The sequence below is a fragment of the Lygodium microphyllum genome, chromosome 20 (genome assembly GCF_053477565.2).
Source record: "Lygodium microphyllum isolate KBCC chromosome 20, Lygodium_microphyllum_v1.1.10, whole genome shotgun sequence".
Classification (NCBI taxonomy): Eukaryota; Viridiplantae; Streptophyta; class Polypodiopsida; order Schizaeales; family Lygodiaceae; genus Lygodium; species Lygodium microphyllum.
The window spans coordinates 122,554,617-122,698,795 of NC_141154.1; the positions used below are offsets into that span (position 1 = coordinate 122,554,617).

A 144,179-nucleotide genomic window follows, 5' to 3' on the forward strand; every position below is an offset into this window, starting at 1 on the left:
AAGTGTCAATGTCATTGTCCACATACACAAGATTGTGTTTATGAGTCCAAGTCTCAATCTTGGAACCTAATTCACTTGTGTAACAAACAGTGTCCTTGTCTTCTCCATCATGAGTCCACACTTCTCATTTCATCCTCCATAGCTTCCGTGTTTTGCCATGCTCTAGATCCCGCATTTCTCACAGTACTGAGCTTAGGGAAAAGACACTTACCTTTCATTTTCTTCAATTTGGCCTTTTGAAAGTGTAATAAGACCTAATCACCCTCTCCAAATGCCAAAGCTCTTACTTGATGGCCACCTACTTTCTTTTGCTTTGCTGAAGTTTTTTGGAGAGTAATCTCACTTGAACATACACTTCATCCATGTTTTACACACATAATCTCACTTGAACATACACTTCACCCATGTTTTGCACTCATGCACACACATGCACGCACGTGTGTGTCTTAGAGATCTCATTTTTTGTTTGCAAAGTGGGTGAGACATTTTTCCCCTCCATAATCTCAAAGGTGACTTGCAGTAAAATTGCTAAGTCATTAGACCATCAATTAAGCCAGCCAACCCATTCACACAAAGGATTAAACCAAAGCCATAGGCCTCTTGGCCCAAAGCTACGTGCCTCTCGACCGTAGGCCTTTGTCCCAATAGGCCACCCCAAGCACTCGAGCAGCTTAGGTAGGCACTTGGCTAGGCCCTAAGGCCCTCAATTCAACTAGGGCCACTAGGCCCCTTGGCCTAACCTTTTGATCCTTAGCTACTACTTTTCCTTGGCCACACCCATTCAACACTTGATCTAATGAGGAACACAAGGCCATTGTCTCATGGCATTTTGGCCACCTTGCAACAATGGCTTGCTAGTTGAGGCCGGTTACACACTCGGAAAAAGTGCTTGGCCACCCTGAAAAGTGTTCTGCATATTTGTTTACACATTGGGCACCCATTTTTTTGACAAGTTTGAAGTGGTTGGCCCAGTGGATAGATGTTAACTCTATGTGTAGGGATTTGTCACAAGTTCAATACTTGACAGCAAACTTGCACTTTTTTAAATAAACGCTATTTCCCTCTTTCACTTGGGCATGTGCTTCACGCTTGAGCGGGGAAGATTGCCTGCCTAGATCTGTTATTTGTGTGAGTTTTGCATATCCAATCTTTTGCTGACATGTAGCTTGAACACCCCTTCATTTCACGAGCTAAAATGACTATCCAAGTTGGTGTGTAATGGGCCTTTAAGTCCTCGGCTAGCTTGTTAAGGATTTTCAACCATTATAACCATCCCTGCAAATCCACTTGGCCCTTAGCTTACACAGCCTCGACCCATACAGCCTTTGACTTCTCCATCCTTGGAGGGCCAAACTATACCCATGACCTGTATGGGATCTGATAGGGGATCTCCCAAGTATTGGGTCTCTATGGTAACGTTGGGCCAAATACTTCGTGAGATTGGAGGATAAATTGTAAATATGGCAAAAGCCTCACTAACAATCACTTCCTATAAGATACATGTACATACATGAATAGTTAATGCTAATAGTTTATGGAAGAGGTGCTGATGGTGGGTACTCTCCATGAGCAATCATTGGTAGTGTCATTGAAGGAGTTGCATGGAGCATGGGTAATGGATTTAGGGCCATTGATGTTGATAGGTTTTCCAATGGAGATTGAATCTTCAAGATGACTTGCAAGCCAACCTAAGGGATTCTCTCTACCTACTTGTGTAGTGAAGGTGCATATGCAAGTTCAATTGAAATATGGGTGGAAATTTGGGCAAGCTTGAAGTTGTTCCACGCTTGAGGACCTAGTTGATGTAACTTTCATTGTGTGTGGTGCAATTTCTAGGTAGACCTCAAGTGTTATCCCACACTTGAGGAACCAAGTGATGTGAATTTTACTTTGTGGTGCAATTCCTAGGGTGATAGGTCATGTAACCACCAATCCCAAGTTTTCCTACCCTTGATATGCCCTAAGATTATGACATAAGGGAAAATAGGGGCCAGAGGGCTTAGAGATGGAGCCAGCCGACCAAAGCCATCAAAACTATCCAACTTAAGGACCCCTAAGTGGAGTGAATGTGCATAAATCTACCTAAGGGAGAGCCTTTTCTCTATTTTTCCTCTCCCTCTTTTTTTTTTGGAGGTAAATAAGTACAAGGTGAATACTTCTCTTCCATGACTCCTACAATTGAATGGATGACTCCACATAAAGTGGATAACAATAACATGCAAAGAAGTTGTCCACCATATCTACAAACAATGTTGTACAATGATGATGGAAGTAATAAAGCCCATAAGTGAAGTTATACCATAGAAACTCAATCAATAGATATAAAATACAATGGGAGTACACTATCCTCATAGAGTATAGGTGCCTATATGATAGCTTTACAAGTCTAGGTGAAGGTAATTGTAGGTTGTGATGAATGAGAGGTCTAGAAAATTGGTAAATTTCCTAAGAAACTTGTTAAAAGATGGCAACTTGAGATTATTGGGTTGAAATAAGTGGATTTTACCTATTAACAATATATGCAAAATTGGGATCTTCAAGAAGTTGTATTGTCCATGCTATTGCTTACCATAGTTCCTAATATCATACATTTTGGGATAAGGACAATAGAGTACATTGGCCTGATCTTGTGGTTGTGAGTGGTAGAAGGCAAACCATGGAAGCTCATTTATCTCCAAGACAATGTATTGCCACTCTTGCTGGCACTTTAAGGACTTGGTTGTGAAGCTACCATCTATTCTATGGGCATATCAAACATATTATAAAGTTCCATCAAACTATCTTCCTTCAAGTTTGGTTATCATGACACCTTTGGAGTTTCTAGTTCCAAATATGAGGCTAATGGAACACCAACTCCTCCCTAAAATATTCTCTTTCATTCCAAATGGAGTTGGGAAAGTTGGATGAATGGTGTTTTAAGAGATTCTATCTCTTACCCGGATTGCAACTTAAGAAAAAGAAGATAACAAAAATATTGTCCAAAAGGAGGACTTATTGAACATGGCCAAACCACACTAATGTTAAATATTAGAATTGAGAAGCTATTGGGAAAACTTAGATTCCATTGGAGTGCACCATTTTTAGTATTCTAGTATACTAATTCTAGTGCTTTTGATATTATAGATCTAGAAGCATCATGTATTCCTTCATTCACATATTTTATGACTATGTAAGTTTGAGTTTTAAGTTCCAATATATTGTGCATTTAGTATTCTAATCAATACATGAGTTCATGGTCCTTTGTTTATTTTTGTTACTATATTTTGTTCTCTACTATTCAACATTTAGTGAAATAAAGTATAAACTATTCTACACATTGTGTTGTGTGTAAGTGTGTGTGAGTCTGCACATGTGATTACATTGATGTCTCAAAGTAGGAGGATGTTCCAAAGCAATTGACATACCCATTGGATCCACTCCTTTCTATCTAGTTCTATATGTGTAAAATATATAACATATCCATCAACAGCTCACTTTGTAGAGCTTGAGATCTAAAATTATGTTTTATTTTTAAGATTATGATTTTTAAAATATCTTTACTTAATTGTAGGCTTAGAGTCATGAAATGCATGGCACATTGGATAAGAGCTAGGTTGAGATCTACAATTATGTTTTATTTTTTAAGATTTATGATTTTTAAAATATCTTTATTTAATTGTAGGCTTAGAATCATGGAATGCATGCCACACTGGATAAGAGCTAGGTTTGGAATATGAATGTGGATTCAAAATGGATATGCATGTGGCCTAAGTTTGTTCACTTAACAAGAGTGACACTTTGAGTGGCAACTTGAGTGAGGATAACACCAAGGTCCAGAAAACACATTGACATACACCAAATTATATATATATATATATATATATATATATATATATATATAGAGAGAGAGAGAGAGAGAGAATGCATGCACACCATCACACGCATCCACACCAGCATGTACAACCATTTACAATTCACATGTACTAACACACAATTATATATTTATTCACACAAAACATGTACATTCATTCATACATATCCACACACAGTACACACCCTCCCTTGCACACATACAAATGTGAATGCACTCATGCGCACACATGTGCATACATGCTTACATTTATTTGTGCATCCAAGGCACTTTATTTAAGATCAAGAATGGAAATATTGCAACAAAAGGAGTTAGCAAATTTACTTCTTATAGGTCCTAAATCAGAAAGGAAGCATATGTATCTAACATGATACTTTTTGTATAGAAAGGATTGATTTAAGAAATGTGCATGTAGTATATCCTTTTGACCCATGAGTTTTTTCATTTTTTATCCTAATCAATCCTCTAAAGACTTGTTGATAAGCTTACTAGGCTACCTCCTAGATTGTATAAGGTTATGACCAACCTTCAACCTAAGGTCAAGATATAATAATGATTATACTTGGCTTTATCAAGTTTGGGAGATGCAAAGGGAATAAGTTAAAAATTCTAGTTCTTGCATGGTAATCACATATATCTAATTTTGTAATGTTAAGAGAACACTTCTAAATATGTGCTCATATGGACACACTCTTGTACCCATGTTTATATGTTTAGGACCGATTTCTTTGCTATTCATTTTGATTATGTAGAGCGTGCATAGGGGCTTTAATAATCACATGTAGAAAAGACAAATGGAAAGATCGTTGAAGGGAGAAGCAAGTTAGAAAATAGTTAGTAGATTGTAACATGTATATGACCTAAGGTTCAGTACTTTATAATTAATGTTAGGTTTAAAAACCTCGCAAGCAAAAAATATATGAAAAGGAAGAGGTTGGAGTACACCTATATGCTAATATAAGGTTCTAAAACCATAACAAAACATCATATCAATATACGTAGGGCCACTCCTTTTTCTAAGGAGGAGGTTTTGGTAGTTTTCAAAGCTTTGAAGAAAGAGGACTTACTTTTTAAAGAAGTCTATAAGCTTTTGGTCCAAAATAGCTTTGCTATGTAGCATCCCCACTAAAAATATTTATTAAAGTCTTGGAAAGCCAATATCTATCTCATTTCAAAATACTTTAAACTTACAAACTCATAGAGATATATTTTCACATTGAAAAGCTAAAGGGTCATTATCTAAGGAACATGATTATATCTCCCTCTTTGGTACAAGAAGAGACAAGACACCCTCTACATTTATCTATAGCCTCTTCATTTTGGTCGATGGCTAAACCAAAAAGCCAACCACTTAAGGCAAAGGTAGATCGACTCCTCTTTGGGTATGCCTTTCAAGGTTTACACCTCTTCCAATGTGCTTCTCTCATCTCTCCTAATTTCGTTCTTTACCTTCTCCATTTTTTACCATTGTTCTTTCTCATCTTGTTCATGTTTGGGTGCAAACCCATTTGTATAGCAACTTCTAAGATATGCAAAAACTTAAGGATTGTATAGGGCATTCTAAGATTTTATCTCATAAAGGATACAATGGCAAAATTGTGATCACTTTTGCTAATGTAAAATTACATCCTTCCATTGTTTTGTTCCTAAGATCATATACTCACATTTAGATGTAATAACCTAAAAATTGATAGAATAGGGATATTCATATGTAGTACTTTAATGTTTTCTTTCATATCTACCCTAAAAAAATTCTAGCATGCTAGCCATCATTAACTACTTTTTCTTCTCCCTCACTTCATGCTGAACACCCTTTCCCACCTCTCTTACCTCTTCCTTTTTAAGAGAGCAAGAAAATCTTCACCCCTATATATTCACTCCACCTTGTTCGATAGGCACATGTTTGATCTCATTGCTTACTATATCAGGATGCATGATGCTACATCATTCAGAGAGTGCTAATATACTATTTTCCTAAGTCTCATATTGTGCAAACTGGATGAGAATTGCATGTGTGGTGAATTAAAGAAAATTTTGACAAGATGGATGTTGATGCTTTGACTATGTCATGGTGCACAGACTTGTGTAGATGTATTCTATAACAACTCAATTATCATGCCTAAAGTGTGGAAAATTGCTTCATATTTGGATGGTTGAGTTTCCAGTGCAATCTTACCCCATGAGTTGGTATGATTATACGTCGTATTTCTTGACTAGTCTTAGCACCAAATCACATGTCATGGGGATAGAAAAATCAGTGTAGTGTTACAAGGAGTTAAATATTAATAAAATGCTATGGATTAAATTGTAAACAAGAGCCAAAGTTTAGCTATGGTGCATGTTTGGGTGCTTGCTCCACATATGTACAAATAAACATAGACATCCACACAAGCACACCTACGTGCACATCTGCACACACATGCACAAATTAAGACCTAGGATTGTAGCCAATATATACACAAATTTACATTTGAGGAATGCAAATATATGCATGCATGCATGGTATTCTTGGCATTAAAGTTATTCCATGACTTGATATGCTTTCGAGCTTCAAGCTAACTGCTTAGGAGTTTCTCGAAAAAGGGTTTTTAAATCTAGTTTCCTAAGTTCATCCACCATGAAATGGCTCTTGACGTGCACACGGTTATTATCATTGTTGGATGAAGTACACTATATATTCTAATCATTGAAGAATGCATGGGGGATTATGTGATTGGATCTAGCTCTGATCATCTATGCGGATGTAGCTAGGAATGTTTTGTAGAAGTGATTCGGTAAGTAATGTTCCTCAACATGTGAAATTGACACAAAATTGGGCTTCTGAAGCTCATAGTAAGCATGAGCTGTAGGTGATTTTGATCGATAATTCACCCCTTTCGTTCTTGAGCTAGATACATAGGGTACATGGTACTACAATTACAGAGTGTACACATGTACACCGTGAAATAGGCTCACAACAAATAGTTATGTTCACAAGACCATTCACACGCAGACATGCACGCATTGAAACTAAGACTTGTCATGCATCCCGAACAAATATGCCACTATGGGCAATAGAGTGTAGCATATGCTTGATTGCCACGATTGTTTGATTCGACAAGGAAGATGCAATATGGTTTCTATAAGAAGTGGCTCATGAGGAGGTCACAAGAAAACTTAGTGTTGGAACCTTGTTAATGAAAATCTCACAACAATAGTGGTGGTAACCTTTCCATAGGAAAAAAAGGCGCCATGCTATATATAATACACGATTGTCGGTCGGTCGGTCGGTGGGTCCGCCACGTCAATGCATAGATGATGCCCGCCGCCAGCATTCGTACTCATCGAAGCGGCAATCTATAGTGAAACCGTCGCCTACACAAACCCCACGCACTCCCTCTCATTCACTCTTCTTCATCACCGCACTCCTCACTCCTCACTCCCCCCTTACCAAAGCTTGTATGCCTATCCCTCCTCCACCACTTCCATCTCTCATGAAGCCCTTCTAAGTCTAGAATAACCCCATTCAATCACCATTCTTGTCCCTCCCCAATCTTCCTCACCAAAGCTCCTACTCCTATCCCCTTATCACTAGTCTCCTAGTGCTATACCTCTCTCCTAGAGCCCTTATAAGAGAAGCTCCTATAGCTATCTCTCGCTCTCACAAAGACCTCGACTAACTTGCAAGCTAATTCGCAATGACATTCAACAAATTGTAGACTCATAATAACCGATTATCTTTGCATCCACCTCTCTACTTCTCACAAGTGGATATCTTTATAAGGCAATCTCCTTACGAAATGGCAAATTTTCCTCCTCCCTATAAACTGGGTGATTGGAGCACTCGTTACTATCTAAGGCAAAAGACAGCTCCTATTTCTAACAAGTAAAATGTCTTCTTTGTCTTCTAATCAAGTACACTTATCATGGTGTGAAGGGGATGATAGCCGATGGTCCCCCCTGACACCTGCAACACATCAATGCTTTTTGGTCCTTACTAAGTAGGGTTTGTAGGTATTATGATCACTTGTTCACTATGAAATTTGCAATTTGTTGGGAAAATTATAATCTTATTTCATTATCGTAATAAGATTTATCTTGCCACATGTTTCCAATGTACTTTCCTATTGTGAATGGTGGTTCATAACTATCTAACTTGTATTTCTTTTCACTTTTACTCTTTGGACCATTTTCAAAATGATGCTCTAAATAATTTGCAATAATTGTAGTGTAATCTACATTGTTTACTTGCCACTTTGTGGTTAAGAAGAAACATACTTGTTAACTAGTCTCAACGATGGAGCTTATTGATAACACACACACACACACATGTGCATATTTTTCTTATACATTTAATCTTAGCCTAGTGTAAAATATTAGCTACCTAATAGAATAAAGAAGGACTATAGAAATATGTTTTAAAAATGCTTAAATAAACAAATCAATTGAGAGAGCAAGAGAGAGAGAGAGAGAGAGAGTCTTGGATGAACTCTGGGACCTAATGAAAGATGCTAGCTACCTCATAATGGGATATACATAGAATTGTGGCACTTCCAAAAGATAATGTTGAAAGATCTTAACTTAAAGGCTTTTGGAAGAGTTTGATTAGGAGTGGTTTAAACCAATATGTGAAAAGTAGATAAGGTGGTTCATTGAAAAGATCCTTGATATGAATTAAGAACTATATAGTGCTAATTGTTTTGTAGTTCTCCATGAGAAACATTAAATCTAAGGATAATAGTGGCCCTAGTGAGAAATATACGACAAAATAACACCTTGATGATGATGAGATGGTCATTCATAGTTGCCTAGTAGAGTTGGCACAATAACTAACACTAAAAAAGATTCATCACATGTATTGCAATATGAATCATAGTCACAATAGAATGAGTGATAATAAGACAAATCCACTTGAAAAATCGAACACTCCAACATATGAAGGGTATACTAGTAAAATGTCTAACAAAAATACATGCAAAAATATTTTAAAATGTTAGGTTTCACCACCATAATGCATGTCAATAGCATCACATTTGGCATAAATTCACTGATATAGGCACCAAAAAAGGCATCAAAATTTGCGCTAGTATATTGCAAAAAAACATATTGATGCAAATACATAATAAGTGTAGAGAAAAATTTTAAAACAATATGGCCTTTTTGAGGCCAAATCCCTAATGTCCATCTCTACTATCCTAACATACATGGATTCCTATTCAAACCTGTATAAAACCCCAACCAAGCATGCAAACAGAAGTATTACATATTGTAATAAATTCAAATGAGGTACTTGGACTTGGTATATAACAACAAAGACAATACTAAGCATTGAATGAAAGTAGTATGGAATTATAAGTGATATAACAACAAATGAAAATAATACAAATACAACCGACATAACTAGATCTATATAACAAATACAGAATTTGTAAAATATATGTCTATAAAATCAAATTTGTAAGAACCGATAAGATCCCTAATTAGGATCTCATCCTCATACATGCCTTCTTTGCCCAAAATACTACAACAAGAAAGAGACACAAATTTAGGGTTCTTAAATTAAACATAACATGCTAGCAAGTAGAATTCTATATAATAGCCAATTATCTCTCCTCCACACATCCATAACCTCTCCTTGAGCCACATAATCCCATGGCATTGCATACTCCTTCTCTAGTTTCACACTGAATGATTAGTGTACCTGTACCAAAAAAATAGTACACATAAAATAAATATAACCTATAAGATCCAAATTAGTGAATAGAAATAAATTGGAGAATACCATACTTACAAACTTTGTATGGAAGCAGGTCCAACCATCACTCCCAATATGAGATGATAAGCCAATTGCAACTCGTACACATGCCACCTCCTTCTACTACCTCCACTTGTTGAGATTTGCCTTTATTTTGTTCTTTATCTTCTTCTACTCCTTCTAATCAGGCTAGTTAGTCTTTCCTAATGTATAGTTATAGGCATCACATGCCTCTATTGAATGAAGTTGGGCCAGGTGTTTCCAAATATATGTTTGCATTAAATCATTGAAAAATCTATCTATGGTAGATGGCTTTGGAAACTCCTCATGGAGAGTATGAATGATATAACCCTTTAAGATGAGGTCCTAGTCTCTCGATCTCTTTGAGATGCTATACTTGTGTACCTACATAACAAGCTTATGCAACTTAACAGTGACTCTCTTCCCTTCATTGTTCATGACCTATTGACTTCTACGATCAATAATGAAGTATAACATTCTTGGAGGAGTCATGGGTGTCTTGAGCCTTTGGGGTGTAGAAGTCTCAGAATAGGAGGGCCAATTGCTAGTAGTTAGGTTGGCTCTTTAGTGTTATATCTACTTGTAATCAAAGCAGAGCTAGCCTAGTAAGGTATGGTATCAATAGGTGCAAGAGGGTGTAGTCCAGGGGGAGAGAGTAAGAGCTTGATACGTTGTAGTAAAGGGAAAGCCCTCAAGATGAGTCAATAGAATTTGAAAAAGATGGGTCGGCCATCTAGCATATGATAAGGGGAGAGGGGGATTTGCTAAGTTGAGAATTGTGGCCATGATGTCAAGATAACATCATCATCTTCACAAGGGTTACATCCACCATAGGCACAAGAACTTGAGGACCGATGACCATGAATGTGTTGACTCTATATGATATGAGCCGACTATTCTTACTCTACATGTGACATTGATCAACTTGAGAATATATATATACCAAGAGAAGTTCCTCTTGCAAGAGATGAAAACCTGCAACACCTAGTGTCATCCCTACCTCCATATCCTCAAGCCTAAGCTGGACAAGCTCACTCAAGAAGCCAATCATAGTGTCGAGTCATTTCTCAAGTACTTGTCTTCTCAAGGGGGTGAGCATCAAATAAGTACTTGAGAAAGGACTGGACTCTATGACTAGCTTCTTGAGAAAGCATGTTAGCTTAAGCTTGAGGATATTGAAGTAGGGTGGATGCTAAGTGTTGTAGGTTTTCTTCTCTTGCAAGAGGATCTTCTCTTGGTGTATGTGTACCTTCTCAGTTTTTTTTCTCTCAATGTAGGTATACCTCCCTTTGTCATGAACACACCTCACTCGTCTCGAGAATCCTATGGAAACCTTTGTTTTTTCTTGAAGTTTGAAGCTAGACCAAAAGGATCAGAAAAAGCTCACATATTAGTTATGAGATGAGAAACTCTCAATATGCTTTAGCATATTTTAAACACTCTTTTGGAGGGAGGAAGCCACTATTTTAGAAGAGGGGCGAGCCTTCATATGAGTTGTTTGTGATGCTCTCTCCCTATTTATAGTTCTCTCTCTCTCTCTCTCTCTCTCTCTCTCTCTCTCTCTCTCTCTCTCTCTCTCTCTCTCTCTCTCTCTCTCTCTCTCTCTCTCTCTCTCTCTCTCTCTCTCTCTCTCTCTCTCTCTCTCTCTCTCTCTCTCTCTCTCTCTCTCTACCACAAGCTAATATAGAAATAGGTCCTTTAAAAAACAAAATCATTTTTCTTTATAACTTTTTAATTTCATAATTAACTAATAATTGCATATATAACTAATGATATCACAATTAAATAATTCTCTTATAATTAATTTTTGTATAATGAAGTAATAATTTCATAATTAGTTAGTGGACATGCATATGCTTGTTGATAAAGACATCAATCAACTCTCTATACACTCAAAGCTTTCCTTCAATTTATATGTCCTATGAGACAATTTATAACTTAAGTTTGATAAAATAAGCACCTTCCCCTTCTCTCTCTCTCTCTCTCTCTCTCTCTCTCTCTCTCTCTCTCTCTCTCTCTCTCTCTCTCTCTCTCCCCATAACTAATCAAGTTCATATAAAATGAAATTATAAAACAATAAAATCCTTTCCCTAACAACCTACATTCAATAGAGATGCAAGAAATAACCCTAAACAACACATGAAAGTGACATAAACAATTTTAAAAACTAGGGTTTGAGCACTTGCTCCAAGCTTGACGATGTCGAATATGAATAGAGAAGGGAAACTCTAACTATATGTATTTTTGGGGAACGTGTCAAATTTTGCATTAGAATTCCCTTTAGCTCTTGTAATTTAAGAAATGTCCAAAAGGAAATTATCAACTGATAATAAAATGGTTTGCAAACATCTAGTGACTTTTTCCATTACCTTTAAATCACAAGTTGCACGTAATTACAAGGAAACCATGCGAGTACAATAATATATCTACCAAAAATTTTGTGAATGTAATCATTTGAATTGGCTATGGTAAAATGAATGTGGATTCAATTCAAGGATGTCTTTGAAGCAGGGCCAAGCCTCTCAACATTAAACATTGGAAGCTTTAGATGGACATTGCCCCAAAGTGCGTATGGCCCAAGAATAGATCTTCTTGAAGTGTGTAGCAAGCATTTCCACATTGTTGCACTAATTTCTTGCAACTTATGGAGTGTCAATGTGGCTAGTTACAACATGTTTTGTAAGAAATAAGATATCTTCTAAGGATATTTGTGAGTGCAAATTCATATAGTATAATAGTAAGGACTATTTTATTAGTAGAGGTAAACTTCAAACAATGAGCATGGTGTGCTTCTTAGAAAAAGTAATTGAAAATTATGCCAATGTAGAATGTCCTTCAACTTTTTCTTGTGGAGGAGGAAAGTGTATAGTGGGTGCAATTCTAACCATCTTAGAGGAATGGGTGAAGATATCATAGCACTTTTTGTATAGATGTAGCTTTATGCAACAATCATAATGATGACTTATTCATATGACAATGTACCATACATAATTGATACCTACACTTTATACATATTGATAATTTATATGGAAAGCGCTATAAAGGATCAATATTGCCATCACAAGGACTTTGTAGATTTGCAACATGCTACGCTCGCGCAAAATAAAATTACTAGATAACCATTATCATGGCTTCATATGACACATTCCTAGATGGAACTCTTTCTGGCTATTGTTTCTCAATCTCCTGTCAATCATTGTCCTTTCATACCATGTAGAGAGTTTAGGTGATTATTTTAAAAGAATGAGTTGACATGTTCATGAATGGATGCTACACACACGCACACACATACATATCCATACATACATGCATGCAGGGACACATACATGTTTGCGTGCACACACACACACACACACACACACACACACACAAAGCATGGATGTAGTCATCATGCATGTATGCACACACAGTGTGCATATGTTGCATGTACATGCACACATGCGTACATACATACATACATACATACAAGTGCATGCATACTCGCATACATATAGACATTGATAGGGGGGGGCAGATGGAGAGTCACAATTCTTCTATATATCTCTGTCTCTCGGTCTCTCTTGCTTCAGAGAGAAAATTATAAGAGGGCACGTAAAGGTGGAACCTTTGAGAAATTTAAATGAAAAAGAAGAATCATGCAAAATTTGGTGGGAGGAGAGGAAAATGAGAGAGAGAGAGAGAGAGAGAGAGAGAGAGAGAGAGGAAAAAAGAAAAGAATGGAGCGACTGTTCAACTGCGCCCTTTCTGATGGCTCACGCCATCACCCACAAATAAACAATCTTGGCCTTTTTAATGGGAAGCCTTTGGATGATGAGCCCCCTCCCCCCGCCTTCCCAAATTCACCTTTCCATCTTCTTCTTCCTTAATATTTCCTTTTCTGTACTCTTCCCATCGATCCCATATTCCCCTCTGCCTCTCTCAAGAAACCTTAGCGCCCACAACCCACTCCCACTAATTCCACATCAGATTTATAACCTCAGAGACAACCCACTTCCTACCTTTCAACCCAAGATCAGATACAAGCAACATGCCCAATTCCTTTGCTCTGAATATCCCGCCCATCAGAGGAAGAGACACCGCCAGCTCCATCATAATCTCCCTTCTTACTGATCACAATCATCCCCTTCTTAATCCACCACCTCTCGGCTGCACCATTCATCAAGCTCACAACTCATACAACTGCTCTACCAGCCAATTTCTCACCTATCATCTTCTGCTTCTTCTGACCTGCAGTCCTCTCCTGAACCCACCTCCTCCTCTCCTTAGCCATCGTCTCACCCCTCTTCTGATTAATCCGCCACCTCCTCCTCCTCCTCCTCTCAGTAAACACCTTCTTCATCCCACACCGAATTCCTTAATCCTCTTATTAATCCCTCCCCCTCCCTCGTCTTCTGTGTAATCAATCTCAGCAAACCGCCACCCCCCGCCGGCGCCCCAGCTTCTTAATTTGACGATATGTCTCTCTTTGCCTCTGCATGCAGAAGAGTTGCTGGCCCGCCGCCGGCCTCCCACCCTCATCACTGCCATGGACTCCATTCTTACCTCAAATCCCATAATCACATTAGACTGCACATCAGAATATGTGTCGTTGTCGCCTTCGTCGTCCTCCTCGGCTTGCTTTCTACACTTCTAGCTCAGCTCTTTGTTGAAGGTATATACAAAATTCTGCTGATGGGTTTGCTCGTCTTAATTTCACCGTCTCATCATCCAATCCTTCTAAATACCATAGCCCAATTTCAGACAGCTATCGTAGTAGTTTTGTATCGATCGCTTGTTCAGATCATTGGTTGTTGTGACATCAATAGCTTGCTTAGCTTAATTTAAACTTTTCAACGTGCTTTCAAGTAAATTGTATGCAATGCTCCGCTTTTCTAAAATTCTTTTGCGTACCTTTCCCTTTATTCCATGAGCACACATTTAAGCATGCTTTTTTAATACGTGTAAATGTTTAATCACTTAATTTGCATCAATAACTCCATAAGAGAGAAACTCAATTCCACTTTTACCTGCCATTAGACTGGACATGAGGGTCCTCATCACAAAAGATATGTCTTAATTTGTCATTTTGATACACTTTGCAGTGAGATCATTTTCAACCAAATGGAGTGAAGGTCATGATCTGGCGGAGCCTTTCATCCAAGACATTGTTCATCTTCCTGAGGCCGAGGTGCTTCTTCTTGTGCACTTGCCAAGCACAACTTATCGATTCCCAAGCCAGGAGAAGATCGCGTGCACAATTCAACATAGGAACAACCTCTTCCTAAGGGTAGTAGGTGTGGATTACGTGAGCAAAAGAGCTATGGTACGCTGCAAGCTGTCATCATTAGATCTCATAACATCAAGTCTAATGTTGGTGACAAAAGACACTAGAAAAGTATTGGCCCAAGCTTCACTTGTTGCAAGACTGCCAACTATCAGCCAGTGGGACAAATTGGTGTTCGAAGTGTGGGTCACTAACAAGGATGTGGTTCTTTTTGCAAAAGGTATAAATAAAAAGCAAGGCAAAAATGTGCCACCTGAAAAATTGAAGTGCATCTATGGAGGTGGAAAATACGAAACCCAAGTAACTGTGTCATCACAAGAGGTCTTCAGATGTAAACCGCCACCATTACAAGAAAGGGCTAGTATAGTGGGTTATCCTGTGACACTCAAGTGGCACAATGTCCTTTGGCCTAGTGTGGCATACTACGAAGAACAACATTTTCTAGGAAGAAGACACTCTATAAATACTCATCAACAGATGATTTGTGCATGCACAATGGTGTACAACCAAGGAAAGTTTCTAGATGAATGGTTGGCTTACCATACCCACATTGGTGTTCAACACTTCATTCTTTATGATAATGCTAGCGATGATGACCTAGGCTCATGTGTGAATGACCTCAAAAATCTTGCTAATGTGGATATCTACACATGGCCATGGCCCAAAACTCAAGAAGCTGGCTTCTCTCATTGTGCCTTGTCTACAAATGACATGTGTGATTGGGTGCTTTTTACCGATGTTGATGAGTTTCTATTCCCTAGGGCATGGTTGAGCAACAATAACTCTAGGACCCCTCTTCAAGACATGATCTCCACCATCACTTTTGATGTGGATAGTGGCAGGTTCAACCATTCCCATGAAACTAGCCAGTTAGGGCAAATCTCTTTAAAATGCAGAGATTTTGGCCCCTCTGGTCAAAGTGTGCATCCTGTAAGAGGAGTGACCCAAGGTTACACATGCCGCATTAAAAAAGAAGAGCGCCACAAATCCCTTGTCAAAACTAAGGCCATTTCCCATGAGCTTCTCAATGTGATCCACCATTTCAAGCTCAATCCACACTATACCACTTGGCATGTACCATCAATTAACGGGGTAATTAACCACTATAAATATCAAGTGTGGACAGAATTTCGACATAAGTTCCGTCGACGTGTCTCTGCATATGTCGCTGATTGGAAAGAGGCTAGGAACCTAGAGTCTCGTGACCGAACACTAGGGCTTGGGTTTCACGATTCCAAACCATTGATGTGGGAGACTAGCTTTTGTGAGATTAATGACACTGCTCTACGAGACTATGTTGGGCAAATATTTACATCCAATTGGCATATTCAAAGTGACAGTGAAATATAAGGGCATCAAATTCTATTTGAATGAGATTCTACTTCTCTTTAAAGTGTACAATGTTGAAAGTGATTCCCTTTTGACAATGCCATTGAAACCTTTTTCATCCTCATCTTATGCATGACAACCACTTACGCTTTAGAATAGGCTATGCAAAATAAAGTCTTTTGATATGAATGCTCCAAGTTATGATATCATAATCAAAAAGATAATTTCTTGAATAATGTTGTTAAAGTCTTCTTGGACCTTTTACCTCAAATCAATGAGAGAAGAAGACAATTTTGAACACATGTTATTTGTGTGGTAGATGTCCTTGCAAAATACTTTCAAAATTTCTTTATGGTAAAGAAAACTTTAAAAGTCTATATCTTTTGCAAATTTCACATGCTTTCTCTCTCAAGAATCCGTTTCCTTACATTGTCCTCTTTAGCCTAAACATATAGTGGGGCTACTCAAGGATGTCATAGGAACTCTTTATGAAACTCGTGAGCTATATTAAAAACATTTTTTCACGTCCTTGTTTCACAAATGAAAAACCTCTCTATTTGATGATTTGTTAAATGTTAACTTTTTAATAGTTGATTCAAAGTCACATTCAAGCATGCAATACCTTTGGGAAGATGTATGTTGAGAAATGGATGAATGCACTATGTGTGTGTGTGTGCGCACGCAAGCGCATGCACATGTGCGCACACACATGCACACACATATACACACACAATTGCATTGTTTGGTCAGACTATTGTTAATTGGATGATTCACAAGTTTGCATCATGTGCACATGTGCATTGCATGTGTATTGCACACACACACGCACACGCACACGAGCACACACACACACACACTTGAACATTAAAAAAAGCCTAAAAAAGTGAAGGATTTGGTGCTACTTCCTTCTTTTAAGACCCAAAACAATAGATGACTCTTCTTTAGAAGGTGAAGTATTTATCTAGCTTTATTCCATTGTCATCCCAACATTGTTTCCTAATCAAAAAGTGGTAATATTGGACCTTAAGTATAGAATGAGGAGTGTGAAGAGGCCTTGGGGTCTTGCACTATATGATCCAAGAGGGGAGTTGATTAAGAAATAGGTATTTAAGTTGGATGTACACAACTAATAATGAAGTGGAATATGTAATGTTGGAGAAATCCTTACAAGTGGTGCATGAGCTAGCGATTAGGAGGCTAAAGATAAGAGGAGATTGTTGATTGTGATGGAAGCAATTATTAGGGCATGGTAAGTGATGGATGCCAAGCTGTAATAGAGATTCGATAGAACTAGAAGACACTTGCAAAAGTTGGAAGCATGGAGTCTCAAACATATCAATAAGAAAGAGCATATTGTTGCACATGAAGTTATTATGGTGATGTTTGAGCTACAAAAGCTTCCATGTATTATGGGAGAGAAGTGTTGGCCCTTGAAGATAGGTTTTTTTTAATAGTATGGTTCCTAAAGAAGTGGAAAATACTAATAATTATGCTTTTATTAGGAGATTAAAAAAAGTATACAATGGTGAATGATAACCTATTTATGAAAGAAGTGATTCTAAGGAGGGAACCATAGAAAGAGGAGTTCTACAAGATATTGGAACAAAGCCATATAGGGGCTTGTGGAATGCATTCAAAATCACTCTTCAAAAGATACTATAAGAGTGGCATATGTGGCCTAGTCTATGAAGGGGTGTTAATCAGTGGTGTGAATCATGTTTGCAATGTTAGAGGATGAAAAAAATCTTGAAGTACAAGCTTAGCCATTGTATTCTAGCTCATGATGTTTTTGAGAGATGGGAAAATATAAGAAGATGATGGAAAGTTTGATCTTTACTACTAGCATCAAGCCATATTGTAATTACAAAGTTGTTTTGGCTATTGAGGAACACAATGTTTAATGCACTACAAAACACATTGCGGTTTTTTATCACTTCATTAGAGAGCAAGTCCTGGTAGCTAATGTTGAGCTCACATACGTGAACACAAAGAAGTAGGTTGTAGATATTTTCACCAGGCTCCCAAGAGCGAAAAAGCTTCAATGATTTTGGAGCTTACTTGGAGTATAGGTCATGGAGTTGAGCTTGAGGGGGACTATTGAAATGTTAAGCTCAACATGCCTAACACTCATGTACGTAGATGTAATATAACTAGCATGGTTGGTACCTACATTAGTGTATGTTCTAGTAATACTTTACAACTAGACATTAGTAAGTCCTCCTATCTAGTTATGTTATATCTATTTAACCAATTCAATAGTTAGTGTGTTTACATTATGCACCACCTATACATTATTATGTATGTTTTTGTCCCCTTATCTTTTGCGGACTATTATTATAGAAGGAGATGATGAACAAGGAGAAGATAATGATGATGAACAAGACTTTTAGCCTCTTAAGTTGTGTGCATTCTTTGTGTGTCTTGCAAGAGCTCAAGCTCTCTCTCTCTCTCTCTCTCTCTCTCTCTCTCTCTCTCTCTCTCTCTCTCTCTCTCTCTCTCTCTCTCTCTCTCTCTCTCTCTCTCTCTCTCTCTCTCTCTCTCTCTCTCTCTCTCTCTCTCTCTCCCCCCAAATATTTTCATCAAATATCACAAGTTGTAAGGAGGTCTAGCAATAATTTCATCATTTAGAAAAAAATAATTGCAGTATCTAGTATGGCTGAGGAAGATTTGAACTCCCTTTGGATTATTAGAGATGGAAGATTATCAATAACCTTAACCTTTGTAAATTAGTTCCATTCCTTGACACAAAAAACTCTAGAATATGATTTTGTTTTATTCAAACTTTGTCATGCAACATTTTTACCTTAGTTTTAGTCTTAAATCATGTGGACTATGACCTAGGTATAAAGGTGGAGATGTAACATGATGTGTATCTTTTTGCTATAGATCATCTTCTTGAGGGTTTCCAATAAACTCCCACCATACATGGAGGTGAGTATCCATATCCACCAACATGAGATGCATATCACGCAATTCACCATTGTAAGTATCATGTTCATTTGTAGCTATGGCTTCTTTGTGTCATGGTTTGCTAGAATGTAATAATCATGGCATAACTATGGCTAATATCTTCTTATATCTCTTAAAATATGATTAGTTTCTTTGTATTAGAACCACGTATATAGTGGTATTAGAGCATGCCTTTGATTCAACCAAGATGTCCTTTTCAAGCTTCTATTTGGTTCCAAGCATGGAAGATTGAGTGTAGCAGTTAAAGATCTGTTGGTTATTTTACATAACCATGACTGTATAGGCTCTGCTACAGTAAATCATGGCCATCTTGAAGCTTTTCAAGAAGATCACATGTTCACTAAATTAAAATATACTCGATATCTCAATGTGTGTTTCAACACGAGAATTTGGGAAAAATGATAATTAAGAATGAGCATGTCAATCAATATGTTTTTCATCTTCTGTAGAAGAAGAAAATAATATAAAATGATTTACGTTATGAACTTACACATGAATTAGTAGCACAGAGTTAGTCTCCTACACATTAAGTCTGGATTAAAAAAAACAACTTAGCATATTATTATTTTAATTTCTATGTCAGTGAGAATTGAGTGGAGGGGTCATAGTCTAAATTTTTAATCTAGGGAAGAATATATGGGGTTAAACAAATTTTGTTGTATTTGCACGAGGGATTGTCAGACACTTGATTTATTAACTTAATATGCTTTTCATGCATGTAGTTTAAAGGATCAGTAAGCAATGACATAAGTCCTATGAAACGATAAACAGAGTGGGGTTGTGAAGGAAATAATGTAAATTTACTGGGTTTTGATTTGTTGTTGGGATGATGGTTTTGAATGTTTTGTTTTAAAAATATATAAAAATAACTTAAATTGATTAAAGTTAAGAGAAAACCTTAACAACAAGGAACTTAAATGGTGATCATACTTAGATGAGTTGATCTGATCTCCTGAAACCAACTCAAAATTTCAACATAAAGAAAATCCTAGATAAACTATCGCAAGTAATAGGAGTTTAATTGCGAGGAGTGAACCATGAGAGATGGGGAGAATCTATAGTATACCAAGGATAGTTTTCTAGTTCTAGTTAGAGACCTTGTTGTACAAGTTTGTTTTAGGTAAGTATTAGAAGTTTTGGGGTTGGTTAAACCTTAGAGGTTTGATTGGTTGGATTGAGTGAGATTGAAATGTGAACTTTTGTTGGACTATTGAAGAGGTTTTTAGAATATGTGGAAGGGTGATAAAAGAGTGAAGTTATCAATGAGATCCACTCAATTTAGTGCAAAAATCCTTAGGGGTTGGCTTGTTACAATGGCTTAAAGTGACTTAGCTTTGGATGGTCATGTTTGGGAAGGGAACCATTCCATAGTGGCTTGGATGGAGCTTATCTCATAGGAGTTTCAGGATATGAGGTCATGCCATTTAAGGATTGTAAGCACTATCATTGATCCCAATAGGCTTAGCAAAGTTACTTTACTTGTTGGCCTTTTGTGAATGAATGAGTATGTATTAAACTATTTGTATCTATTTTTCACTATGTCACATGACTCCAATCTTTTCATCTTCAAGCTTGAATGAGTATGCATTTATAGTAACAAATCTCATGGACACATTGGTCAATGCCACACATACTTATGACTATGACATAAAGATGTACTTGTAAGAGCAACCATTGCAAGTGGCTAGAAGCTTGCAAAAGCAAAGAAAGAGGAAATGGCACAATTAGTTTATTAGGTATTCTCGTTTTGTAAATTTAACTTTTAAAGCATTCTCCATCTTTGGGTTTATAAGTTGAGTTTCAAAAAGAATTGCATACAGTAATTGGAGATGCAACAAAGAATCTTACTAAGGACTAGAGATCAATTAAGACTCATGTGGATTTGATGGATTTGAAGCATAAATACAATAATCACATGCAAGAGGTAAACTTTTTACTTGTGTGGAAACTTGTACTTATGTGGGTAGTTGCTATATTTTGAGATCCATGTGTTCAATTTCTTGCTTGGAACTTCTGACATTGATAGGTTTTCAATATAAGCACTCCTTCGCTAAGGAAGAAGTAGATGGAGATTTCATTTTCCTTGAGGTTTGACGGCCCTAAGACAATAGTGGGTATTGAGAAATTAAACTCGATAGCAGTTTGTTCTATTTCCATTGAAAAATTGATCACATGGTTGAGGATGCTTGAGAGCTCTAGAGCAGTGTGGAGTGCTTGTAAGATACTAACACAAATTTTAAATTTAGAATGTAAGATCTTGCTTGATCATTAGATTTATCAATTTCACTTGAAGGTTGTGTGTATGTATACTTTGAATTATCTAGTTAAAGTTTGTTTGAGTATAGATGGCTTTCTAGATAAGTGTTGTTGTATATAATTGAGAAAAATTCATTGATTAATTTTGAGGATGAGGTGAAATTAGTAGGAACCATTGGGAGTCCACTAGTTTGCTTGCCAAGTCCTCTCTACATGAATATTTCTCTCAGTTTTGATATAAAGAAAACAAAATATCTTTGGAACTAGAAGCAATATTTTCAAGAAAAGAGATGATGAGGATTATGCATTGGAAGAATTTGCAAGAGAAGAGCAATGAGAAGAAGCTCTAGTGTAGAAGAGACAGATAATATGACAGATAATCTTGCTGATATATTGGAAATACACAATGGAGAGATTGATCTGTTCGTGGATCTTGACGACAATGATCATGGATAGTTGGCCCATCCGGAGGATGCGCAGGATCAGAGGGGGTGGATGTCGTACTACTGCGCATCCGAGGTGTGGAATCCACCTCAAGGATTGGTTGGGAAGAAACGGATGGTCTTCAACAGCAGAGTTCAGATATGACATTCCAATAAGTGAAATAGCAGCCAAAGATCCAGAACACCACAGAAGAAGGTGGTCTTGAAAGCAGCTCCACATTCCCAAAATGGGAGAGGTTAGAAAGAGAAAGGTGTTTCCAAGAACAAGAATTGCTAAGAGAAGAGCGAGAAAGACTTAAGGAGAGTTTAAAACATGTGGATTCTTCTGTGGCCAAGGCTATACAGAAGAATTTGGAACTTTGTGCAAATGCATTGGCTCAGATGCAGCAAGATACATTGGAGCTGAAAAATGTGTTGCATGAAGCTTCTATGGAGTTGAGTGCATTGAGGGAATTGGAAAAACTACGGGAAAATAATGCAATGCCGGAGTATTCTCAGGTCCAAATGTGTTTAGAATTAGAAATACTCAAGTTGGACATGGATAGAATGTCAAAATAGTTAGAAGCTCTATCACAACGTAATAGGTTTGTCACTATAGCAGCATCCACAGAAGCTAAAGTTTGTGAGGAGGAGCTTGATTTCAAAGCTTCCTCACACAAGGTGTATCTTCTTGGTGGCCATAATGGTGAAATGTGGCTGGCTAATGTGGATGTTTACTGTCCAACTACATAGGAGCTAAATAGTGTCTCACCAATGTTGAATCCTTGGTCATATGCTCTAGCAAGTGTTCTAATGGGACATGTGTATATCTTTGGTGGGGAGCTCTAGGGAACCATTGACAGATGCTGCCATTCGTGTAGCGGTTCAACAACGAGATAGTGTCGTTTTTCTTCTTTGGGAAATTCTACTCAAGAGAAATTAAGCAAAAGGTCTACCTTTTCCCAAATTTTGGAGTTTATTAGTGGAGAAATCATGGCCGGCTACTTCGGAAAAAGCAAAAAGAAAAGCCACGGATGGCTATTTCCAGAGAGAGGGCTTTTTAGACCTGTTTTGTATCCGGTTGATGGGATCGATGAATGGAGGGGAATGTTTTGGTGATCGAATGGGAGAGAAAAAAAAGCTGAGAAGGAAGAGCGGCTACCGAGGGAGCTTATGATTTTTGGAGACCAACGTTGAAAATTGGAGACCGAGACCCAGAAAGATACCTTTTGACTCTTTGCCTGTGAGGTTTGGTCTTGGAATATATGGCTTGTTTCCCTCACCTACACCGTTTCGTGTTTTGGAAGGCTACAGATGAAGAGCATTTTACGGGTTCTGTGCAGCTCCGACCTCTCATAATGAAATTAATCATACAGTGATAATGATGCCAGTAAAGGCATTGACACCTCCCGCATTCAATTAGAAGGCATTTCATTTCAATGATATTAAAATGCATATCAAATCCATATCCGCTATCTAGGGAATTCTTGATTACAATAAACATGTACATCTTGCTCTTAGTATCCCCTTGATGCCAGGAGGCATATTCCACGGTGGATTCCACGGTGGATTCCGTGAGGTTTTACGGTGGATTCCGTAAACTTAGATGATCGGGGCTCATACGCAAAGAGGATTCTTTGTGCGATAAGTTGATGGGGACGCCTGTCCTTTTCGGGCGTTTCATTAATTTAGTGTGTACATGGGTGATTCCATAGCGGGTGATTCCGCAAAATGCATATTAAATTAATAAACGTTTATGAGTTTAGAGTGCGCACTCGTAATAAATTAAGGTTAGGATTTATTTCTAACCAGTTGATTTATTTATGTAGCTGAAGACTGCTAGGTATTCACTTTTGTCGGTATAATTGTGTTATTTTACTAACGATTGTGAATGCTTCAGTTGATGTGTAGAGATAGCAGCAGTGGCGGAGGAAAGCATTGGAGTCTAGCGGGTTTTCGACTCTTGGATTATATTTTGATAGGCGTCACGCCTATATTTGGTTATGTCTATTGAGACATCAATTATTTATTATTATTTTGTATGCGCTTATGCGCCTGGATATGTTATTTCTATTTGGACATTGAGATTGGGCGTGCCAGACACTATGGGCACCGTCCATTAGCTTTATTTTCCTATTTTTGGTAGAAAGCAAACTCAAAAGCTAAAAAGCTTGTCATATTTTTGTAATTGGGCTATTATTGAGCATGAAGATTGGAAATATAAATTAAATACATGCTTTGTGAAGCGCTCACACAAGGCATGGGGGAGATTGAACCCAATTTGTCTCTTGCCTCTTGTCGTGCTTGCTTTTACATGGGTTTTTGTGCTAAAAAGTAGAGTACTTTGTTCTTGGGGACCTTCCGGGATTCACCACGTGAGCTATCTGCGACCGATCTGCGCACCAGTGGTATCAGAGCAGAGCAGAGATCAAGAGCTTCCAATCGCTACCAATCTCGGGCGAAGGCGGAGCTCCAGGAACAAACGGGCTCTACAGTCAATCTCATCGCGAACCGTCGATACAGGCAGACTTCTGGCGATCAAGAACCCCTGTTTCCACTGTCAGATCGCGAAGGACCAGGCTCTGTAGGCGGAGGACCACTCCCTCATCTCCATAAACAAGTCGTGGATAAAACAGTAAGAAGCCATATCTTTTTCTTCAAAAAAGCTTAGTCTTCAAGCTTAAAGACTTAGGAATTGAAGAAGTCCCACAAAAATTCTCAACGAGGTATCTGAGGCTGTCCGAAACCGGCGAGTCAGATGTACTGGTTGAAGCAGCTTATGGATCTACGCATGAAGGATAATGCGACTATGTCTGCTCACTTGAGCCAGTTCCATGCTATATTGAAGAACCTGACTTCGCAGGATATCACCTTTGGAGAGGAAGTAACTCCTCTTTTCTTGCTTGGGACTCTGAATGAGTCATGGGATGTATTCCGCACTGCTCTTTGTGCCTCTAGTGCTACTTTAAAATTGGCAGATGTTGAGAGTGCTCTTCTTCAGGAAGACGTGAATCGCAAAAACTTGGATGCCTCTCGTGGTAGTCATGCTTTGACAGTTAGAGACAGGAATGACAGGTATGACCGTGGTAATGGCCGAGGCCGTGACTCGCAGAAGGGTCGGTCTAAATCTCGTGGCAAGTCGCGTAGTAAGTCGCGTGGGTGCAATGCAAATGTCACTTGTCATCATTGTGGGAAAAAGGGCCATATTAGACCACAGTGTCATGAGTTGCGCAATGAGAAGCGCAAGGATAAGGGGAAAGATAAAGTGCAGGAGAAATCCTCTGATCGCAGTATAGTACCTGCGAAGTCCAACGTCAAGATTGAGGAAATTAATGTCACGCAGACTGAGGAGTCCGATGGTGGTGATGAGTTTATACTTGCAGCTAGTTCTTCTGATGCTTCACACTTGACTGAGACATCTAGTATGTATGCACAGTGCTGGTTATTGGATTCAGGTGCGTCCTTCCATGTGACGCCTTACCGTGAGTGGTTTCACTCTTACCGTACTGTATCTGGATCAGTCAGACTTGGAGATGACAGGTCTCTTGATATTGTGGGCTGTGTAGATATTCAGTTGCAGTTTTCCACTGGCAGTTCCTTTTTGCTCAAGGATGTACGTCATGTACCTGCGCTTACGCGCAGTCTTATGTCTGCAGGACAGTTGGATGATGCAGGGTTTCATGTCTGTTTTGGGGATTCTGCCTGGAAAATTACCAAAGGTATACTTGTGCTTGCAAGAGGCGCCAAGGCTGGCAGCCTCTATCCTCTTGTTGTATCTGGGTCTTCTGTAGACCATGTTTTGGCAGTAAGCTCTATCCCACATGTATCACTTTGGCATGCCCGTTTGGGGCATATGTCTTTGAAGGGAATGAAATGTTATCTGGTTTGCAGTATCTTCCGCCTTTGGACTATGCACGTTTTGACTCGTGTGATCATTGTCTTTATGGTAAGAAGAATAGGTCTACGCATAAGAAATCGGGTAGGCCATGCATGAGTGAGCCCTTGGCATTGGTGCATTCCGATGTTTGTGGGCCTATGCCTTGCATGTCTATGGGTGGCGCGAAGTACTTTGTTACCTTCATTGATGATTTTTCTAGGAAAGTGTGGGCTTATCCCATAAAGCAAAAGTCCGATGTCTTGGCAGTCTTTTAGCGTTGGCTTGCTCTTCTTGAGAACCAGACTGGGTATAGGCTGAAATGCATTAGGACTGACAATGGGGAGAATATGTCTCACGTGCTTTTGAGCAGTTTTGAGATGACAGGGGTATTAAGCGTCAGTTGACCGCCCCTTACACCCCACCCCAAAATGGTTTGGCTGAGCGCATGAACAGGACTATTCAGGAGCGTGTGCACTTTATGCTTAGCCATGCAGGCCTACCCCAGAGTTTTTGGGCTGAGGCAGTTAGTATGGCAGTGCATGTCATAAACCGATTGTCTTCCAGTGGATTGGATTTCCAGGTTGCCGAGGAAGTTTGGGCTGGTAAGCCACCCTCTTATGCGCATCTCCGTGTCTTTGGATGTGAGGCATTCTGCCATGTGCCCAAGGACAAGAGGAGTAAATTGGATCCAAAGAGCATTAAATGCATATTCCTTGGCTATGGTGAGTCAAGAGAGATGGGCTATCGCCTATGGGATCTGCAGGCGTGGAAAATAGTACGCAGCCATGATGTCGTCTTCCATGAAGACAAGATGCACAGGCAGCCTGAGAAGGTGGTTGAGATCCGCAGAGTGATCTTTCAGGAGGAGCCTAGAGCTCCAGCACAGCCAGTAGTACAGCCTAGAGCAGTTCCTCCACAGGGCCAGGGTGTTGGACAGGCAGTTAGACAGGCAGCAGAGCCTGCAGTGAGACGGTCTGCTAGAGACAGACGTCCACCTGACAGATTTCAGCCCTCTATGCATTATGTTTTGGTTACAGATGCAGGAGAGCCTTTCACTTATGATGAGGCTATGCGCAGGGGTGACAATCACTCCTGGGAGAGGGCTATGCAGTCTGAGATAGACTCCCTGCATAAGAATGAGACTTGGGATTTGGTTGCCTTGCCTAAGGGCAAGAAGGCTTTGCCATGCAAGTGGGTGTACAAGCTGAAAAGTACCTCTGGACACCCCAAGCCGGCATACAAGGATAGATTGGTAGCAAAGGGTTTTAAGCAGGAACATGGTGTGGACTTTGATGAGGTCTTCTCTCCTGTGGTTAAGATGACCACCCTGCGCTTAGTCTTGGCTTTGGTTGCACACCTTGACTTAGATCTATATCAGATGGATGTCAAGATGGCTTTTCTACATGGGGACTTGCATGATGAGATCTATATGGATCAGCCTAAGGGCTTTGCAGAACCTAGCAGGGAGCACCTAGTGTGCAAGTTAAAGAAGAGCTTGTATGGCTTGAAGCAGGCACCTAGGGAATGGTATCATAAGTTTGATGCCTTTATGCAGTCACAGGGCTACAGCAGGAGTGCTATGGATCCGTGTCTTTACCGAAGAAAGCCCGTGATGGCAGTTTGCTTATCTTGGTACTCTATGTTGATGATATGCTGATAGCAGGGAAAGCTCATGATGAGCTAGATGCTCTTAAATCTCAGCTGAAGAAGAGCTTTGAGATGAAGGATTTGGGACATGCCTCACATATACTTGAATTGCGCATTAAGCGCGATAGGCATCAGGGACTTTTGTATCTCTCACAGCGGGAGTACATTCATAAAGTCCTTGAGCGCTTCCGCATGCAGGACGTAAAGCATATTGGCTGTCCATTACCTTCTTATGTGAAGGTATCACAGGCCGATTGTCCGCAGATAGATGAGCAGAGGGCCAAGATGGCCAAGATCCCTTATGCTTCAGCCGTGGGCAGTTTGATGTATGCCATGATAGCCACTCGTCCAGATATTGCACATGCAGTTGGTGTTGTGGCACGCTATATGGCTACACCTGGCAGCAGACATTGGGATGCCGTGAAGGGTATCATGAGGTACCTAAAGGGCACAGCAGATATGTGTATTTTCTATGGCAACCAGGATACAGGGGTCGTGGGGTACACTGACTCCGATTATGTAGGACATGCAGACAGTAGGAAGTCCACTTCTGGCTATGTATTCACCTATGCTGGAGGGGCTGTCTCTTGGATGTCTAGGGTTCAAAAGTGTACGGCTTTGTCTGCCACTGAGGCCGAGTATGTTGCAGCCACTGAGGCTTGCAAGGAGGCCATATGGTTAGGCCGTCTAGTTGCTGACCTTGGGATTGACGCTACACCTACACTGCATTCGGATTCTATGAGTGCCATTCAGTTGGCTAAGAATCCGGTCTTCCATCCGAAGACGAAACACATTGAGGTGAGGTATCACTTCATACGTGGTGTCGTGGAGGACAGGTCTGTTGACCTTGTCAAGATCTCCACTGACGAGAATCCTGCAGATCTGCTCACGAAGAGCCTCACTACTGAGCGCTTTGCCTTCCTCAGGAGGTTGATGGGCGTTGGATGAGATGTCGCCTTTCCTCATCCCTTGTACCTATGTACATTTGTACTGTCTTTTCTTTTTCTTTTCTCTCTCACTAGGGCAGATTCGCCTTTAAGTGGGAGGTTGTTGGGGGTAAAGGCGCCTCTGCCGTGCCGCCTCGTGTATTACTACACTGACAGTACCCGCCACTGCACACTGCAGGTGGTGGGCACCCGTCACGTCACTTTATTCTTTATTCTTTTGGTGACAGTTTGAATAAAGGAAGGCCCGGTCACACATTGTGACTGTTGGAGTTCCCATTTCTTGTCTCTCTCTTTCTTGCTCTTGCTCTCCCGCCATAGCTCGCGTGCAAGCTTCGATCCTTCTCACCTTTCATTTGGTGATCCTTTCCTAATTAATGGCTATTGTCTAAAGAAATATTACCCTCCCTAGGGTCCTGACAATGAATGATGTCAATTTCTCTCCTTCTGAGATGTTGCCCCTTCCTACTTTTCATGGTGTTTTTAATAACTCTCATGCTCATTCTTATGAGGTGGCCTTCTTATCTAATCCCTTCTTATCTAATCCAAGAGAGGTGGTGGGGATGGTTTTGATACATGGTATTCCTACCATTCTTCTCTTTGAAATTAAAAAGAAAAAAACATAAATATATATTGGTCATGAGAGAAAAGGACTTTGGTCCTTGTCATGCTGATCTATTCTTTGAGAAAAGGTGAAAACACCCTTGAAAGTAGAAAAAAAAGAAATAATAAAAAAAATTATAGGAGAAAAGAAAGTAATTTCCTGTCATACCAAGCCTCATTCCAAGAAAAGGTGGCAAACACCCTTGGATGGGAAGCTGGCAATGGAAAAGGTGGTAACACCCCATAGTACAGATAATCTAATTCTTCAGTCTACCTTCCAAGATGTATTTCTAAAGCTGCCTTCCTTGGTGTGATGTTTCCTACAACTCCACTAGTGAATCTGACTCCTACAATAGATGGAATCTTTTACTTGTAATCGAAGTTTCAGATTTTTTGGCTACCTCTCTGGATATGCCTCTTTATCAGCACAGATACAAGTTGACATCATCAACCAGACGAAGCTGATCTTCATTAACAATCCTTTGAGTGATGTGAGCCTTCATCCTAATCAGATGGGGATGTGAGTATGGATTGCCCTCCATATTTATCAGACAAGCGTGAGACAGAGGGTGGGGTGAGTGACTAGTCTTTGCCCTGTAAATCCAATAGATAGGTGAGATGTGTGAATGGAGTGCTGCACACATGGGCTAGGCCTCTCAATGCACAAAGCACGATTTGTTCATATGAATGGTAATATAAGGATCCTTAGCCTTCCTTTTTGTACTGTATGCTAGCACAGGGAAGAATGCACTATTGTACCATCAATTGTGCACAAGGCACATCAATGGGTATTAGGAATTGGATTGCCCTCCTGTATTCATCAATGACTGTGAGATAGAGGGGGGTTGAGTGTGATTGGTTTTCGTTTCATCAATTGAGAGGTGAGGATTGAGGGATGTTATGACAATTGGCATCAAGTACATTCTTGTTTCTCAATTCACACACTTGATGGGCCTCCATCGCCAATACACACCTCACTTTGTTTGGCACACTACCCTACAAAGCTCCCTAGCCTTCCTTCTTGCAGCTATGCCAAATGGGTTGAGACTCACTGATGCATCATCAACTATGTATGCTCTCATAGTCCTTTTGAACCATTCCTCTTATCGATTTCTAAACTGGGTGTGAGATATGGGTTTCAATCCTTCTGCTTGAGTGATGTGAGTTATGGAGCGAGCAAATTGATCTCTCAATCAAATATGAGTGATGGTTGTGATTGAGTGATGTATGCCTCAGTGTATCAAACGGTTTATCCGATCTTCATCGACAATACTACCTCCCTAGGTGTTGTTGCATGGTCCCTGCTATGTCCAAAAGCGTGTTATGGCAAGCCTTAGTACCTCTTGTGGTGGCTAACGTCGACTCCCTAGTGCATGTCGATGACGATTTACATCAACCAACTGAATGGGCCAAGTGTTTCTAACCCTGCCTCTTGTGTTCATTTATGTGTATATCATGTTTTAAGTGTGGGGACGTATGGATATAGGTCCTCGTAAAGTGTTAGGCCCTTGTTGATTAGTCAACCCGATCTATTCATGTCTTAAGCATGGGGACGAATCCTTGCACATCTCGGTTGCATACATTTGTGAACATCCTGTTAATTGATCCTTATACAATATCCTATTTTCCTTATGTCCTTTTGGGATCCATTTCTCACCCACCCGCCCTATTTACCCCATTTCCATGGTCTTTTCTTGCCTTGTTAGGTTGTTTTATCATTTTGCTGATCTCTCTTGTGAACACACCCTATGTTCACTAAAATTGCAGTCTAATCCTACACCCTAGTTCGTTCCTTTGAACTAGCCAATTTTCCTTTATGACCCTTAGTTCCGAGCCACAATCTTGAGTTATTAATTTTTGAGAAATTTTACGTGATTAGGATGTGTTTCCATGCGAATGTGCCTTTTTTGCGCCAAAATTGCAGTTTGCTATGATAGCCCTAATCTTTCCCTTTTTCCAAATACTTTCCTTTTAATAGTCCCTCTTTCTGATGCACGGACTAGCTGTTATTTATTTCTGTGTATTTAGGGGTTTATTTTACATAAATTTTTTATTTTTTCCCATATGAACATACTCTTTTTTTGTCAATATGGAATTCTATTTGGATAATCTCAAGTTATTTGTCTCCGCATACATCTTTCATTTTTCGTCCCCCTCGTTTTGACCATCTAAATTTTTGTTATTAATTATTAATTTTGTTTTCTTATGCATTTTGCCCCTTTTTCCATATGAATGCACCTTCCCTCCATCGGAATCACATTCTGATTTAACAACCCTTTTGCCCACCATTCCTCGAACATTTTTCCTTTTTGTTGCCCCTTGTTCCAACTTGTGGATTGTTAGGAATTAAATTTTATTTGGATTTTTTGGTGTGTTTTTAACGTTTTTCCATGCGAACCACACTGTTTGCCATTGCAATCATGTTTCAACTTAATAGCCCTCTCCAACTTGTCACTTTGCACATATTTTTTCTTATTGAATGCCATTTTGACATTTTGATTTTTTGTTATTAATTTTTGCTTAGGTTTTCGAGTTTCCTTTTTTTTGTTTTTTCCATGCAAAAGGGTTCTATTCTCATCGAAACTGTATTCTGACATGACTCCTCATTATAGGCAATTTTCCTTGTTTCTACATTTTGTTCCACTTGATGGATTTTGTGAAATTAATTTTCGTGTGATTTTTAGTTGTTAGTTTTCATCTTTTTTCATGTGAACCCCCTATTAGTTGACTGCCCTCTGAACGCGTTGTTCATGCCATTCCTCCCATCACCTTGCCCAATTTTGCTATTTACAATGTTTTTATCCGATGCTTGGATCCCTCCGAATTAGTTTTTTTCATCCAATTTTTGATTTTTTTGCCCCCTAATGTCGCGTAAACTGTCAATTTTTGCCTCGAAATGTATTCTAGGTATCGCCATGTCGTATTTGGTTGCCTTGGATTCTCCCACGCTCTAGTTCGTTCTCGTCCATGCAAATTTTTTTAGCCTCCCTCCCTCCCGTGTTCATGTGTGGAATTGGGGGAACGCTTTTTGTTTAATTACATCTCAAAATATATTTAAAAAAACAAAAAGCCCCTCAATTGTCTCTCTCCCTCCTCCTCTCTCTTTCTCTCTCCCCCTGACCCCTTCATGTACCATCCCTCTCCCCCCTCCTTCCTCCTTCCTTCTCCCTCCCCTCTCCTTCTTTCCTCCTCTGTCCCCTCTCGCCATCTCCCTCTCCTCCCCTTCTTCCTTCTACCTCCTCCCTCCCCTCTCTCCCTTTCCCTCCTCCTCCTCCTTCTCCTCCTCCTCCTCTTTGGGCATGTCACCTCGAATGTTACCATTGCACTGGGCCTCGCTCATTGCCCGTCACCACAACCTCCACCTTGCCCCATCCCGCCAGTGACCACCTCTCCTCTTTCCTACTTACCCTTGGTCCCCCTCCACCTTGGTACCCTGCTCATCCTGCCCACTGTCTCTACCCCCCACCTGTAAGGTGCCCACCCATTGGCCGCCCATTGGCTATCCAGGCACGCTTTTAGATGTCTATCGAGAAACGAATCTAAGCGTCGCTGCCCGGCACTCCCATGGAATGTTTCGAGTTTTGTTGCTTAGGGTTTTCCGAATCTGCCTCGCAACGGAACGTTCATGGCCAAACCCACTAGGATCGACTTGAAATTTGGGCTCCTAGTAGCCAAGGTCTCCTAACAGCATTCTAATGTCGGATCTTAGACATCCTACTTTACATAGAGATACCCAAGCCGAAGCGGACCCATGCTGCACTTAGTTCAAAGAGAATGTGAAACGAGAGGGATGCGCCGCTCAACCTCTCTGCCCGTAGGGCGTAGTCCCATTCCGGTCCCCTAAAACGGAATGAATCGGATTCTAACCTAACAATACCTAAATGTTGAATGACGATAAAACTCTTCTGAGAAGCTTCCCAATTCTCTAGGACCACCCTGCCGTAGGATAGACCCATGGGGGATTCCGCCCACCCGCTTCCCTTAATAGCTTTAGTTTTCTAATTAGGTCCTACCACATTTATGTGTGACACTTAAAGTCAGCTTCATTAATTAAGCCTTTTAGGGAACATGGTTCATTCACATAACTTATAGCACAGACACGAAAACAGAGCAAGCAATCTATTGACAAACAAGTTCAAACAAGTTCCTTAACGTATCTTCAAGTTAATGTTTGTCTCCCGCCCATACAAGAGAAATTATGTATCCCTCCTGTCCAACAGAAGTATCTCTTCTGCCCTGCAGAAATAATTGGTCCAAATCACATGAAACCACAAATTCAATCCTTTATCTAGAATAGGATCTCCCAACATGCCCAAACGTTGGGGGCCACGGAGGTCTTCAACTCCATTCTAAACCTAGCAGGGGGTGTCCAGAGCTCCACCTGACCCGCAAGCTGTCTAGGAGCGAAACATCATTCCCGTGGTTGGCCTTTTCACCACTCGACCTTCGGCCCATGAATCGAGCAGTGCCCTCTTTGGGTTAATCCGCAGTGCGATCATGGAGGTGATCCACCCATGTAATATATCCTTCCTTAATTAAATCCTTTAGGAATCAAGCACAAACAAGGCATTCAGCCCTAATATCATTTTCTAGGAAAACATTCCTTTATCCCCATGGCAACTTGTCATCACAGACCCTTGCCATGCATTTATCATAAATCACAAGCACTTGGAGCAATCATCCAAACAACAACTAACAACCAGTTGAATGTAAAAGCATTTAGGATGTTGTTAGATCATCCAACAAAAAAACCAATTGTATTCTTACCAAATAATGCAAGGATAGTTGCGATAATATTTCCATTGCATATTTGCTCTTCCCCTTGGGATCAAAGAGCGATTCTATGTAAAATATCCTTAACTCTTGTATGCATAATTTTTAATGTCATGATTATGCCATTCATAACCCTTAACCGATTCCTCTTGTAATTGCTCTATCAATGAACAAGCCATATGCAGCTAGGTGCAATTAACTTTCCTTAATACATGCACTTTGCAAGCTCAATCTTTTGAATACATGAGCTAAAATTTATCATTTTCGATGACCTATACTCGTGCATCATAGTATGGGGCCTAACGTATCTCATACGAGAATCAAAACAAGCATCTATCAATTTAAAAATACATTATTTATGATCGGTACCGCAATTGGATTGATGGTGATGCCTTCGTCTGAAGCTTCGTTGTTGGGTATGGGATTGCCATCATCCACACGTAACATTCTTTGCTTGGGGGCCATCGTCCGCAAGTAGACTCAAGAGATTAAGAAGGCGGAATAGATTCGAGATGGGAGAGTGTAGGAGAAGATGGCTAAGTTGAGGATTGAGATAGAGGGAATTGTGCAGCCTCTCAGGGTATCTCTCTCTCTCTCTCTCTCTCTCTCTCTCTCTCTCTCTCTCTCTCTCTCTCTCTCTCTCTCTCTCTCTCTCTCTCTCTCTCTCTCTCTCAAGCTCTCTCTCACAATCTCTTAGAGGGGTATCCTTTTCTCTACCTCTCTCTCGCAGCCTCTTGGGGTCTCCTTATGCTTCTTGTGCCTCCCCCATGCCTCATATTTATAGTGGATTAGATAAGAGAGCTTGTGGCTGCGAAGTGGAGCTCTTTGTGGAGGGGGATCTTGGAAAGATTAGTGATCTGATACTCAGATCATAAATCTGATGGTTCCATTGGCTCCGAAAGGGGGGTAAAATTCCAAGACCCTTGTTTAGAAAGCTCTTAGTTCACTCCTTCTTTTCTCTGTTCAAATTTCTCTGTTCGAAGTGCTGTCCACTGCCTATAGACTATGATCGCGGCCGCGCAATTTTGCAAATCCCTCTCATTATTTTTTCTTTTTATAAAATCTCCAAAACTAACTAAAATATCACTTGTCTTTTCTTTTAAATGACATCCAGTTCTAGAAATCTGCATATCTTTTTTTAAAGGATAATATCTAAAATATCTAAAATATACTAGTTTTGCCCAAAATCTAATATTTTTGGACCATCCAAACTATACACGTTAGTACTAGTGATTAATATAGCTCATAAGTCTCGTTCGTGTTGTAGCTTACGTGAAGGGTGGCTACGATCCTTGTCAATCCGAGAAAAATATCGAATTTTTGACTCTCGATTTTTTACATATATTTTTTATTAAATAAAAATACTTAATTATTAATATTAGTTGATTTTTTACCTTAGTTAGTCTTTAGTTAGTAACCTTACTAACTTATTAATTTGCTAACTGACTTTCGAACTAACCAACTAACTTTTATTTCGTAGAAATATTACACTGCACGTTACTTACACCCCCCCCCCCCCCCACTACTCCTACCCGCCTGCCCATCCCTACCCTCCCATTTACCCTTATCCCCCCCCCCCCCCCCCCCCCCCTTGCCCACTCCCTTGACCTTGCCCATCCCCACTTTAAATCCCTCTTTTAAAGTCCCTACTCCCACCTTGTGCCTCGAGATTGGTCACCACACGAACCAAATTAAAAAATAATGGTGACCTTTTAAAGTCCCTGCTCCCACCTTGTGCCTCGAGATTGGTCGCCACGCGAACCAAATTAAAAAAATATGGTGACCACTCATGTTTTAGATTTTCCACCCGTGTGAACACCCGCCTGCAAGCCCCTTGTCAAGTGTAGGGCAGTGTTGATCATGTGTGCCTTGTTCGTGTGGGCACATGCGTGTTTGATCACGTTCGTGCGTATGTGTGTTATAAGTTCACATTCACGCGCGAGGATGTGCATCCCGATATTTCACTCGTGTCGTAGAGTTGCCATTCATATGCAACCGTTATCGGCTACTCACTGTCCCGATGTTGATTATTTTAATCATCCATACTTAAACAAAAAATAAATAACAAAAAATAAACAATTAAAAAAACTCGATATTCCATAAAAAGTCAATAAATTTTGGAAAATAATTAAAATCCAAAAAATGCAAATTTTTTTCATGATTATGAATAATAAAAAATACATTAAAAATATTAAAACATAATGAGAAATATTTATTTATACTAAAAAATACAACTTAAAAAATGAAAAAATGCTTGAAATTTTTGAAAAAAAAAGGATGTTAGATTCATAAAAATTTCTTTTTCACATTCCCAATGTTAGTGTAGTCGTTTGGTTACTCAAATTTATTTATTAAAAAAAACAAACAACAAAATCATTGGAAAACAAATCATCCAATAGACTAATCAAAATGCTTCAAGTCTCATTCATATCAAATGTGACCTAACATCTAAAAACCATTTTTTGAACACAGCCCAATACACAATTTCCAAAATTCTAAGAATTTAAACACCACACAAAATAATTTTAAAAAATAAAAAAACACAAAGATTGATTAAAAAACCAAATTAAAAATAAATTAAGAAAATCCAACTCATGAGCACCCAAATAACAAACCCTTCCTTGTCTCCTTTCTTTTATTTTACCATAGTATTAGTATTGGTTTCTTCGTAAAACCTTATAGGAGGCCGATTGTCACCTAGTCAACCTGTTGTTTTCCTACATGGACAAAACAAAAAAAAATCACCTCATAATTTTTTAATTAAAAAGAACCAATCCTTAATTTATAAAAGGAATCCCATCATCATTGCACCCGCACATAGTACCATAATCCACTTAATTTCAAAAATTAAAATCTATCCATAGTGTACATACACATGCACATATACACACATTTAATTTGTAAATAATAATGAACCCCCCCGAAGTCACGTATGCATGTGCTATGCACAACATATCATCTAATTTTTTTAAAAATGAATTGCATTTGTAGAGACCCCTTAGTCGAGTCCAGTTAAGTCAGTCTAAGTAGGGGCTGGGATGCGAATACGACTCACCATGCATTAATGGGATAATTTAATAATGAACTATGATTAATTGGTTATCTAGTAAAAATGAGCCGTATAGTTTTCACCAAACCAATTCATGGCACCATAGGTATATGCCATATGCTTAGGGGATTGGGGTTTTTTTGTCAAAGGCATCGGTCTTGTTCGTTTGTATTTATTTTTATGATTTGAGTCTATGGTTTAGTCTTGATTTCTGGATTGTGTCTGGGAGATACCACATGCGTGGCATTTTCTTTTCTTTCGAGTGTCTGATTTCGCGGGGTTGTCGAGTGCCTGTATGTCTGCATAGCATAAATCTTTCGGTCGTATATGTGTGTAGGTCATGCCAAATTTTTTGTAGGATGTGGACTGCTTGGGGAGGTCGTCTAGTCCAATCAAAATGTTATTGTTGTTTTTGTTTCCTTGTTATTTATCTCAGTGGTGATATTTGTGGGTTTTGTAGGAATACTTTCCCCTTATCCTGGTTTTTGTGTGTGTGTGTGTGTGTGTGTGTGTGTGTGTGTGTGTGTGTGTGTGTGTAGGTGATTCAAGGTGGTCTAAATGGCATATTCTTCCACACCCCCGCTTGTGATTTGGCATGTATCATTACCAATCTATGATTACTCTCTCATTTTGAATGTTGATTATATTCGCAAGGTGGATCTTTATCTCTTTATGGCTTTGAAATTCCCTCCAGTGGGGATGTGAAGCTCTATTACTTTTTTTTGGAGAATTACGAGAACCTTTCAAGGTTGTTTTATGGCTGTTGGTTCTATTTATCCCCTGCTATTGCCAACGAGGCCTTATTCTTGCCTTTTGTAGCCTCCCTGTTCCTAGTGGTAATCATTTATTATCCATTGCAAAGATCCTTGCCTTGTTGCAAAAGGAGACCTCTACTCCTTTGGTAGCGCATAAGGTTATCACCAGTTCAGGAGTATCAATGGCACACATTTCTTCTCCCTTGTGGAAGTAGTTATGCCAATTCCTCCAGGACCATGTCATGCAAGCTTGCATCCAAGTGTTTATCCTAAGAATTATTCCCTACATCTGTTAGAATCCTGGAGGGGGTTAAGATTAATTGGACAATCCATTTTAGTGTGTAATGAAGGGTCAACTCAATATTGTGTCCTATGGGGTTTTTCTATAGAAGATCATTCAATTGGCACGTCCCCTAGGTGGCATTTCGGTGCCTAATCCTATTCCACTTTTGCAGAGCAGTCTCTTACTTCTGTCCCTTCTCCTCCTATGGAAGCCAATTTAGATTTAGCAGATGTACCCACTGCGAGAATCATTTGAAAGAAGCACCACACACAGGGTCCTTCTGATCCCCTCCCTGTTCCAACCCTTGTGGTATAGATTTCTATACACCAAAGGTGTTTGGTAGCTCCCTTCCCTCGTTCCTCTCTTGTACCAACCTCTTTGCAGCACAATGGGAAGGAAAATTGGATCTACAGATTCCTCCTTCCTTGCAAACAATGCTTTTTGGATCTATGCTTTTGTAGCTAATTTCTAGTGTTGAGTTTGATTTGGAGACCTCCATGAATTCCTATATTTAGAAAATCTATATAGGTGTGTACACCTCATTGCAAGACAAAGTGGACTCTTTAAGCAGTTAGCTTAGCAAGGCTTTGGAGAATTTAGCTTTTGAGAAGCCTGCTTTGAGTGATATCCATACACAAATTTTTGCAGCTATAACTTTGATGGATTCATAGAAAGACATGATTAAGGACTTAGAAGCTAAAGTTGTCACTTTAAAAGAAGAGAACATGTCCTTAACTAAGGAGAAAAATGCAGATCTTGAGGAAATGATAGAATTAACTCGTAAGCTTGGTATATGTGAGGGCCAGCTACAACATTCCCAAGAAACTGTAGAGTTGCAAAAGAAGTTTATTGAAGAACTTCAGCAGAAAGTTGCTACTCTTTTTGTTCCTCCTTTAGCCCATGTGATGTCTTCTCTATTGTCTTTTAAGGAAGAGCTATATCAGTCATCATACAAGAAAGCTAAATTGTTTGATGGGTTTTCTGCCAAGGTAGAGCGCCTTCAATAGCATACGAATTGTGTTTAGGAAGATTTTATCCACTATGCTAAATTGGTGTCACCTCCATCATCCTTCTAGATTAAGTATCATTGGTAGTGCTTTGCATTATACATTTCCTTGAGTAATGTGGACTTAGAACCTCTAGAGGATGGGTGGCAGAACATGTGGTCTACAAGTTTACTCAAAGCAGTATTTGATAGATTTGTTGATGAGTAAATCTCTCATGAGGCCTGGTTATTATCTTTATGTATATTCAAGGAGATCTGCACATCCATGATGAGGAGGACATGAATCTTTATGTAGGAGATGTGATTTTGCAGGCAATCATGTATGTACATTCTACTGAAATGACTTTGGTTGATGGCCTGAAGAATTATCATCATCAAACATTATGGTGTAGAGACTATGCTTGGCATCCTTCTTTGGAGGAGGATGCTCTCAATCCTCGCCATCAGCAGTGTGTCTTTCATAACTCGGATATTCAACCATTGTGATCCTAAGTGTTGAACCATATTGCTAATAATTCCTTATTCACTAAGGATTTCTTTTCAGCTTTTGATTTTTTATGTTTCATCTACCCATATGATCCTCATGATATCCTATCTAATTCCCTAATTTCTTATCTATTACCCATGTATATTATCATCCTCACTTTTAATCTAGATAATATCCCTCTCTTATCTTTTACCCCTATAGTCTCCCCTCAAATTTGAGTTTTTACTACTTTCCCATTTATTGTTGATCATATATCTTTGCCTACTCCTATTGAACCTACTCTTGTTGTCCCACCTATTCCCTTTGTTTTTCCAACATAATCCCTTCAGAAAATTTTACTTTCTTTCCCTCCTTTCCCATCATCATTATCTCTTCAAATATCTTTATTTTATGATTTATCTTACCCACCTTTTCACTATTTCCCTCTTATTTCCTTAACATCTCCATTTGACTATATTAATCTTCCTCCACAATCAGTGATGGATACTCTTGGGTATGACAATGATATCCTCTGTGGATGGCAATGGACATTGAATGATTCTTTGATAAGGCCTATCATTCTTGGAACTTGGGACACTTTTGCATAATTTTCTACTTTTATCTTCAATTTGCGAGAGCATGTACTCATTTTGAGGATACCTTAATACGCTTGGCATCTCATTTTTGTTGTTATTTGGATTTTATGCATCAGTAGACTCATTTTACTCAAAAAAGTATTCCAAACTTGATGATTAATCCTAATGAGGATGTGAGTGTTGCTCAAATGGATATCATGTATTATTTTACACAAGCTTTTTCTACGAGGTTTATTATCTTGTTGGAAAGGATGTGTTATTTATAATTTCTCTAGTATGTGCCTCTACATTTTCTGGATGAGAATAAGAGTTTGAAATGTCTCAAGCTAAGTACGAAGTTCAAGAAAAAATATATTCATTCTACATAACCTATGGACACTCTCTTGGTTATTGATATTTTTAATGAAAATATTTCTCTTTGCTCTATATTTTTTTGGGAGCATGTGCCATTTAGACTACATTGTCTTGTGTTTATGTGAGTTCTGTGTATGTTTTATGATGTATATGTGGTGTTTTATCCTTTTTGCGTGGAGTTGAAGATGAAGATGGAGATGATAGAGAAGATGTTTGATGGTGGTTCATGATTCTATATCTGATGGATGGATATTTATTGGGAAAGCAACCTCTTATATCCTTTAAAAGTTTGTCATGCTTTAAGTTGTGTTAATGGATAAAGGTGTTTTCCTTTCATTGTAATTCTTTATTAGATGCAAGTTATAAGTTAAGGTCATGCTTGGATGGTGTTTCTTGAAGTTGATGTGGAAGATCAAGCTGAGCTATATTTTGAACTTTTATTTTCTTTTTCTAAGATCATGAGGATGCTCCCAGATTAAGTGTGGGGATATGTTGAGGGTTGATATGATTGTGTTTTTGGTTGTTTTTAATTGGATTTTTGGGTGATTTTTGTATGATTTGAATGATAACTGATTGTTTTAGAAGTGTTTGAGAGTGTTTTAGATAAGGTTGAATAGATTTGATAAGTCATGATGTTTTTCAATGGAGATATAATGTGTTAATAGGTTCTGTTAAGTGTTTGATTAGTTCTGTTGAGCTTCTGTTTTGTTCTGTTTTTCTTCTATATGAGAGGTTGGAGTAATAATTGATGGAGTTTGAGAGTGTTTCAAATCTTATTGAATGATTCTTGATGGATTTGAATGGTTTTAGTTGAGGTAAATGCTTTTTCATGAAGTCCTTCTGTTAAGCTTCTATTGATTGTTCGTAGAGTCTCTATTTTTGTTCTATTTTTGCTCTATATGCCTTTGTAAGTATTCTGTGGGAAGAATGTCTAGCTTGGGGAAGTTTTATAATCTTGGGAAGAGATGAATACAAGTTCAAAATAGCTCAAAGAAGTGGAAGAAGTAGTTGGTTAAAGATTCAAGTAAAGATTAAAGTGACAATGACATTGTTGAGTTGTGAAAGGACACTATAGTGGCTCTGGTGACCCTTCATGTCAGACATACCTCTTGGGAGGGGCATCCATGACCAAAGAGGGGTTGTGGATGATTATTCTTGATTATTACAATGTGCTATTGATAGAAATAATGTGTGTGAGAGATAGAGAGTGAGAGATAGCCAAATTTTCATAAAGAACAATGTATTTGTGAGTAAGAGATTATGAAAAAGACTATGAAGATGATGAAGCTATTGAAGATGAATACTATGTGATGATTTTGATTCAAAGTGGAGCATTCATTTGTGTTCTCTTGTTATTTTGATGAAGAATATGAAGAATGTATTGAAGTTTTGTTGTGATAAATCCATGGGAGAATTGTTATAGAATGTTACATGAAGATTTAAGAAGATTGGTGTTGTTTTTCTTCTTGTGGTTGATTAAAATATGAAAAGCATGCTTGTTGATGATACAAGATAGATTTTATTATAGTAGATTCCTCATTTTCTTAGTGTTCCTCTTGGGGTTCTATGCTTTTCCAAATGAAAAGCATCATGCCATGGCACATCAAGAAGGTCAAGTTGGCCAAGAGAGGCTGCAAATGGCTTGTTGGCCATGAAAACGTGCAAAGAAAACTCTCATTCTCACCAAGAATCCATGTTCTCAAAACACAGAGAGAAGAAGGCAGACAAGAAATTGGACAATTCTTCCATCCTCACCCTCTTCCTCTTGCTCACTCTCCATTAGATTAGGTAGTGAAGCACAAGAGAAAGAAAACAAGAATAAGAAGGCAAGCGTTGTGTGCTAGTATGAGAGAGGAAGAAATGAAGCATGAAAGGAGAAGATAAAAGAAGAGAGAGGTTGTAAGCACCTCAACCTCCCACCTCTCCAAATCACTAGACAAGCCTCTTCCTTTTCCTTTCTTAATATTATAAATTTGAACTTGCATACATGGACTAAGGTCTTAGAGACCCTTCAACTTTGGCAATAGGACAGAAGGTGTTTGACCATCCCTTTTCCTTTCACATTTGAAATTGTGAACCTTTAGACCCACATTGTTACATTGCTTCATAAATTATTTTTGAAAAGATGGCACAAAAGCAAAGTGCCATTTTTACAAAAGATGTTTCCACGGTGCACATTTTGGTGATTGTTTTTGCATAAATTTCATGCTCATCATTCCTCCAACACTTAAGTGTGAATCATTCTCGCAAAAAAACTTGGAGAAGAACCACAATCAACTCCAAAACTTTATCTTCATCTTTGGTCTTTGTCTTCTTAATTGATCTCTACATTGCCATTGGATAGGGAAGGGAAATACCACAGAAAAGAGAACCACAACTAGGACGTTGAACCTAGGTTCAAAAACACCCCAAAGAAAATCATACACCACTCAAAAAATAGAGCTTTCCAAACAATCTGGAGGCAAGGGTGAGCATCACACTCAATACAAGAAGCTGAGAGACAACCACACATGAAGCTCATGAAGAAAACCCAAAAGAGATATATAAATGAAGTATACCCCTACAAAGGATATTACAATGGAGTTCTCCCACCCAATTTATGGATTTTAGAAAAGGAAAGAAAGGCATGTATTGTTAAAAAATAACAAAAAGTAAAAGTTGGAGAAAGAAAAAGTTATGAAAGGTTCTTGTGCATTGGAGATTGGTGATCTTGGTGGGAGCATTTTCAAATAGGTTGAGTTTCATATGAATATACTTTAGAGAAGGATTTTATAATTAAAGATTTAGAATGTTGGCTTTGGTGATGTAAAGGTTTAAAGGTTGAAAGAGAATTACTCTAGAATTTGATGTGTGAATAAGGGATAAGTCAAAGACATTATGACAGAAGGAGATTGAGTACATGCTAATGCCTCTGCAGCAAGCATGGATGATGAAGAGTAAGGGAAAGGAGAGATATTGTCAATGCTACAAGGCGAGGAGGTGGGATAGGTTTGTGGCAAGGTGGAGTGAAAACAACATGACTATTGTAGCCTCATTGGCATCAGATGCTAGACTGCAATGTGGATGGTGGAGGGCCCCACCTTCAGTTGAGAGGCAAGGAGTAGGTCATCTGGTACTGGAGGCATCACTTCTTCTCCTTGCTATAGAGGTTGTTAGAGCATGTCCTGCATAGCTAGCAATAAGTTTCGTATCAGATGAAGGCATTGATAGTGTTTGTCTTGGCACAACACTGAGGGTTTGTTATTCTGGATGAAGATTTGATGGTCAACGAACATGGCCTCCTCTTTGTCTTGTACTAGGTCACGAAAGACCTTATTGGTGAGCACTTCTAGGTTGGACCTGGTGGCATATGGAGGCATGGGAAGAAGGGACAATGCATGTATTTGGAGTAGAGTAGCCAACAATAGACATCATTTTTGCTAACCGTGAGTGAAGGATGGAGGGAAAGAAAGAAAAGAGGGAGGTGTAGACAAGGTATGGTTTTTTTTAAATATAACTATTTTTAAAGGCAAACTCGATCGAGAATGAATACATGAATAGGAACTCTTTGCAACCCATTTTCTTCTCCATCTTCTCATTGATAAAAAGCCATTTCTTCTTTTTGAGAATGCAACCAAAAAGTGAAGCTTTCTATGACCCGAATTTGATTGCAAACCTTTGAATCTCTCGCAAGTTCCATAGGCACCTCATTCCCAGCTAGTGCACCAAATGAAGAGCACCTTGCCATGACACATCAAGAAGCTCGAACTAGCCAAGTGTGTGTGAGAGAGAAGAAAATTTCTTGTGTGTCTTACTCACCTCCCAACCAAATATACACCCTCTTTCCACCTTCTAATCGGGTCTCTAGGGCATGTTTTCATGGTGCACCCAATTGATGTTCCCAAATAGACAAGTCCTACCCAATTTAACAAGAAATATGAGGGTATCCCCCAAGCTTCAGACCTTGGCACTTCTTGCCCTTTTCCGGGACACACTAATTAATGGTTGTCTTGGGCTACTTACCCGGCTGAAGGTTATTATGCCTGACATTATCTCCCCCTTAAAAAAAATCATTATCCTCAATGATTAGTCATGGGAAGTGTTGTCAAATCAAAGGTTCTGATTCCCATGTAGCATCAGTAATTGGTAGACCCTTCCAGGCAACTAGATACTCATGGAGAGTACGATTATGCAACCATTTCTTTCTCCGATCTAGTATCTTATCTGATCCATGGTCAACAACTGAATCCTGTACTTACAAACGTACCATACCATCACTTAGATTATCATCACGTGAGATATAGTTTCTTAATTTGCTAACATGAAACACTGGATGAACACGGCATCTAGGAGGAAGTTCTAATTGATAAGCTACATCACTTAGCTTTTGAATAATTTTCCATGGTCCACAATATCTTGGAGATAACTTTGGACATTTACCAGTTGATAAACTAGACGACTTGGCTAGTACTTGGAGAAAAACTGTTTCTCCTAATTAAAAGATCCTACTTGACCTTTTCTTATCTGCCAAATACTTATCCCTATCAGCAACTTGTTGTAACTTGGCTTAAGCAATTTTAATATTAGCTTGTATGGCAATAATAAATTCTACTGCAGCTAGGCATTTCTCATTTGACCTTAGTGTACTAGGAAAACTTGGATTCATTCCATAATTCATTTCAAAAGGAGACAAACCCGTCGCCTTATGAGGTATGTTATTATACACAAATTCTAACAAAGACAAATGTGTATGCCAATCTGTTTGTTTATTAGATACATATGCTCTCAGCATGTCTTCTAGTATCTGATTGACTCTTTTTGTTTGACCATCTGTTTCTGGGTGATCACCACTTGACATGTTTAAATACACATTTAAACGACCAAAGACATGATGCCAAAAAAAACCAATAAACTTGACATCCCTATCAAGCACAATGGACATAGGTAGACCATGCAATCTAAAAACACGATCTATAAACAAATTTGCGACATGTGGAGCTTACACACTTTCGCGAGTGGCTATAAAATGAGCCATTTTACTGAAGCAATCCACTATCACTAGGATAGTGTCTTTTTGTCTTTGGGTTCTAGGTAAGCCGACAATGAAGTCCATGGAAATACTTTTCTAGTTGGATTCTGGAATTTGTAATGGCATTAGCAAACTTGGTGGCTTCACCCTTTCTGCTTTATTAACTTGACATTGAAAGCATTATTGGACATATTGGCAAACATCCTTGGCCAACTTTGGCCACCAAAATGTCCTTCTAACAAGCTGTATGATCTTATCAATGCTAGGATGTCCTGCACAAGGCACATCATGGTTATCAAACAAAACTTTCTTTCGTAGTTCCCGTGCACTAGGAACACACATCTTGCCTTTTTGTTTAAGAAACCCATTCTCAATTGAAAGGTTCTTAAAAGAGCCTGCCTTATCAGAAATACTAGTAGGTAATGAAACATAAGTATTTGGTCCATCCCTAATCAAAGAGTCTCGTTCTATGGCATGATAACTTTTTGCCATATAAGAGTCCTCTAACTGTACTTCCTTTATTTCTTGAAGCAATGAGCTTTCTAAAATTGTAAAGCTCATTTGATACATTATACGAGATAATGCATCAGCGATAACATTATCCTTACCCTTCTTATATAGAATTTCCATATGAAATTCTTGCATCATTTCAGCTCATCGAGCTTGGCGTCCCTCGAAGATCTGGTTGACTACAAAATAATTAAGGGGATGGTTATCTGTATAAACTTTAAAATCTACACCATATAAATAGTGTTGCCAAACTTTAAGGCAATGAACAATAGCATAAAGCTCTTGTTCATGAACTGGCCAATTCAATTGGCTTGGGGAAAGCTTCTTGCTTTCAAAAGCTACAGGCCTGCCTTCTTGGCTAAGGACTGCACCTATCGTGATGCTACTTGCATCTGTTTCTAAAACAAATGGTTTCTTAGGATCAACTATCTTGAGAATAGGTGCAATAGAAACTGCTTGTTTCATAGCCTCAAAACTTTCATGTTGAACTAATGTCCACACATAGGGCACCATAGCTTGCAACAAATCTGTCATAGGAGCATCTATATATGATATGCGTACATAAATCTCCTATAGAATCCAGACAATCCCAAAAAGGAACGAAGAGCTATTTCATTTTGGGGTGTCGGCCAGCTAAGTATCACAACAACCTTCTCAGGGTCCATCTTGATCCCACGGCAGATACAATATGATCTAAATACTCTATCTTTGCTAAACATATAATCGTATTGTCTGGTTTAGCATAGTGTTTTGCTTCCTGCAAAGTTTCAAAGACTGTCACCAAATGTGACTCATGTTCATGGATACTCTTACTATACACAAGCACATAATCAATAAAATCTACAACGAACTTGCCCATATATGGCCTTAGTAAATCATTCATTAACATAATAAAAGTAGCAGGAGCATTTGTTAAACCAAAAGGCATAATCAAATACTCATATTGACCAAATCTTGTTCTAAAAGCAGTTTTAAAAATATCTTCATCTCTTACTATTTTTGGTACTTTCTTTGTTACTGTGATGCTTAGGATCCATTCATGATAACCAGAGTCATGTGGAGGTTACTCATCTAGGTCATCTCTTGCCTTATCCACATCGTGCATTGGATTAAGCACCATTTGAGCACTGACTCTTGCCTTCTTGGGACAAGCCTTAAATTTATGCTGCCCCAAGCATCCGTAACAGAGTCCTCTCATTGCTTTCTCCCTTTGCTGTGGAATGAGCATGGATGTATTGTAGGCTCTCTCAGCCATAGCAGATACCTTCCGCTTGGTCCCTAACACCATCTTTATCATATGCACCTCTCTAGTGTCCTTCGCACGAGGAGCACTAGATGCAACTACAGGAGTAAAGACAGGGCGTGCACCTCTAGTCCAAGGAAATCTCTGGGCCTTCCCATCTTAAAGGACCAATGCAAGCTCCACTGTGGTGTGTTAAAGTAAATCTTGCATAGAACCGCTCCCAATCCCAAGGGGGAGAGCAAATATGTGATGGAAAGGTTATCGCGACTATTCTTGCAATGTTTGGAAAAAAATAATATTGTTTTTGTTGATTGATAAAATAACATCCTATATGCTTTTGCATTAAATTGATTACTAGAATGTGATCTGGTGATTATTCCAAGTGCTTGTGCTCGATGGTAAATGCATGGTAGGGGTCTGTGATGACAAGTTGCCATGGGAATAAAGGAATGTTCTCCTAGAAGATGATATTAGGCTGATTGCCTTGATTGTGCTTGATTCTTAATTGGATTAATTAAGGAAGGATATTTTGCACGGGTGGATTATCTCCAAGGTCACGCCGCATTTCAATTCGAGAGGACACTGCTCGATTCACGGGCCGAAGGTCAAATGGTGAAAAGGCCAACCACAGAAATTGTGTCTCACTCCTAGATTGCTTGGGGTATGGAGCTTTGGGCACCCCTTGCCGAGTTCGAGACGGAGTTGGAGACTAGCGTGAGCCCAACGTCTAGGGCGTTGGAAGGTCCTATTCCAGATACTGAATGAGAATTATGGTGCCATGTTATTTGGACCGGGTACTTTTGTTGGACAGAAGGGATACATAATTTCTCTTGTATGAGCAAGAGACAAAGATTAATGTAAAGATGAGTTAAGGAATTTGTTTGAACTTGTTGGCAAAGGATTGCTTGCTTTGTATTCGTGTCTGTGCCATAAATTACGCGAATGAACCATGTTTCTTAAAAGGCTTAATTAAGGAAGCTGATTTTAAATGTCACCATAAACGAGGAAGGCAACTAATCAAGGGCTTGGGGCGCCTCTAAAATTTTATAAGCGGTGATATGAAGGCGCCTTGTATAATGTGAATAGTGATAGTGACTATGGCTTCACTTGGTTAGTCACCGAGATGGACATTGCAATGAGAACACATGTTGAGAGGGTAGTCAATGGTTTGGGTGCCCCTCGATTACAAGTCTCAATGTAAGCATCGACATGCAACTGATACGCTATCAACCGGGTCTAAGTTAACTATGGACTCTTCTGTGACACTTCAATCATTTTCAAATCACAATAGCACAAAAAACTGAAGATTAGTGGAAGGGCAGCACTCCCCTGGACTTCGATTTTCTTTTATGTGAGTTCCTCCGGGTGCAAAAAACCCAAAAAAAACTGTGTCGGCGATCAAAGCGAGCTTTACACGGGCGATCTGTCGTTCTGCAGATGAAATCTTTTGCCAGGAATACACAAGAAAAACACGGAACGGATTAAAACATGAAGAATTCAAGTAGCGATTAGGTGGATCGTGCTTCCTTTGGTCCTTTTTTGCTGCGGATGGATGGAATTAAGTAATCGGGTAATCAGTATCGGGTGAATTGAATTTGGGCAATCGATATCAGGTGAATTAAACATGGGTAATCAATATGGGCGCTCCATACTTTCTCTAATTCTCAGTAGCAGGAGCTCTGTCCTGTTCATAGCAGGGGCTTTGCAGGAGCTTTGTATTGAAAATGGCTATCATAAGAGAACAGTCCTCTTATTTCAGCTCCCCCATTGATGGCCAGGGTCAGTTGAAGAGGAAATTACAGTAGCTGGCCCCGAAATTGGGACCTCTGATGTGACAATATCTCAGAAGAAGGAGGCAGTTGAAGAGGAAGATACTGTAGTTTGGGACCCCTGATGTGATAATACCCTGGACAAAAGAGACGCAGCTGGGCCGCATGGAGGCTCAGGGCCTCATCAGGTCTCCTAGCTCCAGTTCGTCCAGTTCATTTGACAGTTGCTCCGACCTTCTAACCTCTTCGGAATTCCCTGTAACGGACACTTGGCAACATGCCATTCCTGAGCAACAGTCTTGCAGTGAAGAAATTCGTGGTGCCAACAAAGGTGCTTCCACTTCTGACAGACTAGAGCAGTTAAGAACACCTTTGACCTATTTTGAGAGTGCAAGGCTATTGGCAGGTTTGGCAGTAAATCAAGTTGCACAGATGATCGATAAGTCAGACATGAAATTAATCAGTTTTGGGGATGGTAAAAGCTTACTGAGCACAGATATACAGAGTGTAGAAAATGCAGAGATCATGGTGTCGAATGAACCCAAGCATGAGAATCGAGCAGATTTTCTTCAGCACCAACTCTGCAGTGAATTAGGAAACACTGAGCCCATTTTGGATGATACCAATTCTTTGCTAAGTGAATGCTCCACCCTGCAGCCATGCATATCAAGCAGAGATTTCAAGGAAACACTTGCAATGGATGGTAACTTGAATCATGGGCAACATTGTGAAAATTCTCAAAGGGATGAAGTGCCAGGAGAGCCAAAAAAGTTGCTTGTGGGTTCAAATGTTTCATTAGGTGACATTTCTGTTCAACAGACACAGGGTGCTAATATGGAGAAACTTGTTCGCATGGCTTTGGTTGCTGAAATGCCAGAGGCTGTAGTGCATGCTGAAGTGTCTCCACTGAATTGTAAACAAGTGGAAGTTCCATGTGGGCATACAGAGGCACAAGCTGCTTTGTCTGAATCAGAGGCTGTAGTGCATGCTGAAATGTCTCCACAGAATTGTAAACAAGTGGAAGTTCCATGTGGGCATATGGAGGCACAAGCTGCTTTGTCTGAATCACACACATTGGAGGGGGTTCTTTTATGTTCAAACAAAATATATGCTCAGGGTGATGATAATGAGCATATGCGTTATGTTTTTGGGGAAGAGTCGCATTTTGATGATTTGTACAGCCAAAGAAGCCTAGGAAGTTTCAGTGGAGAAAGGATAACTGGTGGTCTAGAGGTAGATTGTGATATTCAGAGTTTAGAGAATTCTTTAAAGATATTTGAGCTCCACAAGTCAAGCTCTGCTCTATCTCATCATCTTCCTTCTTTGAGTAGTGGATGTGGAAGACCTGACCTTGAAGAGGTTGACGAGCAGATTGACTCAAGTGAGTCTGTTGACAAGAATAAATCTCGTTCTTGCAGTTCCGTTATGTCTGATAGTGTTGTTCGGCCAAATATGGCTGTTGCAAGGGGGCAGGTTAACGCCACTGGCAGCAATTTTAACTGTGTAGATGATGGAAGTTTGGATGGATTGGGTTTTCCATTGATTACTTCAGAAGTGCTCCAACTTATTGATCCACACCCAAAGGGTGAAAGCATGTGGAAAGAGGTTGTATTGGCTTCAGACTATTTTAACATGCATGGTATTCAGCCAAACAGCAGCTTTCAGGATAGTACAGTGCAATACCCCAAGGTGGACAGCTTTCACTCAAAACCTGTAGTTGTGGACATGGAAAGCTCACACCCTGATGAGGTACAAAGTAGCACAACCCCAACTATTTTCACACTTTACTTTGATCATATTTTCTAACTAGACGCCAAAGAGCTAACATGGGTCATTCAAGGTTTTTTATTTTTGCACCATATTTCTAATTAGAGGCCAAAAAGCTAACATAGGTCATTCAAGGTCTTTTATTTTTGCTTTTTTGTGCCATGTTTTCTGCTTTGTAATAGAGGTCTCAACTTACGTAAGAATAACTAACAAATGTTTTCCTGAAAAATACAAAAAGGTGAGAATTTATGTGGTTGCTCTTCAGAAACCTAAGCATGTAGAAATCTCCGGCAAGTTTGAATGATAGAATCCATTATGCCATTATAATGACTCATCTTGAAGGTCAACATCTGACTTTACATGTAGGCTCATGAAATTCCAAGGATCACCTGTAAGCTGGTAAATTTTGCAAGGGATTCTGTGTTGAGATGGTGTTCCAGCTCACCTTGAGTGCTGTCCCACCATTGTTTGTTTATATCAATTCAGTTGTATCCCACACATCAGTTAGTCCATTGACATCAGCTGATCAGATTTACTTCATTGTACGTAATCCATCTTTGTGAGTTGGAGTGTGAGTGCTTCCATATTCAGTCTTCTTTCATGGTATCAGACTGCAGATCCATTTGGGAATGTTCATGGAGGAAGAAGCTGAGCAAGGTTGAGTCAAGGCAGGCACAGCAGTCACATGTGGCAGCCAACATTGTGGAGAAGAAGTCAAAGACAAGCATGAAAAGAAGAAAGTGCAACAACAGTCAAAATTCCAAAAGACAAAGGGAAAGAGGAAGGTGCACATGTCTTAGCTCTCCAACAAGAAGTGAAACACAAAGCATCTGTTAACAACAAAGTGATGAGAAATGTGACAAAAGAGAAGTTATAGGAGTTGAACAAAGGCGATATCATGATCAATGCAACTCAAGCCCAAAGTCAAGCCAAAACTGACAACGTGATCATTGTGGCAGCATCCATCACGTGGCTAGTTTCATCAGCTTTTTGAAACATTTGTTAAAAGTTAGTCAGTCTGAATAGCCGCTTACTGTAGTCTAAAAAACAGGGGAGTTTCCTGAGAGACTTGGAGCAGTGAGAGAGTGCTGCAAAATCCAGAGAAGCTCCAATGCAACAGTTCATGTTTGTCTACATGTTTCGGAGGGTGACAACAACAGCCTGAGGGGCTGCATCCTGAGTGTGGGACAATTTGAATTTGTTTTAGATTTGTGGTGCTATCAAGCAGCAACAATTACTTTAGCCCGGTGAGCCATTGCACAGGTCCCAAATGTGGAGGGTTTTGAGGATGAGCCCTTGGTGTTAGAAGCAAAGAGGCCTACTTCCTCAGAGATGAAAGATTTGCATGTGGAATTGGTATGTCCATTTGCATTAGCCCCATGTGTGTGAACTCTATGTGGACGAGTCTACACTGAATTGTATGTTGACATGCTACTTCCATGGACTTTGCCACCTAGATGGGGACATTTTATAGGGTTTGTAAGTAGACTACCACAGATGATGACTTTGTCTATGGTCACTCTAGGGATGTTTGTGACAGTCCACTGATCTATGATGTATTTTTGTTTTAGGATGATGTTTTTCATGATAATGTGGAGATCTGTTCACTGCTAAGGTCACTTGTATTGGTCACATGTTAGATGATATTTCTTCTGATTGTGATGATGTTTGCCTAGTTGGTTTCCTGGATGATATGGCCCACAGATATACATGATTTTAGAGAGGACTCTTGACAGACATTTTGACTCTAGAAGGAGTCATTTTAGTTCCAAAGGGGGACATCAATCTTCTTGTGGGAGCGATTCTAGTCCTTGAGGAGGGCATCCGCATTCCTGTAAGAACTTCAGCTCAGTACTGGCATATTGGCCACTTCTTTCTTCAATATTCCCTTTTGCCACTTCTTTCTTTAGCATGGCTTTTAGTTGTCAGATTATGACCCCAACCTCTACTTTAGATTGGAGGATGGTTTGGTGATATATCTTGTCCTTAATGTGGATGACTTGATCATTACAAGGAGCAATGGTGAGCACATAATTCAGATGAAGGAGTTGCTGAGCTGGGAGTTTCAGATGACAGATCTTGGCCTCCTTGGGCTTGAGGTGTTTTAGTACCTAAGAGCATTTTCATCCTGTAGTAGAGAGATGTGACTGAGTTGTTGATAGCATTTGGGATGACTGCTGCAGGCTTATCTCGTCGCCTATGGACCTTGGGTCCAAGCTGTCCTAATATGAGTGTGTGTACTGACAGACATCCTAGTAGGTATATAGATTGGTTGGGTCCTTGATTTGGCTCATTTGTACCTGACCAGATGTTTCTATTTTAGTTGCCATTTTGAGCTCTTTCATGTAGGGCTCTTCAGCCCCATCATCCTCTAATTCATGATGATATGCAAGACATGCCTGAAACCTGTTGTTTCATTGATAATGCACCAGGTAACATTCTTTTTGTGTTCCACGTGCATTATCTGAAAATGAAACTTACAAAATGTGTGCCTATCTCATGTGTGTTTCAGACAACTTAGTCTAAGGAAGGAAGTAACACAAGGTCTGGTGATCTGTTTGTACTGCAAAATCAGCACCTAGCGAGTATGTTTCTAGGTGGAAAGAGTATTCATGACAGCCAAAAGCTTTTTCTCTATACTTGCAAAGGCTTTTCGGCACCTTGCAATATTTTATTTTCATTATCTACTACTCATCCTTCTTGCAAGCGGAGTGCACAATGTTGTTGCCACATTCATCACAATGGATGAAAGAATCTTTGTGGAGATTTGGTAAGAAAACACGGATCCGAACAAAGTTTCTCTTTCTGTGTATTGAATGTTGAAATCTGATTTTCAGCCCATTGAAAACTAATCCCTTCATTGGCAAAGAATGAAGGGGTGAAGCATCTCTGCAAAATGGCAAATGAGCCTGTGCTAGTATGAACATATTTCCAGAAAATTGCATACATCATGCAAAGTTCACACATATCGCCAGCTGCATTTACTCTATCTTAGCAGAATCCATACGAATGGCCTACTTTGAAATGACGTGCCCTAAGACGCGGTTTTCTTTCGGAAAAATTTCCCTCTTCTTTCCATTGATAACCATGTGAGGGTGAGCAATGGAAGCAAAGAACACGTGGGGAATAGAGAATGAGAGAAGAAGTGCCGTAGATGAAGTTGAAGGAGTACACTTTGATCTGAATGCAATACAAGACTATGGGCAATCAGTGCGTGTGCATGTGGATGCCTTGTTATTGAGGGCACTTGCCTAAAGACCAGAAAAGAAACTTGAAAAAGGAAGCTTAGGTGTTAGAGTCCGTGCGTTTTTTATCAGAGATTTTATGGCTGGCTGACTGGTCATTATTGTTGGCATTATTTCTGCTCCCACTCCCTTCTTAGTCACTCACTCATCATTCATCAAATACACATTCAAAAGCACGATTTCTTCCAAGTGGAGAGAGGGAGATTGGTGCACATTGTCGGTGACTCATTCACTGTGCCATTGTACTGTTCTTGAGCCTTGGTATATGGATTCCATTTCCTAAGTCTATTCTCTTTGAGTTCTTGTGTTTTTGCTGGTCTTTTTTCTGTTCATTGTGTTCATTGCAGTCTCTATTAGTAGTGTCTCTTTGCTTCCATTGCTCCACACTTTTTTGACATGGTATTAGGGCTAGTGCCTCTTGGTTTTGATGCTGCCTGCTGTGTTTGATTGCTGTTTTCAGGTCTGATCCAAAAGCTTGCATTTGCTGCATTCTCCCTTGGGCAGGTCTAGGCGGCTGTCCAGAGTGCTTGGCAGCAGTTTTCAGTCATTAGGCTGCTGATCCTTGTGTTTCTCATTGATCTGCTTGCATTTTCATATGATTTGTTGCCGTTTTTGCTGGGATAGCTGATGTTTTGCTCCTATCTATGGTCGATGATTTTACTGCCATGCAATCATTTTCAGCTTTTTTTGTAGATCTGCTCTTTGGCAGGCTGCATTTTCAGCAAATTTGTGTTTTTAGCCATATTTGGATACAATTAGAGGAAGGATCACACGTGTTGGTTATCATTTTTTTGTCACTACACTTTTTTCACTTCTATTTCTCTTTGTGTGCTTTGAATGTTTGAACTCGTGGCGTTGGGCTGTATCTTCCAAGTGCCTATCTCTCTCAAGTCCCTTACCTTCTTTCATCTCCTCTGCACCTCATCTAAATGGCCCCTCCATGTTGCTGTGCAACTGATGATAAGCTCAAGGTGCCTAACTATCTTACGTGGATTATTGTCATGAAAACTTGATTTGTGTAGTATCACCTGTGTTACATCGTTTTAGGAGCTACCTTATGTCCCTAGATGCCCTCTCCTATTCTAGATGATTTGGACAAAGACAAACTGAGGAAGCAACTCTTGCTTGAGAGAGAGATGATTCTTGTGCCTACCTTGCTCTTCTTCGATGCATCTGTAAAGAAGTTCTTCAACGGCGATTACCTCTTGCAAGATGTCTTCAAAATTATGGGAGAACTTATAGTTGATATATGAGGCTTTGTCAACCATGCAAGCTGTGCCCCTCTATGGTCAACTTCAAACTATCAGGTTTGAGGCGACTGATACGATTTAGTTGTTCCTTCTTTAGGTGATATAGTTACAAGATCAACTTCAACATATATAGTTGGCTCTTCCAGAAGCACATCTTTGTTGGACTGTTCTCTATATGCTTCCTCTCGAGTTTGATGGTGTGGCCAATGCCTTATGAGCTCATACATTGGCAATACCTTTTAGTTTTGAGCATATGACCTCTGTGCTACTTGAGCATGAGGCTTACTTGTGTTCATAGGGGGGCTACCATCTCAATATGGTGGCAAGTAGGATACTTTTACAACTTCAAAGAGAGGTGACAAGAAGAAGAAGAAGAAGAAGAAGAAGAAGAAGAAGAATAAGAAGAAGAAGAAAGCATAGTGTTATCATTGTGGCAAGAAGGGGCATATTTGAAAGGATTGCAAGGAGCTAGTGGTACAATAGAAGGAGAAAGAGAAGAATAAGAAGAAGGGTAAGGACTCCTATGACATCATCATCGTTGTCTTTAGATTCAAATTGCAACTTAGGCCCTTTGGCAGAGGCCAAGGCCAAGGGTACCTCTTGTGCAGTGAAAGCGAAGGCCATTAAGGTCACCTCTTCTATTATCTAGCCCTAGTATACTAGCATCCCTCTTGACTCTTCAGTGCTAGAGAGGGAGTGTGAGAGAGTAGTGGTGGTGGGGCATGCGAGCCTCATCAATATGCAAGTGCAGTGGACCTAGATTGCGCCATTGGGCTTTGCACACGGATTGATGAAGTTTGGTAGGTTTTGAAATCTTGGAGTTGGTTTGGCTTCCAAGTTCATGAAGTGTTGTTTTGTGACAGAGAGTGGCCTTTGCTCATACAAGGGCACACTTTGGCGTTTTGGTTGAAGGCGGAGAATCCATGCTCATGAATGCTTTTGTGTAGTGCATGAGTGACAAGCATTGTGATCTATTTTTGTGGTCATGGATTGGTATAATTAACATCGATCTCAGTGTCTTTCCAAGGCACTTTGGTGGTGGCTTGATCATCCATTGCATAAGTTGCTATGATGAGTCATTATCATTGTATATTTTATTGTACTGATCACCCGTGATTTGAGAGAGGATGTTAGCAAAGTACATCTTTTGGGCGTCAAAGTTTGTGGATTAGCGTGCATTTTGTTTTTTATGCTTGAGATTTTATGGCTGGTTGACCTATATTTTGGGCATAAAATTTTGCTGGCTGATTGGTCATTATTGTGAACATTATTTTATTGGTAGTTTCCCTCCTTAGTCACTCACTCATCATTCATTAGATACACATGCAATGACACGATTGCTTCTGGGTGGAGAGAGGGAGATTGGTGCACATTACTTGTGACTCATTGCGTGTGCCATTGTATTGTTCTTGAGCCATCTAATTCCCAGCCATTAGGTAAAGTCTAGAGGCTGGAAATTAGAGTGTAGAGGAAGGTGTACCACTTGTTAGTCAGATTCAGAGAGAGAACCTACCATGCAAGCTTGTGGGAGGTTGTTTGGGGCTGGCTGAGAGAGAGAGAGAGAGAGAGAGAGAGAGAGAGAGAGAGAGAGCATGGTAATACACAAATTCGGAGCTCCTGGTGGCATGTTCTTAATGCAGACTCTCGGTTTTCTAGTCCTTTCTCATCCTTGCTTGTTCATTTGGTTTGCTCCTGGAAATTGGTTCTCCAGAAGGCGCGTTGGCATCCAGCGGAGGACCGCTTACATACTAACTCTTTTCAACTGGAATTGTTGGCAGCCTTGCAATTACTTTCTTGGGAAGGCAAACATGAGCTCAGACCAAAATTTAACCGCATGGCACGTTTGGGCTTGTCTTCAGTTTGCAGATGCCACCCTTGCCAGTCGTAATGTCTTGATATCGTTTCGTACAGCCAGGAGGCTTTTTAGAATCCCTCGTGGATACCGTGATTTATGGGAACAGCTTTTGTTAGTGCTCTAGAGCAGGCAACCCTTTCCTGCCCTTGCTTTGGATCGTCCTTGGCAAGACTGGGACCTTGTAGGTCGGTTGAATTTGGAAAAGGCCTCAGCTAATGAGGTGTATCATCTTCTGATTAAAGATCATCAATGGCTGGTTACTAAAGCTAATACTGTATGGGGATTGCGGAAATCTCAGTCATGTTGGACGGCAACTGTGATGGAGGGCTGGTTGAACAAGACACCTTTCAAATGCAAGGTCTTTCTTTGGAGGGTAATGATTGGTGGTCTTCCTCTTGCTTCAGCCCTTTCCAAGTGTCGAATCTCTAACGGCAATTGTTTCTTTTGGACCACTACTATGGAATTGGCCCGTCATCGATTTATTTCTTGCCCTCTCGCTAAGAATATCTGGTCGCTCTTGTCAGCGGTTTGGCGAGCTGTGGTTGGTTTCTTGCTAAGCCCTTTTGATTGGGTTTTTGTACGGCCAAAATACCCCACACAGGCACAGTTGCATATGAAGATCTTGTTTCACTTTCTTAGATATTGGGGATGCTGGCACAATTGGACCACTCGGAATGCCTTTCTTTTTGATTCGGCCTCTAATGTTCCGGGACATATTGCGAGGCTTAAAGGTCTCTTGCATTGGCAGATAGATCTCATTCGGCACTCTGACTTACTCCCTCGGGAGGACTTAATTCCCTGGCATATGGCAATTTCCTCTGCGTCTTTGCCATGACTTTTGTAACTCTTTTGTTGTTTCATACTGAGATTTTACACATGATGGCTTAGAGCCATCATGTATCTTGTAATCATGTAAACTTGTACCTTTTTTTCGTAATTAATACAATTACCTTTTACGAAAAGAGGGAGGGAGGGAGGGAGGGAGAGAGAGAGTGAGCTCATTCCAGCCAAGGATTACCGCTGTTGTGTGCATTTTGTGGGCTGTTGGATCAGCTTGGAGATAGGCAACAATAGATTGTGCGCGTGTGGCAAGATAGGGCTGACAAATTCCTTCTTTGCCTTAGTGAGAGGTGGCAATAGAAGAGGATGTCTCGTTAGCCACATGGGGGTTTTACCCCCCCTTTTGAAGCCGTTGGCGCCATTAGTGTTACCATTTGAAAGATTCTCTCTCTAGTTGATTTCTATCTTTCCTTTGTTAAATTCTTAGTATTCAATAGATTGGAGGTGGACAACAATGCATTTCCTATCATACTCTAATTTTCAGCAAAATTTAGGGTCTTATAGCCAAGTGAAATGTCCACCAAGGATCCAACTTGCACATGAAACATGACACAAGCCATGTCCACAAATAAAAAGGATTGGACATCAGACTTATCTCCTAGGCATAGAGGAAAATGGGCTCACCCCGAGCCTAGGAGCTATTGACACTCCAAGTTATGATTGCATTCCAAGGGTTGGCGTCCCATACCACCAGCCCATACCATCCCAATGTACGAATGTGTCGGTTAATGGGCCAAGATTCCTAGTGTGGTGATCACACAATGAATCTGCACAATAGGGCCTTGAATCCTATAAATAGGACTTGCTTGCACTGACCCTGAAGTATCCTTAGTGCATTTGCATGAAGTCACTTCATGACCATTGTGATCAATACTACTAGCGGCCATCCAGATGTCCAAGGACGTAATGTTGTAACACTTTCCCCTTATGAATGATTGCTGTCCTCAGCAATATCCTCAGTGAGTGACGAAGCAAGGAAAACGACTCTTCAATGAATGTACTGGCTTCCAAGTAGCCTTAGTCTCCGGGTGGTTTTCCACCTGACCAAATACTTAGGATAAATGGTTCGACAGGATTGCCTAGTCTTAAGGTTAAGAACCAATTTGGGTTCTAGTGGTGTCCTCAATGTGCGGGGTTTCCTCAATGAGAACAGTAAGTTCCCCTTGTCCCAATTGTTCTTTCAAATGACTAATATGGAACACAGGATGAACTTGGATTTCTGAAGGTAAATCTAGCTCGTAAGATATGTTACTTATCTTCTTGGTAATTTAGAAAGGACCACAATACCTTGAAGACAATTTATAGCACTTATCAGTAATCATTAAATTTGGGAATGTAAGGTAAACCCACATGTCTTCTTGGAGCTTGTGAGGAGTACGATGTTGATTAGTATAAAACATGGTATGAGCTTGGGCTGTTTTAATGCTTTCCCTAGCAATCATTAACATCTTTCGCATAGCATGTAAAAAGTTGTATTGCATTTTTGCCCCTTGAGCTCTGTAGCGATTTGTAGTTTTGGTTCATAACCATATATAAGCATAAACGGGCTATAGTTAGTAGTCGAATGCTTAGCATTTTTATAAGCAAAGAGAGGAAAATAACACTCCAACTTAGATTGTCTATGGGAGATATATGCATGTAGCATACTCTTCATGGTTTGATTTGTCCTTTCGGTCTATCCATTCGTTTCAGGATGCTCCAAGGATGACGTGGACAAGCGAGTTTTTAGTTTTTTGGAAAACTGTTTGTAAAAAATGGCCAATGAACTTAGGATATGGTCATTGACTATTTCGTTGGGCAAACCATAAAGTTTGTAGAGATGTTTCACAAAGAGACCAACCAATTATGGCTTTTTATAGTCATCTTTGTAGGAATACCACTTGATTCCAACAATCCATAGTAGGGTCCTCCACATAATGGACACGATAAACTCGATCAACGGGGGTACCGTGTGGAGCTATGGTTTTTGCAGCAACTGAGAAGAAAGGAAATTGTGAGTAGATCCATTATCGAATAAAACTATAAGTTCTTCACCATTTATTCTCTTAGTGACCTTTAAAAGATCATGTGGGCCAAATACAATCGTATTAATGGAATAACCATTGCAACTACTTGCATTAATAAAAAAATCTTTTAATAAAACTTTAGAAGATATACTTGGAGCTTTAATAATGTTTATTGAAGTCTTATTTTGCCCTCTTATTTGGGGGGGACACTCTTTATTGCCGCGAAAGTGACCTGTCTGATGGCAAGTAAAACAATGACCCTTTGAGCGGTCCTCAATGTGAGTGACCTTATGCTTACCATCTTTCTTCTTGTGCAACTTCGAAGATGACTGATGAGTTGCTGTTGGGGTAGAAGATGTCTTTCACGTAAAGATAGAGGCAGCTAGATGGAAACCCCCCATCAATTGGCTATCCCTACTCGTAGCCAAAGTGATATAATTTTTTTTTGCATATTTGTAGACATCCTCAAGCGAGTATAAGAGTTTGGAGAGCACCTCGTTTTGGTAGTCTAGCGGCAATCCGAAAATGTATTGCATATAGACTACTGCTTGAGGATTGTCCAAGGCCTTTGTTTTATGTAACAAATCCTTAAATTCTTGTGAATATACATCCAAGCTTTTCTTTCCTATATCTAGTTCAAATAATTCATGAAAAATTTCAATGAGATCATCGGTTACAAAATGCTTCCAAAATATAGATTGAAAATTTGTCCATGTCTCTGGCTTGGGTTGTAGCCATGTCCACCAAGCATATACCTTCCCTTGTAACATGATTTTTATTTGCGTGATACGTTGAGCATCATCAATCTAATATAAATCAAAATACGTTGTCCATTTGGCTAGCCATGAATGGATGTTTGTCATGAGGACATGTATTTTTGAGACCTCACTTAACATGTGGATTAATTTTTAATCACATGATTAAGTAAATATTGCACGTGAGGTGCAATTGGGATTAGAGTAAATTTATGAGCTCGGGACCCAAAGAAAATCACGGATGTCAAAGGCAAAAGTTGCTATAAGTTATGTTGCAAAGGTACTTGGTGGTATCTGGTGCCAATTGTTGGCCTAGGTCATTCATTTGGCTATAAGTGTCAGTTGATGACACTAGAGATGTGGCGTTTAATGGTATCTAACACCGATCTAATGGTCAAAGATGGCACAGAGAGACTTGGGAGTGGAAGATGCCTAGCCAGTTTAATTATCGGCCAATCAGATTATTTTTTTGGGCACTGAAATAATTATTAGATTAATATTATTGGGTTAAATTTTTTGGGCACTGAAATAATTATTAGATTAATTTTCAGTAATTAAAGGCTGAAAATTGATATTGAATGATGGATAATGTTGGAAAAACCATTTGGGAAGGCTGCCACTTGGCAAACTTGCCCATACAGGCTGGTAAAAGGTTGAAGAAGAGGAAAAACGAGATTATTCTTGCTGTAGCAAATGTGGGAGATTGTGAGCAGCCATGACCAGTCTATTTTCAGCCATTGCAGCCAGCCATGAGTGAGTTTTGAGGAGGCGATTGTAATTTCGGACCCTCCACAGCTGGGCGATTGCATCCAAGCATAAGATGACAGCTGATTTGGATGTCTCAGCTGTAGGCGACAACATTTAATGCTGTTGTGGCAGGGCAATAGATGCATTTGACAGATTTTCAGTCATTCTTCGCGACAAAACTCTGGATTTTCTTTCTCTAAAGCTTTCTCTCTCATCTGCTAGCCATTTCACAGCCTTGCTTTGAAGATCTCAGCATTTTGGACCCTTGGAGGCTGAGAAATTGCAAATTTCTCTACTATAAACCCTAATTTACAGCCAAAATTAGGGTTTAGTAGTAGCCTTGGGAAGCATGCCGAAAATTGGAAGCTCCAAGTCTTGGATTTTTCAGGGCTGAAGATGAATTTCAGCTAAATTCAGGTGGAGGACTAGCCATCCATTGAATTTGGGGCATTTCCATTGTCTATGAAGTGGGTGAAGGCCAATTAAGTGCCCGAATCAAGGGGCAAATCAGATTGAAGACTTGCTAGTCACTTTGGATAGCAAGGGGAGTTTGGATTATGAAGGGGATCGGGAGAATCCCATAGTAAATCAACTTCTTCGTCAATAAAGCTAAAGAAATACTGAAAGGGGTGCTAATTTTGGGGCCAATTGGGTGTGCATTGCCCGAGATCAATATGTAAATTTGTATTTTCAGATTTGCATTTATTTTTTGTTGCTGTAATTAAGTTGTAATTAGGGATTTACCACCCGTCCACGGAAGGAAGGTTGGTTTCATGGTTCCATTGCCGGGATACCATCAAATCCTTTGAATTGGTGGGCTCGTGGTACTTGATTGTAACTTAGGACTATTGCATTATTACTGAAATTGTTCTCAACAGTGAATTACAGCAAGCATGTCTTCACATGATGATACGGGATCAAGTGGAGAGGATGCATCACTCCTTGGTCAATCACGTGGTGAAGGGGGAAATGCAATGATTGATGTTGGGCATGGTTCTCAATATGGACAAGATAGTGAAAATGTGGGAAATGGCCCAAATGTTGGCACTTCAATGCATAAAGAGGTTGATGACCAGCAAGCGCTAAAGAATTTGATGATAGCTTCAAGGATCGAATGCGTACAACAGCAAAATCTTTTTGCTGAATTGGCAGAGGATCCCCAGTTTACTCGATTCTTGAATGCCCCAAAGAAGGACAGCAAAGGCAAAGAGAAGAAGACACCTTCTATAGCTTTGGGATAGCCACAAGAACCGAAGGAAATGCCTAAGCCTTCTTTAGAAGAGCCCAAAATGCCTGATGAGCACAAACAGTTGGTATCCGTGGGGTAGCAAGTGCAAATGCATGGAGAACTTGGTAGTGCCAATCCATGGGAACATGGGCAGCAAGGCAATTATGCACATGCAAGCATGGGACAGCAAGGATACTTTGGTGGTGGTACCATTTTTCATGCTATGGTTGGACAGGCACCGTATATGGGGATGTATGGCACAAATCCCTATGGTATGCAGCAGCCAATGTATGGCTCACAACACCCAATGTATCTGGGTAATGCAAGTGGAATTCCTAACCCCATGTATTGTAGTATAGGCATGATGCCTGGGGCACAAAGCGGGCCATATGGATATGTATCGGCACCCCCAAGGACTGCTGGAGCACAAGGATTTGGTGCTGGTCATGTAGGTGCTTCAGATAGTGCTGGTTTTTATACAAATACAGCCAATGCACCCTTTTTGCAGCAGCCCATTTATGATAACTTGACTCCTATAGGTCCATCGAAGGACTATGACGAAGATGGCGAAAGCGTGAAGTTTGAGCCTCTCAGTGGTGCACAAGATAGGCTGAAAGCACTTGTTTTTATTCAGCAGTTTGATGCAGCCTATTCTCGAGGCAACTTCATAGAGGGATCTAAGATACACAAGGCAACCACATTTTTGAAGGGAAATACATTGTAGTGGTGTTCTACACTTCTTATTCAAGGGAAGTCACCTACCACTTGGATCCAGTTCAAGCAAATGTTTGCTTCAAATTGGTTGACAAGTCCATGTGAAGTAGATATTGTGACAGCTTGGAATCAGTTGAATTTCAAAGACTACAAGAACTTGGATCAATATAATAAGAAGTTTTGGGATGCGTTGCTGCCATTTACTTCTTATCGCATAGTACCCCTCCATGAGCAGGTGGAGAAGTATATTTGTGGTTTGCCAAAGGGTATTTCGGATTTTTGCATTAAGTCCACTATTTCCAGCATGTCTCAGCTTATAGAAACTGCTACTACAGCCGACACATTGCTGCGTGGAAAGGATGCAGGATTCCATGATGATGATGCCAAGTCACATGTCAAAGAGGCAAAGGCTGAGAAAAAGGGTAAATCTGAAAATAAAGCTGAAAATCAGGGCAGATTTGAAAATAGGGATGGAAAGAGGAATGGATCACAGAGAAAGAGTGGGAAAAGTGATGCACGACGTAGGGAGCTAATGGCTGCAAATAAATGCTATATTTGTGAATAGGAAGGGCATATGGCATGCAGCTGTCCTAATAAACAACAAGTTGAAAAGGAGGATAAATAAGGGAAAGAAAGGCAAAACCACTGCTGGTTTAGTGCTTGATGTAGTGGCAGATTAGCAAGACATGGGGCAAAATCAGAGATTAGCATGCATTGATTTTTCTTGATCTAGGGGTACGGTCAAATTTCATCTCTCTTAATATGGCAGCCCGTTTAGACATTAGAGAGGATGAGATGGGGCCCATGGGTGAGATTGGTATGGCATGTAAGGGACATGTAGAGCTGGTCACTCCTATCATTGGAAAGCTTCGTTTGCACATTCAAAGTTATGTGGACAGCGAAGAGTTCTTTATTGCTCCATTGGAAGGATGTGATGTCTTGCTTGGTATGCCTTGGTGTCATTATGTGCATGCAGTGATTGATGCTCATGATAAGATTGTGACCCTCTTCCATAGAGGCAAAGTTTATACTTTGGATGTAAAATTGAAAGGGGAATCTGTCCCTGTTGTATCCACTTCTGCTATTTCCAAAGTAATGAAAAATCATATTTCAGCTTACTTAGTTTTCACTAAGGATAAAAGTAATAATGGAAATATTGGGAATGTGACTACTTTGGATAAAGATCGCATGTCATTTTTGCAAATGTATGCTGATTGCTTTTCTTAGTCACTTTCGGGACACTTGCCACTTGAAAGGCCTGTGGATCATAACATAGATTTGATCCTTGGCAATAGCTCACCTAATAAGCCACCTTACAAGGTTAGTGTAGCCCAACAGGAGATTATGAGCCAAGTAAATGAGCCGTTAGAGAAAGGGCCGATTCAGCCCAATTTATCTTTGTTTTGCTCTCCAATGCTTCTAGTGTAGAAGAAGGATGGGTCATGGCGTATGTGCATTGACTATCGTGCTTTGAATAAAATCACGATAAAGAATAGATTTCCGATCCCTAGGATTGATGATATTTTGGATAGATTGCCAGGGGCAGCCATTTTCAGCCGTATAGATTTCAAAAGTGGTTACCATCAAATTCGGATTAGGCGTAAGGATGTATCCAAGACAACCTTCCGAACATCTTTTGGTTTGTATGAGTTTCTTGTCATGCCATTTGGACTCATGAATGCTCCTGCCACGTTTAATAGAATGATGGATTGCATTTTTCGGCAGCATAGGGAATTTGTGGGCACTTTCTTTGATGAGATGATTGTCTTTTCGAAGAATGAGGCCGAGCATTGCAAGCGTTTGGCCATAGTATTTAATGAGATGCGTAGGCATCAGTTGTTGATTAATGGCAAGAAAAGTGAATTCTTTTTGCATGAAATTTACTTTTTGGGCCACATTGTATCGATTGATAGCATTCGTATGGATCCTGCTAAAGTTGAGGCAATTTGCTCATGGCTACATCTTCGAAATGTTCATAAGATCCGTAGCTTTATGGGTTTATGTTCGTACTACAGGAAGTATGTACGGAACTTTGCTGAAATTGCTTCTCCATTGCATGCATTGCAGAAGAAGAATGTGCCATTCAGATGGACAGCAGTGGAGATTTCAGCATTTGATGCATTAAAAGAAAAGATGACTTTGGATCCTGCGCTTGTATTGCCTTGTTATATTAATAAATGTAACTTATGGGGAGACAAGCGAAAGGGATGACCGTCCGGGGGCTTTGGGCGTCCGTACAGAGTTAAGGGGAGCTTAGGAAGTAAGTGAGTAATACTAAAATAGTAGAACTCACCAGGTAATGACAGCTGGTAGATGGGTCACGACGGGGTGGCACTGTGAGAACTTTCTAAGCGTGGTCGGGAGGAGAGACAGATCTCTCTCGAGCTTGTTTTCCCGTAACGGAGTTGTTCATGAACGGAAGATAGATCTGATACAAAACGTAATACTTACCTTGAACCATCTAATACTATTTTTGAAGACAAATCTGATACAAAACGTAATACTTACCTTGAACCATCTAACACTGGTATCAGAGCCGTCGGCCCACGTCCTGTCGAAAGGGTTTCGTCCTCGTCTTCAGCCGCTTCGATCGAAAGCGTGATTGGGTTCCGTCTTCAGACGCTTCCGTGTTGGCGACCACGATGGGATGGTTCAAGTCCCCGTTTTTTGACGCTTTGATTACTTCCGTGTTGAAGACCACGGTGGGATGGCGCAAGTCAGGCGAGGTCCTACTTCTAGCTATAACACGGTGGGATGGTGCAAGTTGGGCGAAGTCCGGTGGGACGGTGCAAGTCGGGCGAAGTCCTGCTTCCAGTTACAACTTTGGTCACAGATTGTTCCCACGTGACTTGGCGGGGGGGTGTTTAATCACATCCTTACCCAACGTTCCTGCCTGACAGGCTTTATTCTCGTGTAATTTGCACACAATTAGCGCGGATTTGAGGAAAGCTGCACCATTCTTTGTGCCCTCTGTAATCGGGGAAGTATCTCTTCTTTGTAGGCAAATTTCTTATATTTGCTTTCTACTTCCAGTGTATTAATGGAGGGGAAATAGAAAGAGGGGGCAACCGAAGGCTCTAGTTCTGGGGACCACCTTATGGTGGATCCCCATGAAACAGAAATACAAGAAGAACAATGGGAAGAATTTTTTGCTACACGAGAACAATTTGATAATCTAACTGCTCGTGTGCAAGCACAGGGGGTTCAAATGGAGTTGCTAACTCAAGCACTCACTGAAATAAAATCCCAATTAGCCTTATTATTAGAAAGGGATAAAGGTAAGGTAGAGACCTTAGATATTCCGTCTTCATTGAAAGATCTAGATGTGACTATGCGAGACCCTAGGGAACCCCACCAAAAGCTGAGGGATAACCCATTGTTAAAAGATATGAAACCCCCTCAGTTTCATGGGGAGGAAAAAGACAGAAATAAAGATACTATCTTTAATTTCCTCCAAAAATGGGAAGATTTGCACAAATTAAAGAATACTCCACCACATCTCCAAGCGCTGGAGGCCAGTCTAACCTTGGGGCCGAAAGCATATAAATGGTGGAGAACTTTAAAGGAGGCAAATAAAATACCTGAAACTTGGGCTCAATTTGAATCGGTCTTTTTGAAAGAATTCCTTCTTGAAAATGAAATGGAAAGAAATTGGGAAGATTGGGATTTTGTCAGACAAAAGGGAAGACCTTTGTTGACATATCTCGATGCAATAGTACATGCAATGAAGAAATGGAGGCACTATTTGTACGGTGCCAAACTTTTGATCTTGTCGGATCATGAAAGCATTAAGTGGCTTAATGACCAACCGGATCTACAAGGGCATAAAGCCAGATGGGCCGAACTCCTCCAAGAGTTCGACTATGAGATAAGGTATAGAAAAGGAAAGTATAATATAGTGGCTGATGGACTCAGTAGAATGCCCATCATAAATGAATTGAGTTTTACTCAGTTCACTTCCGATTTACTTGAATCCTTAAAAGGGAAATGCCAGGTTGATCCGGCATATTCCAACATATGGGAAGCAATAGAAAATGGGGATCCAAATGGAAGAGCCTCTACTGAGGAAGGAACATCTGAGGATGTTCAACAAGGAAATGGAGCATCAAGGGTTGCTCAAATGGGATTCAAGTGAAAGAATTTTACCATTGATAATGGTTATTTACTCTACAAGGGTAGGGTATGTGTCCCGAAAGATGAAGAAATAAGGCGCCAGATACTCTTTGAGTATCATGATACCCCTAATGCGGGACATCCAGGAGTTAATAAGACTCATAGTCTTATTAAAAGGCAGTTCTATTGGCTTGGAATGAATAAGGACGTCCTTGACTATGTGGTCAAATGTAATAAATGCTAGGTTAATAAAGCTGAAAGATTGAAAATGGGAGGACTTCTCCACCCATTGGAGATTCCTTCGAGAAAATGGGAGAGCATCTCCATGGACTTTATTGTCACATTACCCAGGACACAGAGGGGGCACGACTCTGTGTGGGTGATAGTGGATAGGTTAACCAAAATGGCTAGGTTTATTCCAACTTCAACTGATGTTAAAATACGAGAATTGGCTAGATTGTTCATAGAGAACATATAGCGATTGTATGGCCTTCCGGCAAATATAGTTTCTGATCAGGATAGAAAATTTGATAGTCAATTTTGGCGTGCTGTATTTAGGAAATTGGATACTAAACTTAGCATGAGCATGGTGGAGCACCTGCAAAGAGATGGGCAAACTGAAAGGGTTAACCAAATCCTTGAGGATATGTTGAGAGCATATGTAAGTAAAAGGCAAACTAATTGGGAAGAGTATTTACTGATAGCAAAGTTTGCATATAATAGTGCCAAGCACTCTTCCACTGGATATAGTCCATTTATGCTAATGTATGGGTTTCAGCCCATAGCTCCTCATGCAGTAGGACTGTACAAAGAAAAAGGGTCAGGAAGCAAATGATTTTTTGGAGGATATGAATAGTATGTTAAAATTTGCTCAAGAAAATATTAAGAAAGCTCAAAATCGAGCTAGAGCTTATGCAAATCCTCACCGAAGAGACATCTCCTTTGAAGAAGGGGAATTGGTTTATCTTAAGGTGCTTGAAAAAACTAAAACCATGAAAACGGGACGATGTTCAAAGCTATCACCCAGGTATTGTGGTCCTTTCACAATACTTAAAAGGGTGGGAGAACAGGCTTACAAGCTCCAACTACCTACTGGTAGTAAAACACATCCAGTTTTCCAAGCTAAGAAAAAAGCTGGGTGATATGGACAATCTAATCTTAAATGATAACATTGAGGAGCTAATAGGTGACCAATCTATTCCACACGAATCAGAAAGAATTTTAAGTGTTCGTAATAGACGAACGAGGAATACTATTTATCAAGAATATCTGGTAAAATGGAAAGATTGTTTAGAAGAAAGCTCAACATGTGTAAACGCCCCAAACAATGTAGTATGCTTAACAATTATGATATTCGCTTGTTTTCGAGATTTAATATAAAAGAGAATGAACACTTAAAGCTGAAAATGAAAATTACTCACAAAATTACAGCCATGAAAATGTAAAAGTAATGGAGACAAGATTGAGGGTTGAAGATGGCCAAAACCCCCCCCCCCCCACCCAGCTCAGTTACAATCAACCTGAGAGTGAGGAGAAGTAATTCTCACTCTCACAAGATCATGCAAAGATGTACAAACACACATGCATTATCTATTATGCAATGATAAGAACTGATTTCTTTACAGTATGAGAGAAGAAAGAGGGGAAATCAGCCTTTCTCCATCGTTGATTAGCAGTACATGGATAGGGTTTGCTTCTTGTTGCAAAAGCATTTCAAGCTTTCAGCCCACACATGCACATTGTACAAGCATTTCATGATCATGCCATCTTGTTGATTGTAACTGTCTGTTCTGGCGGATCTAGCCCACACTTCAAGGCATCAATCCTTTCTGTGTGTGAGTCTAACCCTGATATGCATGATTTTTGGTCACAGGCGCCTAATCGGGCCATATAGGTGGAAGTGTGAACTATCTTTTCTCTAACCCACCGCGTGGGTCCACCATAACCTGTGACCACTCATCAGTGGCCAGCTCTAATGCACTTTTCTTTATATCTAATTAGTGCAAAGGAAACAAATTTAATAAATCATTATATAGACAAATTAATGAAAAAGGATACAAATTCTGTTTCTATAGAGTTGTGACAACATGGGAGCGAGTAAGTACCTTAGGGAAAAGGTTTCCCAATTTATAGTTGGACCTCCCAAGCATCGTTTTCGAGGACGAAACCGATTCTTAAGGGGGAGGAAATGTTATATTAATAAATGTAACTTATGGGGAGACAAGTGCGAGGGATGACCGTCCGGGGGCTTTGGGCACCCGTACGGGTTTAAGGGGAGCTTAGGAAGTAAGTGAGTAATACTAAAATAGTAGAACTCACCAGGTAATGATAGCTGGTAGATGGGTCACGACGGGGTGGCACTGTGAGAACTTTCTAAGCGTGGTCGGGAGGAGAGACAGATCTCTCTCGAGCTTGTTTTCCCATAACGGAGTTGTTCATGAACGAAAGACAGATCTGATACAAAACGTAATACTTACCTTGAACCATCTAATACTATTTTTGAAGACAGATCTGATACAAAACATAATACTTACCTTGAACCATCTAATATGCCCGATCTCAGGAAGTCATTTGTTGTGTAGTGTGATGCATGTGGAAACAACATTGGGGCTGTTTTAATGCAAGATGGTCATGTGGTTGCTTATGAGAGTCGTGTTCTCCATAGTGCAAAGTGGAAACACTATCTCTTAGGGGCTGATTTCACAGTACAGACAGACCACCAGACTTTGGGCTACTTTTTGACTTAGACAGAGTTATCTGAGAAGCACATGTGGTGGGCAAACTTTTTGTCTATGTTTCACTTTCGGATTGTGTACATTGATGGCAAAAAGAATGTAGTTGTTGATGCACTGTCACGTAAACCTCAGTTGGCGGTTGTCAGTATGGTTTATTACATCGAGTTGGATGCCATGAAGGACCAGTATGTTGTTGATTCTGACTTTGGAAATGTCTATGATCAGCTTTGCAATGGCCGGAGCCATGATCATTTCGTACTTTGAGAGGGCTTTCTGATGGTGCATGGACGACTGTGTGTCACAAAGCAGTTGAGGGCCAAGGTGATGACTGAGAATCATGCTCCTCCTTATGCAGGTTATAGGGGTATTGATGCCATAGTTAAGGCAGTTGAACACTTCTTTTATTGGCCAGCTTTGAGGCATGATGTTAAGCAATTTGTTAGGACATGCATAGTATGTCGGAAAGTTAAGTATGATAGGCAAAAGATGCCGGGTTTATTACAGCCCTTGCCTATTCCCGATAGGCCTTGGTAGAGCATTGCTATGGATTTTATCTTTGAGCTTCCACGCACACCTATAGGGAATGATGGGATATGGACTATTATATGCAGGTTCAGTAAGCAGGCCCACTTCATTCCAGTGAGAAAAAAGATAAAGGCTGATCATATGGCACAACTTTTTATGCAGCATGTGTTTAAGTATCATGGTATGTCAGAGTCGATCATTAGTGATTGTGACCCACGGATGACAAGTTTGTTCTGGAAAGGATTGTTTGAGAACATGGGCACAACGCTGAAATTCTCTTCATCCTTCCATCCACAAATTGATGGTCAATCTTTGAGGAGGCAAATTCCACAGCGTTAGATCTTTTGAAGTGCTATGTATTAGACCACAAAGCATAGTAGGAACACTATTTGCCGTTGGTTGAGTTTGCATACAACAATACAATGCATAGTTCCACTGGTAAGGCTCCTTTTGAGGTGGTAGAGGGTGGTAAGAAAGTACCCCCTATGTATTCAAAGTTGTCTATGAGATACTATGGGCCATTTCAAGTGTTGGAGAGGATTAGTGATGCATACTATAGGCTGAAATTACCTCCACATTGGCAGATACACAATGCCTTTCATGTGAGCTTGCTTAGACCTTTTCATGGAGATGTGCCAGAGGATGTATTTGCTGAAATTCAGCTGGAGATTGAAGAGCTCGATGAAATACTAGTACCAGAGCAAATTTTGGCACACAAAGAGAGGAAGATCAGGGGTAAGGGTTCTAGAAGGTACTTGGTGAAGTTTCAGAATTATTCATCAATGGATGCCAAATGGATGGAGGAGGATGAGTTGGCAGACTATCCTCAGTTGTTGTAGCTTTACCTTGATGCTTTCTAGTTAGAGCCGACTTTAATTCGGGCTCAATCAGGTTCAGCAGAGTAGAGGTCTAGAGTATTACCTGATGCTTGTGAGGAGCTAGCACCTCCGCTTCTCAGTAATGGACAGCTCTAGAAGTAGTGGATCTCGAATGTATTCAGCATACATTCAGGGTACTGTAGCTGAACAATATGTTTGCCAGGAGATCACTACTCAGTGTACTAGTTACTATGTTTGGTATGCAGATCGGTATGGTTTTCACTGTAGCTATGGAACTGTACATTTGCATCTGTTATTCTCGGTGTGTAATTAGTTATGCTTGGTAAGCAAGGCACATTAAGCCGATTTGTAACCGATGCACCTTCGGCAAATATTATAGGAATTTTTACGTTGGGTTTCCACCATCATCAGGGGCTGATTATCGAATGTTAGTTTTTAGCGTATGATCATTAATATTTAGTGGTATTCAGCTGGTTTTGTGGACAACAATATGTCTTATGATGCCATTGATGTTTCAACCATGGTTTATACTTGGTTTTCGTTATACTATGGCTTGGTTTTGCCAGATGAGTTGAGCTCATGAGAAATGGACATGTCACATGATAATTTGGCAATGTTTTTGAGATTCTTTGTGACTCTTATGTTATGTTATGTTGGCTAGTAATTTTCAGCATATGTTGGGCACATGGAATGGTTGAACAGTAGTGCAAAATGTTGTATTGACTATGATGCCCTATGGAAATTCCAGTGTAGTACTTCACTTTTGATGCATTTGGTAGTGCAATCAAGGACGATTGCAAGGATTTCAAGGGAGACGATTGTCACGAGGACATATTTTTTTTAAACCTCACTTAACATGTGGATTAGTTTTTAATCACATGATTAAGTAAATGTTGTACATGTGAGGTGCCACTGGGGTTAGAGTAAGGAAAAAGTTGCTATAAGTTATGTTGCATAGGTACTTGGTGGTATCTGGTGTCAATTGTTGGCCTAGGTCATTCATTTGGCTATAAGTGTCAGTTGTGACACTAGAGATGTGGTGTGTAATGGTGGTATCTAACGCTGATCTAATGGTCAAAGATGGCACATAGAGACTCTGGAGTGGAAGATGCCTAGCGAGTTTAATTATTGGCCAATCAGATTATTTTTCTAGGCACTGAAATAATTATTAGATTAATTTTCAGTAATTAAAGGCTGAAAATTAATATTTAATGATGAATAATGTTGGAAAAACCATTTGGGAAGGCTGCCACTTGGCAAACTTGCCCATACAAGCTGGTAAAAGGTTGAAGTGTTAGAGTGAAGCAATGCGGAAGCGAATGACCGTGACAAAGAGTGAATGGAGAGAGAAGAGAGAGAGAGAAAGAGATAGTGAAACACATAACATCTGTAGTAAAGAATGCTGTATAAGGATGCAAAATTATACACGGATGCAGAGAGAATATCTACGTATGTCCCCACCTTGAGGACCTCGATCTCCGTCATCCTCGAGTGCTCTCTTTGTCATCAACAGGTTGAAATCTATCAAATACAAGTGTCTAAGTGTGCTGGAAACTTAGCCTTAAAAGGATTGAAAAGAATGCCTGAAAAATGCCCAAAATAGGCAGGTAGGCTGCATTTAATGCAGTCGAGTCCGACTGCTGCCACGTGGCACTGTTGACATGGCAGGAGGTGACACTCAACACCCCCTCTTGGATCCTGGACAAGGTAGCAGACTGAGGGATTTGGAATGCTGATGAAGTAAAGCCTGGGAAAGTGCCTTCGTAAACAAATTTGCAAGATTGTCTTCAGTCTTATAGTACTCCACATCAATGGTCGCATCTAGAACCTTCTTCCTGATGAAGTTGTATTGGATCTCAATGTGCTTCGTCCGGGCATGGAATACGGGATTCCGTGCCAAGGCAATGCAACTCTCATTGTCGCACCGCAAGATAGTAGGATGAGTCTGGGGGCAGCCAAGCTCCTTCAAAAACCGCCGAAGCCACACAATCTTCTCCTGTTCCATTTGATTTTGATGAAGACAACCTTGAGGAGGCAGTGCTTACATGGGATTTGGATGATGCCCGTGCTTATTCGGCCTAACTTTGGTGTATTTCCAAAGAAGTCCTATTGGCGGTCACCTCTTGCAAGATAGCTTCAGATGTATGGTCGAAGTTGCAGTTGATGTACGAGGCTCCTTCCACCATGAGGGCCGTTACTCTCTATGGCCAGCTCCAGCAACTGAAGTTTGAACCCAAAGATACAATCCAATCCTTCCTACTTCGAGTTACCCAAATCCAGGACCAACTTTGCACTATGCACTCTGCTCTATCAAAGGCACATCTTGTTGGTACGGTACTCTATAAGCTTCCTCAGGAGTTTGATGGAGTGGCAAATGCTTTACGAGCGTAGACATCTACGACTCCTGTCAGTTTTCTTTATATGTCCTCGATGCTACTTGAGCATGAGGCGACTTTGTGACTACAGGGGCGGCTTCCGTCATGTTATGGAGGTTCAGGTGAGGCTCTTGTAGCTTCACAGAGGGGTTCGAAGATGAAGAAGTCCAAGGCCCAATGTTACCACTGTGGCAAGAAGGGCCACTTGTGGAAGGACTGCAAAGAGTTAGCAGTTTTCAGGAAGAAAAAGGAGCAGAAGACGATGCGAGATGCGGACTCCTCCGACGGGTCATCATCTGACTCTTAGATTTCGATTCCGACCCTCCAGCCAAGGCGAAGTCCAAGGCACAGAACCCGCTTTATGGGATCATACAAGCGATAACATTGGGATTGGGAGCTATAGCCAACAAAGACCTGTCGTTGGAAAGTCGCCTCAAACTTGTCACGTTGGGTCTTCGGGATGCGCACATAGGCATCACACCCAAAGATCTTGAAATAAGAGACATCAGGCTTAGTTCCAAAGTAAGCCTCAAAAGGTGTCATCTTGTCAACGGTCGAAGTGGGAGATTGATTTAGGATGTGGACTGCCGTAGCCACTGCCTCGATTCACAGAAACCAAGGTGTCTGTCGGTGCTCCATCATGGTGCCTCAAGTCTTGATCACAATTCGGTTCTTTCGCTCCAAAATGCCATTCTCTTGAGGAGTGTTGGTATTAGCAAATTCCTGGTGAATACCCCTATCTGTACAAAAACAAGCAAACTCATTAGAAACAAATTCACCACCCTTGTTTGATCGCAAGGTCTTCAATCTCCGGCCCGATTAGTTTTCCTTGAAGAGAAGCCAATCCTTGAAGTGGGAGGAAGCTTCCGACTTCAACGTCAAGAAGTAGGCCTATGTCATCCTGTTGTGGTCATCTACGATCAACATGAAGTGCAAGCTCCCCTTCAGGGACTCATTCCTCATCGGGCCACAAAGATCCGTAGATACAAGCTCCATAGGTGAAGTAGATCGCCTCGAAGCTTTGGTGGGAATAGCATCCCTATGCTGCTTCCCACGAATGTAGGAGACATATGGCTGTTGGCTCACCATTATGCCTAGCAAACCTCCAACAAGCCATCCTCGTGACGCCTTCCGAAGTTATTCATAGTTTAGGTGGCCAAACCGAGCATGCCATAGCTCGGACTATGTTTGAGAGGTAAGAGCGGCAGAATACTTCAATTTGTAGATGCCATTATCCTCATATCCTGAAGAGAGAACCTTCCTCAATCCACGATCAAGAACTCAAACAACATCATTGTCAAACTCCACCGAGAGACCAAGAGAACAAATCTTATGGATCGAAAGCAAATGATACCCTAAACCTGACTTATGCAACATCTCAGAAGTGTGGGTACCACTACGTCCATCTGGATTAGTTGCATCTCACCCTGTGCTACAATAGACATAGAAGAGTTGTCTCCTATGAAAATCTGCCCACGCAAGGGTCGCAAATGGGCAATACTAATTGTCAAAGGAGTTATGTGCCGGGAGGCACCACTGTCCATGATCCACTGTTGAGCTTGGGGAGCTGTCATCATAGCATCAGAAGTCTTTGGTGTAGAGTCCTCAATGTCCGCTACGTGTAGAAAAGCAAATGATGAGGGTGTAGCCACCGCTCTAGAATCCTTCGTGTCCATTTTCTTGGTGTCCTTCTTGTCCTTATTGGGGAAATCCTTCTTCCAATGGCTAGTCTTACTACAAATATGGCAAGTCGATTCTTTCTCTTTGTCCTTGGATTTGTTGTCCTTCTTTTTCTCCTTTTGGTCCTTCCCCTTCTTCTGAGAGGCTTGACCAATCAATGCCTCTGATTTGGAAGCATTCTGTCCCTTCAATTGTTCCTCTTGGTCCAAGACCATAGAAACCAACTTTTCCCATCGAAGAGTTGACTCTCGCCCTGAAGCAATAAGAGCGGAATGAAAAGTACTGAATTGTGGCGGCAACCGTTACAATAGAGTGATCGCCATGTCTTCGGAGGAAATAGACTTCCCTGCATTTTGAACTTGCATCTGAAGTTGTTGAAGCTTGTTGATGTGTTCTCGAAGCGAAGAAGACTTATTCATGGACAAGGTCCGCATTTGCACCTCCAAAGAAACCCTCTTCATAAGGTTCATCCGGTTGTACATCTGATCAAGTTCCAACCATATCTCTCGAGCCACCGTCGAGTGCTCTATATGGGCTATCACGGCTGTTGTACAAGTCAGAAAAAGGAAAGAACGAATCCTAGCATTTAGTTTGTCCCAATGAGACTGGGCTTTGGTCAACTCCACATGAGCATTGGAAGAGAGTTTGGACTCATCTCTCACTGAGGGCCAGTTGATCTCCTCCATCACAAACTCCGTCAAATCATAAGACTTCAATATGGCCAATATCATCACATGCCATATGTGGTAATTGTCACCATTGAGCTTTTGATCTGATGGAAGAGCCGGTAAGACAGGCACCTTTCGGTCCATGATCTCTTGGAACTTCACGTCAGTCTCTATAGATATCTTCATCTGGAATGCCTGCACAAACACAAAAGAAACCCCCTTTGATTGTGAAAACGCAGTCTGCTAGGGCTCCTGTCTCCGTGTCTCGATCCTTCTTCAGCCGCCCCAAGTGATGAAAAGGTGAAATCTGCACTTGAAGGCCAAAACACAGCCTTCTTCCTTCTCTAACAGCAGAAAAACAACAACTTTAGCAAATCTTCTCTTTTCTTACACGCCCACGCTCACCTCAGCCTTGTTCTAATGTGCAGCCCACCTGCTCGCACTTGAAGGCTGAAAACGCAGCCTTGTGTCACACTGAAAACTCCTCTTCAGATAGGTTCATCCTAGGTCAGTCCTTCAACGCTATGATACCATGTCAGAGTGAAGCAATGCGGAAGTGAATGACCGTGACAAAGAGTGAATGGAGAGAGAAGAGAGAGAGAGAAAGAGACAGTGAAACATAGAAAATCTGCAGTGAAGAATGCTGTATAAGGATGTAGAATTATACACGGGTGCAGAGAGAATATCTACGAATGTCTCTGCCGTGAGGACCTCGATCTCCGTCAGCCCCGAGTGGTGTCTTTGTCACCAGTAGGCTGAAATCTGTCAAATACAAGTGTCTAAGTTTGCTAGAAACTCCGCCTTAAAAAGGCTGAAAAGAATGCCTGAAAAATGCCCAAAATAGGCAGGTTAGCTGCATTTAATGCAGCCGACTGCAATCGGACAGTCCGACTGTTGCCTTGTGGCACTGCTGACATGGCAAGAGGTGACACTCAACATGAAGAAGAGGAAAAACGAGATCATTCTTGTTGTAGCAAATGTGGGAGAGCTGTGAGCAGCCATGGCCAGCCTATTGTCAGCCATTGCAGCCAGCCACGAGTGAGTTTTGAGAGGTCATTGCAGTTTTGAACCCTCCACAGTTGCGCGATTGCATCCACATACAAGGTGACAACTGATTTGGATGTCTCAGTTGTAGGCATCAGCATTTAATGCTGATGTGGTAGGATAGTAGCTGCATTTGACAGATTTTCTATCATTCATCGCGACAAAACTCTGAATTTTCTCTCTCTACATCTTTCTCTCTCATCTCCCAGCCATTTCACAGCCTTGCTTCGAAGATCTCAGCATTTGGACCCTTGGAGGCTGAGAGAATTGAAAGCTCCAAGACTTGGATTTTTTAGGGTTGAAGGTGAATTTCAGCTAAATTCAGGTGGACTAGCCGGCCATTGAATTTGGGGCATTTCCATCGTCTATGAAGTGGGTGAAGGCCAATTAAGTACTCGAATCAAGGGGCAAATCAGATTGAAGACTTGCTGGTCACTTTGGACAGCAAGGGGAGTTTGGATTGTGAAGGGGATCGGGAGAATCCCATTGTAAATCAACTTTTTCTTTAATAAAGCTAAAGACATACCGAAAGGGGTGCTAATTTTGGGGTCAATCGGGTGTGCATTGTCCAAGATCAGTAGGTAAATTTGTATTTTCATATTTGCATTTATTGTTTGCTGCTGTAATTAAGTTGTAATTAGGGATTTACCATCCATCCACGGAAGGAAGGTTGGTTTCATGTTTGTCTCATCACATTCCTTCTTCCCTCCTTTAAAGGGATCGGGTTGGAACTGAAGAGGCAGCAACATCCTCATGGATGTGGGCACAAATGGAAAATGGGGAGTGTGCATCTTGGCCAAATGCCAGTGCATATCCTTAATTTAAGCTTGGAGAATCACCACTAGTGATGAGTCTCCATTAGATTTGATGGGAGAAGACGCTTTGGGATGCTACCTATGTGTATGTTCAGGTTTGGGAGAAGTTGGATGAGCATCCTCTATGTGTTGAGGTTTAGTAGGAATGGGTGCATTGAAAGGAGATACATCGTAGGAACCCATGATGGTGAGAGAGAATGTATAATTAGAGAGAGGATAAGACGATTGAGAGAGAGTGTGAGAATAAGTATTGAAGCTTAATCAGAATTGAGAGAGAGAGAGGGCATTTAAAATATAAGGACAACAAAGAGAGTGCATTTAATGCCAATTTATTCAGTTATTAAAAAAAAGGGGGTGGATAGCAAGGGGTAGCTTAAGGGGCTCGCTTTAGTAGTGAATTAAAAGTGCAATTTGACCATTTCATGAGAGAGAGAATAATTATGAAGTAAGAGAATTGGTACTTGGTAAGGTTACGTGTTTAAGGAAAGGTCCTTAAAAGTGAACATGCACCAAAACACCACACTACCCGCCACACACACACACACCCCCCCCCCCTGTTAGCCAATCATTTCCTGGACAGTGCGGACGTCAGTGCCACGTCAGCGGGTGCCACGTCAATACCTGTAGTCAGACATGTTACTGCAGTCGGCTGCGTTTAATGCAGCCGACCTGCTGCAATTATTTCCTATTTTTCGGCTATTTATAGTCGGTTTTGTGGCACACTTCAGCATTCATTATTTCAGATTCTGATCTTGAGATCTGTTGGCTGAGACAGACTATGGTCAAGCTGACGGAGATCAAGGTCATCAAGTCGGGTACATCCGCAGATATTTCCTTTGCCCCCTTATGTATTTCTGCACTCTTATACATCATACTACACCGCAGATTTTCTGCGTTTACACTGTCTCCTTTTCTCTCTCTCTCTTCTCTCTGTGTTCACTCTCTCTCAGTCTTTGTCCTACGCTTCTACATCGCTGCACTCTGACATGGTATCAAAGCGGTGAAGATGGATTGATTGAGGGCTGAACCTATCTGAAGAGGAGATTTCAGCACAACACAAGGCTGCGTTTCTAGGATTCGAGGACGAGCGGGAGGGCTGCGCATCGGATTAAGGCTGAAGCGAGTGTGGGCATGTGGGAAAGGAGTCTAATCAGTGAATTTTCTGCAGGTTATTGCTGCTCGAAGGGTTATTGCTGTTCGAAGGGGAGGAAGGCTGCGTTTGAGGCTTTCCATTGCAGATTTTACATTTTCATCGCCTCCAGCGGGTGAAGAAGGTTTGGGCAGCGGAGGAACCAGCCCTAGAAGGCCGCATTTTCACAGTCAGGGGGGGCTGATTTTGCGTTTGTACAAGTATTGCAGGTTAACATATCTACAGAGATTGATTTGGAGTTCCAGGCGATCATGGACAGGAAGGTGCCTGTCCTACCAACTCTTCCATCGGATCAAAAGCTTGATGGTGACAATTATCGCATTTGGCGGGTGATGATGTTGGCCGTTTTGGAGTCTTATAATTTAGCGGAACTGGTGATGGAGGAGATTAACAGGCCCTCGGTGGGGGATGAGTCCAAACTCTCTTCCAATGCTCGTGCGGAGTTGACCAAGGTCCAGTCTCATTGGGACAAATTGAATGCTAGGATTCGATCTTTTCTGTTTCAGTCTTGCACCACAGCCGTGATAGCTCGTATCGAGCACTTGACGGTGGCTCAAGAGATATGGCTGGAGCTCGATTAGATGTACAACCGGATGACCCTGATGAAGAGGGTTTCTTTGGAGGTGCAGATGCGGACTTTGTGCGTGAATAAGTCTTCTTCACTTTGGGAACACATCAACAAGCTTCGACAGCTTCAGATGCAGGTTTAAAATGTTGGAAAGCCTATTTTCTCTGAAGACATGGCGATCACTTTACTATCCTAGTTGCCGCCACGATTCGGTACTTTTTATTCCGCTCTTATTGCATCAGGGTGGGAGTCGACTCTTTGGTGGGAAGAGTTGGTTCCTATGGTCTTGGACCAGGAGGAACAATTGAAGGGACAGAATGCTTCCAAATCGGAGGCATTGGTTGGTCAAGCTTCTCAGAAGAAGGGGAAGGACCAAAAGAAGAAGAAAGAGGACAACAAATCCAAGAAGGACAAGGAGAAGGAATCGACTTGCCATATTTGTGGAAAGACCGGTCACTGGAAGAAGGATTGCCCTAACAAAGACAAGAAGGATATCAAGAAGAAGGACACGAAGGATTTTGGAGTGGTGGCTGCACCCTCATCAGTTGCTTTTCTACACTTAGTAGTCATTGAGGACTCTACATCGAAGACTTCTGATGCTGCGATGATAGCTCCCCAGGCTCAAGAGTGGATCATGGATAGTGGTGCCTCTCGGCACACGACTCCTTCCGTTGGTGTTGCTCATTTGCGACCTTCGCGTGGGCAGATTCTCATTGGAGACAGCTTTTCTGTGTCTATTGCTGTGCGGGGTGAGATGCAGCTTATTCTAGATGGACGTAGTGGTACCCACACCTTTGAGGTGTTGCATGTGCTAGGATTGGGGTATCATTTACTTTTGGTCCATAAGATTTGTGCTCTTGGCCTCTTGGTGGAGTTTGATAGTGATACTGTTCGAGTCCTTGATCGTGGATCGAGGAAGGTTCTCTCTGCAGGGTATGAGGAGAATGGCGTCTACAAATTGAAGTCTTCTTCAGCTCTTACTTCTCTTCTTCTTACTTTACAGACACAGTCCGAGCTATGGCATGCTCGGTTTGGCCACCTAAACAACGAGTACCTTCGGAAGGCGTCGGGAGGGTTGTTCAGCCATGTGTCTCCTGCATTTGTGGGAAACCGCATCGAGATGCGATTCCCAACAAAGCTTCTAGGCAGTCTACTCCACCCATGGAGCTTGTATCTACGGATCTTTGTGGCCCGATGAGGACCGAGTCCCTAAAGGGGAGCTTGTACTTCATGTTAACAGTAGATGACTACAGCAGGATGACTTGGGCCTATTTCTTGACTTTGAAGTCCGAGGATTCTCTCACTTCAAGGATTGGCTTCACTTTGAGGAGAACCGTTTTGACCGGCGACTGAAGACATTGCGTTCAGACAAGGGAGGTGAATTTATGGCTAATGAGTTTGCTCGTTTTTGTGCAGACAGGGGCATTCACCAGGAGTTTACTAACACCAACACTCCCCAAGAGAATGGCATTTTGGAGCGGAAGAACTGAAGTGTGATCGAGATGGCACGCACCATGATGGAGCACCGACAAACACCTCAGTTTCTATGGGCCGAGGCAGTGGCTACCGCAGTTCACATCCTCAATCGATCTCCCACTTCGGCCATTGACAGGATGACACCTTCTGAGGCTTACTTTGGGACTAAGTCTGATGTCTCTTATTTCAGGATCTTTGGGTGTGACGCTTATGTGCACATTCCGAAGATGTAGCGTGATAAGTTCGAGGCGGCTTCCCGACGACAGGTTTTTGTTGGCTATAGCTCCCAGTCCCAAGGTTATCGTTTGTTTGATCCCATCAAGCGGGATGTCTACACGAGCCAAGATGTGCGGTTCATGGAAGTTTCGGCCACAGAGGGGGGTGAGGAGCACTCCATCCTTGGAGATCCAGGGGAGAGTTGGGCTCTTGAGACAGTTCCTTTGGAGCCAGAGCCTCTTGATGGAGATTTTTCTTCTAATTCAGAGTCTTCTCTTCCACCGGCAACCCCCGAGGAGCTTCTGCCGGTCATAGTTGCCAGGAGTTTCCGAAACGACGAAACGGAAACGGGCGGGAAATGGCAGAAACGGAGTTTCGGTCCCGACAAGAAACGACGAAAACAATTTAATGGGAAAAACATGTAAAATATAACAAACTACAGTTTCATTAACCATTGTATACAATTGACCATCCAAATCCAAAGCAAAGATGAATATCATTTGATTTCTCCCACAGGCCACTCGGCCCTCTAGAGTCTTCATAAGTTCATAGACTCTTAACTACAGTCCACAACAATCAATTATCAGAGAACACTAATCAAATTAAAGTTCAAGAGAGATTACACAGTACACATGCACTTGCCACCATCCATGTGTGTCTATATCATTTCAAAAAGAAGAGTACAAGATACTGTGAACATGTGCTATCATGCATGGATAGTGGATCATCAAAGCAAAATACCAAAAAGATAAAGAGTTAAGGCTCAAGCCTCGATACAATCATAAATAGCTGAAATGTTTGAAACGTGTTTGAAATCTAGACTCTGGAGTGACTACTCATCATCCTGATCCTCGGTCTCTGCATCACTAGCAGATGCACTAGAAGAAGTAGAATCTAACTCAGAATGAGAGCTAGTAGAAGAGGGTGAGGCTGCAACTGTTGAAGTGTTGGCGCCATCCCGTCGCGAAGTGGCCCTCCGTGAAGCTCGTGTGCGATGGGCAGGAGCTGACATCTCCTCATACAACATGGTGTAGATGTCCAACTCCTCACTAGGAATATTTGGTATGTCTTTCACCTTCTCTATGTCTACCTTGTCGACATTCACCTGGCGAGGTTCAGGAGAGGTAGAGGTGCGCTCAAGAAGGCGAAGGTTGCAGTGACAAAAGACCAGCCTCTCCAACTGAGCTATGCTCAAACAATTCCTCTTCTTTGTATGGAAGAGGGCCCAAGTGCTCCAATTTCTTTCACATGGGCATGAGCTGCAATCCTGTGAAAGAACTCAAATAGCAAGACGTTTCTGTCACGATCCACAAGAAAAAAAATTTCAGATTGCACAACATTTCTAATGCGCAATGTATGAATACTAAGTACTTAAAAGCTAGAGCCTCAGCCTAGAACTTACTAGGGTAGGTGCAGATGCCCCATATTCCTCCCACCAAGACATAGGCTGCAACTGTGTCTCTCGAAGCTAGGTTGTCGAGCGACCAAAGGAGAGGCTATGGTTACGAAACAGGAGAAGCTCATCCTCAAGTCTCGTGACCATCTGCGAATCTCCGTCTGCCCACTTCTCAAAGTACTCCTGAATACCATTCTCTAGCTCATCATCAGCAGACTGATCCTCACTACGCCATAGGGGATGCAATACATGTGCAACTGCATGGATTGGTCTATGAAACCAATTCCATTGTGTCTGCCATACACATCGAAGCTCCTCGATCCTGGATTCAAGATGGGCAATTGAAGCTATGGTGGATAAACATAAATTTGCAAACCATAAATGATAATACATATTTGCATAAACCATAAAAATCACTTACTTTCTACAAGGAAGGCAAGTATTGTTGTCCAAGGCCTCTCCAATCTTATCCATATAGAGTAGCCCCATGGTGCTCCCCTCCATATTAGTAATGCGCAATACAGAATAGATGGGCTGGATTGATTTCACTAAGGCTTCAGCCTCCTCCCACCATCCTTGATCCATTACCATCCGTGAGAAAGATATGTGTTTTGCATCTTGGCTATCCTCCAAAGCACACCACTCTCGGGGCACCACTGTGCGTATCAAGTCCTTGCGCACTCGCACAAGCCTCTCCACAACAATAAACATATATGCAAACCTTGTGCTTGAGGGCTTGAGTAGCTCTAACTCACTGTGTGAACAGTAGATACTTTGCACCTTAGGCCACTTTGTGACAAAATGCACCATGGACTTGGCTGTTGAAAAATCCTGTCAACCCAATCTAACTTCTCCAAGTCCTCCATAAGCAAGTCCAAAGAATGAGAAGCACATGGGGTTCACCTTATCTTCGGAAACTCAAGCCTCAAGCATGCAACCCATGGAAACACAATTGGACCCATTGTCTGTGACTACTTGAACCACATTATCTGCCCCTATCTCCATGATTGCCTTGCGTATATGTTGCCAAATATATGAGCCAGTGATCACTATGCCAACCGCCGAAGCATCAATGGCCCTCAAGAACATTGTCCCCTTGCAAGAGGAGACTAGAATGTTATAGACACTTCGTCTACGTACATCAGACCACCCATCACACAAGATCGTGCAACCATACTTCACCCAAGTGGCCTTCAATGGTTGCAATTGAACCTTGTTGGGATATAAAGGCCCGGTGACCTCCGTGTATATAGTACACGCACACTGTTTACGTGCCCTAAGTATAAATGCATTTTATTCTTTGTGTTGGTACACTCTTATTGTCTCTGACTTTCACTGTGCTCACACTCACTCCATCCGTCACACTCATATGCTCACTCTTGCTCGATCTCAAACTTTCTCAGCTGTGTCCTTCCAGTTCCAACAACACGGGACAACAATATCCCTCGACAGAGTCACAGCGTGGAACAGGCAGCGCTAGCAGGCACACGTTGTAGGGAGTCACGACGACTTGCAGGGCACACGCGGGCACGAAGGCAGAAGATCACGTGTGCAGGCGAAGCGACGAAGCTTGTTGGTCGTGGGCAAAACAGGCAGTGGCACGTGGAAGGGACCAGGTAGCAACCGACGCGGGCGGACTGTGACGGCCAGTCGTTGAGTCGTCGGCGGATAGGCCACGCGACTTGCCTGAAGGTCAACGAACCCCCCGCGCCCCGCCCGTCAGTTCCTTTGTTTAAAAAAAAAAAATCAAATCTTCTCATTACCACTTACCACTTATGGGAGTTCACACACCAGAAGCACAGATCACAGATCTGTGAGGAATCGAGCCTAAAATTTGGGGCTTTTCCCAGATTTGGCATCATTTATGCTTGTCAGCGACTTTTGAGTCAGAAATTGTAGACATCGCGAGTGGTGACCTCAATTAAATTGGGGATTTTGCCAAATATGTCAAAATTTTGCATTTTTGGGTAAAATTTCATGACATTGGATCCCAGAAATTTGGGGCTTTGCATGTATTGGCAAAGCTTTACTCAGCTGGGTCAGATTGACTGACATTCATGCAATTTTGGACTTGAAATTTTGGGAATTTGCGCATAATTTTGGTAAATTTCTATATCTTTTGCCCGTGCAGTGGCTGGTTAATGTATAAACAACAGAGATTTATTTTTGGTTGAAGAAAAACAGCAGGGTACTTTGCTGGTTCAGCTTGTGCTTCCGCAGATTAGTGCATTTACTCTTGTGTTCGTGATAAAATGGCTGCAACTTCTTCCAGTTCAGACATAAGAGTTTGATGGAGATCAAACGGTTTGATGGTCATGGCTTTGACCTTTAGAAAGACCGTATGCAGGGCATTTTGTTCCGTAAGGATTGTGAGGATGCTTTGCAGGAAGATAAACCCGCACTAATGTCTGATGCAGATTGGGCTAGAGTGAATAAAAAGACTGTGCCTTACATAAAGATGGGTGTCGCTGATGCCATTTTGACAGACATTAAGGGTTTAGACACAGGTTATGCAATATGGGAGAAGTTGAAGACTACTTATGAGATCACCACACGTGTTAATCAGGTGCATTTAATGCGTAAGTTGGTGAATATGCGATTGGATGAGTCAAAGCCTGCAGTTGAGCACTTGAGTGCATTTATAGGGATTCTAAATCAGCTTAAAGATGCAAATTTGGATTTTGATGATAAGTTGAGAGCGATCTTTTTGATTATGACACTGCCTGACTCTTGGGAGACCTTGGTGGTCTCACTTAGCAATAACCCCAATCTCTCATTTGATGGGGTGAGGGGTTCTATCTTAAATGAAGAAATTAGACGTATGTCTAGTGGAGAAGGCAGCAACTCAGCTTATAATGTAAGAGGCAGGGTTGAAAAGAAAAATGCATATGCAGGGTAGAGAAACAGGAGCAAGAGCAAAGGAAAGGATAAGAGTGACATTACTTGCTATCATTGTGGTCGGAAGGGCCACAAGAAATCTGATTGCAGGTACTACAAGAAAGAACAAGAGAGAAAGAAGAATGCAGGAGATAAAAAGAAGAAGGAAGAAAAGACAGATGCATTGGAGACATCAAAAGGCAAAGAAAAGGCCAATGTGGCCTCCAGTGTGGTCATAGAGGAGCTTTCAGATATAGAGGCTGATGTATTATGTGCAGTTGATTATGATGCCCTTGTATGTCACATGCAGGATATACAAATTACCAAGGCTGATGTGATTGATGCACTCTTGTCAGTTGATGATGGTGTCACTCAGACTTGGATTGTAGACTCTGGTGCCTCTTTCCATGTAACTCCTTGCTTGGAGTGTTTTGCTATGTTCAATGCAGGCAGTTATGGAAAGGTGTACCTTGGAAATAACCATGCTTGCAGCATTGATGGGATTGGCACCATACACTTGTCTTTAGACAATGGTCAAGAGCTTGTGTTGAAAGATGTCAGATATGTGCCTGGCATTAAAAAGAGTTTACTATCTATTGGTCAGCTTGACTTGCATGGCTACACCACACTGTTTGGTGGTGGTTTGTGGAAAGTAAAAAAGGGTTCCATGCTGATTGCAAAAGGAACCAAGAAGGGCACATTGTATTGTTTGCATTGTAAAGCCTTGAATGGCAAGTTTCGTGCAGTTGCTGAAATTTGCAGCCGAGTTATGGCATAAGAGATTAGGCCATATGAGCCAAAAAGGACTTGATGTTCTTACCTCTCTGAAGAGGGTTGATGGAAAAGGCTCTAAACTTGATTTTTGTAATGAGTGTCAGTTTGGAAAGCAAATAAAAAATTCCTTTTACTCTGGTGTCCCTCGTAAGTCCAATGTCTTGGACTTAGTGCATTCTGATGTACGTAGTATGCCCGTGAAATCATTGGGTGGTGCTGCATATTTTATCTCCTTTATTGATGATTGTTCCAAGAAGATTTGGGTGTACTTACTGAAAAAGAAAAGTGAAGTGTTTGCTGTTTTTAAAACTTTTCATGCATTTCTGACCACTCAGATAGATAGCAAGCTGAAATGCTTGAGAACTGATAATGGGGGTGAGTTCACATCGATTGAATTCAAGTCATTTTGTGACTTACATGGTATTAAGAGGGAGCTTACAGCCCCTTACAGCCAGCCCTTCTTCAAATGGGGTGGCTGAAAGATATAACAGGACTTTATGTGAAAGAGTGTGGTGCATGTTGTCCACTACTAATCTCCCTCATGCATTTTGGGGAGAGGCACTCAAAACCGCGGTTCACATTTGCAACCGCTCTCCAAATAGGTCCTTAAATAATGGCATCCCTGAGGAGGTTTGGTCTGGCAAATCGGCCTCATATGACCATTTACGTATATTTGGATGTGATGCTTTTGTACATGTTAGGGATGAGCTGAGGAACAAACTTGACCCAAAATCCACCAAAGGCATTTTCATGGGCTATGGTAATGGGGGTGAATTTGGCTACAGAGTGTGGTTACCTCAGTCCAAGAAAATTATTCGCAGCCGTAATGTTGTGTTTAATGAGGCAAAATTGCTGAAAGGCTCTTTAGCCTCTAATGAAGATCTGAAAAAGGTGAAATTTCAAAGTTTGCAGCCACCCATAACTTCAGAAAATGAGCCTCAAGGTGCTGTACCACAGGCTGAAACTAATGATCAGCCGGTTACTTTTGAGCCAGATGATGATGGACAGCAAATAGAAGCACAAGGAGGTCATGGAGAGCAAGATAGGCTTGCTGATTATGAAAATGCCAGTGCTGGAAATGAAAATGAAGGTGCTGTATAGTATGAACAACATGCTGAAAATGGTTTACAGCAGCAAATCAATGCTGAAAATAATATACCTCCTGATGTGGACCCAATTCCTGACAATGTTGATCATTGGGTACACAGGTCTACACGTGTAAGAAGGCAACCACATAGGTTTGACCCCTCCTTGCATTATGTGATGCTTACAGATGAGGGTGAGCCTCTTACATACAAAGAGGCCAAGTCATGTGAATTCAGCAGTAAGTGGGAGCTAGCTATGTAGGAAGAGATTAAATCTCTATATGCAAATGATACTTGGGATCTTGTGTCATTACCAAAGGGAAGGAAGCCACTTCCAAACAAATGGGTGTACAAAGTCAAGACAGTTGATGGGAAACCCAAGTACAAGGCAAGGCTAGTTGCCAAAGGTTATGCACAAAAGGAAGGGATTGACTTCCAAGAGGTCTTCTCACCTATTGTGAAGATGACCACTTTACGTGTGCTTTTTGCTCTTACTGCTGTTTTGGATTTAGAGCTGTATCAAATGGATGTAAAAACAACTTTCTTGCATGGTGACATTGATGAGAAAATCTACATGAAACAGCCCAAGGGCTTTGTAGTTCCTGGAAAAGAGCAGATGGTGTGTAAGCTAAAATGCAGCTTATATGGGCTGAAGCAAGCACCACGGCAGTGGTACAAAAAGTTTGATACTTTTATGCTATCTCATGAGTTTACACAGAGCCATGCAGATCATTGCTTGTACATGAAAAAGGATATAGATGGCAGCCCCATAATACTTGTTTTGTATGTGGATGATATGTTACTAGGTGGGAAAAGAAAGACTAGCTTGGATGCTCTAAAAAATCAGCTGAAATCAGCTTTCTCCATGAAAGATTTAGGGAATGTAGAGCATATTTTGGGCATGAGGATTCGTAGAGATAGAATGCAGAAATTGCTGTTTTTATCTCAAGAAAAGTACATTGGAAAGGTAATGGACATATTTAACATGGCTGAAGCTAAGCCTTTTGGGGTACCCTTACCTTATCTCAAGCTTAGCAAAGCCAACAGCCCGAAAGATGACGTGGAAGCAAATGCTATGAAGGGAGTTCCTTATGCATCAGCTTGTGGCTCTCTTATGTATGCTATGGTTGCTACTCGTCCAGACATTGCTCGTGCAGTGGGAGTTGTTAGCAGGTTTATGTCAAATCCTAGCAAAGCACATTGGGAGGCTGTCAAGTTAATTCTTCGATACCTTAAGGGTATACAAAGAAAGCAGGGTGCACTTAGTTTGCAGGGTTATTGTGATGTAGACATGGCAGGTGACTTGGACACTCGTAGGTCCACTAGCGGGTATGTCTTTACAGTTGCTATTGGGGCTGTTTCTTGGTGTTCCAGGTTGCAAAACATTGTTGCACTGAGTACCACTGAAGCTGAATACATATCAGCTATTGAAGCTTCTAAGGAAGCTATATGGTTGAGCAGACTTGCAGATGATCTCGGCATGTCTATGGGTACTGCAGTTTTGGGATGTGATAGCCAGAGTGCTGCGTATCTGGCTAAGAATGCCATGTATCATTCACGCACAAAGCATATAGATGTGCGATATCACTTCATCAGACAGATTTTGGAAGATGGTCAAATCACATTGACCAAGATTAAAACACAAGATAACCTTGCAGATGTTCTCACTAAAAGTCTAAGCAGAGCTCAGCACGAGCATTGCATTCAACTAGTGGAAGTTGGTTAGCTAGAGGTTCATATCGGACCTAAATACATTTTATTCTTTGTGTACCAACACATTGTTGGTACACTCTTATTGTCTCTGACTTTCACTCTGCTCACACTCACTCCAGCCGTCACTCTCATACGCTCACTCTTGCTCGATCTCAAACTCTCTCAGCTATGTCCTTCCAGTTCCAACAAACCTCTATGCGGGCTTTCTCATTTTTAAGCTCTCTTGTCCGAATACCCTCATACGATGGCCCTTCCCACTCACATCCAATGCGGCTGAAAGCCCTCATGGCTGATTTCCATCTCGGTGTGCGCAAAACATGGAAAGGAATGGCACACTGAATGAATAATCGAGTGAGCTCTCTAGTGGCCTTTGCAATGGCTTGCTTTTGAATACCTGCTTTGATACTAGCATCCTGCAATGAACCTTTTGTTGCATGAGGTGTTCCGCGTGCTCCATCAGTAGAACCCCCTGTATGTGCACCACTCATTGTGTTAGTCTCTGAAGCTCCTCTACTCCTCTTTATAGGACCTCCTATTGCTGAAATTTCATGATCTCCATGGTTTCCTTCTCCTGTACTAGATGCACCTGTAAGAGCCAAGCGGCTGAGCCTCCAATGCTCCATGGAAGCCTTAATATCAGCAGGCACATGTTCACATGGACCGATGTCTTTATTGGGCACACGGGCAAGATGATCTTTGATCCTTGTGGCTACTGCTCCTCTTTGAATGCCGCAATAATTGCATTGCCACCGCTTGGAGTCACCACCACCTCCGTAAGCTTGAAGCATTGTGACATGACTCCATGCTTGATCCTTTGGCATGTTGATTATTCCCGAATCCTACCTGAATCCTGAGAGAGAGAGAGAGAGAGAGAGAGAGAGAGAGAGAGAGCAGGCCAAAACGTAGGTGTGTGCAGAGCCCATGGCTGCCGGCAGCATTCGAGAAACGAGCATGTGTAGGCTGTAACAATTTTCAAATCGGGGCTCTCTTTTTTCACGTGGGGGCTCAAAAACGTAGGGCAAAATCGCCTAAAAAGGCATGCAAAGAATGCGTTGAAAAGTAAAAAAAAAGGGGGGGGGGGGGGGGTCAAAAATGGCATTTCTACGTAGCGGCAAGAAATGGTACGCCGTTTCTGAGGGCCAGAAACGGCATTTTGTGCAACTATGCCGCTGGTGGATGTTTCTGAGTCTTCAGCAGATGAAGAGCGACGGGGAGCGGTTCGTCCTCCTCCTCGTTGGGCCCGTGACACACTTCGAGATTTAGGGATCGAGGGGGTCCCTGAGGAGTGGGAACCGCAGGATGGACCGCGGAGGTCACGGAGGAACCATGCACATTCTTCAGAGCTTGTTTGCTCCAACTATTGTTTGCTGACCCGTGTTATGCAGGATCGAGAGCCCACTTCAGTGAAGGAAGCTTTGCAGTCTGATCATTGGCGAAAGGCCATGGAAGCCGAGTTGGAGACTATTGAGAGGAATGGCACTTGGTCTCTTGTGCCTCGTCCCTCTCACAAGAAGGTGATTGGTGTCAAGTGGGTCTTCAAGACCAAGTACCTTAGCGATGGTTCTTTGGACAAGCACAAGGCTCGCCTTGTTGCTAAAGGTTTTGCTCAGCGCCCAGGCATTGATTTCCATGATACTTTTGCCCCCGCTACTTGTATGGCGACTATTCGAGCTATTCTTGCCTTGGCTAGCCATAGAAGATGGCCTGTTTATCAGTTGGATGTGAAGTCGGCCTTTCTCAACGGTGACTTGCAAGAGGAGATCTATGTTGAGCAGTCTCCTGGCTTTGGATCCTCGGATGGGAAAGTTTACAGGTTGAAGGCGGCCTTGTATGGCCTCAAGCAGGCTCCACTTGCATGGAACAAGAAGATTGACTCGTTTCTTTAGTCGAAGTTGGGATATCGGTGCTCTACGGCCGATCCGCAGCTTTATGTGCACACTTCCGAGGTTGGTCGTGTGTTGTTCGTGTTATATGTTGATGATTTGATTTTGACAGGGGCTCATGCACAGAAAGTCCGAGAGACCAAGACAGCTTTACATCAGGCATTCGAGATGACGGATTTGGGGCTTCTTCATTTCTTCTTGGGTCACGAGATTTATCACTCTCCGAGGGGGATTTTCATCTTAGCAGAGGTACATTCAGGAGCTCTTGGTGACTTTTGAGATGGAGACTTGTTGGCCCATCACTACTTCTATGGATCCGAATTGGAAGGCCACTTCACACTCAGATTCTCCCTGATGGATGCTTCACGCTACTATCAGCTGATTGGATTCTTGATTTGGCTTCTCAACACTCGTGTCGATCTTTGTTTTGCTGTGGGTCTTTTGGCAGGGTTTATGACAGAACCCAAACAGGTGCATTGGCAGGCTGCCCTGAGGATTCTTCAGTATTTGAGGAGGACTTCTGACTTAGGGATTTCTTATCGCGTAGGTACAGATGCTTCAAATCTGGTTCTTGTAGGTTGGAGTGACTCGGATTGGGCTGGCGATGTGGACCACCGACGGTCTACTACAGGCTATTGTTTTATCTTTGGTATAGGTGTTATCTCTTGGAGTAGCAAGAAGCAGCCCACGGTCGCTCTTTCTTCTACTGAGGCGGAGTATCGGGCTGCGTCTTCCACCACATGTGAGGCTGTGTGGCTTCAGAGATTGTTGGAGGAGCTTGGTTGCCCCTAGACTTGTCCTACTCTTCTACGGTGCGACAATGAGAGTTGCATTGCCTTGGTACAAAATCTTGTATTCCATGCGCGGACGAAGTACATTGAGATCCAGTATCACTTCATTTGGGAGAAGCTTCTAGATGAGACCATTGATGTGGAGTATTGCAAGACGGAGGATAATCTTGTAGATTTGTTTACGAAGGCGCTTCCCCAGGCTCTTCTTCGGCAGCATTCCAGATCCCTTAGTCTTTTGACCCGTCCAGGATCTGAGAGGGGGTGTTAGCTAGTCATTTCCAGGATAGTGCGGACGTCAATGCCACGTTAGCACCTGTAGTCGGACAGGTTACTGCAATCGGATAGTTTTTACTACAGACCTGCTGCAGTTATTTCCTATTTTTCGGCTATTTATAGTCCATTTTGTGGCACACTTCAGCATTCATTATTTCAGATTCTGATCTTGAGATCTGTTGGCTGAGACAGACTGTGCTCAGGCTGAGGGAGATCGAGATCATCAAGTCGGATACATAGGCAGATATTTCCTCTGCCCCCTTGTGTATTTCTGCACTCTTATACAGCATACTACACCGTAGATTTTGTGCATTTACACTGTCTCCTTTTCTCTCTCTCTCTTCTCTCTGTGTTCACTCTCTCTCAGTCTTTGTCCTACGCTTCTGCATCGCTGCACTATGAAACCCGCCCCCCCCCCCCCCCCCCCCCCCCAACAAAAAAAAAGAAAAAAGAAAAAGCCACGGGGGTGAGTAAATCAAGCCACGTGGGCTGAAAATGGTACTCCTTCCCTTCTTGCATGGGAAATCTAGCGATGTCCTGTCTTGTCTAGGTGTCTTGCCCTCTCCACCATCGCCTAATCCATGGCCAAAATAGGAGGGGGCTAGTTTGTTGGGCCGACGGACTTTTGCTGTCCTTCTCTTGCTCTGGCTCTCTAGCGTTCGCCCCTGTTGTATTGTGCCTTGCCCTTGCCACACAGTGTGCCTTGCCCTCGCCATACTGTGCTTTGCATTCTCTCTTGTCATCGAGAGAGTTCCTCTCTCTCTCTCTCTCTCTCTCTCACCATGATTTAATCTTGCTCTCCTTGACATCTTCAGTCATTCTCTCTCCCCGATATCTTGAGTCATTCTCTCCCTAACATGAAAATTAAGATTGACTGTAACGTTTGTCCTAACATTAAACACAATGTTAACATTAAAATGAATAGTAGGATTAATATAAACATTAAGTATTAAGATGACAAAAACATCTAATGTCACATTAATATTAAAACTAATGATAACTTCAAAATTAATTTAAATTGGCAAAAATAATTGTCAATCAAAATGCTGATTCTTATTGGGGCCACAAGATTTTAGCTTCCAATGATGGTTTGCCATAGCCCTGGAGTGGCAACTCCCAGGAATTCAATCATTAGAACCATTGAAAAATCTTGCACACAAGCATCAACCCAACACAGAACCCAAGCTCAAGTATTGAATGAGAAGCATGCATTGTTATCGTACCCAAGCACCCGCAATAACATGCCCCATGTGCATGCCCCTCTTGCTCTAGTAGTGTCCCGTACCATAAAAGTGGTTTTGTGCAATAAAAGGGACTGGATGTTAGACTCACCTTCTAGCCATACAGCAAAACAAGCTCACCCTTGAGCCTGGGAGCTAGTAGCACTTTGAGTCACGACCACATCCCAAGGGTTGGCATCCCATACCACCAGCCCACACCATCCTAGTGTACGAATGTATTGGCCAATGGGCCAAGAGTCCAAGTGTGGTGATCACACAATGAATGTGCATAGTAGGGCCTTGAGTCCTATAAATAGGACTCGGCTGCCGTAACCCTGAAGTGTCCTTAGTGCGTTTGCACTAAGTCACTTCCTAACAACCATGACCAATGCTACTAGTGCCCATCTAGATGTCCAAGGACGTAACAGGAAGCATGCTCGTTAATTGGAGGCCTGGTGAGCAGCTGCTGCAATTTGTGAAATTACAGCAGATCTGAAGGAGATTGCACATCCACATTTTATTTGACTTGCATGCAAGTCTTCTTGGTCCAATCTAGGCCCAATTTGTACAAAAGTCAAGGGGAAAATTGGATCCTGATGCTGCTGGTCATTTGTGACAGCCTGAAGTATTGGAATTTGTAGAGAGATCAGCCTATATCTCAGTGTACTTAGTATTAAAGGTAATACAAGTTAAAGAAATATTGCAAGGAGTGCCAGTTTTGGGGCCAATTGGATGTTGGTTGTCCAAGATTATTGTGGTAAATATTTGGGAATTATTTGCTTGTTGTGAAAAGTGTAAAGTCAGGTCATCTACCGCCCAATGAAGGCTGGTTTCATGAGCTATTAGGGTATGCCCTCTTTACTATGAAAGGCCCCTTCTATCTAGTTCTAAACTTTTTCTGAAAAGCTGTACCCAAGCTACTGTCATAATGGAGCATAAGCATTTCTTCAATGATAACTTTCCTCCTCTAATTAAGCATTAAACCACTCTTTGCTCTTAGTAACCTGATTTGTGTAATGGTCAATTGCTTCTTCTCTGCTTGGCTGTAACAAAGGTATTCTTAAAAGCATCTCATTATTTCAAGGTGTGATTGTTGATGCTTTTGGTAAAACTGCAATGAAGAGATCATCACATCCAAAGCCACCATTGACTTTTGTCCATATACCATCGAAATGGAGTGAACCTTGTCTTGAGTGAATGTGATTTCTCTTACTGTTCTTACCTGTAAAAGAAATCACATCCATGATAAGATTTGACAAATGCCCTCTAAAGAGCAATCTGTGTTGGAGGTGCTCTTAATCACACAAAGTCTAGTTGTTAGAGATTGTTGAATACAAGTGATCCTCAGATGTGCCACTATCAACATTTCTTTGTCAGTCCCAGTTGCAAATACAATTCTTGTGGCTAAAAGCTAGTTTTGGGCCTGCTCATTAGAAGCAAGTTGTGAATTTGGAGTTTGGTGATTGGGTAATAGACTTCAAGCAAAGGGTGGGCGAGGATCCAAATTAGGAAGGGTACAAACAATGCTTTTTCTTCCTGCTATCCCTGTTATTTCTTGCTGGATAATATTGATGCAGGTTGTGTGATTCTTATGATATTGCTAAGGCTTGCCATAAATATTCCTACCTACAGTTTCTTGGGTTGGTTGCATTCATTGAAGTAGTTTGGTAGTTTTTCCTTTCAGCTGTTCAGGAATGTGGAAGCTTTGGATGTTAATGAGGCATACCTTGACACAGTTCTTGATATGGAGGAGGTGCTTCTCAATTCAGATGAGATAAGCAGTGGAAGATTCTTACGGCAAGAAAGCAGCACAACAGTTGGCACACCTCGTCCTTCTCGAGATGGAAGTATGAGTTCCTCCACTTCTGGAACACAATGGGCTTTTCAAGGAGAGGTTACACCTTTTACAGTGGATTGGGTGGAAGTAGTTGGTGCAAGACAAAAAAAGGGTGGTTCTTCTCTTGGAGAGCGGATGGTTGGTGTGAAGGATCATACAGTGTATTGCATCAAAGTTGTAAGTGGGAAGCAGGAGTGGGAAGTCTTCAGAAGATACAGGGATTTTGTGGATCTTTATCATCAGCTGAGAAAAATATTCAATACTCGGGCAGAAAAGCCTCTTCCTTCTCCTTGGGATGAAGTGGAAAGCGAGTCTCGCAAAGTATTTGGAAACACTTCTTCAAATGTCATAGAAGTTAGAAGCTTCCGCATAGAGAGATGTCTGCAGTCTCTTATACAAGCTGGCCCACCTCTTAGTTCCACCTCTCCTTTGTTTTGGTTTTTGCGTCCACAGAGGTCTTCAAGTGGACTTAACTTTGAGAACCATTTGCAAACTAGAGGGTCATTTTCACAAAAGGGCTCAGATGTTCAGTTGAATACCTTGGATTCTCCCCTAGTGCAGTCTCCTCGATCAGATTCAGAAAGCATAGGGATGGATTTGGATCTGGACAAAAAACCTTTTGCATTGGGCAAAACAATTAAACTTGTTGTGAACACACATCCACCTAAGACTTTGAAACAACTCCTCTATGCACAGCATCATTCTTGTGCAGGTTGTTACAAGCATCTGGATGTTGAGAAAGGTTTGATGCAGGGATTTGTGCAAACTCTTGGATGGGGAAAACCAAGACTATGTGAGTACAGTGGGCAGCTCTTTTGTTCCTCTTGCCATATTAATGAAACTGCTGTGCTTCCTGCTCAAGTATTGCAACACTGGGATTTCACTCCTCGACGGGTTTCTCAACTTGCCAAGGCATATCTTGACTCAATTTATGACCAGGTCAGAACATTTGCTCCAATTAATCTCGTCTTTTTCTTTGTGGATCAGGAGTACAAGATGCCTTTGTGGATGCCACAATCATTTTCCTGTGAACAATTTTTGTTTGCATAAGCATAAAAAGCTCATTTATATGCTAATTATCAAAGGCTGAGTATAGACTGGATTATTTCTGTGAGTCTACTTCTGTTAGTTTCAATCTGTTTCCATCCGAGACCAGTGTGGAGCTCTCCTGTATAAGGCAATGAGGCTTTGAAAGTAATCTGTTTGTTCTTGGAAGAAAGAAAATTTTTTATGTCTGTAGGTCATAAGTACAGAATGTAAAGGTTACACTAATAATAATATGCTCCTTTGCTTTGCTACGTCATCAAGTGGTGTCTGTCATGGTTTTTTTGTGTCCAAAATTTCAAGTTTTGTTAGGGGAGATTGAGCATGAATCATACAGTGTTGCCTTTGATGATTTAGCAATTTATCTCAAGCTCTCAAGACTTAATATGGCATTTTCAATATTTTTAAAACAGATATCAATGTTTCAGGATTTATAACAATGTACACGTGTCTCTTGCAGCCAATGCTGTGTGTTAGTGCTGTAAATCCACATTTGTATTCCAGAGTGCCTATTCTTTCTCATGTTAAAGAGACTCGAAGAAAGCTGAGCAAAATGCTATCATGTGTCCGATGTCCCTCACGGGCACGAATACAGCAAACCATGGGTTCACGAAGGTATCTTTTGGAAAATGATGACTTTTTTGCTCTTCGTGACCTTGAAGATCTCTCCAAAGGTGCTTTTGCAGGTAAACACCACTCCAAAATTTGTAAGCATTTATCTCCATGTTTTGGGCTGCAGATTGTCTCAGAGCTAGGGGCCATGCTTTAACACAATGTTAGAATCACCAGCATTTGGAAAATTCCTTTTACTTGACAGGTATTTGAAATTGGTGAAGAGTTTTAACCAATACTCAGGTTTCAAAGTTGGGTTTTTTGTCTCCTTCTTTGTGTTCATCGGTGGCACCACAAGTGTAATCTGCAACAAAACACCATTTGCATGTGGGAGGCTATCAGACAGACTGTCTTTTGTACTGACCCCTAAAGTTCTTAACCAAAACTCTATGAGATGGCAGTCAGAATACATTAATCAGGATTCTAGTCATTCATGGGCTCCCCGGGCTACTGTTCAGAAGTAGGAGAAGATGACAATCCTAGCACACACTGCTGGCTGGTTCATAGCCAACAGTTGGGCAAATGGCTACCTGGTATATTTTAATGGTTCCCAAAACTGGTGCAATACAAAAACCAAGTGAAGGGAAAATCTGAGGAAGGAACTGCAGGCTGAAAAATGAGAATGGAGTTCATTGTACAGAGCATGGCCTATGAATAGGCAGATGGCATAGAAACTGGCTGATCTGGAGATTGGCTGACTCAAGTGCTGATCGGATCTGTTAGGTTAAAGATGGGTTAAAATATGTCATGTAAATAGCCAAGAAGAAATCTCATATGAAGCTGGGCATTAAAACTCTCAACATCCCCTTGGTGTGACATATGAGGGAACAAGAATCTGAATGAACTAAGGAGCTACAAACATATGCAGATCCCCTCCCAAACGAAGGAAGGAAATCATGGCAGTGCAACTCGAACTTTGGATAGTAATGCTGGTTAGGCTTGGTGAAAATGTTGGCAAAATTGTCCAGGTTAGGAACATACTGATTTAAGAGTTGCCAGCCTGATTGCTTAGGAACAATATATTAATGTACCCCAATGTGCTTGGTCCTTAGAATTGCCAGCATGATCTGAAGCTGTTAGCCTGTCACTTTTAGTGTTGTCAGTCAGTCATCTCCCAGTTGTGAACTCCTATTAGAGTCTGACGGAGACGTGGGAACTCTGGCATTTCAGTGTGCATTTCCCTAGTTCTGTGAGCATTTTTAGCATTTCCCAGCCTGGGTCACTCTGTTGAACATTGTCCTGTCCCCCTGATTTTATTGCCACGTTAGTTATATATTTTTTTTCTGCATTTTTAATGCTGCTGACTGCATTTAATGTAGTCGGCCAGCTGGCATCTGATCGGCCAGTTTTGGCCTGTTTCTGCTATTTATAGCAGGCTGGTTGGCTGGGGCAGATCACTTCTTTTGCAGGCTGCTCCTCCAACTGCTGGCACACTCCTCTATCTCGGTGCCCCTGCTGTTGTCATCATTGCAGGCCAGATCTGGTGCCCTCATTGATGCCTCGGGCTGCATGCAAGGATTGATCAGTCCATCTGTTTGTACTTAGCATTTTTTCAGTCAGTGTAGATTTCTTTCTTCCTTCATCTTCTTGCTGTCTTCTTTCTCTGTGTTCGAGTTCCTTCTTCCTTTGTGTACTCTCACATGGTATCATCACCTAATGAGAGATCACAAAGGAGCTTTTCTTTGTGAAGACCACCCCGAACTGACCGGCAACCTACACCAGATTTGCATTTGCTGCAAATTCAGCCTTCCAAGCACTAGGTGACTGCTTTCCTTGCTTCCGGTCTTCTCTGTTGACAAGGCGACTGCCCTTCTGGTTAGGCAACATCATCTGGCTGCAAAATGCAGATTTTCCTCCCTTTCTGACATCTGTTTGCCCTTGGTGACAGTCCGTCACTATAGATGACAGCCTTCTAGGCGTAGGCGACACCATTTGGGTGCAGGAAAGAGCTGATTCCTACTGTTTCTCTATTGTCTGATCTTCAAATGCAATTTTTGGGGTGATTGCAAGTTCTTGAAGATGTCTCAATGCCAGTTTTTTGGCTTTACTGACTTAGAGGATGAGGTCTATCATCATTCTTCTAAGCGACCGCGAGATTATTAGGGGTTTGAGTCCCTTGTGCGGACTCCCCGTTCGGAGCGCCCCTCTTCTCCTCCCTTCCTTCATGTTTCTCATGAGACGTAGTCTATCGGCTTGAAGTTGGATGGTTCCAACTATTCTCTATGGTCATGTAAGGTGGGAGTGTATTCTTGATACCTTCGACCTTTAGGAATTTATTTCTCCCCTTGTTCTCCAGCTTGTGGAAGACCCCTCACATGGGTTGTTGATGGATTGTGCAGCCCTTTGGGATTAGCTCAACTCTAGAGCCTGATCCTTTCTCTTTATGAGTTTACAGGATTCTGTCTTGGTTTATGTTCGTAGATTGAAGATTGGGGTAGAGGTGTGCAAGATGCTCGCGCATCTTTATCATTAGAAGACGTTTGCCCACAGGATTCCCTTGGAGAAGAAGCTTCGGATGCTCGGTGTTGATGACTCTCCTTCTATGAAGGATCACATCAACAAAGTGGAGGATATGCAGGATGAGCTTGTGTCCCTCTAGAGGATGATATCTTTGGAGGATATGGCTCTAATTCTATTGACTTGGCTACCATCTCCTAAGTATGATATCTTGTATACCAATCTTTTGACTTTGAGGAATCGAGATACTCTTCTTTGGGAGGAGCTTTTGGCGCTTGTCTTGGAGCATGATGAGCGTCTAAGAGAGGTGGGGACTAGTGAATTTGGCACCATGAAGGCTTTTAGCGCAGAATATGGGGTCAAGAAGAAGAAGGGAAAGCCATAGGCTAAGAAATAGAAGGACAAGAAGGATGATTCCAAGGATGAGAAGAAGAAGAAGCCCAAGTGTCTCCACTGTGGGAAGGGCACTCATCCTAAGGAGAAGTGTTGGCAGAAGTACCCCCATTTGAAGCCTAAGGAGGGGTCGAAGGGTTCAAAGGCTACACTCGCTACCACTGAATGTGTCTTCATACACTTCTTTGAGGTGGAGGATACGACTCTTGCTTCTTCTTCTGAGGAGAAGCCTTGGCTCGTGGATAGTGGGGCCTCTTCCCACATGACTTATTGACAGGATTTGCTTTAGGATATGTGATCCAGAGGGGGATCTGTCACCATTGGTGACAATTCTTCAATCCCCGTGTGTGGTGGGGACCATTTTCTTATTGCCCGATCGGCATTCTTTTTTGGCCAAAGTCCTCTATATACTAGATTTAGGCTTTAATCTTTTGTTTGTTTATGGTCTTACACAGCTAGGTATCCAAGTCATCTTTACCTAGGACGTAGTTATGGTGGACTCTGCACACTCACAGTCCTTGTTGTGCGATCTTCACCAGCTTGGACTGCTTTGGCACACTTGTTATGGGCATTTAAATCTTGATGCTATTCGACGGGCTTTTAGGAGAAAGATGGTTGAGGGACTTCCATATTTCCCTCCCATTTATACCCTTTGTCCTAGTTGCTTAAGGGGCAAGTAGTATAGGCAGCTTTATCCATAGGTTGCTACACAGAGGACTTCTACACCGCTCAAGTTGGTTTACACTGACCTTTGCAAACCTATGGGCACGACCGCCCTTGGAAAGGCTAAGTACCTTATGCTTATTGTTGACGACTTTAGTCATTATGTGTGGCCCTATTTCTTGGAGTACAAAAGTGAGATGTACTCCCTTTCTATGAGTGGAATGTGTTTGTAGAGAGAAGCAAACCTCCTTCACAGTTCGTGGTGTTCAAGTTGATTACGGTGATGAGTTTTGTTCTAACCTATTTTTTGAGTTTTGCAAGGATCAGGGTGTTTAGATGGAATATTCGCGTCCAATCACACCATCTGAAAATGGTGTGGTGGAGTATGTCAATTGAACCATACTTGAGATGGCCTCATCGATATTGGGTCTTTCCCATTTCTTATGGGGTGAGGCTGTGGCTACTGTGATTCATATCCGCAACAGGTCACCTACTTCAGCATTGCAGGATATGATTCCCTAGTAGGCTTTCTTTGGGAAAAAGCCTTCTATTTCCCACTTTTTGCATCTTTGGATGTGAGGCATATGTCCATGTGGAAAAGAAGAAACAGTGGAGCAAGCTTGATTCCAAGTCAAAGAAGCTTATCTTCGTTGGTTATAGTGCGACCATGAAGGGCTATCAGCTCTATTACCCAACGACTCATAGGATCGAGGTGAGCAGGGATATGATCTTCGATTAGGTTGCAACCTCCAAGGATTCAATTGATGGTGCTTTTGCTATAGGTCATTCTTCGTCTTCCATCCATCTCCTCCCCCCCCGGCCCACCCCCTCAGGTTACCCTTTGGCACCCCTTCTTTGTATACAACTCCTCCCCCTCCTCCTCCCACACCCTCTCCCCTTCCACCCTCGATGGCTCCTTCATTGATTACTTTGTCATCAAGGTGAGGGAGAAAATCAACCGAATGGAGTATCTTTGAACGGTAGCTATGATGCAAATTTTGATGGTGCCAATAAGTTCGAAAGGGGGGTAGATTTCTAGTGCCATTGATGAGCCCTCCTCTTCTATCGCCGCTTCTCACTAAGAGAAGGAAATTTGCTGCCCTTGTGTTGTTGCATTGTGCGATTGACTATCACCTCTCTCAGAGCATATCTAGCAACGGCTCTTTCCTCCCTTAGCCTTTTAATGCTGGATGACCCTTAGGATGCCCCCAAACAACCTTCTCTCAGCTTGTATGGGTAATCTTTGACAAGTGCAGCTTCTTTTGCCATTGGACAGCCTTCTAATTGTAATGTTCAACTTTAATTCATTTATGAAAATTAATTAATTATCCATTGGACCTTGCCCTTGCCCAAGAATTGACTAATACCTATTCACAATTAATGTGCTAAACCCCATGGGCATTTAATGGTCCCAACATTAATTGGTTTTGGACTATAGTTTATTAATGAATGCCAAGTCCCACAATGTCATAACTAGACATTTAGTGGCCCAATTAATGGCCTAGACCTCAAATTGACATCGAGTATCCACAAGTACCTACTTGGCATAACTTTGTACAACTTTTGGCAATGCTACCCATTGCTCACTAGGGTTCCTTAGGCCGTCACCATGACTTAACTAACTTGCATCTCACATGTGCACCACACGTGCTGAATGTAATAATGCCAAAGATCAGCATTAAAAATACATGTCCTCGTGTGGCCATAAATGACCAGCACTTCTTAGGTACAATTGGCCCCTTGATTGTACAACAATCCAGGCTCAGTTTGAATCTTCGATCTCTTGCATGTGGGCCATAATAATCTGAGAATGGGCTACCCGTTGGATCAGCTGCAAATTAATGCCTTAAGGTGCTACACCAAGTACCCAGGTCTTTAGTAACTGAGCATGGATCCGAAGGTGGTTGAGGAAACCCTAATGGCTGCTGTCAAATAGGGTTTCAGCAGCAATTTCTTCAATTGCTCTTTATCAATGGCTGAAGTAGGCTGAGAATTGTTGAGGGAATGTCAGAGGATGAGAGAGAAAGCCAGCTGGAAGGAGTATCCTTTGAACAGTAGCTTTGATACCAATTTTGATGGTGCCAACAATTTTGAAAGGGGAGTAAATCCCTAGTGCCACCGACAAGCTCTCCTCTTCTATTGCCACCTCTCACTAAGATAGAAAAGGAAATTTGCCGCCTTTGTGTTGTCACAGTGCACGATTTGCTGTTGCCTCTCTCAGAGCACATTTGGCAGTGGCTCCTTCCTCTCAGCCTTTGAATGCTGGAGTGACCCTTAGCCAGCCCCCAAAGTTCCAAACAGCCTTCCCTCAGCTCGCATGGGTAAGTTTTGACAAGTGGCAGCCTCTTTTGCTATTGGGCAGCCTTCTAATTGTAATTTTGAGCTTTAATTCAATAGCTTTCAGAATTTAAATTCTGAAAATTAATTAATTATCCATTGGACCTTGCCCATTGCCCAAGAAATGGCTGATGCCCATTCACAATTAATGTGCTAACCCCCATGGACATTTAACGGTCCCAACATTAATTGGCCTTGGACTAGTATTAGTTTATTAATTAATGCCAAATCCCATAATGTCACCATTGGACATTTAATGGCCCAAATAATGGCCTAGACCTCAAATTGACATTGAGTATCCACAAGTACCTATTTGGCATAACTTTGCATAACTTTTGGCAATGCCACCCATTGCTCACTAGGGTTTCTTAGGCCGTCACTATGACTTAACTGACTTGCGTTTCACATGTGCATAGTGTCAGAAGTGGTGCAACAATGGAAGCATAAACATATGCTGAAATAAACTGCTGAACACAAGACAAAAGAGAAGAAAAGAAAGAGAGAACACAATACAGATGAGAACTCAGATGTATGCTTGGGAAATGGAATCCAAATATCAGACATGAGATTGTCGCTTACAATAATGAGTCACTGGCTGTGTGCGCACTGGCACCGGCTGCTCTCTCCACGGGACCTCTAGGTGGTGAATTGACTGACTGAGGAGGAGTCCATAATATATAGGCATGAATAATGCCATAAAATATGTCAGGTTGGCTAACATTAATGCTGGTCGACTGGCAACAATAAATGCTATAAAGCATAAAATGCTACATAATAAAAATGCCTAAAATATCTACATAATGTGTCGAGCCCACAATACATGCTCAGACTCATACATGAGCTAACATATTTGTTAACACCCTCTCTTAGGTCATGGGTGATCTAATACAATACAATGATACGATGATAAATGATTCATCATAGTCCATACAACAAAGAACCACCAAGTAGAACCATGGATATCTAGGCAGTGAGTGATCAAGCTACCACCAAGGTGCCTCGGAGAGAACTTGATGTCAATGTCAATCGTATCAGCTCTTGAAGATAGAGAAGATCATAGCAGCTCTCAATGTCTGTCAACAATGCCTTTGATGTAGCACACGTGACCATCTTGTCACCAATGCCGCAGCACATAAATGACCATGGATCCCCTTCCTTTGGCCAGACTACCAAAGTGTCCCCTCATATGAGCCCGAGATGAAAGCCATCCACTTTGTCAAATAATTAGCCCATCATGAATTTGGATGTCAATCCCAACTCTAGGATTTGAATCTGTCAGACTTTGGTCGATGCATCAGGGACTTCTCTCTCTAAATCCTGTGCATCTGTATAGAAATATAGATGAGGCATGGTTGCCCCATCTCACCACCCTCTCACACTGCCTCTCTGGCATTGGAGAGTCGTGAGGGATGACCTCATCACCAACACTAGAAAGTAGCTGAGGAAGGGGCCACCAAGCCTTTTCTATGATCTGAAGAAGAGGATCTCTTTTGTGCCTTGGACTTTACCTTGGCCAGAGGATTTGAGTTGGAATCTGAGGCAGATGATGACGCGTCGGAGGAGTCTGCATCCCGCTTCGTTGTCTGCTTCTTTTTTTTCCTGGAAGCCGCTAACTCTTTGCAGTCCTTCTGCAAATGGCCCTTCTTGCCACAATGGTGACATTGGGCCTTCGACTTCTTCTTCTTCGAACCTCTCTTTGAAGCTGCAAGAGCCACACTAGGACTTGATGAAAGCCTCCCCTGTAATTGCAATGATGCCTCATGCTCAAGCAACATGGAGGTCATATGTGTAAAACTGACAAGGGTTGATGATGTTTGCGCCTTCAAAGCATTTGCCACTCCATCGAACATCAGAGGGAGTTTGGAGAGTACAAGTTCAATAAGATGAGCCTCTAGAAGGGCAGACTGCACTTGCCGAAGTAGTCTTGGATTCGGGTCACACGAAGTAGAAAAGATTGGACGTATCTTTGGTCTTGAATGAAATTTGCTGGAGCTGGCCATAAAGACTAACTTGCCCTCATGGTGGAAGGTGTCACATATAGCAGCTGCAACTTCCTCCATACTTCAGTGAATGTCCTGTAGGAGGTGACCGCTTGTAGAACTTCTTTGGAAATACACCGAAGCAAGGCCAAGTAGGGCATCGTCCAAATCCCATGTAAGCACTGCTTCCTCATGGTTGTCTCCATCAAAATTAGAGAAGAAGAGAAGGCCGTTGAGGACGCTCAATAGCTCCATAGAACACATACCATAACTGCTTCTGTATAAACCAAGCCTTCATCATAGCACACCATGTAAGATAATCAGAGTCATGTAACTTGCAATGGATGTGCACGGAGGAGCCATCTGTAGAGGATTTAGAAGAGAAGGAGAGAAAAGAAGGTATTTGGAGAGGGAACACAGCCAAACCACAAGCGCAGACTTCAGAAAATGAGAGTTCACATGTAGTATTTATCAAAATTTGACCAAAACAAGAAGAAAACTATTGCAAAAAGTAAAAAAATCAGCCAAAAACTGCATGAAACAGCAAAAACTGCCTGAAAATGCAGTTGCCCAGCCAAGAGGAGATGCAAAAACACCAAAAGGCAAGTTGGAATTGACATGCATGTAGTAGAGGGGCTGACACAGGCTGTATGGATGCTGACGTCAGCAAAAACCTAGGTTAAAACAAGTTGCTTGGTTGGAGCAGCAATTGCTTGACCAATGATGGTCAAAACAGTCCTGAAATCAGTAAAGAAAATACATCAGGAGCATAGAACCTGAAATCTGATACCATGTGAGAAGTGGTGCAGCAATGGAAGCATAAACATGTGCTGAAATAAACTGCTGAACACAAGACAAAAGAGAAAAGAAAAGAAAGAGAGAACACAATATGGATGAGAACTCAGATGTATGCTTGGGAAATGGAATCCATATATTAGACACAAGACTGTTGCATACAATAGTGAGTCATTGGCTGTGTGGGCATTGGCACCAGCTCCTCTCTCCATGGGACCTCTAGGTGGTGAACTAAATGACTGAGGAGGAGCCTAGAGTATATAGGCATGAATAATGCCATAAAATATGTCAGTTTGGCCAATTGGCAGCAATAAATGCTATAAAGTATAAAATGCTTCACAATAAAAATGCCTAAAATATCTACATAATGTTCCAAGCCCACAATATATGTTCAAACTCACACATGGGTTGACATATTTGCTAACACACCGCACATGTACTAAAACAAATAAACAAACATTGAATTGGAAAAAGCATATGTATCATAGTCAAGGAACATTGGCTGCTACTTTTCATACTATACTAGTGCCAAATGCATGTTGAAATTTCCAGCTAATAGAACTAAGTCATAACATACCAAAACTGAATCATAATTAGTGTTAGAATCACATGGGATGCATCCATTAACTCCTAACCAAAGGTGTTTTGATCAAACAACCATAGCAAAGGATAAATTGAGTGCAAACTATGGGTGAACTAGCAATGGCATCCAATCACGCTTTATTGTCCATAAAAACCTGTTGAATACCATTGATTACTAATGGTCATCCATTGAAAACCAACAACTGATAATTAATCTTTGATGATCTTAAGCTGATGCATATGTAAAGTTTTAGAGCTATGGTAGAAAATATATCCATCCACATACCAACTAGAGTGACGAGTACACTGAATAGTGACCTCATGGCAAGCATACTGTTAGCAAACAATACCTTGGATACATGCTGAATACATTTGACCATTATACATGAGTTGTCTACCCCTAGAGGAGTGGAAGTGCTACCTCCCCCTTAAGCATTAGGTAGTGCTTTGGATCTCGTGCTTGATTGAACGTGAAAGAGCCCTATCTAAAGTTGGCTCTAGCTGAAAGGCATCGAGGTAAAGCTGCAACAATTGAGAGTGGTTTGCCAAGTCACTCTCTTCTATCCATTTAGCATCCCTTGGCGAGTAATTCCGAAACTTCACCACCTCCTAGAAACTTTACTATTGATCTATCTCGAATCTCTCTTTATGCGCCAAAATGTACTCGGGGACCAATATCTCATCCAATTCCTCGACCTATGGCTCAATTCAGTAGACATATCCTCATACACATCACCATGAAAAGACCTCAACAAACTAACATGAAAGGCATTTTATATCCGCCAATGTGGAGGCCATTTCAACCTATAAGAAACATTACGGATCTTCTCCAACATGTGGAAGATCCATAATAGCACATACTCAGCTTTGGATACAATCTCTCTTTGCTTCTCATCTTTTTTAGCCTTTTCTTTTCAAAACACAACAATACATAATCACCCTCTACAAATTGCAAAGTATGTCTATGCCATATGGCGATCAGTTGTCCTCTTTTACTTTTCTTGTGATCCTTGAAGTGCATACTTAACCTTCTCATTGCATCCATGTTCTCCACATAATGATCAGCCTTAAAGATCTTATCCTTAGTGGTGCAAAATAGAAGGGACTTTCTAGCCACCCTCCATTAACCTCAAATGGAGCTTTACCTATGGAACTATGCATGGTAGTATTATATGCAAACTCTACCAAAGGCAAGTACTACTCCCACTATGTCTTATGCTTTGACACATAGCTTGTTGCCTATTGGGACAGTCCTTTGGTATGTGCTTCTCCTATTCACATACAAAGCAGTTATTTGCAGCCATTAATTCCTCGCATTGGGCAATGCATTTCCAAGTCTTTCCTTGCTATTTTTGCCTCATCACAGCCTATTTTCAGATCTTTCCTTCTTCTCTGCCTTTGAAAACGTTTTGGATGGCTTCTCATCATCGCCTTGGAAGCTTGAATCCTTTTCACGTAGCAAAGCATTGGTCGTACTTGCTCTCTATATGAGTTGTGACATGCAGTCACGGTGGTCTTTATGCAAACATTCGTGTTTCCTCTAGTCAGTCCACAAAAATACTTCTTAATTTTCTTATGAAGGGGGATATTACGATCGCATCAATGTCTACCAAAACTTCTGATTATAGTACTTCAGATTTTTGCCTTGTGATGCATTCAACTTGTTTCAAGGAGTCATAATATCCACTTCAAAGGTTTGTTAAGCAATAATAAGTAAACATTTACTTAAATTGTATCCATGTTGATGGTGTTCTACCTTGCATTATAAGTGTGGACCATCATTGCAATGCATTTTCCTTAAAAAAGTGGCTTCTTTTTGAATCTTATAGATTCGATAAAGTTGGCTTCTGAGTAGGCAGCATCAAATCGTTGAATGAAAGTCAAGGCTTTCAATCTTTCTTGTGCACCACTAAAGGCCTCAAACTTCATCCATTTATCACCTTCATCATAGTCCTTTGCTGGTTCTTTTGGAGTCAAGTTATCATAAGTTGGCGACTGCAAAAAGGGTGCATTTGTTGTATTTGCATTATAACTACCACCATATAAAGCATTTCCAAACACAAAACTAATCGTACAACAAAACACAAATTGATAACGTAGAACGTAGTTAGGGTTAGGGTAACACAGAGATAATGAATATAGAGAATAGTGAGATGAATTTTTATTGAAAATACAATGTTCATGCAACAAACACACTATGTAGTGAATGAATATTGAACCTTGAACTCTTGTGTCTTGGGGATTAAGGCAGAGGTTATGAGCTAGAGAGTGTGTTGTACTCTGAATGAATTCCGAAATGTATTCAGGCAGCTTGTGTATGTCGAATACTAGTAAATGCAACTTTGGAAGTTGGAATTGATGTAGACGGGTAGTGAGGAGAGAGGAAGACTAAAAACACAAGTACCAGAGGAGAGAAAAGCTGCAGCAAGCTGATGATGATGTGACAAGTAGATAGTAACAAAAACACAAGCATGATGACATGGCAGGTTGATGGCAGCAAAAGCGCAGGTATAATGACGTGGCAACTTGTATAGTAACCGTAGATCACAAATGCAGTAGTTCAGCAGTTCGCCAGTTTTAGACAATGTGGCTGATTAGCAAATGTAGCAAAAATTGATGTAAATTGCATGATGGAGGTTGGAAACAGGTGTCAGACCAATGCAGACAACAATGGGAAGCTTCAGACCTCTGCGAACGAGATGTGGGCAATGAAGCTAGATGACTTGAAACTTGCAAAAAAAAGATTGAGGTAGAATGGTGGGTTGCATGCCTATTTATAGAAAGTTTGGGAAACCCATATTAGGGTTTTGCATGTGCGACATATTAACTGTATAGGATCACATTTCTTTTTAAAATAATAAGGTTTCTTCATTAATTAAGTGTGTTTTGGGACAGTTTAAGTTAGGCTAATGCAATTTTAGCTCAACATCCCCTCTCGGGCCCAAAATTGAGCCATGACAAATAAGCCCTTGTATTTATTTTTCTTCTACCCCAAGGCATTCCACCCCAAAGCAGCCAGGTTATCGAGCAAAGGGTGCATGTCAGTTGCCCAATGACCTACTAAGACTACAGAGGTGATGGTTATCTTAAAGGGAGCCCAAGTGATCACTTCAGAGAGGCTAGGGCATCGGACCAAGGGTACTCGTCGACTGCCCAAGAACCTACCAAGTCCTATAAAGGCGGATGGAATCAACAATGGATTTTTATTTTTTTTGGTGGAAGGGATTTGTTCATATGATTTAACATTGAGTGAGAGTTTCAAATCAATGTTTATCCTAGTGATTCACTGTGTCCTGAAGTATGGAAAATAAGGATGGATAGCTTCACTACCTTCAAAAACAAGCAAAACAATCCCACACACTACTAGGATAAGTGTATAGGGGTTATCTAAGGGTATGTGTGTGCGCCTATCATATGGAGAATATATCGAGAGGCAAGACAAGCAAAGGCAACATGCAAGCATAGGGGAAAAATTGCCGTAGAAGACTATCATGTGCTATGCCACGAGTATGGTGGATCCAGAGTCAACCACTCCAAGGGTGACCGAAAAGGAATAAATGTTCACAGATGCATGCTTATATGAACAGAATGCCAATGTATGGGGTAATGTGAAGGAAGATGTAGATGTCATGCTCACGTAAAATGCTATGCAATGATGCCACTTGGATAGAGTCCTCGTAGGGGAATTGTTCACTTGCCCAAGCATCCTTTTATAATCACGTCATCTTGATAGTGCGGATGAAGATACACTATTTAAAAGAGTATAAATACAATGTTTGAAACAAAATTTGTAAGCATCATCACTGTCACTATCAAGAAAAGAAGCCGCCCCTTCTCAAAGTGAAAGGAAAAATTGGAGACCGCCCCCTCTCACCATCGGATAGGGAAGGAGAAGCAAGCACCCCCTTTGTCCCCTAAATGTCGATGTTGATGGGGAAAAGGACTAGCATCCAAAGAAGAAGAGGAAGAGACATGTGTAGCAGAAAACTTGTGAAATGAATAGCCTCCAAGGGGCCTTCAAAGAGACAATGACAAATCTTGGAAAAGAAGCACCACCAAAAGATGTAACCATGGGAAGGAGTGCCAAAACTTCCAAGGCTTCGCTAGGTGGTAGATCGTGTAGAAGCAAATGTCAACCTGACAAAGAAAGCAAAAAAACAACCACATAAGATCATAAAACATGCAAATCTCGACTTCAATGTTAAGTGCAAGTGAGTGCTATGGACAAACGTGAATGGGACTCCGACTATCAAAAGGTATACATGCTAAGAATGTAAGAAAGTAAAAGGAGAAATGTGTAACAGAAAAGAGAAGACAAACTAGAGCATGCCCTACAAGGATCGACTGATGTGTAGACGGGGAGTGGAAAGGAATCACGGTCAGTATCATGGAGATTTGAATCGGAGGAAGGCTCCATAATTTGCTAGGCCGAATGGTCTCTAGAGAAAGTGGGCTAAAGGGCTTCTAGCTGCAAACTCGAAGGAAAGGGCAACTTGGAGTGGGAAGGCTACTCATCAAGTTGCTCCTCAAGAGAGGCAACACATGTCCGAGGATAACTGAAGTCCACAACAGTAGGATGGGCAAACATTTCTGACAACTCCTCAGGTGAAGAGGGAGCAGAAGAACTAGTTGCCATGTGAGCAGTGGGTCTATCCTCTTGTCCCGATTGCGGAGGGGGCGGGAGTGCCCACACTAGATGGGCTTGAGACAAAGTCTTGGGTGGATTGCCCTTAGCCTTTGAATGACACTCATGGTCAAACTAGCCAGCCTTTTGACAATGTTGACAATATTGATTTTTCTTTGGTACATTTTGCCACTCGGGTTTGAGTTTTGACGGCGGGGAAGTTCCTTGTGACTCACAAGCTTGGTTTGGATTTGGATATTGATTGGAAGGTTGAGTTTACTTGCCCTTTTCTTATTGCCCCTTTTAAGAAGATACAACAAAGGCCCCCTTTGTGAAGGACGTTTGTCACGGGGACTTGAAATTTTGAGATGCTTTAATCTTGTTGATAACATTTGATTAAATTATTAATCAAATGTGCAAAGGTTGTTTAGCATATGTGACGCACATGGTAGTTATTTCATGGTAATAGGCCAAGGACCTCGTGGATGCAGTGGGTATGAAAGACAAAAGTTGTAATAAGTTATGTCTGACAGATAGTAGGTGGTACTCGATGTCAGATTTGGGCCTAGACCAATTTATTGGCCATTAATATCAGCGGTGGTGACATTAGAGACTAGGCATTAATTCATTAATTAGTGCTGGTTGAAGGGCTAACAATTGCTTAGGGATACTTGGAAGACAAATTGGCCTAGTCAATTTAATTATCGGCTGGTGAAATTAATTTTTTGAGCACTAGAATAATTATCAAATTAAATTTTAGAATTAATAATTTAAAAATCAATTTAATAAGTTGGATAATGTTAGAAAATGAGATTAGAAGACTGTTACTTGGCAAAACTTGCCCATACAAGTAGGGAAAATGTTTTTAGGGGTGGTTGGAAGTCTATTCCAAACCATTGTGAGAGAGAAGGAGGAGGCTGTTAGAGAGCAAGGACAGGCTGGTGATGTGATTTACAGCCACAAAGGATCAATCCTACAGCAAGTTATAGCAATTTGGAGCCCTCTAGGAGCAAGTGTCAGCAGCCCAAGGTTCTTTTGGTGCAAGTGATAGCATATAGGAGAGGGCAACAGTCTTTCTGGTGGTTGTAAGCTATAGATGATAGCTTCCATGGGTGTTTGAGTAGGGCAACAATAGTTTTTCAGTGTTTCTCGCGATGAAACTCTGAAATTTCTCCCTCTAGAGCATTCTCTCTCATTTCCTAGTCATTTCTCGAGTTATCTCAACATTTTTCAGCAGTTTGAGCCATTAGAGAAAGATATTTCAGTCAATCTCTGCTGTAAACCCTAATTTACAATAGAAATTAGGGTTTAACAACCACCTTGGGATGGGTGCTCAAATTTAAGGGCCTAGAGCTTGAATTCTAGCAGCTGAAATTGAGGAATTTCAGGGAGATTCAAGAGGCCAGCCAGCCAATATTAGATTTGGGGCTGAATTTGTCATTCAAGGAGTAAGGTGAAAACCAATCCCCAAGCAAACTAAGGGGCAAATTGGTTTGGAGGCCTGCTGCTTAGTTTTGACAGCAAGAGGCACTTGGATTAGTGGAGGAGATTAGAGGATCTTAGTTGTATACCTTCCGTTTGCAATATAAGATAAAGAAATACCTCAAGGGGCACGAGTTTAGAACCACAATTGGGTGTCCGATGTCCAAGCTTAAAATGTGCATTTTCAGTTAATGTGAATTTTATGTTTGTTGTAATTAGTGCTTAATGAGGTTATTTACTACCCTATTTGAGAAGAAAGACTGGTTCTCTCATGAGGACATGTATTTTGAAACCTCACTTAATATGTGGATTAATTGTTAATCACATGATTAAGTGGATGTTGCACATGTGAGGTGCAATTGGAATTATAGTAAATTTACGAGCTCAAGGCTCAAGGAAATCACGGGATGTCAAAGGCAAAAGTTGCTATAAGTTATGCCGCATAGGTATTTGGTGGTATCTGGTGTCAGTTATTGGCCTAGGTCATTTATTTGGCCATAAGTGTCAGTTGGTGAAACTAGAAAAGTGGTGTTTAATGGTACCTAATGCCAATTTGATAGTCAAAGATGGCGTAGAGACACTCAGGAATGGAAGTTGCCTAGCCAATTTAATTATTGGCAAGTCAGATTATTTTTTGGGGCATAAAAATAATTATTAGATTAATATTGAGTGTTTAAAGATTGAAATTAATATTTAATTATGGATAATGTTAGAAAAACCATTTGGGAAGGCTACCACTTGTTAAATAATGCCCATGCAAGATTGAAAAACGTCTTTTAGAGGTTGGAGAGAGGCATTTTTTTGTGTATTCAGCTTGCAAGAGAGAGGGAGGAGATGTTGCTGGTCTAATTTGCAGCCATTGGAGGACCTTTTGAGTTAGCCAGGGGCAGGAGAAGACCAATCAACAGCATGTGATAGTATCTATAGGTTATTGAGACAGGACAGTAGTAGTGAATGACTGATTTTCTTTAGTTCTTTGTATCTACAAGTTGATGAGATATGGCAATAGTAGTAAATGACATATTTTCTTCAGTTCTTTGTGAAGAAAGTTTGAATTTTCTCTCTCCTTAGTGTTCTCTCTCACCTCCTAGCCTTTCTATAGCCTTGCTCTAAAGATTACAGCATTGAGATCACCAAAGGTTGAGAAATTTTAGATTTCTTTGCTGTAAATTTTCTGCAGCAGAAATTAGGGTTTAGCAGTAACCTCGGGAAGTTTGCTAGAAATTGGAAGCTCCAAGACTTGGATTCAATAGGGTTGAAGCTGTTTTCCATCAAATTCAGGTGGAGGACCAATAAATTAATGAATTTGGGGCATTTTCCATCTCCATCAAAGCAGGTGAAAGCCAATCAACTGTCCGAATCAAGGGGCCAATCAGATTGAAGACTTGTTGGTCATTTCGGACTTTTGGACAGCAAGGGGAGTTGGAATACCGAAAGGGATTGGGAGAATCCCATTGTATATGAACTTCTTCTTCAATGAAGTTAAATAAATACCGAAAGGGACGCGAGTTTTGGGGTCAATAGGGTGTCCAATGTCCAAGATTATATGGTAAAGTGTGCATTTCAGTTTTGTGAATTTGTTAATTGCTGTAAATAGTGCTTAATTAGGTTATTTACCACCCTATCCGAGGAGGAAGGCTAGTTACATGGTTCCATTGCCAAGATACCACTTAATCCCTTGATTTGGTGGGCCCGAGGCATCTAATTGCAAGCCAAAGCTTTGTGCTAGTGCTGATTTCTCAGTTGAGAAATTACAGCAATATGTCTTCATATAATGAGATGAACTCAAGTAGTGATGATGCCTCTCAATATGAACATTCACATGGGAATGAAGAAAATGCAATACATGACCTTGGATAAGGGTCAGGGGACAGCAAGCTGAAAATGTTGTTGTGGGGCAAGATGCACGGCCTTCAAGGCATAAGGAGGCTCATGACCAGCAAAGTGAAGAGGAATTTGATGATCAGTTCAAGAATCGGATGAGGACAACAACAAATCTCTTTGCTGAATTAGCAAAGGATCCTCAATTTACTCGATTTTTGAATGCTTCAAAGAAGGACGGCAAAGGCAAGAAGAAGAAGACGTTTTCCACACCTTTGGGACAACAAGATGTACTGAAGATAATGCCAAACGCTTCATTTGAAGCTCCCAAAGATGATAATGAAATAAAACAGTTGGTACCTACAGGGCAAGGAATGCAAATGCAAGGCCATCACGGAAGTGCCAATCCAATGGATTTGGATAGCTGGGATTGCATGCTATGATGGAGCAGCTAGGATATTTTGGTGGAAGCATGATTTTTCCTGCTATGGTTGGACAAGGACCGTATATGGGAATGTATGGCACAAATCCCTATGGTATGTAGCAACCAATGCATGGTGTGCAAGGCCTAATGTATTCTGGTATGACTGGAAATATGCAAAACCCTATGTATGGCAGTATTGGCTTGATACTTGGGCCATAAAGTAGCATGTTTGGTACTGCATCTGCACCCTCGAATGCTTATGGGCTCAAGGAATGAATGTTGGTCATGCAAATGCTCTGTTTGGCATTGGTTTTGATGTAATTTCAGCAAATGCATCCTTTTTGCAGTTGCTAGTGTATGACAACTTGACACCCAAAAGGGGCAGCAAAAGACTATGATGAGGGTGGAAAAGTAGTGAAGTTTGAGTCCTTCAGTGATGTATAAGATAGGTTGAAAGCTTTGACTTTCATTTAGCAGTTTGATGCAGCCTATTCAGGGGGGAACTTCATGGAGTCCTTGAAGATTCGAAAAGAAACCACTTTTCTTGAAAAGGAATGTGCATGAGATCCGTAGCTTCTTGGGGTTATGTTCTTACTAGAGGACGTATGTACATGGGTTTGCTGAAATTGCATCTCGATTGCATGCCTTCCAGAAGAAGGATGTGCCATTTAGGTGGACAACAGTGGAAATTCAGCATTTGAAAAGTTGAAGGAAAAGATAACTTCAAATCCTGTGCTTGTATTGCTCGATCTAAGGAAGTCATTCATAGTTTAATGTGATGTATGTGGTAACAACATTGGGGCTGTTCTTATGCAGGACGGCTGAGTTGTGGGTTATGAGAACCGAATTCTCCACGGTGGAGAAAAGAATTTGTAGGTCTATGAGAAAAAGCTCTTGGTTGTAATTCATGCACTGTCTACGTGGAAACATTATTTGTTGGGGGTTGATTTTACAGTGCAGACAGACCATCAAACTTTGAGGTACTTTTTGACGTAGACAAGTTTTCTCTCTACGTTTCATTTTCAAATTGTACATATTGATAGTAAAAGAAATGTTGTGGCTAATGCAATGTCACGCAAGCCACAAATTTCAGCCGTTAGCATGGTTTATCACATTGAGTTGGATGCCATGAAAGAGCAATATGTTGCTGATTCAGACTTTGCTAATGTTTATGATCAGCTTTGCAATGGCCAAAGGCATGAACACTTTGTGCTAAGAGATGGATTTCTAATGATGCATGGACAACTAACAACTACATAAAAGGGAGTGGATACATCATACATGAATGATCATACAAATAAGAAGTGTGGGCTTGAGAGAGAAAACGTTGAGAGAAATTGTTTGAATCTCAAATAACCTAATCTCATGGGAGAATCATATTAATATAAGGAGTATTTAGCTCATCCCAAACTGTAGTTCGAATGGGAAAAGATGTATCTATTAAGTTGGTACCTTATAGTACTAATACGTAAGGTACGGTACCTAAAGTATGGTATAGTATGAAACCTTTTGTACGTGGTACTAGTGCAACTATGTCTCCTGGTTGTGAATGGCTATGAGAGTCTGTCAAAGACAATTGGAGCTCTGATAATTAAGTGTACATTTCCTAGGTTTTCTAGTCATTTTTTTGCCCCTTATCACATTGTGACTGTTCTAGACTATCACTTCAGCATTAGTACTACCGCGTTAGCATCCGTACTGCCACGTCTGCATTTATGTAGTATTCTGCTAGAAGGGGAACGAGAAGGCAAACACTAATGACAAGAAACAAGATGACAAGAAGGATGAGAAGAAGTCTAAGCCAAGTGTCCACATTGTGGAAAGTGCACTCATCCAAAGGAGAAGTGCTAGTAGTACTCCCATTTGCAACCAAAAGATGGTTCAAAGGACCCGAAGGCTTACCCCTACCACTACTGAGTCTATTTTGGTGCATAAAATTGAGGTTGAGGATACATCCCTTGCTTTTTTCACGGAGGAGAAGCCATGGGTCACTGATAGTGAAGCCACTTTCCATATGACCTACTGACAAGATTGGCTTTAGGATCTTCATTCCAAAGGGGGATTAGTCACCACTGGGGATAACTCTTCTGTGCCAGTTCGTGGAGTGGGGACTATTTCCCTTTTGCCAGATTGATAGGTTTTAGTGGGGAAAAGGCTAAAGTACTTTATGTCGCGGATCTCGGTTTTAACCTTCTTTCTGTCTATGGTTTGACACAACTAGGTACTCGCATGGTCTTTATCAAGGATGGTGTGTCTCTTGAGGATTCTTATACAAATTCTATTCTTTGGTTAGGTACTCGGGAGGGTGGGCTTTATAAGCTCATTGTTCTTGTTGTGTGGACTTTCCACGAGCTTGGGCTACTTTAGTATGTTCGTTATGGACACTTGAATTTTGACTTCATATGCAAGGCTTCTCGGAAGAAGTTAGTCGAGAGACTACAAGATTTTACTCTCGTTCACCTTGGTGCTAACCAACTTATCCGAATCTATGGGCATGACCTCCTTGGAAAGGCTAGGTATTTGATGTTGATTACTGATGATTTCAGCAGATAGGTGTGGCTGTACTTTGTTGAGTGTGTGAGAGTGAGGAACACTTCAACTCTTGTGATTGGAAGATGTTTGTGAAAACACAAACGACTTTCAAGGTTCGAGGTGTTTGAGCTGACCTTAGTGGCGAGTTTTGTTCTAATATTTTTTCCAAGATTTGCAAGGATCACTGTATTTGGATGGATCATTCCCATCTAATCACATCATCTAAGAATGGTGTGGTGGAGCGTGCCAATCAAACCATGCTTTAGATAGCTCGATCGATGTTGGAGCATAGGGTTCTGCCTCACTCTCATTGGGGTGAGGCTGTTGCTATAGTAGTACATATTTGCAAAAGGCCTTTGACTTCGGCATCACAAGATATGACTTCTTATGAGGCTTTCTTTGGGAAGAAGCCTTGTGTATCCCATTTTTGCATCTTTGGGTGTGATGCTTATGGACAAGAAGAAATGGAGCAACAAACTCAACTTCGAGTTGAAGAAGCTTATCTTCGTTGGCTATAGCATGACCATGAAGGTCTATAGGCTCTACAACTCGAAAAGACACAAAAGATGGATGTGAGCAGGAATGTGATCTTTGATGAGGTTTTGGCCTCAAATGATCTAATTGATGGTGCTTCTTGTGCAGGTTGTTCCCTAAAGGAGAGTGTAAGCCGACACACAACAAGATGGAAAAGGCTATTGTGGGACAAAAGAAACTGTCTAAAACTGGAGTGCTAGGACTGAGATGAGTGCAGGAATAGGGAGGGATGGATGGAATTGAGAATGCAAGGCACCAGCGACCAAAGTCATGCTTATATGAAACAGAAGGTAGGCTTTGAAGAGCAGCAGGTATACCTAGCGAAGTGCTTTTGCATTTAGAGTCTCCTCCATGTTCATGTTGGTATTGCTGACTCACAGCCAGTTCTTGCATAACAGGAGGAGCAACATAGCAAGAATCCGGTCCATAAGATTCAAAAGGATTTTATGAACCTGCCATTGGGCTTGGCTAAGGTGAGGATGTTGGATTGCTTCATTACCGAGATGGTCTGCCTTCCACAACTGAGAGGTGGTCATCTGTTAGCTTTCTGCATATCGTGATTAGGCACTGCATATGTGCATTTCAATTTTCATGGGTTTTAGTGGGTGTATTTCATTGCCAGGTGACAACAGCACGTCCATTTGTTTTTCTCCCTCTGAACCAGCTGCCAACCTTTGCATTTTGGCTACCCATGCTGATGTCTTGCTGTCTTGACCAACGTTTTGACTTTTTGGCCAACGTTTTGACTGGACTTTCTAATGACTGCTGCTTCCATTGGACACTTTTTGGGCTGTTCAAGTTTGTGGTGCTACCTTTGTCCACTGCACTGATGTATTTTTCTAGGCTCATGGCAGTGTTGCAGCCATTTCTTGGGAAGTGTGTTAATTTTTCTTGATGATTATTGTAACTCATTGAAAAGTTAAGCCCGAAGGTAGCTGTACAAGTGAGATTTCTAGGGCAAGAATCCTCAAATGGTTACTGTTGAATGTTATGTTCAACATTATGAGAAGTCTGGATTTCTATTTAGCTCTTGCTTATGTACGAAAAAATGACTGGATAGATAAAACCATGAATAGCCTAAATCAGGCTGTAGTTAACGTGTGCTTCTTGGCTCACTTAGATTCTTCTATTCAGACATTGTTAAATGGTCTATCACATAAGCATGTAGTTGAGCCTTCTCTTAATGCTTGTGCAGTTTTGCCAGGAGTGCTTACTGCGGTTCTAGAAAACTTGAGATTGCACATAACAAAGCAATGCTCTCTTTGTCAGGAGACGGGAGAATGGTGTGGTGCTGGCATTATATGTGATGAGCCTTTTAATCCGATTTTTCCATTCCAGGTAATGATATCATTACCTTATCAAGATGCAAGGTGGTTGTTTTACTTCCAGAACTGAGTTTTTTGGAACTTGGGTCTTTTATTTATGACAGTATGATATTTTTGTCTCATTTGTTGCAGGAAGAGAATGTGAAAAGGTGCAAGCTGTGCAATACACCTTTTCACAAAAGTTGTTACTTAAAATGCAACTCATGTTTGTTGTGTTCTAAAGATCGGAGGAATGACCCTGTACATGATGCGGAGAGTTCTAAGGAAGATGGTGCTAATCTTGAAGTTACAACATCGTCGCTGGATGGCCTTGAAACCACCCAGACTGCATCTTCTTCTATATCTGCAAGCCCCACATCCCAACTTTCATCTCTTAAGATAGTGAAAGATTCTCGAGGGCAGAAAATCTGGAATTTGTACAATTTGCTGCCAAAACCGCAGTTGTGGTAGTTTTAGACGGAGTGTATGACTGTTCAAATTTGTAACAGTTGTCATTGGCATTTACAATGACTGTATGTGTCTTATATATTTCACAAAAAATTCAACTCTTATCGTTTATGGAACATTTTCATTACGATTGAGAGAGGGTTTATTTGCAGATGAGATTTGTGTTCTACTCTGCTGTATTTGGATTTAGTTTCAGCGGTTTGAAGAATCTGAGTGTGTAAAACTATTTCAGCTGATGAGACAGAACTTTATATTTTTGGCATTTTGGTCAAATTTTGTGGAATCATTATACCACTTCTACTAGGGGTAGCCTTCTCAGTTTAGGGAGGTCACAATAGAGTTCAGACAATTTCTTATTCCTAGTTTTGGAGACATAAGCAGTGAAATCATGGATGTACCTAGCGTTAAAACTGGTAGGGTTTCTGCATAGTGCATGCGTAGCCAGGAATCCTTTATTTCCTCTTTCTCCTCCATCGATTTCGAAGATAGCCTGGATTCTGATAGGTAACAGGATCACAGGCTCTCTCTCATTTATTATTAATGCCATCCCTTATTTCTTTATTGTTCTTGAGAAAGGGGGGGGGGGGGGGGGAGTTGGCTAAAGGAGCAAAGTTTTTTGTTTCGTTGAGTCAGGTATGCAAAACCAGGTTATGCAAACACTATCACAGGGCCAAATCCTTAAGCATCTGTTTCATCAGATTGCTGCTTATTTTAACTCCCTTACGTTGAAATTTAGAAAGGATTGTGGTTAGCAATGGGAAGATGACCACGAGAAGATGGATATACACCATACTAGTTTGCAAAGGTCATCTTCTAAGAAGAGCAAGTAAAAGGAGCAAGAAACCCTTGTCATCACTTGAAAAGAGCGACCATTCTCTCATCTTTCACTTTGAGCCTTTGTACATTTGCATGTCCAATGCGCTTGTGCCAAATTTCAATATCTGCAACAACACCTTTTCCTTTAGCATACATAGCAGCATTCATAGTAGGAAATCCAGTATCCAGAGTAAACATACGTCCAGCTCTACTTCCCTTTGCAACTAACCTGCACTTGTCATTGAAGTCTTTTACAAAGCAGCCCTTTGCATTAAATCTCACTTGCAGCCTTTGCTCTACCATTTGACCGACTGACACCAAGTTCTTTGTAATAGATGACACATATAATACATCTGAAAGACTCTTTGTCTTACCATCATGCAAGGACAAGTGAACTTTTTCAATGTGTGAAATTGGGTGGCATGAATCATCACCCGTCTGCATATAACGTACATTTTGCAAATTCTGCATCTCTCCAAACCATTTTGCATGGCTGGTCATATGATTGGATGCACCTGAATCAACATACCAAACATCATGTGTTCTCTCTCCTGTAACAGCATTCAACATATGCTGCATAACAAACAGACGTTTATTTTTGTCTTCAATCTGTCACGAAGACGATACATAGTTTCCTTGCTGCAACTTACCACTACGGATATCATCTTTCTTAGCATAACATTGGGCTGCAATATGACCTGTTTTGCCACAGTAGTGACACACAATATCAGAATTGTTAGAGCCTCTGTTTTGCCATCCACCTCTTCCTCTAAAGCTCCCCCTGCCTCTAAAGTACCACGACCTCCTGAAACCTGCATATCACCAAATTGCTGATTCAATCTGTTTTGCTAGTTGTCACTACCACGTCCTATACCACGGCCTCTTGAAGAGAACCTGCCATGTCCCCTTCCTGAACTGGAGTAGAAAGCTTGGACTTGTTCACCACTTCTTTCAGATGTCTCACTCTGCATGTTGATCTCTTCAATGATCATAAGGGATATCAACTCATCGAAATCTGGAATGGCTTTCTGACATATACGGAAGTTACAAAAGACTTCCAAGCCTTTTCATTGTTAAGTCCATCCAAGGTAGACGACACCAAATCATCATCATCGGGTATTGCATCAATCGCTGCCAAGGCATCTGCAATGATTGCCTTCTGCTTTTGCTTTATATGCCCCTTCAAGCCTTTCCTCTTCAGCTTCATTTTCAGCTTTAACTTTCTGAAGGCTCCCTTCAAAAGGCATTGTTTAGCTGGTACAGTAACATGATAGAAACCCCCTTTCATTCAAATGCGCTTCAGATCTCTTCAAGTGCAATTAAGGCCCTCTATAGAGGAGTTCTATAGAGCATCCTCGAAGACCCATGCATGGAAATGGAGGAATACATTAATTGGGATACAAATTAAACACAAGAACTCCAATCCATTATAGAAATCCTCAATTGATTTCTCACAATGACATAATTTTCACAGCTTGCTCACCCACATATCCATGGGTAGGTATAAGTAGCTAAATACCTAGCTCTCTCTCTCTCTCTCTCTCTCTCTCTCTCTCTCTCTCTCTCTCTCTCTCTCTCCTTGCTTTGGGCCACCAACCTAAAGCTTTGAATAAGATATATTAAAGATTTTTGAGGTTTCTGACACATTGCAAGTTGGGGAAACTCTTGGAGATTTAGAATTTACCTAAGCCATAATCAAAATTATAATATAGCATAGATGCCCATGTGTCGTGCCAACCCCTCATGCATATAGCCGTGAAGGAGGTCTCTCAAATAAAAGGCGCTATGTATATTTCAATACATACTATCAGTATGTAGCCTTCTGTTCTCTGCTTTTTTAGTTTAGGTCATTAGTATGTAGCCTTCTGTTTTCTGCTTTTTTAGTTTAGGTCTTGATCACTACGTCACTTGGTTTTCAATTAATGCCCCATGATTTCACAATGTCCAAGTTGGAGTAATGCCAACATAGCATTATCTCAACTTCATGCTCTTATAGTTTATCGCTTGGAATTCTCTTCACCTCAAAATAGTGTAGTAAATTGGTTGCACAGAGAGAGAGAGAGAGAGAGAGAGAGAGAGAGAGAGAGAGAGAGAGAGAGAGAGAGAATGTGTCTTTTACGAAAAAAAGAGAATGTGTGTGTGTGTGCACGTGCATGTGCGAGCTTGAGCTTGAATGGTTGTAAGTGCTTTTCACTACCATGCATCTAGCTACTTCTTGTCTTTTGATGCCTAGATTCCACCATTGATAGGAGAGAAGAGGCTAGTGGCTCACATCCATATCTATGTAGGACACATAAACCCTCTATCAATCTCACTCAATGCTTTGTTTTACAAAGCCTTCCTTCAACGTTGATAATTTGTAGGTCTTTCCTTACATTTGGTAGGTTGTTTTGAATATTTTAATTAAAACAATGTTAGATTTTAAGAAACCTTGTCCAATTCCATATCAGGGTGGGTTTCCCAAGTCAAGATCATACTAAAATTTCCCTATTATTTGGAACTTTCACTATTTTTCTAATTTTCAGGTTGGCCATTTTTTGGTCCTACCAATTGGCTAGACCACTTATATTTTGCGCATTGATAGACAAATACACACACTTGTATATATAGATCAATTCACTCAAATACTTATTACACACTCTTGCTCGTTCATTATACATCACTCGTACATGTTCTTCCTCCACTCTTGGTGTTCCTCTCTCTTCCTGTCTTCCAGTATGCACACCTTCTTTCAAACCTCAATTTTTCGTGAGCATTATACAAATGACAAAGTGATTTCTTTTGGATTATTATATTGGCATTTAAGGTATGCACACTTGAGACTGACTTGTCCACAACTTTGTAGGATATCTACTTTATTAATTTTGGCTACACATTTGTAAAGCTGTTGATTAATTTTGGTTATCCACTTGTAGTATTTTTAGCTACCCACTTGCAAAGTCTTTTGCCTAGTCAAAAAGTCTAAAATAAATGTTGCCTATACTCATATATTTGCCCATAGATTAGCTCCCGCCATTCAATATTTGCAATTTGGGTAATATCCAATTCACATTCGGGCCTACCTTTGGATCTAGCCACCAATTGCTACTTATACTTGCTAACATGTGGAAAGTTTTGGGTGATTTGGGTGGCAAATTGAGTATCTAGATTTACCTATTGGGCTTCTTGTGTGGTCATTTCTTCACATATATTTGCATAGGCTCGTTTGGTTTATATCTCTTCACCGATATGTGTCTCCAACATACAATCTCATAACAACACTCAAAACATCCTCATATTCTAGCATGAGATAACCACATTACATCTTGTGGTCATTTTGGGCCAACTTCCTCTATCTGGTGCTATTGATCTTGATTCTTGGTGGTGGGAAATGTATGTTCTTTTGCATCTAACTTGTAGCATTTGTGTTGATTCCATGGATCTTATTTCTTCATGCATCTTGTATTTTCCAAAAACTTCTTTTCTATATATTATTTGAAGGTTTGTTTGGGGATCTTGAACCAACCAAAAGACTCCCAAGCTTATGTGACACAAGGATGAGAAGTTTGGTATTCCCTTTTCTGAGAGAGAGAGAGAGAGAGAGAGAGAGAGAGAGAGAGAGAGAGAGAGAGAGAGAGAGAGAGAGAGAGAGAGAGAGAGAGAGTTTTATTTACGGAAAAAAGAGTTTTATAACAAAAATTTTCCATGAAATTTTATTATAATAATAATTATTAGTATGCATTTTATCTTAAAAGAAAGCTTGATTACTTAAAGTCAATAACTAAGTCTAATATAGTAAATGATATACAAATAAAAAGATTTAAATATTCAAAGTTAATTGATTTTTTAAATAAAAGACATTATTAAAGCATTAATATTGATATTTTTAAAGAATAATTTTGTATTACTTTAAATATGTTTTTTTGGCTTTTATTATAGAAAGTGGTATTCAAAATTTTTATATAATATGTAATAATATTAAGAAATAAATAAAATATATAATTTATATACCTTTAAGTTAATTTCAATCAATATATCAATAATACATACTATGCAACATATTCTATTATATTATTAGAAAGCTATATCATATAATATCTATACATAATGTATAAATATATTAATTTATTATTATATTATTCATACTATATATTGGTGTACTTATATATTATTATTGTAATATTTGAATATGATATATAATAAATAACATATTCTTAGATGCATTGTAAAGTAGAGATCACTATAGTAATGATTTTATTATATTAATAATATAATATATCATGCATGTACTATATCAATATCATGTTATTATATATGCATTATAAAGTATCACTTATTATATCAAAAACGTGTTTTATTTTACAATTATAGATAATATGCAACATATTATGATAAGTATGTTGTATTAACCTACGATCATATGCATATTACATTAATAAATGCATATTATAAAATATTGTATTATTAAAATTTGTAGTGCAATATATCAAATAGTATATCATATAAAACATATTGTATTATATTAATAATAAACTTGATTCATTTGTAGTATATAATAGGTATTATTATTTTAATGTCATATTAGTATATATGTTTTACATTATTTATACATTTTGCCAACAAGTTGAGAGAGAGAGAGAGAGAGAGAGAGAGAGAGAGAGAGAGAGAGAGAGAGAGAGAGAGAGAGAGAGAGAGAGAGAGAGAGAGCGAGAGAGAGAGAGAGAGAGAGAGAGAGAGAGAGAGAGAGAGAGAGAGAGAGAGAGAGAGAGAGTGTGTGTGTGTGTGTGTGTGTGTGTGTGTGTAAATGCTCTTATTGCCTGAAGTGTACCTTAAAATGTAAAGTGCCCTAACTATTTCTAAAACTAGGGTGGAGCACTAACCATTCTCCCATTCCAAGCACTGGGAGAATCTAGGCATGGAGCACCTAATTCTGCGTAAGCGAGGGCACAATTCAACACATTCAAATCGTCAAATGCTTTGAACAACCTTGTATATATCCAACCCATATTCCTTGGAGCATGGTGAGCATTCATATAACTTGTTTTGTGCATGCCTTATGCCTCCTTCCCATAAGTGGAGAGATTAAAAGGAAAGCAACAAGAAATATAAATAGTCTTTCTTGTAAATGTGGGGGATCTGCCTCTACTTGTTTCAATTATCTAGCAGTAAGTAAAAAGATTCCAACATGTGAACCACCTTGTTAATATAATTTCCATTGTAAGTGGAAACACACTTTATGGGATATAATAAAGTGTATGCTTGTAAATATGAAACTTTTAGGGACACAATATCATTATTTCTTAGATATGGTATGTGTGATGGCAATGCATGCACATAGCTAAGAAGGTCTCTCGAGAAAAAGGGACATGTACATTTTGTTTCCAATAGAAAGGATAAAAAATACCTCTTTTGATTTCCCCTCTTTCAGTTTAGGGATTTTTCAATGATACTCGTGAATTTGTCCTTTAATTTCACTTGGCCCAATTTGATTTTTTGCTCCAATAAAATATTGGGAGGAAGAGGTTTAGATGAAAGTGCTACTATTGCAAAAGAAAGAAAGAAAGAAAGAAAACAAAGCCACTTAGTGAAGGAATAAAAAAGAAAATAAGAATGAAAATAATGGCACTACAAAGTCCCCTTCTAGACTTGGCAAGATTTTGTGAACAACATTGAAGTCTTCCTTCATGATTGAGGAGGTAGTTCCTTAGATCAAAATTTTAAGGTGGATGGTGCTATATAAAATGTTTAATTGAAGAAATACATATTATTCCATCTCTTTCATGAATGAAGAGTCTAAGAAGATTTAAGATGTGTAGTAGGACTTGTTATCCATAGGTTTGGCTGTAGATCTAAAGGTCGTTTTTGAAAATGTGAGAGAAAAGATTCTTGATGGTTGGTAATGTGGTTGAAAAAGGACTAAGGAGGAATAAACTATATGAATTTATAACTCTTACAACCACCATTACACAAGGCACTAGGAGCTTTGACATAATGAAATTTGCCACATTGGCTTCATTGTGTTGAAAGAGATGCAAATGGCTAGGATGGTTATAACGCTTACCTAACTATCATAAAATGCACCAAACATGTGAAACTTGTTTGATTAGTAGACAAAGAAAGTCATATTCCATGAGGAGTAATAATTAGAACAATACTCCTCTAGAATTAGTACATGATCATCTCTATGTTAATATGTTCACTCAAGCTTTGTGAGGATCTTTCTACTTTATGCTATTTAGTAATTATTTTATATACAAAAATGCATGTTTTTTATTTGAGATAAGATTGAAGCATTTGAAAGATTCAAACAATTGCATAAACATATGGAGAGTGAAAATGATAAGAAGAGGAAGATATTTGATAGTGAATAAGGATGAGAGTTTGCTTCCAATGAGTTTGTCGACTACTTAAAGAAGAAAGACATTAAACATTAACTGCTAGAAATCTAAGCACCTCAACAAATGGCATTATGGATAGACACAATGACAACTAGGCATGATTCTCCCTTTGCTTCGCACTAGTGTTCTCCCAATGCTTCACATCAGGGTTCAAAACTATGTTTCATGTGGCAAGAGGGTTTGTAGGAGGTTGATATAAGGAACATAATCTAAACTTTGAAATCTTTAGTAACACACAAATTCATCTATATATGTGTATGCATGCATGTATGCGCATGTGTGTAAGAAGCTGGGAATAAGGATTTAGTGTAAATAATATTGATATTATTCCATATCACACTGACATTGGTATAAAAGGAGAGGACATGTAATTTTTCATATCTTTTTGACACATTAATACAATTACTGTCCTTCTCTTCCATCTTGCTCACAACTTCTATGGCTTCTCCATCTTTTCTGTCTTTCTCTCTCCAAATCTAGTCTTCCTCTTTCCTCGTCACTCTTCTCTCTCTTCTGCAGTATTCTCTCTCCTCTTTCTCTCTCCCTAGTTCACTCTCTAACAAGTGATATCAGAGCATTGGTCTTTGATCCATTCTTTTTCTTCTATTTTCAGTCCTATTTTCCTCCATCAAAATCAATTTCAGACAAAAATTGTACAAGACAGACTAATGGAGTGCTGCAGATCATCTATAGTTAGTAAGAGACTACATCTGTAGATATCCAAGGTCAGATATGGCAGAGGATGGCTTAAGTGACACGTCGTCATCAAATTTCGTGCAAAATTGGAGGTAACTAGGGTAAATGAGAGTTAATCGGGCTTAGTTTAGGGTTAAACTGTGGTTACTTTTCAAAAGAGGTCTTCCTTTCCTCTTTCTCCAAGCTTTGGCCAAGCTTCTATGGAGTTCTCTAGCTGAGATCTTCTCCTTATTCATTGATCATTGCTCTCCTTCAACAATGGCTTGTATAATGGCACTCTAGGCATCAAATACAATAGGTTGCACACCATTTTATGGACTGGAGGATCAGCCACGTAAGCAGGATAGCAGCCCGAAATTTGCGCTGATTTTTCTAGCCCTGTTCTTCATCAATCTTCAGCCAATCTTTAGCTATGGTGCTTCTAAATTATCTTTGGCAGTGATTTCTTCAACTCCCTGATGTGTAGACTCCAAAATGTGGCTATATTCTTCATTCTTTCACTCTCTTAAAACCCTACATAAACAGTCCATGGACAGCCATGAAAGCTTCAGCCCAAGCTTTCATTTCTCAATAATTTCTTGAAGATTCTTCATCTTTTCAGCCCGTGGGATCATTTCAGTAAGGATTCTTCAACAAATTGCAAGGATGAAGCACGAATGGTCAAAGATTGAAGCTCAAGAGCTTCCATGGAGCCAAAATTTGGGGGAAACGGGTTTAATGCTTCAATCTCAAGCATTTGAAGCTTCAAGATTGTTCTTAAGCATTGAGTATAAAAGCCTTGAGGATTATTTTGGCAACATTGGACCATGGGAGGCTTTATCAAGCATATGAAGATTGATCAAGTCATCATCAAAACCATGTCAAAGGTACTCTTCTTCAATTCTTAATCTCTCTCATTAATCCATTTGCTGAGCTTAATCCATTTGATTGAGAGATTAAAGAATTGAATAATATCCATCAAATTTCAGCCAACCCTTGCTTGAATCAATCCATTCATGTAATGCAATGCTTGCTCTATACATACTAGTTCTAATCAGTGAATTAGAGGCTTCAATCTGAAATTTCCAGCATAACACTTGAATCCAATTGATTGAATCTATTGATTGATGAATTTGTTCACTCTAATTGGCTGAATTCTTTTACCCAAGCTGAAATATTGTAAAAGGGTAAGTATTAGCACTCAGTGAGTCACTAAATTGCATTGGTAAGACCCTTCCCCTATCCAAACTTTCAAGATTTCATTCAATTGTATCTCATGAAAGGGGCTAAATGAATATTTCAGAAATGCATTTCATGCTGATTGATTAGATTAGCAAGCTATTGCCATGTTGATATACCCATTGAGGAAAAAGGTGGATGCCGGGGGAGATAGTGGGACAAAAGAGAGGTACTGCCCTCCCTCACTATCAAAGATCCCGAAGGGGTGCAACCAACCGACCCGGGGGGAACTTTGCCCACCTCCCGGTGATTCAGAGCCTGTGTAGGGAGCTTGTCATGCCATTTTATCCCTCACACAGGTACAACGAGTGGAGAATTGAAGATTGAAGACTTTCCAAAGGCTCAAGTATCTACAGGTTCAAAACAGGGTAAAACATGGATTTTACAGGGCACTACAGGGCCTTTACAGGTGGTTACAGGTACACCCTTCATTACTGAAGTACAGATGTAGGTACTACAGGGTGCCCACAGGTCCTACTCAGCCTTATACAAGGTTTGGTAGCCATTTGGGGTTACTATCTTGCCTTACAAGGTCAAAACATGGCACTTACAAGTTTAGATAGGGTGTAGGCCTGGACATTTCACACTCAAAAATGGAGTTGCAGAATTTTCTGTCCTAAATTTTTTATAGCATGCTATAGCTCATCTCGAAGAGGGCGTTCTTGGCTTCGATTTTAACTAAAAAATTTTGAAATTGAAGTTCCCTAGCAAAAGTTATAGCCATTTTTCTGACAGAGGGTACTGTAGGAATGCACTATTATGGCAGGACATAAGGGTAAAAATAAGGTCCAAGAAGATTATGCTCAGCAAATCAGGGATTCCATGTTGGATAATGCACCTCAAGAGAGCCCTGAAGAGCCTCAACAACAAGAGGAAGTTATTATACTCAATAATACCTTGTGCATCCATGAACAAAGACATAGGGAATGACATGAGGCCATATTATCAAGAATGGAGCAAATGGTTTTGTCTATTGATCAAACAAAGTCTTCCATTGAGAAGTTAGTGGATTCAACGACTCAAAAAAAGGCTTCTATTGATAAGTTGGTGGAATCTAATGCTCAAATTATGGCACAATTTTCCCAATGGATGCAAATGCAAATGGGATCTAAAGAAGCTAAGGAGAAAGCTTATTCAAATAGTGAGCCTTCAGTCCCACTTTAGCCATCTAACCAAAATGGTCATGGACATGGGATTATTGGAAGAAGAGGCATCCCAAATAGCCAGTATGAAGTAGGAGAGGCTTCACAATGGCATGATGACTATTTGGGCAGTTTGAATGGAGCTAATTCTCAAGCTTTTGGACTAAATACTCAAATTCCTAGGGGTTCTCTACCAACAGGAAGATTGCATAGTGGTTCTCAGCCACATGTTGGGAGATTTCCGTCTCAATTTGGGGGTTCCATAGATGGTATTCATGATTAACCTATTTTGGGACAGCAACCATTCCATGAAAGAGAGCTAAATGACAAGATTGTTCTAGCTAAATTTAATGGTCAGTCATCTTCACCATCTGATTTAGAGGAGTGGACCTCTAAGATGGAATTCTACTTTGACATATTCCCTAAAACTGATGACATGAATATTCATTTTTCTTCCTTACATTTGGAGGGATTTGCCCATACTTGGTGGAGGTATATTAAAAAAGAAAACATATTTATAGAGAATTGGGAAGCTTTCAAGGCACTTATGGCTAAAGTATTTGTCTCCCCTCTTGAAAAAGAGAAATTGGCACGAAGATGGTATGGTTTGGAGCAAAGAGACCTAAGTGTAAGAGAGTACACTAACCAATTCCTCAATCTAACCATGTATATGGAAAGCATCAGTGATGAGGCTAAGCTCCACAAGTATATGTATGGTTTAGAGCCATCTTTATTAGCTGATGTCATGGCACAAAACCCTACTTCCCTCTTTAAGGCTATTGAGCTTGCGGAGCGCTATGGAAAAAAATATAGAAGAGAATCTTCATTTCAGCATGATTTTGGACAGTCAGGGACTGTTTTTAAGTAGGGGCAAGTTGGTAACACTTATGGCAACAATCATATGCCAAATGGGAGCTTACGGGTACCAAGTTATCCTTCATTCAATGCTTCTAGACCTCAAAGTAATTTCAAGACAGCAAACAATCCAAGAGTTGACTTCAAACAAGGGGACAAAGTCTAAATCCATTTCCGCCAACATGAATCTTAAATCTATTCCTATGGATCTTTACAAAGAAAGAAAGAAAGGCTTATGTTTCAAGTGTGGGAAAAAGTATACACCTGATCATGCCTCAAAGTGTGTATACAAAAATATCAAACCCAAGCTTCAGAGTATGTTGGTCATTGAGGATTTTGAAGATGAGGTGGATGAAGCTAATGCAATTTCACTTAATGTTGAAAATGAAGATCTTGAGGAAGAAGTTGGACAAGAGTATTTCTATGATCCAGTCGAATCTTTTCCTTTTGGTCCAGGTGGAAGTGTTCCTTTTGATCCAGGTGGGACTTGTTATGAGCCGCTTGCTGCCACTAATTGTTCTATTTCTATGGATGCTTGGATAGGACTCTGTATGAAGGGAAACATTTGTGGAAAGCCAGTGTTCATTCTGATAGACAGTGGCAGTACTCATAGTTTTGTGAATAAGTCCATCATGGACAAGCTGAATTGTATTCCCACAGATTTACAGCAGCCCATTAGAGTTCAAGTGGCCAATGGTGAAGAGGAAATCAACACACAGATATGCCCGTAGGTTTCTTTACATCTGGTTGAAAATTTTGAAGCAAAAGTAAACCTGATCACTTTAGAAATGGGGCCTATAGACATTGTACTCAGTTGTAATTGGTTGATGACATTAGGCAGGATCACTATGGATTTCTCACAGTTGTATATGGAGTTTATCTTCAATGGACAGCTTATTCATTTACAGGGAATTTCTAGTAGATCAGATTTTCAGCTTATTACCATTCAACAACTCAAAAGGGAGTACAAGAGGCGCTCACAAATATTTGTTTTGCATTTGAATAAAGAGATGCAAGATCAGCCCAATAATTCAGCAAACCATCCAGCCTTGACATCTCTTCTTTGGGAGTATAGAGATTTGTTTGAGGTACCTACTTCATTGGCTCCCAAGAGAGCAGTAGATCACCCCATTGATTTGGAGCCCAACTCAAAGACAATCAATAAGCCACCTTACAGATTATCAAAGTGTGAACGAGAGGAAGTAGCGAAGCAAATCAAGGAACTTCTTGAGATGGGATTCATTGAACCAAGTTCTTTACCTTATGCATCTCCAGTCCTGTTAGTCAAAAAGAAAGATGGATATTTCAGATTGTGCATTGACTACAGGGATCTTAATAAGATCACAGTGAAGAACAGGTATCCGATACCCGGGATTGATGATTTGCTTGATGAGCTTAAGGAGGCTCAATTCTTTACGAAGATTGATTTGAGATGAGTGCATCATTAGATTCGCATGCGAGAGAGTGATGAAGTCAAGACTGCTTTCAGGACTGATCACGAGCTCTATCATTTCTTAGTGATGCCATTTGGGCTTACAAATGCTCCAGCTACCTTCCAAAGCCTGATGAGTAATATTTTACAACATTTCCTCTTTCAGTTTGTCTTGCTCTTCTTTGATGACATTCTGATCTACAGTAAGACTTTGCAGGATCACTTGGCACATATGAGGAGGGTTTTTGATGTATTGAGACATCACAGGCTTATTGTTAAGGAGAAGAAGTGTTATTTCATGCAAATTGAAGTGGAATACTTGGGACATATTGTTAGTGAAAAAGGAATACATGCTGATCCCAAGAAGGTGCAATGTATAAAAGATTGGCCAACACCTACTACTACTACTTCTCTTAGAGGATTTCTTGGTTTATCTTCATTCTATCACCGATTCATTAAGCATTATGCGGCCATTGCAGCTCCTTTGACTGATGGGTTGAAGAAGGAGGCTTTCTTTTGGGATGCTCTTGTAGATAGCAGCTTCAACCAGTTAAAGGACTCCTTACCTCTGCTCCTATCTTAGTATGCCCGGACTTTTCCAAAGAATTTACTATACAGTGTGATACTAGTGGCCGTGGCATTGGGGCTATTTTGCTACAGGAGCATGGAGTGATTGCCTTTGAGAGCCATAAGCTTACAGATAAAGAAATGGCCATGAATGTTTATGACCAGGAGATGTTGGCTATCTTAAGAAGTGACACCATTACTTGTATAGCAGTCGATTCAGAGTACACAGTGATCACAGGGTACTTAAGTATTTCCTTACTCAGTCCAATCTTACTTATAAGCAGTGTTGTTCGGTAGCTACATTACAGAACTATGATTTTGACGTCATTCATACAAGGGGTAAAGATAATATAGTGATTGATTCTCTTTCTCGTAAGTGGGCTTGGAAAGTTTCTGCCATGACAGAATTTCATAATGATTGGATTGAAGAATTACAAGAGGCTTATCTTCTAGATGAAGAATTCAGCCATATTTTTCAAAAATTACAGCAAGGACTTATGGAAGAAAACTCGCATTATCAGTTCAAAAATGGCCTTATTTGGTTGAAAGGCAAGATTGTTATTCCTTCTATCTCTTCTTTTACACTGAAAATTATGGAGGAAGTACATTCTTCGCCTCTAGTTGGACATTTAGGAGTTTTCAAGACCTATGACAGGATCATCAAAAGTTTCTATTGGAAAGGACTGTGGAAAGATGTCAAGGACTTTGTTATGAAGTGTATGCCTTGTCAGCAGAATAAGGACAGCACCCATAAGCCAGGAGGTTTGTTACAGCCATTACCTAATCCTATAGGTAAATGGACTCATATTAGTATGGATTTCATTACTGACTTGCCTACTACCAAGAAGGGATGGAATAGTATATATGTGGTGGTAGACAAAACTCACCAAGGCAGTCCATTTTATTCCAACCAAGATTCAGTTTACTGCTTCTCAAGTGGCCAGTCAGTTTATGGAGTAGATTTTTAGATTACATGGATTACCGCAGGTGATTGTTCATGATAGAGACTCAAAGTTTATGAGTAACTTTTGGTAGGCAGTATTTACATCTATGGGCACTAAATTGGCTCCATCTACGGCCTATCATCCACAAACTGATGGATAGACAGAAAGAGTCAATAAATGGTTGGAGACTTATCTTCGCCATTTCTGCTATGATGTCCAAACTTCATGGGATTCTTGGTTACACTTGGCTGAGTTTGCTTATAGCAATTCTACCCATGCTAGTATTGGAGTTTCACCCTTTGAGGCTTTATATGGTTACAAGGTGCCTTTACCCTCAGTCATCTTTAATGAAAGGATCAATCCTCATGGGAAGAAAGAGTTAGAAAGAATGCAGACCCTTCTTCAGCAATGCAAGATGAATCTTAGGAAAGCTCAAGACCAAATGAAGATGTATGCTAATGAGAAGAGGCAGCCTTTAGAGTTCCAAGAAGGAGAGTTGGTCTTACTGAAGGTGCCCAAGTCCAGGTACTCTACATTAAAAGATGGATCTAGTAATAAGCTTGTCCACAGGTTTTATGGCCCTTACTGGATCCTTAAGCGAATTGGAGACTTGGCATACAGATTAGAGCTTCCGTCTTCCATAAAGATTCACAATGTCTTCCATGTTAGTCAGCTCAAGCCCTTTTATGGTGATCCAGTGGATATAGTTGATGAGCTGCCACCTATTGATGAAGAAGGTCTTATTCAGTACATCCCAGAGGCTGTTATAGGTCAGCGTGAGAAGAAGTTTCAATCTCGTTCTATCATGGAATATTTGATCAAATGGAGAGGTTTTCCACCTGATGAAGCTTCTTGGAGGCCTGATTCTATATTGGATGAGTTTCCTTTCTTAAGGGATACATTGGTGGCTGAAGCCTATTGATTATGGAGCTAGTGATGATGCAGATAGGATCAGGACAGCACACTATTTTAGAACATTTTTTATCATGTCTAATTTTCATAATTAAGCTATTTACATGGGCTTAAAGTACTCTTCAAGAGCTTCGTTTTGATATATGGTATGCCTCATTTGGACACTTCTACTAGAAGTTATGGTTGGCAGATTTCGTCCAACAGGGTCTATTTACACAGCAAGCTATCTACTTTATTTTGAGATTATTTGTTGAAGACTTTATGGCTCCATATACTTTCAAGGTACTCTAGATCATGTGTATAGCTGAGGCCTACTCTCGTTCTTCAATTTTAGTCCATATGGTTGGTCATACTTCATTCATTTTCCCATTTATAAAGCTGTAAAAACATAGTAGTACTCTGTTCTATCCATCATTTTCTAGTCTTTCAGGTTTGTTTTTCAGGACAAAAGAAGGGATAGATTGTAAGAAGCTGGGAATAAGGATTTAGTGTAAATAATATTGATATTATACCATGTCACACTGACATTGGTATAAAAGGAGAGGATATGCAAATTTTCATATCTTTTTGACACATTAATATAATTATTGTCCTTCTCTCCCATCTTGCTCATAGCTTCTATGGCTTCTCCCTCTTGCCTATCTTTCTCTCTCCAAATCTAGTCTTTGTCTCTCCTCATCACTCTTCTTCTCTCTCTTCTGCAGTATTCTCTCTCCTCTTTCTCTCTCCCTAGTTCACTCTCTGACAATGTGTATGTATGTATGAATGATACACATATTTTTTCATTTTTCCCTCTTCTTGCTCTCTCTCTCTCTCTCTCTCTCTCTCTCTCTCTCTCTCTCTCTCTCTCTCTCTCTCTCTCTCTCTCTCTCTCTCTCTCTCTCTCTCTCTCTCTCTCTCTCTCTCTCTCTCTCTCTCTTTGTGTGTGTGTGCGTGCGTGTGCACATATATGTGTATACATATATGCTTTGGGGGGGCCACTCACAAATATAAGTGTGAATCATTTTCCCACATTTTTAACAAACAAAAGGGTGACATAAAGAGGAGTTATCTATAGTCTGAATAGAGAAGGGTTTTGTTTTTATTGATAGAAAAGGGTATTTATAAATAGGCCCTAAATGCACGTGATATAGAGGATATACATATAATAAACGTCCCAAGCATATATGTATGTACATACATATGTATGTGTGTGTTTAATATATGTGTATTTATGTGGTCTCATAAATGTGTGTCCTCTCTCATACTCTCATCATTTTTATTTTGTCTCCTTTCTTTTTCTTCCTCCTGTCTCTTATCTTTCTTCATCTCATATGTGTGGATGTTGTGTATACATGTGTATATGTGTATATGCATTGCATGTATACATATATGTATATGTATATATTTGTGTGTGGATGTTGGTCCACATATGTGCATATGTGCATGTTTGTAAGTACCCATTTATTCTCTCCTTTTCTATTACTCTCTCCATTTTTCTCACTCATATACATGTTTAGCTATGTGTGAGTATGTATGTGCTTTATACACATATGTCCATTTGTGTGGTCTTATAAGTATATATACTCTCCTCTTGTTCCTTTTTCTCTCTTCTTTCTTTTTCCCTGTCTTGTCTCTCTTCTTCTTCTCCCCCCTCTCTCTTTCACATATATATATGTGTATGCATACATGTGTGTCTATAGCGTGTGCGTACACACATATATTTTCCTTTTTGCATCTTCTTGTTTTTCCTATGCTCCATGTGTGTATGTGTACATGTGCATGTATATGTGAATATGTATATGTATTCATATGGGTGTTTAATGCATGTGTGCATATTTGTATAGTCTCGTAGATGTATACATATGTGTTTAATACATATGTGTCGATTTATGTGGTCTCATAAATGTGTGTCATCTCTCTCCCTCTCATCATTTTTGTTTTCTCTTTCTTTTTCTTTCTCTTGTCTCTCATATTTCTTCACCTCATGTATATGTATATGTATGTATGTATATATAGTGTATACATGTGTGTGTACACATTTTCTATATACATACATGTATATATTTGTGTGCGGATGTGTGTATTTATGCATGTATGTAAGTGCATATTTTATAAGTGTGTATCCATTCTCTCTGCTTTCTCTCTTCCATTTTTTCTCTCACTCATATACGTTTGCATGTGTGTGAGCATGTATGCATTATGCATTTATGTACACATATGTACATGTGTTTCCGCATATGTGCGCATGCATATAAGTGTATGTGTGCATGTGTAGTTTATGTGTTTTTATAGTCTATGTGCATTTATGTGTGGTTTTAGAGCATGTATACATTGGATGAACATATTCAACCATTAAAATTATTCTCATCCCATATGTTCAATTTTAAAAAGACTTTAACTTTTTTTTTATAGTGTATGTACATATGTAAATGTTTTTAGAGTATGTACGCATTGTATACACATGTTTACCTATTAAAATATCATATCATTTCATATATGTGTGTGAGAGAGAGGGCCATATACATTTTCAAAGACTAGGCTTTACCATTTCCATGATCATATCCTATGTTCAATTTAAAAAGAGAAAGAGAGAGAACATGTGTAGTTAAGTGTATTCATTTGAGAGAAAGAGAAATAGACAAAGAGGGATGATCGAAAATAAATATAATTCCCACCCACCCTTTAAGAAAGAGCCCTCTTTATTTCTTGAATACCAAACTTCTCCTCCTTACACCACATAGGATTGGGAGCCTTTTGGTTGGTTTTGAATTCCCACAAAAAACCTCTAAATAATATATAGATAATATTAGACGTCATGGAGATGCAATGTTGTATACTAAAGGGTAGAGAACTACCAATTGAAGTAGTCAACATGGTGGTGTATGTTCTCAACAATACTCATATAAAGGAATTGCAAGGTAAAACACTCTAAGAGGATTATTTTGGTAAGAAGTTATTTGTTGCATGTTTTAAAACTATTCAATGTGATCATTATGTTCATGTACTCGATAAGAAAAGGGACAAGCTAGAAACCAAGAGCAATAAATGTATATTTATTGAGTATAGCTAGGAATTTAAAGCTTACCAAAAGTATATGGAAATGATACAAATAAGATTATTGCTTATTATAATGTTATCATTAGGGAGAAAATGGACTCCAAAAAGGATTTAGGTTTGGAGTTAATGACTTTCCTAAATTACAAGAGATTTGACGTGAATCGACATGAGGGAATGGTATACACATTGTTTTGGCTTCCTTTTTCCCTTTGGACCCAACAATCCCCCATCTTCTTTTTATATCTTCCCCTCCCTCAAAACTTTTACATATTGTGTTGTGGCTTTCATGTTAGGGGGACCCCATTGGGCATCTAAAAAGTGAGGACTAATATTTGAAAATTTCTCTTTTCAAAATGACCAAAAATGAAAATTCTCTGCCAAAAACTCATGTTATATCATGTATAGTAAAGAAAAGAAACTTCTTAATATCTTTTTGTAAGAAAGGCTTCTAGGGCGTTTTATTATCTCCACCCATAAATCCTTTCATCTAAGCTCATCTTCTATGCTCAACATAGCCCTAGCCATATGGTCACCATAATCTTTTGTATCTCCCCTAGCTCCTTCCTTTCTTACATTTTGTATTTGCACCATTAGTATCTAGTCTTCTTACCTCCTCCTAAGTAGCATTGTTGTCAAATTCATTCCAATGGCATCTACAAGCTAACAAAGGCATCCTTGTGATTCTATCTTTACTATTTTGGTGCATAACATGAATGATTCATGGGAAGGAGCAAGGTTTGAGAAGGATTCACAGGTCTACATGCAATCATCAATGATCAGGCCTCATTGAGTTTGTCATTGTGCCATATTGGAAGATCATCAAAAGAGTGCATTTCTTGGTTCATGAGGTATACGTTGGTAGTCTTGTTACAATAGGGAAATATGTTTATTGTGGAACGGACTCAAAGTTATCTCTTGCGAATCCTTGACATGTAATTTTCTTCAAATCATATCTTATCAATTATTTTGTTATTGTTCTAATAAAATTTCAATGAGTTACTATCTCAATTGATTAAGATTTTTAATCTTTTTCTTCGGCAAGACATTTTCCCTTCGAATCTTGTTGAGGATCAGCCTTTGAAAACTTTGATTGGGCATAGAAAGCTACTATATGTTGATGTAGATGAGACAATTGTGATTGGAGAGCCACATTATCTTTTACATCACAAAATTTCTTCTAGAAGCACATGTATGTAGTGCCTACATCAATCAATCCATAGAGTATGACTGGAGAGCCACATTATCTTTTACATCACAAAATTTCTTCTAGAAGCACATGTATGTAGTGCCTACATCAATCAATCCATAGAGTATAGTTGGACTACTTTCTTATCAACCCTTTTTTGATTTATCGAATGACTCATTTTGGATGAATGGTAACTTTAGCTATTGAAGTTGGAAATTTTACAAAATATCCATAATTCCTTGAAATTTGGAAAAGCTTCAAGATCTATGGGTCTTTCGTGGTGGACTTTTTCATATCCAACATTGAAGAAGGATGGTAGGTGGAACCTTGTTTGTTCATGCAATCTCTTGCCGATCTCTAGAGCTTCTTCTATTGGGAACCATCATGAATGCTTGTACTATCTCACATGCAATCCTTAGCTCCTTTTTGAATCCTTGTAGTGCTTCCTATCTCGATTTTGGTACAATCTTCAAGATGGGGCTTGGACAAGGGCAAAGGGAGAATTTGGATTAGGAAGAAAGAATGCTTTGCTAATTTGATATGGGGAATGATAGAGGAAATTGATAACTATTACATAACTTCCCATATGTACATATTGCCATCATGTCATCCACCATGCCAATCTCAATCATAGCATCGTTACTAACCAAGTCAATAACCTCTTCATACAACAAGTCATCATTGAGCTTATGCTCATGATCAACATGCTTAATATCTATAGCACAATCATCATTAGCACCTGGCAAGATTACCAACTTATTATTACAAGCCTTAGAGATACATATTATCTCATGCAATAAACCAATTCCACCAAAGTGATACTCTAGTCTATGCAATAAATAGCCTAAATTGACTTGTCTCAAAATTATTTGCAAGAAGATTGTATTGATCCCAAGCTGGTTGGACCCACCAAAATTGAACTCCAAATTGTAGTTTTTAAGGTATTTGCAACGTGTTTGCTAGCTTTGCATGACCATTGATCCTAAATAGGATCCATATCATCACACTCTTTTGGTCAGAATTCAAATAGATCCAGTATAGCCTAAAGAAGTATATACATTTCCATAAGCTTGGGCTCAAATCTTCAATTGAAGCTTTAGCTACCTCTATTTGGACTTGCTCCACAATCCTCTAGAAGAAATCCCAAGATAAAACCCTCTAAATTGTGCAACATTGCTACTCAATAGCAGGACATGTTGATACCATTCATTGTTTAACTTGGGAAACTCTATCTAATCTCCTTAGTGATCCACATCTATGAACAAGTCAAAACTGAAGAAAGGCTGAGAAGGGTAGGATTAGAGCTAGAAGAGTGAAAGGACCGCTTACACAACCAAGTTTGAAGAAGGGCAAAGCTATAAAGGAAGGCTGAACCAAACACGATAGAATTTCTAAACAAAATCAAGGTGAGCAATCACAAATAGAGAGATCGAAGGTGCTTAAATTTTGCTTTGCAAAACCCTTTGTTATACCCTTGATGGTTAAGTTATCCATAGTGATGATGTAATGCCAACATATAATTCTCTAAGGCCTTGGCCATGTATTTTATTTTTAAAAAATAGAAAAAAGAAAAGAAAAGAGAGAACACACGCTCATTGCACCTAGTGATTCTCAATCCCTAGACCCATTTCCCTAGTTCATAATCTTAGCATGCGTTATGGGCAAGACATTCTAAGCTTGCTCAAATAACCTACCACTTGATGAAGACTCGAGAAATATCAAATGATTTGTAGGTGGTTGTGATTGAAATCAAGTGAGAAAGCTTGATTAGTTTATCCACCACCTCAATGATGGAATCATATTCACCACCAAGAGTAGGTAATCCGACTCCAAAGTCCACACTTATTGACTCTTATTTCATCTATGGAATGTCCAAGAGTTGTAGTTCTCAATGGATCTTGATTCTTTATTCTTTAAGCCTTTAAGTTAGGCATTGGGTTACATACTGTAGTACATCTCTTTTCAGTCCTCGCTAGTGATAACTTTTACGAATTGCATTAAGATTCTTGACATATCTTGGATGTCTGCAATCAAGCTATCATAGTCCTCCCATAAGATCTTGGCCCTAACTTCTAGTCCCTTTGGAACATAAAGGTTGTCAAGGTAGTAAAGGCAACCATTGCTTGCATGATAATCTTTTATTTTGGCTCGTTCCTCGTTGAAACTTTTGGCTTGGAGTACCATAGCCATGAGCATCTCATAATCCTTATCTTGAGAAATGACTTTGCATATAAGCTCTAGGATAGGGTTTTCAAGTCTTGATATGATTTTTAAGCTTTGAATTTCAAGAATACTATTAAGGAATGCTTTCTGGCCTAAGCATCTATATAGCAATATCCTTTCCCAAGTGATATTTGATTTCAAAATCTGTTGCTTTTAAAGTATTTATCCAAGTTCTTTGTCTTATGTTTAGGTTGGCTTGGGTAAAAATTCACATATACTTTTGTGGTCTATCACTAAAGTGAACCTTTTTTCCAATAGACAGTGCTTTCGCAACTTTAAGATATGAATCACACAAGTAACTCAAGATTGTGTGGCATAATTCAACTCATCAGGTTTCAAATTTCTTGAGTTAAGAGTCATAGATCTTCCTTCTTATAATAGTACTCCACCAATCGCAAGTCCACTTGCATTGGTAAAAACCTTGCAAATGGTAGAGTGAAGTTGGGGAGTTTTAGCACTAGCGTAGTAGTTACAACTCATTGAGTTCATTAAAGCTCTCTTTGTTTTTTGATTACATAGATGATCACAATGTTTTTCTTCAAGAGATTCATTAGGGATGCTCCTATTGGGGAATAATCCTTGATGAAGATTTGATACTATCGGATTACTATTAGTCCCAAGAATACTTGGATTTCCTTGAGTATCTTAGGTATCCACCAATCTAAAAGATCCTTCACTTTTGTGGAGTCTATCGAGATTCCATTGGTAGAGATAATGGATCCTAGGTATTCGGTGTTATTGAAAAAGAATATTAACTTGCTCTTCTTGGCATAGAAATGATTATTATGATGGATTCACAATGCAATCCTTGGATAAACTTAATGATCCTCCAACGAGTTGGAGAATACTAGTATGTCATCAAAGAATACTAGCACAAAATCTAAATATAGTCAAGATATATCTTACATTAGTTGCTTGAAGATTGTTGAGTATTGGTTAATAAAAATGACATGACCAAGACTTCATAATGACTATATCTAGTAATGAAGGTAGTCTTTCGAATATCTGATTCTCTTTGATTTGGATTTGACAATATCTGAATCTCAAGTCTATCTTTGAAAAGACTTTTACTTTTGAAGTGGATCAAGGAGTTTATCCTTCTGGAAAACCTTAGTTGGTCCTTAAACTTGATGGGTTCATGTATAGACATTTTGTATGGTCGTTTGGATATTGGTTCACTCTTGGAGTTGGTTCAATTTCATGGTCAACTTCTTACTTGGAGGACAATTGAGTCAACTCTTTTGGAAAGACAATATTCAAAGTCATTGATCGAAGAAAATAAATTTCCTTTTTGAATCTTTTGGACTTTGTTTATCTACACTATATAGATTGGCTGTCCCTTTCTTAATCCTTTGAAAAGTTAGCTCACTTTCGCTCTACTCGGACTCTAGTTCTCCTAGCTTTTCCATGTGTCTTTATAGTGTTTTCTTTAATTCCTAGAAGATCACTTCCTCCTCAATGCATAGAATTTGGGCTTTCTTCGTCTCAAGCTAGTCTATTCCCAAGATATAGATGTAGTATGCCAATGGTGGAATGTGAAATTCAACTTTATTTACTCGGTTGTTTAGTTCGAATTGGACTTCCCTATAGTTCCAATAGAGGTAATTTTCTTTCTACTAGCCAATTCAACCATCATTTTCTTTGTTTCCCTAGATTCTGGATGAAATTTTCTCATTCTTTTTTGTGCAAGAAAAGAATGATACTTTCACAATCAATACAATTTTGAATAGCTTAACCTTATAAGTTGCTAGAGTTTGAATGATAGAGCATTGACACTCCTCCTTTATTCTCAATAGTGTTATGTATGGATTCTCTTTCAATTTCCTCATTCAAGGTGTGGTTTTTAGGTTAGCTTATCATAGTGTTCACCTAAGCTCTGAAAACCATTCTACATCCTCATCTTTTCTTACTATTACGATTTCCATGGTCTCTCTCAACTAGTTGATTTGGATTAGGATTTTGAGGACAATTTGACCAGCTAGTTCTTAGGTGTCCAGTCCTTTTGTAGTGGTAGTACTGCTTGTTGCCCAACCCATTTGAACCTTGAGTAATGGCATTAGCCCATCCATATCTCTTAGCATTGCCTATATCAATCCCACACTTTGGGTAGTTCCTTTCGCTATTGTTATTCATAGGGCGATTCCTTTGTCCATTCTAAGCAATTTCCTTGGCTAAGGGCTTTGCTCAGGTGAGAGTTAGAGGTTTCCACCAAAAGCATTGATTCAATATGAGTATCCAAGGGTGGATTTAGTCCTTGGCAAAATCTCATAATCTATATGCATTGCCATCATTGCCATGGCAGTAAATACTTGTGAAAGCTCACAAACTTTGAGAGTAATAACCTTCCAAGGCCAAGTTCAATTGATAAAGGTTGTAGAACTCATTCATCTTGATGGATTGAAAGGGTGGCGGTAGGTATCATCCATTCACAGCCTCATTAATTTATTCATAAGTATGGGAAGCTTAAGGAACTTCCTTATCATGGTAACATTGTTTCCACTAGAGTTTGGCTTTGCTAGTGAGATGAAGGCATGCAATCGTGGATTATTGGCGACAATAGCCTCAATAATAAAAGAATAATCATCTATAGCTTTGATCCAAGATTTTGCATCTTGTTCCACCTTGAATCCTTTTCCATTAAACTTGGGTAGTGGTATCTACTTCAAAATAATTTTCTTCTCTTGGAGCTCCTTGTAATAAACGTCATTTACTTGCATTACTTGTGGTGATTTTGATTAACACAAAAGATGAATATGAGAATTCACTTGCTCAAGATTTTAAGTTCTTTCAATATTATACATTTTGTAATAGTAATTTAATGCAGATTTTTATTATCTAAAAAAGGAAGATGTTTGAATACATTGGGCTCTCAATCATGGATTGCATGCAATGGCATCATTACAAAAGAAAGGGGTTTCTTAGTTCTTTCTAGTGCTGTATAGGCTTTAAGAAAAGGAAGGCATCCTTTGATAACATAATTATTCTAGGCTTGTGTCTTGTGTACCACTATATGATTAAGAGTTATAACTCGGGTGAGATACACCCAACAATGTAAGGTCAGTGTTTCCTTATTAATCATAACAATATCATTAGTCATTTTTCCTTTGAATAGGAAGAAATGAACGAGCTCCAATTCTTCCATCCACCAAATTCCCCTAAGATCAACTTGGAGGTTTCTAGTTTGACCAAGATTGATAATGAAGAAGTTACAATGAATACTTCATGGTGTTCCTTGTGACCACCCTTGTTGGATTTGGAGATAGTGTGGGTTCGATAGATTCTCAAGCATTTCCATCATGGTCTCATGAAACTTAATATTCAAATGTTGACAAGAAGTCATGTATATTGAACACCATGAATATGTAAGAGAGTGGGTAGGGACATATAAGAAGGATAAATGACATATGTATAGATATCCTTTTTTTGGTGGCAATAATAGGACTTTGTTCTTTCACCTTCTAAGCTTCTTTATTTTCTTTTCATGGCTGCTAGCCATCTCTCTCCTTCTTTCCAATCTTTCTCTCTCCATTTTC

The 144,179-nt window shown here is 40.3% G+C and overlaps 2 protein-coding genes and 1 pseudogene across 5 annotated transcripts; 2 read left to right on the forward strand and 1 right to left on the reverse strand.

Moving 5' to 3' along the window:
• The first annotated feature begins 13,412 nt into the window (after nt 1-13,412).
• LOC148019333 (glycosyltransferase family 92 protein RCOM_0530710-like) lies at nt 13,413-16,396 on the forward strand. Its single transcript, XM_087660943.1, has 2 exons — nt 13,413-14,256; nt 14,687-16,396. The coding sequence occupies exons 1-2, from the start codon at nt 14,061-14,063 to the stop codon at nt 16,216-16,218; spliced, it is 1,728 nt and encodes a 575-aa protein (XP_087517069.1). The 5' UTR covers nt 13,413-14,060; the 3' UTR covers nt 16,219-16,396.
• A 31,822-nt stretch (nt 16,397-48,218) lies between these two features.
• LOC148019334 (uncharacterized) lies at nt 48,219-119,501 on the forward strand. Of its 4 annotated transcripts, XR_015687580.1 has the most exons (6): nt 48,219-50,477; nt 95,036-96,127; nt 96,693-96,918; nt 117,576-117,757; nt 117,866-117,940; nt 118,663-118,797. XR_015687580.1 is itself a non-coding variant. In XM_087660946.1 (5 exons), exons 1-4 carry the CDS (start codon nt 48,894-48,896, stop codon nt 118,772-118,774), a joined length of 2,940 nt encoding a protein of 979 aa, XP_087517072.1. In that variant the 5' UTR covers nt 48,220-48,893; the 3' UTR covers nt 118,775-118,805; nt 118,925-119,058. The 4 variants fall into 4 exon arrangements, 3 of the variants coding, with proteins under 3 accessions (XP_087517072.1, XP_087517071.1, XP_087517070.1); XM_087660946.1 differs by lacking the exons at nt 117,576-117,757; nt 117,866-117,940 and adding an exon at nt 118,925-119,058 and having other exon boundaries at nt 48,220-50,477; nt 118,737-118,805; XM_087660945.1 differs by lacking the exons at nt 117,576-117,757; nt 117,866-117,940 and adding an exon at nt 118,925-119,501 and having other exon boundaries at nt 48,223-50,477; nt 118,672-118,805.
• Nucleotides 82,172-90,005, reverse strand: LOC148019335 (uncharacterized; annotated as a pseudogene).
• Nucleotides 119,502-144,179: the final 24,678 nt, after the last annotated feature.

Excerpts from the sequence above, each read along its gene's own strand:
- LOC148019333 (XM_087660943.1), top strand. The coding sequence starts at position 14,061 with ATGTCTCTCTTTGCCTCTGCATGCAGAAGAGTTGCTGGCCCGCCGCCG. Across the intron at positions 14,257-14,686 it reads AGCTCAGCTCTTTGTTGAAG|TGAGATCATTTTCAACCAAA; the intron begins GTATATACAAAA and ends TACACTTTGCAG.
- LOC148019334 (XM_087660944.1), top strand. The coding sequence starts at position 48,894 with ATGGAGGCTCAGGGCCTCATCAGGTCTCCTAGCTCCAGTTCGTCCAGT. Across the intron at positions 50,478-95,035 it reads AAAGCTCACACCCTGATGAG|CTGTTCAGGAATGTGGAAGC; the intron begins GTACAAAGTAGC and ends TTTTCCTTTCAG. Across the intron at positions 96,128-96,692 it reads TTGACTCAATTTATGACCAG|CCAATGCTGTGTGTTAGTGC; the intron begins GTCAGAACATTT and ends TGTCTCTTGCAG.